This window comes from Staurois parvus, unplaced genomic scaffold, assembly GCF_062004578.1.
Source record: "Staurois parvus isolate SC_StPar_1 unplaced genomic scaffold, SC_StPar_1.0 ptg000137l, whole genome shotgun sequence".
In the NCBI taxonomy this organism is placed as follows: Eukaryota; Metazoa; Chordata; class Amphibia; order Anura; family Ranidae; genus Staurois; species Staurois parvus.
Genome location: NW_028317933.1, coordinates 6,240,840 through 6,385,018, shown reverse-complemented (window position 1 = coordinate 6,385,018; position 144,179 = coordinate 6,240,840). Strand labels below are relative to the sequence as shown.

The 144,179-nt window shown below is 41.4% G+C and overlaps 1 protein-coding gene across 1 annotated transcript; it reads left to right on the top strand.

The window, feature by feature from the left end:
- The first annotated feature begins 70,453 nt into the window (after nt 1-70,453).
- Nucleotides 70,454-140,468, top strand: TOP1 (DNA topoisomerase I). The gene is made up of 21 exons (XM_089673301.1): nt 70,454-70,717; nt 72,085-72,109; nt 104,931-105,018; nt 110,938-111,505; nt 113,244-113,296; nt 114,717-114,809; nt 117,076-117,148; nt 117,741-117,838; nt 119,017-119,132; nt 121,488-121,609; nt 121,687-121,809; nt 122,036-122,223; nt 122,564-122,708; nt 128,009-128,152; nt 129,282-129,467; nt 129,591-129,659; nt 130,270-130,384; nt 131,913-132,040; nt 132,139-132,233; nt 134,081-134,230; nt 138,569-140,468. The coding sequence occupies exons 1-21, from the start codon at nt 70,685-70,687 to the stop codon at nt 138,669-138,671; spliced, it is 2,715 nt and encodes a 904-aa protein (XP_089529427.1). The 5' UTR covers nt 70,454-70,684; the 3' UTR covers nt 138,672-140,468.
- Nucleotides 140,469-144,179: the final 3,711 nt, after the last annotated feature.

Here is a 144,179-nt window from a genome sequence, read left to right as displayed (position 1 = left end):
ACTCCTTTAATAACTTCAGACCAGGCAGAATGCAGTTTAAAAGCTTTGCTTGGAAGAAAGGTACAAACATGAGTCCAAATGTACAAGAATAGTTCTTCCCTAAGACCCTAAACCCAAGCTCAGGCGTGTGCTGCCCTGGCATACCTGCAAAGGTAGTGTCCATCAATGACTAAGTCCATAGGTAATGGCAGTGTCCAACAGCCCACAGGTCCCAGCAGTCCCCCCTACATGATTGCAGGTTTCTACAGCAGGTCTGCATGTGACTCTCTTCAGCATCTAATACAGTGTGAACATGCCCTAAATCTGAGTTTAAAGCAGAATTCCAGGCACATTTTTTATTAATAATAGATGTGTATACAACAGTTACTTCCTCTGGATCAACTGTGGGTATTGGATAGTGTATATGGAGGTTTTCTATTTGTGTTTTTTTTCTGTTGCTTGAACTGGGTGTACTTGTGTCATCTTTTCAACCAGATTAACTATATCACTTCTCCCAGATTAACAATGCTGCTGTCCAAAGGTGCCCCTTTAGGCAGAGTGTAAACTCTCTAATACAAGCAGTGTATTACTGGCCAGATCACAAGGTAAAAACACAGGGGAAAAAAATCTGAAAAAAAGACAACTAATACAGCAATCAATCTCATGATTGGTAAGCTGCAATATACAGTATTACATTTTTGGTTCTGGGTTTAATAACGCATAAAACTAGTTTCTGCATTGCTGTGAATTTTGCTTCTGGATGGAATTGCAACCTCTTGTAAAGTGATTCTCTCTCTTCCCTACTTGAAAGCCCTGTTTATCAGCAATTTTTTATCCAGACCACAGGGACAACTAAGAATAAAGGAGAAGTGTTGCAAGTACACTATCAGTTTTAAGGCCCATGCAAGTCAAATCTGCCTCCATTTTGCTTCTACTGTATGTGGCTTTGGTGGTTAGGTGTGAGAGATACTGTACATGGAAGCTGCCATTATTATTATTATACAGTATTTATATAGCGCCAAAGGGTATGCTCAGCGCTGTACAGTAGCAAGGGGGACAGAACATGAGACAAGACAGTAACAATACAATACACGAGGGACTCGAGGGCCCTGCTCTTTCGAGCTTACAATCTAGGAGGGAGGGGAAGGTGGCACAGGAGGAGATGGCTGTGGGGGATGGAGTGGCGGGAGGAGTGGAGGAGGTTAGTTGTTAGGTGAGGTCGGGTGTTAGGTGAAGTTGGGGTAGGCTTCCCTGAAGAGGAGGGTTTTCAGGGTGCGCCTGAAGGTGAGGAGGGTAGGCGACAGTCTGATGGATTGGGGTAGGGAGTTCCAGAGGATGGGGGAAGTCCTGGAGAAGTCCTGCAATCGGGCGTGGGAGGAGGAGACCAGGAAGCTAGAGAGTAGGAGGTCCTGTGAGGAGCAGAGGGCACGGGTAGGGTAGTATTTGGGTATCGGGTCAGTTATGTAGTTTGGGGCAGCATTGTGAATGGCTTTGTATGTCAGAGTTAGCAGTTTTAATTTGATGCGTTGGGCAATCGGGAACCAATGAAGGGATTGGCAGAGGGGGGAGCAGATGTGGAGAGGTTGGTAAGGTGGATGAGTCTAGCTGCTGAGTTTAGGATCGACTGGAGTGGGGATAGTGCTCGTTTGGGTAGGCCAGTGACAAGGGAATTGCAATAGTCCAGGCGTGAGATGATGAGGGATGTACGAGTTGTTTGGTGGTGTCTGGGGTGAGGAATGTGCGTATCTTGGAGATGTTGCTGAGGTGGAGCCTGCAAGATCTAGATAGCAGTTGGATGTGGGGTAGGAAGGAGAGGTGGGAGTCCAGGGTGACACCCAGGACTTTGGCGTGTGGGGTGGGAGAGATGGTGGCTGCCATTACTTGTTTTTTACATGGTCCATGGCTATCCTCTTTATCCATACTTTAATACTTAGTGGGTTACAGATCTGGTATGCAAACCTGATATGCATGAGGGATGAGCAAAATTCAATCAGTTGTGGTTCAGCTGAACTTTTAACAAGAACTTGTGAGTGGGCCAATGAGCAGGTCCAAGATGCATGCAATATAAAGCAGCAACTGATCAAAAAATGTGAAGAATGGTTTAGTTCCTGGCAGCCTGATGACATGATGGGACCAAAAGTGGGACATAGTCTGGGAATTTTTTTAAAAATCATCAGCAGATGTTAGCAACCCTGGGATCCCCTATATTTTATCCTTTCTGGGATAACAATGAATGTACTTCCATGGATTCTGTGGGGGAGTCAGTTTTGGCGTGCTCAAACAACAGCATTAGGAATACCATAAGTAGTGTAAGCATAGGATGTAGCGTAAGAAGTAACATAGGCAACCTATACCAAAAATCATGCCAGTAATACCTGGGCCCAAAAGGTGTCACTTGCATGGTAGTGGAAAGGTGACTAGAGCAGTAGGCATAGCTGTTTTAGTAGCAGGAGCCACTCATTCCAAAAAGTGTACCAGAGATAATAAGATTTTGCCTAGTGTTTGGAATTGACAGTAGTCTTAGGATGACAAGGAAACTTGAGCAGTAGGCGTTAGCTCCCTGAAACAAAAAAAAAAAAAAAATATTACACAATAATAAATTAAATCATATGATTTCATTTATTATTGTGCAAAAAAATGATCTTTGTTTTTATTACATTTTTTATTTCGTTTTAGAGGGGTCTCACTATAGAGGGGTTAATATTTGTGGGTGGCTATTAAGGATGACATATACCCCTGGCCCTCCTATATATATTTTGATTGCCAGTTCCTAATCAAATGATCTGAGGAAGGGGCAAGTCCCTGAAATATGTTATCATGATGGCCGGCTTCTCTCCTTTGGTTTGACATGGTTTGAGTGCTCCCCTTGACTTCCAGTTTGCCCTCACCAGCCCTTGTTCGGCAGTCTCTCGCCAGATGTATGACCTAACAACCGGATCTGGGACTTCCGGTGGATACGCCATCTTAGTGATTCCGATGGCTGCCATCCACACATCCTTCCCACTGTCCTGAGGCTCCTGAGCTGAGCAACCTACTGTTGGGTCCAGGATCATGTGTCATGCTCCAGCTTCTGGGAATATGTGTTTCTCCTCTCCACTGACTTGCTGATGTATCAATCTGAGCACTCCTACATGTCATGCTTTTTAACCCAAACTTAAAGTGAAGTTTGACTTTTACCTGTTCCTAGGCTTGTGACTCTATTGACTTCCACGGGGTTGGGAGCGCTCCTTTATTTGTTGTGTTATGCTCGTGTCTCATTGCTGGTCAGATGAGTTGTTGGAGCTGCCCATACTGTGGTTATCTACATATCCCCTTGAACCTCATTGCGCTTGGTATTTGCACCTTTTCATAAGCGCCTTGTGGGAAACAAAACTGCCAATAATAATGCTTAAATTCACATACGACTCAAGACATCAGAAGTCATGAAATTCAGTCTGAATATGACATCACCCAAAGTTATAGGCGAATGCTTGTTTGTAGTCCATGGCTCATAAAGTAGAAAAAATAGGGAGCGGGAGGCTGGAAATGCCAGCTCCCATATATGCCTATCCTGACAGGTTCTCTTTAGGGACTATGCCAATGCAGATTCTTAAAAAATGTTTCTTTATCCTTCAAGCGTGTACAATATTCTATGCATGCTGTAAATCATATCACCCCTGGTCTTTAAGGCACACAGCCTCAAAACTATGTATGTGTCCATATTTTCGTAATAATATACTAACAGACCCAGAGGGGGCCCGGAAATATAAATATAAAGTCCCTCATGGTAGACGACAGAACTTCCAATCTGGCTTTGCTGCTATGATCAATTTACAAAAAAAAAAGGCATAGGCCTAAAAATTCAGCCTAACATCACCCTCAGAGTTCTGCCATGCTTTAGGTGAACAAAGCTCATTCTATAGCCAATACGGAGAGGTATGTTGATAGTGTACACTAAGCTGACTGATGACATTGGTGGCAAGGTTGCCAACTGTCTGCAAATTTACAAACTGTCCATAACTGTTTGTTACAGACAGCGGCCACCTGTAAAAAATATAGCCATGGGCTGACTTTGAAACTCTCTCTTACTGTAGTGTATTCACTCTGCAGAAGGTGATCTGTTCCCGGCATTTCCCCCTTACATCGGAATCTGCAGGATTCCCCCTTACAGTACATGGAGGAACTCGGTGGACCCTGATGTAAAGGGGGAGTCTGATGTTAAGGGGAGTTTTGTTGGGGGGGGAGGTGCTCTGGTGACAAGAGACTGCCTTACATCAGAGTTTCCCTTTACACTTGAGTCTGCAGCATTTGCCCTTACATCAGAGTCCTCAGAGTTCTCCTTTATATCAGGGTCCACACAGTTCCCTTTAACAGTACATCAGGTACCGCATAGTTCTCCCTTGCACTGCAATGGGGAACCCTGCAGACTCTGATGTAAGGGGGAACTCTGTGCTGGATTATATTAACCTGACCTTCATGTAACTGGAGAAATATGTTTTTCGCCTTTTGTTATACCTTAAACATATAGCACTAGCTACATGTTTGTAGCTTAACCATTAGCCGCCCGGCCAATGGCCGTTTGGCAGCTTCAAAAGTGCTGCTGCACTCCGGGTGCACGCCATTTGGCGTGCTCCCGCACATGCGCAGTTTGCGCTAATGCAGAGCAGCGCAGCAGCGCGATCTGTCACCGGCCGCGTACCTCGGACACGGCCGATGACAGATCTGAGTACCGGCCCCGTTGCTGGTGCCATGTGACCTGCTGTGACCAATCACAGCAGGTCACATGACAGTTGTATACAATGGATGGCTTCATTCATGCCATTCATTGTATACTAGTGCCTAGCTGTGAATGGTCACAGCTAATCCCATGCAGATGTCATGTGATTAGCTGTGACCAAATCAAAAAAAAAAAAAAAAAAAGCTGAATGAATCGATTTCATTCAGGTAAATGCTTGCTTATAGCAAAGTAATTCTTTGCTATAAGCAAATTGTGTAAAAAAAAATAAATAAAATACTGATCACTTCCCCAAAGTAGTACAATGTTACTATGATAACATTGTACTACTTTGGTCATAGTAAAATATGAAAAAAAAATCTTAAAGAAAAATAAAAAAAATGTAATAAAAAATTAAAAATAATAAAAAAAATATATAAATATATATATATATATTTTTTTTTTCATACTGTCACCAGTCAGTGTCCCTGTTCACCGCCATGCCAGTTATAGGATGACGCTGTACTGCACTGGTGACAGTATGTAAAAAAAAAAATAGTGAAAATAATTTTTTTAATTTTTTAATTTTCCGAAAAATTATGACAAAAAAATACAACTTCAAAAAACTCGCCATGCCTCTTATGAAGTACGTCGGACTGTCTACTCTGCAAAAGGGGTCATTTGGGGGATATTTGTACTATTCTGACATTCTTGGACCTCAAGAAATTAGATTGGCTGTCAGTACTTCAGGATTGATCAATATTCAGATCTATACCATAGTTTGTGAACTCTATAACTTTCCTACAAACTAAAATATACATCCTAATTTGGGTTATTTTCACCAAAGACATGTAGCAGAATACATCTCGGCCTAAATGTATGAAGAACAATTATTTATTTGTAAACTTTTATAACAGAAACAAAGAAAAACGTGTTTTTTTTCAAAATTTTTGGTCTTTTTTTGTTAATTTAGCAAAAAATAAAAACCCCAGCGGTGATTAAATACCACAAAAAGAAAGCTCTAGTTGTGTGAAGAAAATGGTAAAATTTTAGTTTGGGTACAGTGTTGTATGACCGCGCAATTGTCATTCAAAGTGTGAGAGCGCTGAAACCTGAAAAATGGCCTGGGCAGGAAGGTGTAAAATTGCACGGTATTGAAACGGTTAAATATTAATATTTGCACTGTTTTGCACTGAAAACAGGATTTTATGTACGTTTTGGAAGTAGCAGTAAAAAAAATTGGCACTGTCAGTAAGTGTCATAAGATTTGGCAGTAAAAAATTGGTGCTCTCAGTATATTTTTTGGAGTCCTGTCAGTCAATTTCACTTCAGGAGGTTGGCAACACTGATTGGTGGGCGCTGGGCAAACATCTCTTGGGTGGGCACCTATCACATCGTTTCATTCCATCTAACATACCATAAGAGTACCCAATACAGAAATAGAGAGTGAGAGAGGTCCCAGTATGTATTCTAAGGAAAAGTATTGATTTGCTTCATATATTGTTGGCCCATTTTCTTTTTCTAAGTCTATGTAATAAATGCCTATTTTAGCAGTCCGTAGATCTCAGTGACCTGGTTCATAGACTTTCATGTAGCACTCCCCTCATCGTTATGCCTGAGCTCTTATCATTTGTGTTATGATATGGCCTACTACCAGGGGCGGACTGACAACTCATGGGGCCCCTGGGCAATAGGGGATCATGGGGCCCCTGTGTCTTTGCCCAAACTCAAAAAAACCTATGAAAAAGGTACCAGGGGCATCTCATGGGGCCCCCTACTGACCCCGGGCCCTCGGGCAGTGCCCGAGTTTCCAAATGGTCAGTCCTCCCCTGAGCTGCAATATAATAAAGGTTTTCTTTTGGGTTTGATATTGCTTTAAGCTACTTTGTCTATATTTGCTATTCTGTCCCTCCAATACTGAAGTGCTGTCACAAGCAAGCTTCCATTTCTGTTGCGGACCCAAAAGTGTGGTTCTACTATAATTTTTTTCTTCCAGGCAAGAGCTACAAATAAACATTTTTATAGCTAACTATTCAAAAGCAAATCCTCTGGTCTGATCCTAAAAAATACATAAAAGTCGTGTTCTCTTCAGCCACTCGTGCCTTAGAGGGAATCACTTTTATCATTGATCTAAGATTACTTTTGTTTCAAACTTTTTTTTTTTTCATTCCCCTTGAATAAAGTCCTGTAATTGTAAATAAGTTACGACAAGGGGGCCTTAGTAAGGTTTAAACGCACCCCATTCCATGCAGGCGGCACCAAGCGAGGAGTTCAGCGAGAAGTGAGGGCATCATAAAATGAATGAATAGCTCTCGCTCTGCATAATTTTCTAGTTCAATATACGTTCGTATACCCACTAAATGAGGCATGTCACACATTACTGTTTGGCCCGATAGCAACTTTATCATCTCAATCCCAGGCTGGCAAATAAAAAGCAATTCTTGGGAAGTAATTGTACCTAATTAAAAGAAACATTAAAAAAAAGGAGTGTAACCAAAGGGAATTTATTTGGGACGGGGGAGGGGAAGAATTAATGCTGAGATATTGCCCTGGAGCTGTTTGCTGCCATCCATGGAAAAAATTAACTCCGTGGTATCCAGAGGTCCTTTAATGCTCTGATTAACGCTTTTCATCCTAAAGGAGAAATCCATTTACCATAGACTACCCAGCCACAGAGAGAGTTCATTTACATTGTCACATTTTGTCACCCCGTGATAAAAACATTGGTGTAATGCATGCTCTGTTTGATGTCAGTAAATCTTTTAGGTGTCTATGTACTGTATTCAGAACATTGGTAATGAATTAGACATCTGTGTATCTTAAGATGGAACTCTAGACAAACATATGCTGACTGTTATTTGTCAACGGATTTTTAATTCTGTTCAGCCAGGCTTGCGATTTAAACACCCTGTCAAACTGCACAGTCCAGCAGGTAACACCACTATTTTCTTTTTCATTTATGCAGCTTCTTGTGTCTATTCTTAGTCTTCAGCACTGAACAATGAATCAATATTATCACACTAGCAATCAGGGGCGGACTGACAACTCATGGGGCCCCCGGGCAATAGGGGATCATGGGGCCCCTGTGTGCTTCCCAAACTCAAAAACGCCTATGAAAAAGGTACCAGGGGCATCTCATGGGGCCCCCTACTGACCCCGGGCCCTCGGGCAGTGCCCGAGTTTCCAAATGGTCAGTCTGCCCCTGCTAGCAATCCATTATCCAGCCAGGTAGGTAATTATAAACCTTAAAGAGGACCTACAAATAGTGTAGCTGCTGACTTAAAAATGAGGTACTCACCAGTCCGTAGATTTCAGTGCTGTCTTCCCACAGCTGATCTAAAAAGCAGTAAGGTCTGGTTCACACCAATGCATTTTTTAGTGCTTTTTGCAGAAATGCACTACAGTCTATTTAACATGGTTTCCTATGGGACATGTTCCAATCTATGCTTTTTTGAGCTGCTGCATTTTTGGAAAGAGTCAGGGACTTTTTTAAATGCAAAAAGCTGCATTTTTACTACAATAGAGTTCAATGGAGAAGCTGCTAAAACACATTTAGTACGTTTTTGTAGCATTTTTGTTGCATTGTTGTCGTGCTTTTACCACATTTTACTTTTTTTTTTTCTGCCGAGCAACCAAAAAATTTTCACTTAAATAGAAAATTTAAAAAAGCTGAAAAATCCAAAAACGCTGAAAAAACGTGTGTAAAAACGCAAAAGGCATAAAATGGATCAAAATCAAACTACATAGGTGTGAACCAAGCCTTAATGTGTTTGAAAATCAGAAATAAAAAGCAGCTGTATAGGTGTCAATGGGACCTACAGATGTGTCTTTTTTTTTCAATTAATATTTTTGCATGCAGTCTGGAAGATCTAAATTTTTAGTTTTCACTGGTTTCATGCTTGTTCTATGTCAGTGGATTCACTATGAAGTAAATCCAGTCAACAATATCAGCTCCTAATTGTCTATGGTCACAGTTTCACTTTAGGGCATTCAAAAGACTTTTTCAGTTGGGGGTAATGCTTACCACCCTCTTAAAAGCAATTCACAGTGCATTGCTTTTCAGAGGGTGGTAAAGCAGCTGCTGGCATGCATTCAGGAGGCACTACTGCCACCTCCTGATACCTGTTTTATTTTTTATCTTTTGTTTTAATTTGCCGAATGGCAATTTTACATTGCGGTACTGTGCCGCAACTGTGAGCCAAGCCTTCGGCTTGCAGTTGTGGTGCGGCCCCATTGATGGGCGAGGTTGACAGGTGGTGCTACCTGTCAAGTTCTGCAGCCAGAGTTAAAATCACATCAAGGCTGTGGCATTTGTACAGCCTGACAGGCTATAATTTTAGAATTCTGGTGGGGAGCCAGAGGGGAGGTAAAACAGCTCCTCAGCTTCCTGTTTTTACAGCCCCCTGGTACTCCCTTGGCTGCCAGTCTGAAAAAGCCCTAATAAAGGAGGCTATGTTCTGTCTGGCATGGGTGTCTGTATCATAAAATTGACTGCAAAGAATCAGAAATTCTTGAACAAGAAAAACACATATAGAGAGTACTATGCAAAACTTTAGGCAGTGTGAAAAAATTCTGTAAATTAAGAATGCTTTCAGAAATAGAAGTGTTAAAGTGGTTATAAAGGCTTAAGGATATTTACCTGAAAGCATTCTATACATTAAGGTAAAAAAATCTTCTGTCCCCCCCCCCCTAACCACTTAATCCTGGGCACTTTTACCCCCTTCCTTCCCAGGCCAATTTTTAGGTTTCAGCGCTCTCACACTTTGAATGACAATTGCGCGGTCATGCAACACTGTACCCAAACTAAAATGTTATCATTTTGTTTACACAACTAGAGCTTTCTTTTGGTGGTATTTAATCACCGCTGGGGTTTTTATTTTTTGCTAAATTAACAAAAAAGAAGACAGAGAATTTTGAAAAAAAAAAACAAATTTTTCTTTGTTTCTGTTATAAAAGTTTGCAAATAAATAATTGTTCTTCATAAATTTAGGCCGAGATGTATTCTGCTACATTTCTTTGGTGAAAATAACCCAAATCAGTGTTTATTATTTAGTCCATAGGAAAGTTATAGAGTCCACAAACTATGGGATATATCTGAATATTGATCAATCCTGAAGTACTGACAGCCAATCTAATTTCCTGGGGCCCAAAATTGTCAGAACAGTACAGATATCCCCCAAATGACCCCTTTTTGAAAAGTAGACAGCCCAACGTAATTCATAAGAGGCATGGCGAGTTTTTTGAATTTGTAATTTTTTTGTCATAATTTTTCGGAAAATGAAGAAATTAAAAATATTATTTTCACAATTTTTTTTTTACATACTGTCACCAGTGCAGTACAGCGTCATCATATAACTATTTATTCATTTTTTAAAAAATAGTATTTTGTTACACATTCTGAAGGTGAAAGTCACTATATTGGCTCACGAGTTTTTTTTTTTTTAATTTTTCAGTCATCATATAACTGGTGTGGCTGTGATCAGTGACACTGACTGGTGACAGTACGGAAAGAACAATTGATCCTTTTTTTTATTTTTTTATTAAATTTTTTTTCTCTTTTCTTAAGATTTTTTTTTTTTTCATAATATGCTATGACCAAAGTAGTATAATGTTGCCATAGTAACATTTTACTACTTTGGGGAAGTGATCAGTATTTTTTTTTTACACAATTTGATTGCTTATAGCAAAGAATTTATTTGCCATAAGCAAGTATTTAACTGAATGAAATCGATTCATTCAGGTTTTTTTGTTGTGATTAGCTGTGATTGGCCATGGCTAATCACATGACACAGATGGGCTGTGATTGGCCCACCCTGTGCATGTGATCACTGTGAACATTCACAACTAGACACACTTGTATACAATGGATGGCATGAAAGGAAGCCATCCATTGTATACAACTGTCATGTGACCTGCTGTGATTGGTCACAGCTGGTCGCATGGTACTGGCAACGGGGCCGGTACACAGATCTGTCATCGGCCGTGTCCGAGGTACACAGCCAGTGACAGATCTCGCCACAGCTCAACCCTGCAGGCATGCGTAAAGCGTAATCTGGGAAGGACATCATATAACGCCCTACCGGAGGGACGAGAGGCTCGCCCAGTCGTCATTTTACTATAGGCCGGGCGGGAAGTGTTTAAACTTACTTGAGCCCAAACTTGATCCAACAATGTGCACGAGATCAGTGACGCTCTCCCTGCTCACTATGCAGACTGATAATGGCTCCTGCTGCTGTCAATCAAATTCTGTGACGAGGGAGCGGGGCCGTGTTATCCTGTCTATGTCAACAGATTCAGACAGGGAGGCTCAGGAGCGAGCCCGCCTGAGTGCCGTCATGGAAAGTGGCTTTCTGGGGTGAGCACGCACTGAACAGGAGGAGCCGCGGGGGGACCCAAGAAGAGGATGGCGCTGCACTGTGCAAAAACATTACATAGAGCAGGTAAGTATGACGAGTTTGTTATTTTAATACAAAAAATATTGAAGCTTTAAGATTATAATAGTTTATTTTTATCAATTAACAAAATGGAAAGTAAAGAAGAGAAATCCAAATCAAATCAATATTTGGTGTAGCCTTCAAAACAGCATCAATTCTTCTAGGTACACTTGCACACAGTTTATGAAGGACCTCGGCAGGTAGGTTGTTCCAAGTATCTTGGAGAACTAACCACAGATCTTCTGTGGATGTAGCCTGCCTCAAATCCTTCTGTCTCTTCATGTAATCCCAGACAGGGAACACGATGATGTTGGGATCAGGGCTCTGTGGGGGCCAAACTATCACTTCCAGGACTCCTTGTTCTTCTTTACGCTATAGATAGTTCTTAATGACATTGGATATATGTTTGGGGTCGTTGTCCTGGTGCAGAATACATTTGGGGCCAATCACATACCTCCCTGATGATATGGCATGATGGATAAGTATCTCCCTGTATTTCTCAGCACCATTGATCCTGACCAAATCTCCAACTCCGTTTGTAGAAATGCAGCCCTAAAATTGCAAGGAACCTCCACCAAGCTTCACTGTTGCCTGCAGACATCCATTATTGTACCGTTCTCCAGGCCTTTGGAGAAAACATTGCCTCCTGCTACAGCCAAATATTTCAAATGTTGACTCATTAGTCTAGACCTGCTGCCATTTGTCTGCACCCCAATTCCTATGTTTTTCTGCATAGGACATGGACAAGGCTAAGCAACTCAACTATAACAACTATATATAATCAGCTTTTTAGATCTTTTTTTTTTTTCAATTAGACGCAACCTATAACCATAGTGGCTTTTTTAGAAAGACCCACTACCTCATATATGCTGCCAGGATATCTGCATGAAGTTTGTAAATTCTATTTATTTCTGAATAGATTTAAAGAGTAACTCCACTTTTGTTGAGAAAAAAAAACATTCCCCTCTAGGTGATCCAATGTACTTTGCATTTTAACAAACTTTTGTTATTCTGAAGTAATAGCTGTTTGTTTCTCTGTGTCCATGTGTAGAGTGAATCTGTATGGGAGTGGTTTTATCATTATCAGTCAGGTGCTGCACCTGTAGGGTTCTAATGAGGAAAGTGTCAGGGTCTGCATCCCTTTAGATGTGATTTCCCTTTGTGTGTATCTCACCAAAAATGAAATTTTTTTATGTTGCACGAGATGCCTAAAATTTGATTTGTATCTAAGTACAGACTTCTGGGAAATTCAGTGAGCTAATCATACAAGCAGGAAATGGCATTTCTGGGAGGTGTTCTGTAGAATGTCTCTAGGTAGCTGTATTGTAAATAGAAAACCGTGCAGCACATAAACAATCAAAGTGAATAATGTAGCAAATCAGTGATTAAAACAACATAAATAATATCTAAATGTGTCACAGTGTAGCCAACAACAGAATAATATATTTGAAAGCTGATGGTGTCAATCACGACAGTGTTCAATCCCAGAACTTTATCCAGTGCAAGGTCCTCCACCACTATGCGCTCAGCAGAGAGCTACTTGGTCAGTAGCATGTATATCATGAGTTCTATGCCATCTCCAGTGACTTTACCAGTCCGGTTAGAACCCTAAGGAGAGATGCTCACCACAGAGCCCCACGGTTGGTATATAGTGTAGTAGTTAAATAATCATAAAAGTATTCCATATACAACATTCCACGTGGAACAATCAAGATATCACATAACAAGATGGCCACTGCTTCGGATCATGGACACGGCGGCGAGACGTCAGCACGTAGGCTCCACCCAACGTGTTTCGTGCTCAGCATCTCCTCAGGGGTACGCCCATTGTCGATGTCAGAATTCAGTACCATAGCCTGCGAGGTGCACTGATAATTTATGTGTACCATTTTGCTGAAGTCCATTACCGAATAGACATAGGCGCATTAAGATTTTACCTACGCCATATCACTAGTACAATGGTTACCTATATCTTCCCAGAAAGAATTGCCATTCACATATTAAACCCTAGTGAGGCTGCCAATGTCACCTAGGCAAAAAACTTCAATAGTTACAGTTATACACCAAGTGATCAATAGCGATCATCATTGATAGATGTAAAAAGAAAAATCTGATTAAAATAAAAATGGAGATATACTAGGCCATTGTGCCAATGTACTAACACCCTCCATTTTAGAGGAACTCAGACCCACACCACCAATCAAAAAGCAGGCTATTAACGTTCACAAAAATTAGGTAGCTATGTTGCATTGCATTTTACAGACAATTACAGCACTGCAGATTGAAAGATAAAGGTAATTTTTAAAAACATTCAATTACAATATGATTTATATTGTGATTGTATATGTTATATTAATTTTTTTTTCTTTTTTTCTTTTGCTAAATTTTTTTTCCCCCCCACAAAAGTGGAGTTACCCTTTAACTGATTACTATGGTTTTCTTCCATAAAAACATTCTGCTAAATGAGTTGGCCTCCGCCCATAGGTGGTCTAGCACCTCTACATGTCTCTGCAAAGTGGCAGTAAGGATTTATATGTGGATTTTTCACTATCCGGCAGCATATGTTGACTAAAGCAACTGATATACACTCGGGCCAATAGATTTCAGCCTAGGATTGAATATTTAAATTAATGACACTGGTGCATTATATGGTGCTATAAAAAGTAAATTAAATAGCATATGGGGATTGAGATCACACCGTAAACATGCCATGACTGGTGAAAGCAATTATTTAACATAAAGAAGAAGTGACTCTAATAGGTTTGTTCCTGAAGGGACATCGGTGACATCATTCTTTAACGTCACGTCTGTTCTGAGTTTGTTTCTGGTAAAAGAATCAGCGTATAATACGCACCCCTCCTTGCCGCCATCGCTGGTGTCTGTAGGTATCCACCGCCTAATGCTGATGGGGCAAGCGCCGCCTGTCATCACACAATGCAGGAAGGGTTAAGAGGCATTTGGCTCTGAGCACAGAGATAATCAGCAGACCTAAGATCAAGGAATATAAAACCTTTAAATGTCTTTTATTGATCTCGGGATTTTATAGGGGTATACAGAACATTCTCCAAAGTGATATCAGATTTAATGAGGATCTGGGAAATACTGATTTATTTTTTTTTTCAACCTGACATTTATTTAAATAATTTCCAACAGCATCAGTATGTCACAGAGGACCAAAGAATTTAGATCACAGCGAGGAGAGTGTATGAAATACAGCGACATGCAAGATATTTACAGGCATTTACCAGCAGTCTGAAATAGGAAATAAAAGAAAAAGGCAGTTTTAGGGTTTTGCACACAGGCGCCAAAAATGTCACGTTTTTAGACATCCAGGCTTTTTTTTCTGATCTGAATACAGCTCATTGCCTTTGCGTACACAGGCACAAGAATCAGTAAAAGAGCATTTAGATCAATTAAAAAAAAGGATTTTATATGCTAGTACACAGGTAAATCACACCCCCCTGAATAGTAGATTATAGTTTTTACATGCCTATATGAGTATACATGCAAATATGAATGTAAACGCACACACTGTAGGCCCCTTTCACATGAGCGGACCGACTTTCGTTTTTTCAGATGGACCTGATCAGACCACCTATTATCCTCTATAGGGATGTAAACAGACATGTGGATGTAAACGGATATGTAAACGGACATGTGTCCGTTTACACTTGCCTTCACCCGATCTGATCCAGTCTGCCAAAATCAGACAGATGGATATATATTCACCATCTGTCTAGTGGATCGGATGACAGATGGAAGTAAATGGACAGGCGGTCCGTTTACATCAGAATGACCCATAGAGAACAACAGATTGTGTCAGTGTCCACTGTACACAAGCGGAGCAGACACCGACTTGTCATCCACCTGCTCAGCGGACAAGGGGATCCACTTGACCTCATCTGCCCCATGTAAAAGGGGCCATACGGACCGTTCTCACCTTTTTTTTTTTTGCAGGAGCTTTCTGCCATTCATATCACATCAGTACTATGTGCAAGGACACTTCCATAATAAGTATTAGAATTGTTTCTAACAGGTATGGGTCGCCCAAGGCTAAAACCCAATAGATAAAACCAACTATATTGTTGGGACCATTTACATCTATGTGTGAGCATAGAGGTGCGGGTTTTTGTTTTGTGTTAACCACTTGCCCTCCTGAGGATTTACCCTCCTTCCTGACCAGGCCATTTTTTGCGTTATGGCACTGCGTTACTTTCCCACAAATTGAGCTTTCTTTCTGTGGTATTTGATCACCTATACGTTTATTTTTTACACTATAAAAAAAAAAAAAAGACTGACAATTTTGAGAAAAAAACAATATTATTGACTTTTTGCTATTAAACCTATCCAGTAGAAAAAATAAAAAAATTTAAGACAAAATGTATTCTGCTACATATCTTTGCTAAACAAAACCCCAGTACGTGTAAACTAATTGGTTTACTTGAAAGTTATAGTGTTTAGAAATGGCGGTATAGATATAGGAATTTTTTTTTGCACTAGTAATGGCAGCAATCAGTGACTTCTAGCTGGACTGCGGTGGACATTCTGACACTGGGAGGAACTGACTTGGTGTCACTGACATCACCAGTGACACCAATACAGTCATCAGTGCTAAAAAAAAAATCACTGACACTGTACTAATGGCACTGGGCAGGGGGGGGTTAACACAGGGGTTAAAATTTTGAGTCCAGACCTACTAGCCGGTAACAAAACTTACTCTGCACCAGTTGCCCCACCCAACCTTGCCCAGGTCCGCCCCAAACCCCACCCCTGGCCCGCCCCCAACCACGCCCCCTTAAAGCTTATGAAATTACATTTTTCTTTAGAATAAAGAGTCCAAAATATAAAACTGTACACAGTAATGTATATCCAGGGGCGGACTGACCATTTGAGCACTCGGCACTACCCGAGGGCCCGGGGTCAGTAGGGGGCCCCATGAGATGCCGCTGGTACCTTTCATTGGCTTTTTCATAGGTTTTTTTGGGTGTGGGTGAGGACACAGGGGCCCCATGATCCCCTATTGCCCGGGGGCCCCATGAGTTATCAGTCCGCCCCTGCCTCTCCCCCTCCGTTTTTCAAGCTAACAGACTGACTTGAGGCTGCATTGTCCACTGTTAATACTTTCCTGTAACTACTGTGTTCAGGGAAGCAGCTCTTAAGACAGCAGTAGCCAGCAGCACTGTAAGAGTTGGGGTAAACATTTAATCATTAGTTTACTGTGGAATATTTATTTGATTGTGTTCAGTGTGTTAAAGTGAAAATTGCTGAGGGTTTAATACTACTTCAATCTGGAGGTCTGGTGCTGCCCCTTCTAAACCTGCAGCCCTAGGCACAGGCCCACATGAGCCATTATGCCAAATGCAGCCCTTGAGTTTATTCATTTGACTTTAAAGGCAGAAGAAGTATAACATATTGAGGTTTTTTTCATTCAGAATACACAATTCTTTTACATGAGAAAATAATAGATACCCCCAGGGTGCACACCTGAAAGCCTATTTCTTTCTAAGGACAGGGGTTTTGAACTGCAGGCATCCATAGTCCATTGGGGATATGGGAACCAAATGATGGAGTTATGTGACTGGATTTCTGAAGATTGCAAAAAAAAAAATTAAATCAGCATTTTCTGCTTTACAAAACCCAAAACCAAAGTGGAGAATAGAATTTATAGTCCAAAGCTCTTCATAAAGTTGATCTAGATGCATGTCTACACAGGCTGATACTTTGCTGCCTCAGAGACAGGTAAGTATAATAGGGGAGACCACAAAAAAAAGTGTATATAACATGCGCAAACCGGTAAGAGGGTGGGTATATGGGGGGGGGGGGTTCAGAGGCAATTACACAAAGTCTGAGCATTGCTGTACAAAGGACTGAAAGAGGATGAAGTCAAATTCACACGCAATGCCTGCATAAAAAATTAAATAAAGAGCTGCATTCATTTATTTCTGTTGTTTCTGCTTGGCGTGTTTTCTGTGCGAATTCCGCACCGCATCAGAATCGCATCCCATTCCTGCGAACGACTGCGGGTGCGTACGTTAAGTTAACAACACCCCGAAAGCGGTCCGCAAAATGCGGTGCGATGTGCAGAATCGGATCACGTAGGTGTGAATACCCATGCTATCCAATTCTAGTGCAGACCAAAAAAAGGTTCCTGCACCTTTTTGGTGCGGGTGCGGTGCGATTCCAGCCATACAAAATGTATGGCTCCAATCACACCACACACAAATCTCATGTGATTCGCACAGGAATGCGGTGCGGTTCCTGTGCGAATCACATGCGATGTACCGCACCGCATATACAGTGTGAACGCAGGCAAAGGCTAGGTTCACACCTATGCACATTGCATTTGAGCTGTTTCTGCATTGCGTTTGCGTCACGTTTTGCGTTTTTGCACTTGCATTTTTCATGCATTTTTTTTTTTTCATTTTCTTTATTTTTCTTGTTGCTAGGCAGATTTAAAACACAAAAACACGGCAAAAACTCAATACATGCTTTTCTCCTGCTTTTCCATTGAAGTCTATAGAAACAAAAATGCAACTTTTTGTGTTCAAAAAAGTCCCTGACCCTTTCCAAAAAACGCCCGGGGTGAAAACGCACAGGTGTGCACATGTCCCATAGGAAGTCATGTTAAATGGACTTTACTGCGTTTTTGAAAAACGCAGAAAACGCTTAGGTGTGAACCGAGGGTAAAGTGTATATATGTCAGCTTTGCTGTCATTTTCTCTTACTTGGTTCCTCAGAGAAACTAAGCTTTAGGCTCCTTTCACACCAATGCGTTTTTAAGTTCTTTTTGCAGAAACGCACTACAGTTCATTTAACATAGTTTCCTATGGAACATGCTCACATCTATGCTTTTTTTGAGCTGCTGCAGTTGTGGAAAGTGTCAGGGACTTTTTTCAAAGCAAAAAGCAGTGTTTTTGCTACAATTTAGTTATTTCAAGTACTTATATAGTGCCGTCAATTTACGCAGCGCTTTACATATATATTGTACATTCACATCAGTCCCTAACCCTCAAGGGGCGTACAATCTAAGGACCCTAACTCACATTCATACATACACATACTAGGGACAATTTAGACAGGATCCAGTTCACCTACCAGCATGTCTTTGGAGTGTGGGAGGAAACCAGATTACCCGGAGGAAACCCACGCAGTCACAAGGAGAACATGCAAACTCCAGGCAGGTGGTGCCGGGGTTGGGATACGAATCAGCAACGCTAGTACTGCCAGGCAGAAGTGCTAAGCATTTAGCCATTGTGCTGCCTATTACAATAGAGTTCAATGGAGAAGATGCTGAAATGCACGGTAGTGCGTTTTTGCCACGTTTTGCATTTTTATTCTGCACAGCAAAAAAAAAAAAAGCTGAGCAAAACACAGTAAAAACATGTCAAAAACGCATCAAAAATGCATGTAGAAAAATGCAAAATGAACTACGAAAAGCACTGCAAAACGGACAAAAAGCAAACTGCATAGGTGTGAATGGAGCCCAAGTCTGGGTTCACACCTAAGCGTTTTGCGATGCGTTTTGCATTTTGCAGAAATGTACTACAGTCCATTTAACTTGATTTTCTGTGGGACACATTCACATCTCCACATTCTCACACATTCTGTGTTTTTTTGGAAAGGGTCAGGGACTTTTTAAAACGCAAAATGTTGCGTTTTGGTTCAATAGACTTCAATGGAGATGCTGTAGAAATGCATGTAGTGTGTTTTTTAATACGTTTTTGATGCGTTTTGCATTTTAATCTGCCCAGCAACAAGTTGGAAAAAACACAAAACACATCAAAAACGCATGTGCTAAAACACAAAACGCACCACAAAAAGCACTGCAGAAATGAATCAAATTTAAACTAGCCTTAAGGTAAACCAGGTAAACTTGTGAAAAGGCACCTAGAGCTCCACCTGCTGGCTGGAAACAGTTAATCTGAAATAATTACATATGATATAGTCTCTTACAATATTACACAACAACCTGACAAACAAATGTACAGTAACTTTTTTTTTAACTAAACAAAGCAAATAAACAAAAAACACATACATACAAAACATAAACATACAATACATTTACTTTAGGTCCTATTCAGATCTCGCATTGTGGGAACGAGTGTTCCAGCTTGTGATTTATTCATCGCAGTTTCTGCGCGTTTCCGTGTGTCATGCATAGGGCAGCCCATTCACTTCGATGGGCTTCTGTATGTGTGTTTGTCATCCAAATGAAGTTCCTGCTCCTTTCTGGGTGATGAGCTTTGCTTGACTGTTAGGGCCAGGGGCGGACTGACAACTGATGGGGCCCCCGGGCAATAGGGGATCATGGGGCCCCTGTGTCCTTGCCCAAACTCAAAAAAGCCTATGAAAATGGTACCAGGGGCATCTCATGGGGCCCCCTACTGACCCCGGGCCCTCAGGCAGTGCCCAAGTTTCCAAATGGTCAGTCCGCCCCTGGTTAGGGCTTGTTCACACTTGACTTCTTCCTAAATGCCCCTATAGCAGTAGACAGGCGTTTTACAAGCGTTAAAACCGCTCTCCAAACGCCCCATGCGCGGCTTTGAGGCGTTTTATAGGCATTTTACAAGCGTTAAAACCGCCCCACAAACACCTATAATGAACTTAATGGTATTAATGCCCCACAAACTCCTGCCAGGTGTTTAAGGAGCGTCACCATAGACTTAAATGGAAGGCGTTGAAAGGCTTCATCTCCTCCTGACTGGACATGAGGCTAACGCTTCAGTGTGAACAGCACTGTGTGCTGCCATGTGTATCATTTTCATAGGCATTTGAGGAGCATTAAAAACACCCCTCAAACGCCTGCTTTCAACGCTAGTGTGAACTGAGCCTTAAAGATGTGTTTTGAACCTTTAAACTGAGAATTGGAATTTTACCCAACCGAAAGGTGCATGTTTTTTACTGCGATTTTACCCTGATTTGGAATCCCAGGCAGCATTGCAGTGATTCTGCCACCAGTTCCAAATCGCCAAATGAGAATGAGGCCTAAGGGTTCATTCATGCCATGCTTGATGATATGCATTATTCTGCACAGATCAACACAAGCTCAAATGATGCGTACATAGAAATCAATTGTTGTGCTCCAAACACAGGGCTGTGTTGAGGAGGGTTATGGTGTGTAAGGCTATGTTCACACCAGCAGGGGTGGACTGACCATTTGGAAACTCGGGCACTGCCTGAGGGCCCGGGGTCAGTAGGGGGCCCCATGAGATGCCCCTGGTACCTTTTTCATAGGCTTTTTTGAGTTTGCGCAAGGACACAGGGGCCCCATGATCCCCTATTGCCCTATTGCCCGGGGGCCCCATGAGTTGTCAGTCCACCCCGCACACTAGCCTTGTTAGCAAGCGGCGGACAGGCGTTTGGGAAGCATTTTTACCATTTCCCAAACGCCTGGGAAAATTCTGCACATTGCAGCACATGGTGCTGTTCAAACGGGAGCGTTAGCGTTGCGGCAAAACGCCTCTGGTCGAGTCAGGAGGAGTTGAAGCCTCCTATTCAAGTCTAAGGTGCCGCTCCGCAAACGCCTGGCCAGACGCGGTTGTGGGGCGCAGTGGTGTATTTAGGTTTTGTGCTGCCCTAGGCAACATGAAAATTGGCCTGACCCTGAACAACACCCCCACACCCCATGCAGAGAGAGACTGACACCAACCAACACCATTCCCCCCACCGGAGAGAGAGATCGGCACCGACCAACACCACCCCTCTCTACGGAGAGAGACTGACACTGACCCAGGGGTGGACTGACAACTCATGGGGCCCCCGGGCAATAAGGGATCATGGGGACCCTGTGTCCTTGCCCAAACTCAAAAAAGCCTATGAAAAAGGTACCAGGGGCACCTCATGGGGCCCCCTAGTGACCCCGGGCCCTCGGGCGGGGCCCGAGTTTCCAAATGGTCAGTCTGCCCCTGCACTGACTAACACTAACCCCCGCCCCCATGGAGAGAGGCTGACACCGACCAACACCACCCCCCCACCCCCCTCTGCATACACCGTCAAGCAGCCTGCAGTCTCTCTCGGATCCCACCTGGTCCCCATGCCGCGTGTGTCCCTTCTTCCATCTCTTCTTCCAGGGGGGCAGTGCTGCCCCCCCTTATAAAATGCCGCCCTAGGCAAATGCCTTGTTTGCTTTGTGGTAAATATGCCCCTGGCGGGGTGTTTGCGGAGCGTTAACACCATTCAAACTTCATTATAGGCGTTTGTGGGGCATTTTTGCTAGGCAAATGCCTAGCAACCGCCGCTAAACCGCGCATGTGGCAAACCACTCCGCAAACACCGGACCGACGCTTGTCAAACGCTATAGGGGCGTTTGGCAAGAGTTGAAAAACAGTCAAGTGTGAACGAGCCCTTACTGTGCATTGCGTAAAATTTCAGCATCCGCACCGCATGTTAGCGCATTTATAGTGATGACATTTTGTGATATTTTAATGAAGTGGGTTTTTTAAGTCTCTTGTGTTGCAATCACAAAACAATGGATGAAACCATCTCATTTTAGCATGCAGCTGGCCTGAGCGAGGCCCGAAAGCTTTGATTTTTTTACGGAGATCTTTAAACCCCATATGTACAGGTACACAATTTTATTAAAACTCAAGCGCGTTAAAATCACAGTATATAATGGCGGTTTACAAGTTTTGGCGCTGCACCTCTTGTTATAGGTTTTGTTCACTTTGTAATTGTTAGAGAAACATTTAATGTGATAAACGCAGATAGATAATGGCTTCACTCACTGGTTAGATTACAAAAAATTATAACGATACTTCGGGGGATATTAATCTGGACAAGAACATTTTTTTTCCCAACACAGAAAGACGTATGGTTAGAATAATAGGCCGATATATGAAATGCCTATGTTTATTACAGGCCTACTACCAAAGGGAAAAAAAAGCTGTATACAGCGCCATCTACTGTCAAGGCAAAAACAAGACATCATTATTTCTTCCTGCTTGGTTATACTTCAAAGTGAACCAATGCTTTGCCCTGCATGGTAAAGAGTTTAATTCACACCGCATCTCTTACAATTAGCTCACATTGATGTGCATTAAATCTCGGTTTAAATCTCTGCTTGATAAATTCTATTGTAACACCTATATTAAGGCATTATAATATTTTCATTATGGTATTGTTCTGTCTCAAGGTGTTTCTTTTTCTGTTTTTCTCTGAAAAAACAAATAAAAACTTGAAAGTGAAAAAAAAAAGTGAACCAATGCTTTGCCCTGCATGGCAAACAAGTTTAATTAGTGTGGATTATTTATTTCAGGTACTTATAGAGCACTGTCAATTTACACACATATATTGTACATTCACATCAGTCTCTAACCCTCAAGGGGTGTACAATCTAAGGTCCCTAACTTGCATACACATATTAGGGCCAATTTACCTACCAGCATGTCTTTGGAGTGTGGGAGTAAACTGGAGTACCCAAAGGAAACCCACGCAGACACAGGGAGAACATGCAAACTCCAGGAAGGTGGTGTCGTGGCTGGGATTCGAACCACTGACCCTAGTACTGGCAGACGGAAGTGCTAACCATTTAGCCACTGTGCTGCTCTGATTCAAACTACATCTTTTGCAATTAGCTCACACTGATGTGCATTACATGCACTTGAGTGCATTTTTTTTTAATGCGTTGCTTTGTGTTGATATGTATTTTATTTAATGGCTACGTGGTTAGCACTTCTGCCTGGCAGTACTAGGGTGATCGGTTTCAAATCCCAACCACGGCACCACCTGCCTGTAGTTTGCATGTTCTCCCTGTGCCTGCGTGGGTTTCCTCCGGGTACTCTGGTTTCCTCCCACACTCCAAAGACATGCTGGTAGGTTAATTAGATCCTGTCTAAAATTGGCCCTAGTATGTGTATGAATGAATGTGAGTTAGGGATCCAAAGACTTGCTAGGAGGCTAAATGTCTTCTGTCTAAGTTGGCCCTAGTATATGAATGTGTGTTAGGGACTTTAGATTGTACGCCCCTTGAGGGTTAGGGACTGATGTGAATGTACAATATATACATAAAGCTCTGCGTAAATTGAAGACGCTATGTAAGTACATTAAATAATACATTGCATTAATGTGCATTTGTTTTGTTTTTTTCGTTTTACAGCAGGAGCCAAAACACATTGCGCTGTGATGCATTTAAATGCAGCATGTTTCATTTTCACAATGTGCTGAGGTGAGCTGAGCCTATTGGAGATATAGGATTTCAGCTTGTTCTTGTATCAGGCTTCCGTTAAAGCTCAAATCCAGGAAGCTTGAGAATTCTCCCTTGCATTCGGGCTGCTCCCACCCTGCACAGATGGACAGCTCTTTTAGGTGGAGGGGGCATAGAAGAGTAGATTTACTTAGTCGATCCTTTGGTCCCCAGCAGTGTGTACCCCAAGCTCCAGTGGTCATCAAGACCATAACAGGGTCCATAGCCCTGCATTAGATTTGAGGACGCCAATGGACAGTCCACCTCTGTCTCCCAGGGGAGAGGAGGATCGGATAAGTAAAAACGCTTTTATTTTTCCCTAGACATAAATGAGCAGTTAACCCTTGCAGTGTGGGTGCAGCCCCACTGCAAGGGGATATTTTCAGATTTCCTGGAGTTGGGATTTAGGCAATGCAGCCCAATGCACATGGTGTGAAAAGACCCTCATCTTCACCTTTCCCTCACTCCTCCATGCTCTGACTACCACCCGGTGAAATACCTCATACTTTTAGGTATAGAGGGAATGATTCACTTACCTTCCTCCTACATAACAGCACTTGTGCTTGGCATTTTGCTGCTCAGGCACCAGGGTTGTCACATGGTGCAGGGAAAGAGTCCTTACTCTGTGTATTTCTGAACTAGGATCGATTCAGTGCTGACTCAGGGCTGCTTATCCTTGCTAGAACAAAGTGGGGGGGGGGCAAAGGTAAAGTATTTATAAGCTGCAAGGTAAAATTCATATACGCAAATCCCCCTCCCTGCCATTCATATGGCACTGAATTTGCTACACTGAAGACATTAGACACATGGAAGACTTAAAGTGTTATATGATGGGTACAGAAGGACACCATACCAGGTTTGATTAGAATGAATCCTCCTTTATGGAGAAATTCAAACAAATCTTGGCAGGCTTAGCCCTACATTTCCAGTTTCCCCCTATCACTGTTTAACCTCATCTCTATAGAGCAGGCATGTCCAAAGTCCGGCCCCCGGGCCATTTACGGCCCTGGGGTCGGTTTAATACGGCCCTCCAACAGCCCTCCCTGCTCTGTGTAATGTGGCCCTCCCACGGCCCTCCCTTCTATGGCAGAGAGTCTTCTGCTTGAGGGCAGTGCGCATGCCTGACTGCGGCACGTTCTCCCTTGTCTGTGTAAATGCGGCTGTCGCACGGCCCTCCCTTCTGTGGCAGACAGTCTTCTGCTTGAAAGCAGTGCGCATGTGTGACTGCGCCGCGCTGGGAGTGACAGAGGGCGGTGACGTCAGGGCCGGGCTTTCAGCGTGAAGTGTGTTTCTCTTCCCCTCCCGGCTGCCGAGCAGAGACTTCAGCTCCAGCTACCTTTTTCACCCTTCACATTAGTGCAGGTAAGTTTTTTTTAAATTTATTTTCAATACATTGTGAAAACTCAGCTGTCAGTTGATCTTAATGTTATGAAATGAAAAGTATGAGGTTTGCAATTAACTTGGCATAAAATAATTTATTTGCATTTAATTGTAATGGTTCAAAGAATGTTCGGAAAAATGTTCGGCCCTCCACCATGTTCACTTCATCCAATCTGGCCCCCTTTGAAAAAAGTTTGGACATCCCTGCTATAGAGTTTCCTACTCTCGGATCTACCCAGCACAGTGGCTAAATGATTAGCACTTCCACCTGGTGGTACTAGGATCATTGGTTCAAATCCCACCCATGGCACCTCCTGCCTGGAGTTTGTATGTTCTCCCTGTGCCTGTGTGGGTTTCCTCTGGGTACTTGGGTTTCCTCCCACACTCCAAAGGTTAATTGGCTCCTGTCTAAATTGCTCCTAGTATGTGTATGTATGAATGTGAGTTAGGGACCTTTGATTGAACACCCCTTGAGAGTTACAGACTGACTTGAATGTATAATATATATATGGAAAGCACTGTGTAGATTGACAGCACTATATATGCACCTGAAATAAATAAATCTATCCTTCTTATAGCCCCCGACCCAATCTATCCTTACCCTCTACCACTGGTCCTTGCACAATGAGAAGTGAACAATTTCTACCTGCTTTGTCTTCCAATCAATGTCTTGGTCCTGTCAAATTTACTGATCTACAACAAGGGACCCTTTCGTACGGGGCAGACCTGTCAATGGATTCACTTGGCTGTCTGCTGATGCCCGCTGAGCAAGTGGATGAGAGGTCCGCTTATGCAGACACAGCCCGCTGTCCTTTACGGGCGGTCGGATGGAGATGGGCCGTCTGTCCATTTCCATCTGACCGCCATTCCATCCAATGGACAGAAGGGGAACAAATCCCCATCCATCTCTTATTTGCAGATCGCATACGGGTGGGTGTAAACAGACACATGTCCATTTACACCCGCCGCTCCATAGCGGAGCACAGAGGTTCCAATCGGGTCCTCCTAAAAAATGGGCAGGCAAACCCGAACGTAAAGTCCATGTGAAAGGGGTCTTACCTGTACCCACCTTGGGAATTACATACAGATTCCTATATGCCTAAGGCACAATTTTCACAGTTGATGATCCTAAACTTTGCAACACTTGATTGCTTACTTGTATCTCCCACTTGAATGTCACCAATGTCAATATGATCACTGTGCTTTCTGCTCCCCATCTTGTCTTTTGGAAATTTTGAATGTATAAAATCTTTGAAGGCTATAAATAAAGAATGCATACAAATACATAAAGTATACTCTATATTTACATCATTGTGGTGAGTAGAGAGCTATCCACTGGGCATTCACTGCAATTGCTTCTGAAAGAGGAAACAGGAAGTTTCACACATCTGTGAAAGTTCCAGTTTAGCTTCCAGAAGAACACCAGTGAAGGCTTCCTTTCTCTCTTTGATTCGCATATGCCTGTAAGTTCTTTCATTGTGTTTGTCAAAGTCACATACATAGCTAGACCTCATTTAAATGTATTCAATGAGGCATCAACAGCAGGGCTCTTACTTTACTTTCCATTCATCGTGCATCAGCATCAGAGGTTGGTTATCAGCTCTGAGGAAAGGGATTCATCCCCGAAACGCGTCAGTATTTGAGCGCACTGACAGTGAGAACACCTTGCCCGCCGTTGTGGCCATTGTCATTTTTCTATGATTTTTAGATACATGCTTCGTCTGTGAGTATGTTTTTATGATTTAATTCCTACAATAAACCTTGGATAATGCACTAGGTGTGTGCGCCACCTGTTTTCTCTCTATTCACTGCAATTGCTTCTGAAAGAGGAAACAGGAAGTTTCACACATCTGTGAAAGTTCCAGTTTAGCTTCCAGAAGAACACCAGTGAAGGCTTCCTTTCTCTCTTTGATTCGCATATGCCTGTAAGTTCTTTCATTGTGTTTGTCAAAGTCACATACATAGCTAGACCTCATTTAAATGTATTCAATGTGATTTGTAGGTAGCTGTTTGCAAGAAATGTGTTCATTGTCAGCTTTTGTGAGAGACATGTATACAAGTATATTGTAATTTTAGTTTACGCAATTTTATTGTGGTTTCACAGAACTATTCGCAGAAGCAAATTCAGTTTTGACTGAAATGAAACACAATGCTGTGCTGTTTCTGTCAGTTTTGTTAGCTAGCTGTTGGCTAACCATTTGTAGAACAGCATACAGCATATGCAAACTATCTTGCCTGCACATCCTTGCCAAGCAACATTGCCAGGTTGATAGCAATCCTATTTCTGCCTTTGCAGATGATTGGTTGAAATGTTAGTAGCTTAACCAGGAAGTAGCTCATTCAGGTACATTGAATTGTTTTCTGGTTCTGTTTAATGTATTCTGGCCAAGAAAGATTCATCTTACATCTGTCAGGAAGGAAAATCTATATCTTTATCTATTGCTTTGATGCCTTGTTTGAAGCAGGTAGTAAACCCCTGACTTGTCTATGGTCTCCAAACATTCTAAACAAAGGGCAAGTTTATTATCTTTCAGTCTTTAGAAGGGCCAGGCTGTGGCCTGTAGGAGTCAAAAATGTCTTGGCGTTTGTAACAATGTCCCATCATTGGTGTCAGTCAGGGGAATAGTACTCTATCATTGGTGAGAAGAAAAATGCCTTATTGTTGGTATCAGTGAGAGAGAGAGTGCCCCATCAGTGGTCTCAGTGACAGGATTCGTGCCCCATCATTGATGTCAGTGAGTGGAATAGTGCTCTATCATTGGTGTCCATGAGAGGAATAATGCCTCATCCTTGGCGTCAGTGGGAAGAATAGTACCCCATCGTTAGTGTTAGTGGGAGGAATAGTACCCCATCGTTAGTGTCAGTGGGAGGAATAGTACCCCATCGTTAGTGTCAGTGGGAGGAATAGTACCCCATCGTTAGTGTCAGTGGGAGGAATAGAGCCCCATCATTGGTGTCAGTGGGAGGAATAGTGCCCCAACGTTAGTGTCAGTGGGAGGAATAGAGCCCCATCATTGGTGTCAGTAAGAGGAATAGTGCCCCAACGTTGGTGTCAGTGGGAGGAATAGAGCCCCATCATTGGTGTCAGTAGGAGGAATAGTGCCCCAACGTTGGTGTCAGTGGGAGGAATAGTACCCCATCGTTAGTGTCAGTGGGAGGAATAGTGCCCCATCATTGGTGTCAGTAGGAGGAATAGTGCTCCAACGTTGGTGTTAGTGAGAGGAATAGAGCCCCATCATTGGTGTCAGTAGGAGGAATAGTGCCCCAACGTTGGTGTTAATGGGAGGAATAGTGCCCCATCGTTTGGTGTCAGTGGGAGATATAGTGCCCAATCATAGGTGTCAGTAGGAGGAATAATGTCCCATCATTTGTGTCAGTGGGAGGAATAATGTCCCATAGTTGGTGTCAGTGGGAGGAATAGTGTCCCATGAATGGTGTCAGTGGGAGGATTAGTGCCCGGCTCTTGGTGTGATTGGTAGGAATTATGCTCCATTGTTAATGTCTTTGGGAGGAATAGTACCCCAAGGGCTGGATAAAGGAAAGCAAAGGGATGGCGTTTGGAGACCACTGCTGTAGAGCTTGGAGACCAACAAGACATTGTACCCTGATTATACTAATGTAAAAAGTTGGTTAGTACACTAATAGAATTTTGTTCAAAAGTTTTGGTTCTAAGAACTTTAATTTTCTAATCGTTAGTGCGGTCAAGTTGTTCATTTTTTAGCGTCACAATTCACAGGAGCAGGATTGAAATTTTTTCTTGAACTAACAAATTTGTAAGAGCATATGTGGTTTGCATTCAGGAAAGTCCACCTGTTCCAAAATTGAATGTTCAAAGCAAATGGATTTTTGAGGTGCAACATTCACTAAGTCATGGAGTAAACCGAGAATTTTTCTATGAATGACCATATGAATGTTCATACAAACGTTCCTTCAAAAATCTACTAGTGTATGGCCAGCTTGAGTTTTATGGATACCCCTTTGTTATATCTGTATCTAACCTGCACCATATAAATGACCTATTTACTTTGTACTGGGTGGGTGTTGTGTGCTGTGTTCTGTTGCATTGATTTAAAAATGTACACATCAGGTTACGTTTTACAGACTCATGTAAAGGAACGGGCAGTTCAGTCCCTAAGGCACCTACCCCACTCTGTCCTCCCTGAAGGCCTGCAGCAAGCAATAAACCAGAGCACACATCGCTGGCCCCTCCAGGGAGGAGCGAGAAACTGATCCATCATACGACTGCCGACACAGTTTAATTACTACAGGGCTGAGCCAGAAGGGTTAGGGAGAGATGGGAAAGTTATGCTTGGACTAATGTGGTCACTGGAGAATTAGCAGGCGTGTGTGTATAAAGTTCATTTAATTAGGTGTAAACATCTCTATTTTATGATTGTTAAAAAAAAACCTCCATCTATGTTCATAATTACAAAATTATACTACACGTGTCTCATATGTTCCCTTTTACATTTGTCATTTATGTCGAAACCAATATGTAAAAATATGAATTAAGCAGAATTAATAATCTAACCTCTATTTAATGGTGGTCATGCACTCAGCAATTTTCTAGTAATTTAACCTCTTGCAGCCATAATTCTGCCACGTAGATACAAATATAGGAATATATAAACTGATGGAATTCAAAATGGCTAAAAAAAATTCTAAAAATTGTTACTGTGTTTAGGCAGCATTGCACATAGACATTTCTCAGTTCCCCTTTTATGTGAACATCAATTCCCTGACTTCCTGATATATAGTAAGATTACATTTTCGCATATGATTCCAACAAATGGTTCATGCATATATAGTTTTATAGTGTTTTAGAAAAAAAACAGTCTAGTAGTGAGCGCTATTTTCTGGAGCATCATTTATAAACAGCAATGCAGAAAACAAATATTGGTGTCAAATGCACCGATGAGTGGCTGTGAGCTTTCGTCGGATAGCTCAGTCATATTGTACAGAGCCGATCAGAGTGGCTCTGTACTTTGAGGTTGCTATGAATCAATCACAGCAATCACAAGTGTAAACACTGACATTGTTTACAAACATGCAGCCCATTCACAACAGAGGATAGAGAGCACTAAGGCCTGAATCACACCTATGCCTTTTTCAGTGCGTTTTCAGCTTTGCAGAATGTCCATTTAACATGGTTTCCTATGGGTCCCGTTCACATCTGTGCATTTTCTACCTTTGCTTTTTGGGAAAGTGACTTTTTTTTCCCACAGCAGGTTGTGTTTTTGGTTCCATCGACTTCAATGGAAACACAGTGGAAATGCATCAAAAACAGACACCTCCTAAAAATGCTTCAAAACACCTATAGATCTACTTCTGCTGCGTATTTGTGATACGATTGCTATTACACATAACATTACATTATTATTTATTACAAATACTTATATAGTGCCATCAATTTACACAGCGCTTTACAAATATATTGTATATTCACATCAGTCCCTAAGGCTGGCCATACACTATACAATTTTCCTACAATTTTCTGTCCAATTTCGATTTACCTTCAACTATGTAGTGCAAGAGCCTGCCTAATTGGATACAATTGAAAGTGTTAGGTTTGACCTCCTATTATGTGGTTTTTGGTAAATCTAAACCAAAAATCTCAAGAAAATTGTATAATGTATGGCCAGCCTTACCCACAAGGAGTGTACAATCTAAGGTCCCTAACTTACCAGCATGTCCTTGGAGTGTGGGAGGAAACTGGAGTACCCGGAGGAAACCCACACAGGCACAGGGAGAACAGGCAGGTGGTGCCATGGCTGGGATTCAAACTAATGACCCTAGTACTGTCAGGCAGAAGTGCTACCCACTTAGCCACTGCAGTTCTGTGTTATGCCTTTTACTATGGAAGGAAAGGTATTTTGCTGAAATGGAAGGTATCAAACCCCCCTTCAATAACCAAATGGTGCACTTTGATTAACAATATCCATCTGTTGTACAAACTTACCTACATGGGCTGGAACTGCCCCAAAATAATTCACAAGGTGTGGAATTCTTGGGTTGGAGCTCGAGACCTCACGATTTAAAGGATTTCCCTCTGCTTTTCCCTTACCTGCCCTCCTACCCTTCTTTCTCCCCCACCCCTCTCTCTATTCCCCTTCCTTCTCTCCTTGTCCCTTATGTCCTTCCCCCTTTGTGCCAATACAGATGTTTTATTACTGCTACTGTTTTGTACTGTTCATTGAAGAAAATGCTCAACAAGCTAATGACATGCAATGCCAAGCTGCGGTTTCTAAAGCGAGCAAAATCCTCTCTTGTATTAAAAGAGGTATAGACTCCAGAGAGAGAGAGATATCATTTCCCCCGGTACAAATCATTAGTAAGACCTCATCTGGAATATGCAGTTCAGTTTTGGGCACCAATTCACAAAAAGAACATTGGGGAACTGGAGAAAGTACAGAGAAGGGCAACCAAACTGATAAGAGGCATAGAGGAGCTCAGCTATGAGGAAAGATTAGAGGAACTGAATTTATTCTCTCTTGAGAAGAGGAGCTTTAGGGGGGATATGATCTCCATGTATAATACATAAGGGGGGATATGATCTCCATGTATAATACACAAGGGGGGATATGATCACCATGTATAATACACAAGGGGGGATATGATCACCATGTATAATACATAAGGGGGGATATGATCAACATGTATAATACATAAGGGGGGATATGATCACCATGTATAATACATAAGGGGGGATATGATCTCCATGTATAATACATAAGGGGGATATGATCTCCATGTATAATACATAAGGGGGGATATGATCTCCATGTATAATACATAAGGGGGGATATGATCTCCATGTATAATACATAAGGGGGATATGATCAACATGTATAATACATAAGGGGGATATGATCTCCATGTATAATACATAAGGGGGATATGATCTCCATGTATAATACATAAGGGGGGATATGATCACCATGTATAATACATAAGGGGGATATGATCAACATGTATAATACATAAGGGGGATATGATCTCCATGTATAATACATAAGGGGGGATATGATCAACATATATAATACATAAGGGGGGATATGATCTCCATGTATAATACATAAGGGGGGATATGATCTCCATGTATAAATACATCAGTGGTTCATATAGAGAACTCAGAGTAGAGCTATTCATTCTGAGGTCATCACAGAGGACAAGGGGGCACTCTTTATGTTTGGAGGAAAAGAAATTTAATCTCCAAACATGGAAAGGTTTCTTCACAGTGAGAGCTGTGAAAATGTGGAATAGACTCCCTCAAGAGTTGGTTCTGGCCAGTTCAGTAGATTGCTTTAAAAAAAAGTCCTGGATTCTTTCTTAGATACACGGAATATAACTGGATATAACATTTATAGGTAACATTGATCCAGGGAACATCCAATTGCCTCTCGGGGGATCAGGAAGGAATTTTCTTCCCTGCAGGAACAAATTGGATCATGCTTTGCTGAGTTATTTGCCTTCCTCTGGATCAACTGTGGGTGTAGGATTATAACTTTTTTTTTTTTTTTAATGGTTGAACTGGATGGACTTTTTTCTTTTTTCAACCAGACTAACAATGTAACTATGTAACTTCCCTGTTAAAAAAAAGAATTCATAAAGGCATGTGAAAAATGCAAAACGCACCGGGAAAACACAATAACCATAACCTTCATAGGTGTGAACTATATCTTAATTTCGAGAGGTAGTAAGGAGGATCGCAGGGGGAGGTGGGGGTCGTAAAATGCTGCTGACCTCCAATGTTTGTGGAATAATTTTTTTTAGGGTAAATAAATAAAAAGTAGATGTATAAGCACTCCCAAAATGTTAATCTTTTCACTTTAGATTGTAATTTAAAAAAAAAATTCATTTGTTGCATGACTCAGAAATTATCAGTGAAACTATCACAGCACTGGAAGCTGAGAATGGCTGAGAAGGCGTATACACTGGCTAGTTAAAATCTAATATGCATATTGCCGTAACCCATGGCAACAAATTCAGTTATTTACTAAAAGCAGTAAAATAATTTGAATTGGTTGCTGCAAATTCCTCTTACCCTAGGTTCACACCTAAGCTTTTTCTGCAGCATTTTGCAATTTGCAGAAATGCAGTACAGTCCATTTAACATGATTTCCTATGGGATATGTTCACACCTGTGTGTTTTCACCTTGTGCGTTTTTTGGAAAGGGTTAGGGACTTTTTTAAATGCAAAAAGTTGCATTTTTACTTCTACAGACTCCAATGGAAATGCTGCAGAAAAGCATGTATTGCGGTTTTGCTGTGTTTTTGCCACATTTTTGATGCGTTTTGCATTTTAAATCTGCCTAGCAACAAGAAAAAATGAAAAAATGAAAAAAATGCAAAACGCATCAAAAACGCAGCAAAACCGCAAGTGCAAAAATGCACAATGCAATGCAGAAATGGCTCAAACCCTACCTGCATAGGTGTGAACCTAGCCTTAGGTTGGCCATACACTACACAATTTTCTGTCCAATTTCCTTTAGATTTACCTTCAACTATGTAGTGCAAGGGCCCGCTTAATTGAATGCAATTGAAAGTGTTGTTTAGGTTTGACCTCCTGTTATATGGTTTTTTGTAAATCTAAAGCAAAATTCTCAAAAGAATTGTATAATGTATGGACAGCCTTATGCAGGCCATAGCCAGGCTGTTTATCGGCCGAATTGTTGGCCAATAAAGGAAAAATTGGTCGGTACCGATGCTGCCACCAATGCTCACGAGAGAAAGGGACAAGAAAACAGTTTGACAGAGACAGGGGAGCACACCATACAATGTGACAGCAATACAAATACATTATGTTTTTATTTGGATACAAATGGATACATTTGTTGCAACCGCAAGACTTTTTGATATAAAATATAATAGCAGACTGGACTTCCAGTTCATAGGAAGGATTCAGGTTTCTCCCATTTCCAGGGGTGGACTGACAACTCATGGAGCCCCCGGGCAATAGTTGATCATGGGGCCCCTGTGTCCTTGCACAAACTCAAAAAAGCCTATGAAAAAGGTACCAGGGGCATCTCATGGGGCCCCCTACTGACCCCGGGCCCTCGGGCAGTGCCCGAGTTTCCAAATGGTCAGTCCGCCCCTGTCCATTCCTATGATCGATTCTTTTTCTCCTCCTCCTCTTTTTTTTCTACTCCTATAAACCTATCTTTGCTTGGAAAATAGAAAATGTTAAAGAACCTTTTTAGAACCTCATTACCTTTTCTAGGAATACAATTTAATTTTGGACTTTCAGAAACAATATATAAATATATATATATATATATATATACACACACACACACATGTGCAGGGGCGGACTGACCATTTGGAAACTCGGGCACTGCCCGAGGGCCCGGGGTCAGTAGGGGGCCCCATGAGATGCCCCTGGTACCTTTTTCATAGGCTTTTTTGAGTTTGGGTAAGGACACAGGGGCCCCATGATCCCCTATTGCCCGGGGGCCCCATGACTTGTCAGTCCGCCCCTGTACATGTGTGTGTGTGTGTGTGCATTTACAGTAAAAAGTATGCTGGCAACCTTGCAGGTCACGGCTCATATGCAGATTTTTTATTGGTAAAAATTCATTGCTGGGAAAATCGGCCGATCGTCCAAATCAGCAGCAAATTTTCCAACATGACCGATAAAAAAACTGTGCAAAAAACACCAAAACGGCCGAGCAATAACCCACTAACAGTGCGAAAATCTGCCGATTTTTTTTTTTTTCCGCCGAAAAATTGGCTGATTTTCGACCCGTCTATGGCCGGCATTAGCCTTACTAAATACTCTTGAAGGCCCTTTAATACCGACCAGCTGCAGCAACACAAGTTACAAGCTTTGGTGAGAAGATATTCATTTTAAAGAAACAAAAAAAAGCTTTCAAAGTACCATAGTGCCACCTACTGTCAGCAAATGAGTATTGCTGCTCTTGCATTATATCTGACACTATAAAAGCTATTGATATCCCTCATGAGTTTTTGAATAGGGTTGTTGAAGAGTCATGAGTTTTTGAATAGGGTTGTTGCTAAAATCTTTGCAGCAAAAGGGCTACAGACCTTTACGAGCTGCAGTGTATGAATTGCAATTCACTGTAATGTTAAAGCAACTTCCATATTTGTATTATTCTTGCAAAACCATTAATAAAATGTAGGGTTGATAACTAGATATCTCACCAAAACATTCTACAAGTGACATAAGAATGTATCCAGGGGACAATGTACTCAATTGGTGTTGATTTACTAAAGGCAAATAGATTCTGCAATTGCAGTTGCTCCAGAGCTTAGTAAATGAGGTAAAGCTCTACTTTGCAAAGAATACCCAATAACATGCAAGGAAATTAAAAAAAACAGCATTTTTACTTGCACATGGATGATGAAAGTCATCAGAGCTTCTGCCCATGTCATGTTTCAAATCACTGTCATATGCCTTTATGTGTTCTTTGTATTTTGTCTCTGCTCCTCCCTTTCCTTTGGTTTAGTTCATGCTAGGGGCGGACTGACAACTCATGGGGCCCCCGGGCAATAGGGGATCATGGGGCCCCTGTGTCCTTGCCCAAACTCAAAAAAGCCTATGAAATAGGTACCAGGGGCATCTCATGGGGCCCCCTACTGACCCCGGGCCCTCGGGCAGTGCCCGAGTTTCCAAATGGTCAGTCCGCCCCTGGTTCATGCTGTATAGATAGCTCCACCCCTTTGTTCATCTTCCCAGTAATACACCTCAGCTTCAAGCCTCGTGTCTTTTAGATCACATTATGATCTTTTGACCTATCCAATGTTCATTGTTGTAAGATTTGTTCAGTTTATGGAATAAACGCCACAAGATCTACAAGGTGTCGCCTGGATCGAGTCACTGCCTGTGTTATTCAACTAAGATTTTAGTTACCGCTATCTCTTCACAACTGTAAGTTACAGAGATCACACTTTCAATGCTTAGATTGGAGAGACAGAACAGCCCACTTACTAAGCTCTGGAGCAATTGCACTTGCGGAGTGCAAATTCACTTTGCAAAATGCACAGTCTATCTGCCTTTAGTAAATCAACCCCAATGTGTCAACATAGATACTGTGGAGCTGATTTACTAAAGGAGTATAGACTGCTCACTTAACAAATCAAATCATTACTTTACAATGAAATATTTCTTTAGCTTAATACACGAGAGGCTCAGCTGATATCAGTTCATCTATTCATATGCAAGCAGAAATCATGTTTTTTGTTATTTTTACTTTCCTTACAGTTAATTGAGTGAATTTTCACCACATTCAATAAGCTAAGTGAAAATTCCTTGCAAAGTGAAAATTCACTTTGCAAAAAGAACATGCTCTGTACCTTTCATAAATGAACCCTTTTATGTCAACAGTTCTATGGATAGCTATATCTAAAGCCATCGTTTTGGATAGAGCTGGGAAGGGTAAGAATCTTTTAGTTTTTTTCTTTTTCAGTCTGTTTACCACTGGGGAGATTTCCCTTAACCACCTGTCCTATAAACAGGATAGGAAGTGAGAGGAGATTTCTCTAAAGTGTCATTGGAGCAGATGTTAGTAACAAGTGGCTTTAGATAAACTCTAGCCACCTTGTAAGGCAAAAAATAATCAACTTTGTATCCAGCAATTTTAACCTGTTGCACAGGCTCTTGACGAATCAATTACATTTTTGCAGTGGCGTCCCGAGGCAGGTACAGGGGGTGCGCGCCGCACCCGGTGACACCTACAGCACGGGGTGACACCAGACCCGCTCCACGAAAAGGTAAGTTGTAAAGCAAGCCGACGATCCCCGCAGGATGGATCCGATCCATTCTGCGGGGATCGCTGGCTTTCTTTACAACTTTCCTTTTCGCGGAGTGGGTCCGGTGTCCCCCCCCGTATAGGCTGCATGCCGACGATCCCTGCAGGATGGATTGGATGTGCGGATTGGGGAGCATAATGGATCGGACTCCGATCCATTATACTCAATCCACAGATCCGAACCATCCTGGGGGGATCGTCGGCATGCAGCCTATACGGGGGGGACACCGGACCCACTCCGCGAAAAGGAAAGTTGTAAAGAAAGCCAGCGATCCCCGCAGAATGGATCGGATCTGCAGATTGGGGAGCATAATGGATCGGACTCCGATCCATTATACTCAATCCACAGATCCGAACCATCCTGCGGGGATCATCAGCATGCAACCTATAAGGGGTGACACCAGACCCGCTCCACGAAAAGGAAAGACGACGATCCCCGCAGAATGGATCGGATCTGCGGATTGGGGAACATACTGGATCTGAGTCTGATCCATTATGCTCAATCCGCAGAATCGATCCATTCTGCAGAGATCGTCGGAGGGGGTGTCACCAAGTGTTATCGCACCAGGTGACACCAACCCTAGGGATGACCCTGCATTTTTTGAAACTCTATGAATTGATACATTCAGATACGCTTGTGGCAAGTCAACAGCAAATCACACACATACATACACTCAGGTTGAACTAGATAGACCGTTGTCTTTATTCAACCTTACTATCTATGTAACTATGTGAGTATTCAGTCCCGAAGTTGAATTATATCCAGAATAAATTGCAGAGATTCCAGCTTGAACTTTTGAAGTTGCATGCTCAAGTGTTTAAAATCTAGCACTTTCCGAAGGTTGTCAGTCTACTTCTATCATACCAAGAAGAGTGGAAAGTAGAGCTCTGTGTAGTGCTCTGAGCTCAGGACAGGTATGGCGTGATTTTTAGATTCTTCATGTACTCTAAAAGAACCTGATTTTGGCCAGGTGAACATGGCAATTGGGTCTCAATAAGGTGGTCTCGTAGTAGGGAAGATTTGAAGGTCTAGCAATGTTCTTGAAACAGTGTTGAGTCATGTTGTCTGTCCACATATGGACAAATCAGACCAATTTGGGACCACAGCTTCAGGCTCCGTTCATACCTATGCAGTTTGCTTTTTGTCTGTTTTGCAGTGCTTTTCACAGTTCGTTTTGCATTTTTCTGTGCGCATTTTGGATGCATTTTTAATGTGTTTTTGTCGTGTTTTTACCGTGTTTTGTGTTTTGTTCAGCTTTTATTTTTTTGTTTTGTCTTTTAGTGGAATTTTTTATTTTTTTTGCTGGGCAGAATAAAAATGCAAAATGCGGCAAAAACGCACTACCATGCATTTCAGCAGATTCTCCATTGAACTCTATTGTAGCAAAAACACTACTTTTTGCTTTTAAAAAAGTCCCTGATCCATTTCAAAAAACGCAGCAGCTCAAAAAAGCATAGATGTGAACACGTTCCATAGGAAACCATGTTAAATGGACTGTAGTGCATTTCTGCAAAAAGCACTATAAAAAGCATTGGTGTGAACGGAACCTCAGTGTGGACAGATGCAACTTCAAAAATGTTTATAACCCTCATGGGAGGTGGAGGGATTCTTGTACTTTGACCTCCCAGGGTCTATTATATTCTCTACTCTAAACCCTATAATGTTTTGATTTCTTTGAGTTTCTTAGGGAGTATCAGACCTGTACAGGGGTGGACTGACCATTTGGAAACTCGGGTACTGCCCGAGGGCTCGGGGTCAGTAGGGGGCCCCATGAGATGCCCTTTTTCATAGGCTTTTTTGAGTTTGGGCAAGGACACAGGGGCCCCATGATCCCCTATTGCCTGGGGGCCCCATGACTTGTCAGTCCGCACCTGGATTACTAGTAGTACTAGTGATTACCAAAATGGTGTATGAATAATATGAATATTAGTATGAAGTTGTTCCCAACCAACTTTCTTCTGTCATAAGGTATTTAGCACCAGTTCACCTTGGACTGTGAATCCACTGCTTAACGTGTTACTAAACCCAGGATCCTGCATTCACTATATCTGGTCTCCCAGAGTACACACAACATGGAAATGCAATTATTTTAGTAACTATAAACTGGTAGTTTAGCAAAGATACACTACAAGAGTAATCTAGTGGCACATAAATTAATAGTGTCGAAAAAACTGTTATAAAATATATAAATAATATAAAAATACAAATGAATAAAATAGCAAAAAAAAAAATGAATATATTCCGAAAAAAAAAAGTCCAAATGAATCCGTGCACAAAGCAATCACCACGTGAAGAAAACTTGTGAAGAAATGAAATGCATACATATGTGTGCCGTGCTCCCCTCTCAGGTGTGCACTCACCAAAAAGTGTTGCCTCCCACTCTCGTGGTTGGCACACTCAGCTTAAAGTAGATGGTTTCTCCAAGGACCAAGTCAGGTCACTGTGATGTTTTAATGTACTCTTTAGTCTTGAAACACTGGGATCCCAGGATAAACACTCACAAACTCCGGCACATAAACTCCTTCTCACAATGCTCCACACTCCAAAAACCATGTAGGAGAGAAAAAACTAGAGAACCCCAAATGGTGCAGTACCAACTACAAGGATCCCCTATGACTGAGTCAGAAGTGACGAAACGCGTCACGCGTGGTTGTGCAACGACCGGAAGTGGCACTGACCGGAACCAGAAGTGACGCAGGATCATCAGAGATCAAGGGCTGACAGTGGTGAGAGCAGTGGTGCGGCTTTCTGAATACTGAGAGCTTGCTAAAGTCAACATCTTTGAGCTTTTTTATTGATTCTCATCTTGTAAGTGGCATTCTATTGTGGCAAATAAAATCTTGTAGTTGGTACTGCACCATTTGGGGTTCTCTTGTTTTTTTCTCTCCTACATGGTTTTTGGAGTGTGGAGCATTGTGAGAAGGAGTTTATGTGCCGGAGTTTGGGAGTGTTTATCCTGGGATCCCAATGTTTCAAGAATAAAGAGTACATTAAAACATCACAGTGACCTGATTTGGTCCTTGGAGAAACCGTCTACTTTAAGCCGAGTGTGCCAACCACGAGAGTGGGAAGCTACACTTTTTGGTGAGTGCACACCTGAGGGGGGAGCACGGCACACATATGTATGCATTTCATTTCTTCACAAGTTTTATTCACGTGGTGATTGCTTTGTGGACTGATTCATTTGGACTTTTTTTTTCAGAATATGTTACTTTTTTTTTTTTTGCTATTTTATTAATTTGTATTTTTATATCATTTATAAATTTTATAAGAGTTTTTTGGCACTATTAATTAATTTATATGCCACTAGATTACTTTTGTAGTGTATCTTTGCTAAATTCTTATTATATTTTAAAGTGGCAGCGTAATATTTGTACATAGATGTGATATAGTAGTGATAAATATCACGTATCTACATATTTAGCACAGTCTGATGGTCATACACTTTCACTATTTTCACATTGTATACACTGCTGATTACCTTTTATCATCAGCAGTTAGAGCAGTCTTGGGACTTCTGTCAGTGTCCAGCAGAACACTGGTTAAAGTTTGTAGGAGCAGTTTTCATTCTCCCCTGATTGTCCTATGAGGCTGCATAACCCCTGAACCTCTGTCTAGACAGCGCTGATTGGCCCTGTTCACTCTCCCAAGAAAAAAAAACCCAATACACACCCTACTGAGCATGTGCAGTTTGCCCCCAAGGCTGTGTTATATAAAGCAGATGGATTGGGGACAGTAGAAGAAGGGGAGGATCAGAGAAGACAGGATCAAGCATCCTTTTTACACGAAGCACGGAGGATTAACCCCTTAGGTTCCACAGTGAGTATGACAAGCATGCTTTACTGCATATACAGACTGATTTTACTGTTGTGGGTTTAGTAACACTTTAAGGTTTAAGCCACAGGCAACATGGTTCTGGCTGAGCAGCATGCTATGTCTATTACTAGCTCTCTCATGGACTCTCCTGCCACTCTTAGCTCTTTGAGTGCTGATGGAATACTTTTTATAGATGCATTAGCTCCCTTCACTGACTACCCTCTCAGTGCAGGAGGAGACTGTTCTGGTCACTGACATGAGAACTATGGCTGGTCAACATGCCCCTGACGAAGCTGAATTTACTGTTTAAAATCTTGGTTAACTGTGCAGTCAAGTAGGTCCTTCATTGAAATTGTATCATCCATTGTTAGTGTCATGTGTCTTGCCAGTCTCATAGGAGAGGTGTCTACTGTTATAAAAATTATAAAAATGTTAGGTGGGAGTACTCTTCCTACTTTAGGAGATATACTTTTGAGCATCTATTATTTAGACAGAGTTTTAGGTCAGACTTCCTCCACTTCTCTTGAATGATGTCCTCCCGTGCTCTAGGCCTCCTAATCTATATTATAAAAGCTGCTAACAGCTTACCGTATACCAAATGGGAAAATACTAAATAGAGAGTAAATTGGTGCTGTGCTAATTCTAATTATGATATAAATACCTTATAAAAAGATATCTTTCATAGCGAAAATATATCAACAAAATCAGAAATAAATTGTTGAATAGAATACACATGAAACATCCAAACTAGTCGATGACAGTGAAGAACACCCAAACATGTCATAATACCAGTGGTGTATTTAGTAGTTGTGCTGCCCCAGGCAACACTGAAATTGGGTGCACCCCCCCGAGCCCTATCAGCGCCACTCTCTGCCAGCCAGCCTCCCCCCGGCCCCACCGCCACCACACTCCAACACGAAGTGTCCCATTTCAGATCTCAATTCTATAAATCTGTTTCTCTTCAACTCTTAATCAGCAGCTTGGATCCACTTTTGTTTTTCATGGATTGGAAGACTTTGCATCTCATCCCATGATTCTGACTCTGGTTTTAATGCTACACGAGCAACAAAGGACAGACGTTTTGCTGGGATGCCTTTATTGCTTCTGGTGGATTTCCTGATTGAAGCCTCTTGTGTCCTGGTTTCTTCTTTTACAGTCTTTGGATTGTCTGCGTTAATTTCTATTTCTGTGTCACTTTGTTGCTTATCTTCCTGAGAAATTGAGGTGGAATTTCCCTCAGTTTGAAGTGTTTGTATTAGTCCATGAGATTTTGAACACACTGAAGTTTCATTGACAATTACACTTCTACTGATGGTTACCTTATGTGTCTCTTGTTATAGAATTCTGTATCCCTTGATATTTGCATAACTCTTCCCAAGAGTCAGCTCACTACTTGCATTAGGGCTGAGGACTTTTGAGAGGAGCATTGAGGCAGGGTGCGGTGATATTTTCAGAAACCGATGTACAACACCCTGTCGACCCCTCCCACCAGACACGATCTTCATGCATTGCATAGAGAAGCACAGAAAACCAACGATGACATCACTGATTTTATTTAAAAATTGCATTAACGTGTTGATTAGAAGTGAAAAGAGGAACCTAGGAAGGCAAAATAAAGGCATATTAAAGCCTCATTAAACCCAAAAACTAAAAATGTATCATATTGCAGCTTACATGTGGTGTCTACATCAGTTTTCTTTTTTAGGCTTTTTCCCTCTGTTTCACCTGGTGATCTGGCCAGTATCTCCTCTATTAATGAGAAACTACTTTGGAGGAATGAGCACAGGACACAGCAGACAGTAGCATTGACAATCTGGAGAGGAGGGGAAGGGTAAATGTATTAGCACCTTTGAATGCAATAGCAAATTGAAGCCAAACTTCAGCTCACGCTTTATAATTAGTTACAGCAAACAGTTTTTTTCCTTTTGGGATAAAGGTTTTACATGAATAAATAAAAGCTGATCATTTTAGTCACCACTCTCAGTGGTAAATGGATGGTCTCACCCCTGTTACTGATACATTCTGCTGAAGAGCTTGAACTTCTGAAAAACAGCAGAGTTGCTGGCTGAATCATCAGATGAAGATAGAAGAAAGAAAGCCGAAAAAAGAAAACAAATTCAGCTGTCACTTTCTAAGAATTGGTAAGCTGCAATAGAATAGTTTGGTTTTTGGTTTAATACCATTTTAAACTTCAGCTCGGAGGGTTTCCTTATAAGAGCACTTCTGGGTTTAAAGGAGAAGTATGGTCAAAGCTCTTTTTGGATCTCATGTGGGTCATAGGCATGCCTGCTGTCAGCAGATGTCACAGAGCCAGTCCAAATTCTGCAGGGATCCTAAAAAGAAGTTAGGATGCATGATCGGCAGTTGGTCCAGCTTCTCAGTGGGCCGCTGAGAGCCAGAGGCAGCAGCTCCTGCTCCCTCCCCAGCCCGGTGTTTAGGTGTGATGCAGCATGGTGCAGCGGCAACCATACACACAGTCCAAGTGCTTTATAAGAATTTGTATTCACAGTCACAACAAACCTGGTGGGAAGACGCCCCAACCGGGGACACTCACGGATCACAACAGGGAGCAGGTTTCAGCCGCACCGACAACACTTGTGATGAGGGGCAGAGTGTGGCCTGGCCATCTCGTACCCAAGTATGTTCAGAGAAGCTGCAAGACCCATGCTTTCCCTCCTCATTGGGAACCTTTCCATGCCACTAGTTCTGTCCCTAGAGCCCCATTCACACCTGAGAGTTTTGTAGTTCGAAGCTCCAAAACGCTTGAGGAGCAAAAATCAGTTATTTTCAATAAAGAAGGTTCACATCTCCACTCCAAGTCACCTGATACCAAACGCCTGAAGCACAAACAAGTTCTGGAGCTTTTTTTGTAGCTCAAATTTGGCAGATTTGCGCATTTTTGGCATGTTTGCACTCTCATAGAAATTAATGGATTTGTGTGTTTTTGCGTGTTTGGACGCACGTTTTTGTGTGATTTTCTGCTCAAATTAAATTTAAAAAAAATTTTGTTTTTAAAATATATGAATAAATAAATGGAAAATAAATAAAATAATTACACAAATAAATAAAAATCATCATAAATAAATAACAAATAAATAAAATAAATTAATAATATGTAATAATAAATCAATAAATAAACATTACCCCCTAACCCTAAAAAAAAAAATTACCTAATGAATTAATAATTATACTTTTTTATTATTATTATTACTGCTATTATTATTGTTGTTTTTATTATTATTATTAATAATAATAATCAGAATTTTTTTTTATTTTGTGTTAGGGTGTTTATTTATAATTGTATTATTATTATTATTATTATTATTATTATTATTATTATTATTAATAATAATAAGAATAAGAATAATATTTTTTGTTTTTTTTTAATGGTTAGGGGGTAAAGGTTAGGGTTTAATTTTTTTTTTTTATTATTACATTGTATTCATTTATTGTATTTATTTATGATTATTTTTTTGTGTATTTATTTTACATTTATTTATTATGACTATTAGTATTATTATTAATATTATTATTATTATTAACACCCTAACCCTAACAAAAAAATAAAAATAACAAAGAATAAATAAATAATAAGAAGACAATAAATAGAATATGAACCACTACCCCAAACCCTAACCCCTAATCCTAACCTTAACCCCAACCTCTAATTCTAGCCCTAACCTAACCTTAACTCTAACCCCTTGCCCTAACAAAAAATAAATAAATAAATGAATAATAATAATAAAAAGAAATAAAAGCTGATGGAAAAGCTAAAAAAAATCTGGAAAAAATAAAAATGCCTAAAAACGCTGTATGAAAACACGCAAATCACAAGAAAAAACGCGCAAAAATCACTCCAATTCTCTACATTTAATTGTGAATGCAGCCTAACAGATGTGTTACCTGTCCCTTCTCTACTCACTTGCAAATGTGCCCCAAACCTGGGAGCTTATAAAGCCTCTGCTGATCCAAGATGGCTACCAAGGGTCACCTGGATGCAGCGTGGCCAACCTGCCTTCAGGGACCAGGAAACCATAGAGAGCTACTCCTGACTTCTTCTACGGGCTGTGGTACTACACAGGACAAGCGCCACCTACAGTGGAGACAATGGATTGCACCTGCCTACAGGCGTTCCAGTGAGAGCTGGAGGGGCAGCGCAGAGAGTTACTGACACTCACTGCTCTCTGCTCACTAAAGACCAAGACCTGAGAGATCAGCGGTCATGTGATCGCTCAGTTCTCAGTCTTAGAGCCGGAGGGGCATAGCTGCGTCATCGGACCAATGCTGCATCCACGTAGGTGAGTACGTATATTTGTTTTTTTTTTAATCCCATACTTCTCTTTGACATACTGTACATTTCCTTCTGAACTCTAGGAAGGAATCCCATCCTGCTGTCTTTCCTAAATCCCTTCAGCCAATACCAGTTTAGCATCCAAAATGTGCCTTGTTTCTATTGACTGCTTACATTTTGTCTGGCTTCTCAGAATACATTCAAGCTAATCAGGCTTTCTTTTCCAAATAGCTGGCATAACTGCACAAAGTTTCCAGTGTAGCACAATCTGCCATTCGGCTCAGTGTTTTCAGAAACTGCTGTCAGTACATTCTGGTAACAATGACTGGCAGTGTGTTCTGGTTTTACATAACAAAGAAGGTAGTAATGTGGCTGCTTCTAATGCATGTCTACAAAATGTATGAAGGGGCTTTTAACTTCTAAGATTCCAGCAGCCGCATTATTGTGAACATGAATGGGCTATGTGCTCTTTCAAGCACAGTCTAATTTATTGGCACTGGATAAATGAATAAAAATAAAGCGGGCAGCCGATTAAAATGGAACAATCATCAGGTTTGTGAAATAACCCTTTTTTTAAAATAAACTCGCACAACATGAATCCATTTACATTAATTTGTTTACATATTGTAATTAGATTGAGTTTCATGTAAATCTCTGTGCCTAAACAAAGCTTAGAGGGTTGTATTAACATAAGGTGATCACCTTGGGCCCCAAGACAGAAAAGAAGTGGCAAATACCCCCTCACACCTCATCATTTTCGCAAGAGGGTGTTGGTGGTAATTTGCAATTTGCCTTTGCAGAAGACAATCTCCATCTGAGTACAATGTAAAGCTGGCCATATATTCTTTGTCTAAAGCAGGGGTCTAAAAACTGCAGCCAGATGTGGTCCTTTGCTTGCCTCTATCCAGCCCTTGGGGCACTATTTTTTGAACTGACACCAATGATGAGGCACCATTTTTCCCACTTTCACCATTAATGGAACTCTTCTTCCCACTGATGCCATCGATGGGGCACTATTCTTCCTGTTAAAACCAATGATGGGGCACTATTTCTCCCACTGACATTATCGGTGGGGCACTATGCCTCCAATTGATACCAACCACGGTTCACTATTCCTCCTGCTAAAGCCAACAACGTGCACTATTCCTCATGTTGAAATCAATGGTGGAGCAGTGTTTACTCCCACTGAAGTTAGGACATTTTCTACTCACACTGGCCACAGTTCGGCCCCCCTAAAGCCTTAAGGACAGTCAACTAGCCCTTTGTTTAAAAAGTTTGGAGACCTCTGGTCTAAAGCAGTGGTCTGCAAACTGTGACCCTGAGGCTGGATGTGCCTTTATTCGGCTCTTGGGGCACCATTTACATCTACAATGGTGCATAATTCCTGCCACTGACACCAACAGCGAGACACTATTTCTCCCACTAACACCAATTATGGAGTATTATTCCTCCCACTGACACCAATAATGAGGCACTATTCCTCCCATTGACACCAACTGTGAGGCACTATTCCTCCCATTGCACCAACTATGAGGCACTATTCTTCCCACTGACACCAATTATGAGACATTATTCCTCCCATTGACACCAACTATGAGGCACTATTCCTCCCATTGACACCAACTGTGAGGCACTATTCTTCCCACTGACACCAACAATGGGGCAGTATTCCTCCCACTGACACCCCAATAGACTTTTAACTAATACTAAAGATTAGTGATGACCCCCCTGTTTGGGTTGCGGTCAAACAGTCGAACATAACGAAAGTTCGACTGTGAACTTTGAACAGAGGGGACAATTCACTAAGCGGTATCTTACCATATCTGAATTTGTGGTAAGATACTGCACAGCTACTAAAAACATTATTTAATGTTTCAGCTGTCAGTGGGGTTCCCTGCTGACAGCTGAATGTAAAAAGAACTGCTGGCATTGCCCGGCAATTTTTTTTTTTTTTTTTTAAACATTGGGGTCCCCCCCATTCATACCAAGCTCTTCAGGTCTGGTATGGATTTTGATGGGAACCCCCATGCCAAAATTTAAAAATAAATGGTGTGGGGCTCCCCCCTAAAATCCACACCAGACCCTTATCCGAGCATGTAGCCTGGCAGGTTAGGAAAGGGTGGGGACAAGTGAACGCCCCCCTGAACCATACCCATACATGGGGGGGTGCTTTGGGGCAGAGAGGGCTCCCCCCCAAAGCACCTTGTTTCCATGTTGATGAGGACAAGGGCCTCTTCCTCCGTGGCCGGTGGTTGTGGGGGTCTGCCGGCAGGGGGCTTATCGGAACCTGGAAGCCCCCTTTAACAAGGGGCCCCCCAGATACCACCCCCCCCATGTGAATGAGTATGGGGTACATGGTACCGCTACTCATTCACAAAAAAAAAAGTGTAGTGTAAAAAACGACAGGAGACAGTCTTTGACAAGTCCTTTATTAAAAACAAACATTTTAAAAATCCAACATCAATCCAACATCAATCACGATGCCCGCTGCCACCACCGACCCAAATAAAGAAAAAAAAAACGGCTCAGCTCTCGACGCTGGCTCTCACCATCTGACAGCTGCACCGGGATGACAGTTCTTAAATACTGTGTGACATTACAAGGGGAAGTGGTCACCCCAGCCCCCTTGTGACATCATCATGAGCTGTAATTGGCCAAAGAATTGCACTTGACCTGTGGTCAGGTGCATTGCTTTGGCCAATCACAATACACTGTCAGGGCTCAGTGCATTGTGGGGTGCGGCAGGCGAAGAGCCCACTGAACGCCCTTACCGTTCATGTGTCTGCCGAACACACAAATGTCCGAAGTTCAACTCGAACATATAGCCCAACACTACTAAAGATGCGTTGTTTACTCTGTCTCATGTCAGGATATTTTCTACTCCCACTGGCCACGGACTGCCTCCCAAAGGTCTGAAGGACAAAAAACTGGCCCTTTGTTTAAAAAGTTTGAAGACCCCCTGGTCCAAACCGCAAGGTGAATGGAGGAATCCACCCACCAGGACATTTTCAGACAGTGAGACACACTGATCAACCAGCTGTCACCAACTAACTGCAACCACTGAGCAAGAAAAAATTCCAACTTATCTTTTCAGCAGAAGTCAATCAAATGATCAACTTCTGCCAAGCAGGGATGGCCACACACTGATCGTTCTCTGCTTAACCAGCCAAATTTCGATCAGTATATGGGCAGCTTAAGGATTTCCCTGCCCTTCCCCCCCTCTACCCTATATAAATACTCCTCTCACTAGGCTTGCCATAGACTTGAAAGGGTGACGGTTCAACCAGCCTAAGGCCATGTTGTCTGTGGAGTACTGCAAACATTCCATAAATTTGAAAGGTCAGCTCTGTTGAGCCTTTATGCCAATTTAGAGAGAAGTAAAGAGGCAGAACAGATCTTCCAACTGTCTGGAATAAGAAAGTATGACATCTTCTAACACAAATAATGGGGGCAAAGAACTCACCCCTACCATGCCCCCAGTGATGCAGATCATATAGAATTAGTGAATAAAAATGTTTTTTTAAAAATGTGCTTTTCAAAATTTAAAAAAAAAAATTAATAAGGGCCAATTCACACCAGTGCCTTGATCTGCATTTTAGTGCAGCTGTGAAACGCAGATCAACTGAAGGACATCTGAAAAACAATAATTTCCAAGGTGTCCTATTCATACCATAACTCTGCATTGACCTGCGTTGTGCTAAAATGCAACATGTATGCATTTTAGTGCAACGCAACGGATGTAAGTGGATGCAAGCAGATGTCCACACAACGCACAGGATATCATGTGAAAATGCAGTACGCTTTAACGCACACTAAAATGCATGTCAACGGACGCCAAAATGTATGTTAATGGAAGTACGGACGACTAAAATGGATGGAAATGTACATCCATTTTCTATACATTTAACTCCAATTCACACCAGTGCATTGATCTGCGCAATCGGATATTCCCTGGATTAACTTTACCTATAAATGTTATATCCAGTTATATTCTGTGTATCTAGGAAAGAATCCAGGACTTTTTTAAAGCAATCCACTGAGCTGGCGAGAACCAACTCCTGAGGAAGTCTATTGCACATTTTCACAGCTCTTACTGTGAAGAAACCTTTCTGTATTTGGGGATTACATTTCTTTGCCTCCAGATGCTAAGAGTGCCCCCTTGTCCACTGTGATGACCTCAGGGTGAATAACTCTAAACTGAGTTCACTATATGAACCACTGATGTATTTATACATGGTGATCATATCCCCCCTTATGTATTATACATGGTGATCATATCCCCCCTTATGTATTATACATGGTGATCATACCCCCCTTATGTATTATACATGGAGATCATATCCCCCTTATGTATTATACATGGTGATCATATCCCCCCTTATGTATTATACATGGTGATCATATCCCCCCTTATGTATTATACATGGTGATCATATCCCCCCTTAATCTCCTCTTCTCAAGAGATCAATTCCTTTAATCTTTCCTCATAGCTTAACTCCTCCATGCCTCTTATCAGTTTGGTTGCCCTTCTCTGAACTTTCTCCAGTTCCCCAATGTTCTTTTTGTGAATTGTTGCCTAAAACTGAACTGCATATTCCAGATGAGGTCTTACTAATGATTTGTACCGGGGGAAATGATATCTCTCTCTGGAGTCTATACCTCTTTTAATACAAGAGAGGATTTTGCTCGCTTTAGAAGCCGCAGCTTGGCATTGCATGCCATTATTAAGCTTGTGATCTACCAGAACTCCCAGATTCTTCTCCACCATTCATTCCCCCAGTTGTACCCCCCCCAGTATGTATGATGCATGCATATTCTTAGCCCCCAAGTCCATAACCTTACATTTATCAACATTAAACCTCATTTTCCACATAGATGCCCATTTAAACAGTGCATATTGATGTGGGATGTAGTCGTGTTATTGACCATTTCATATTTTATGTCTGTTGCCCATTGCACTCTGCGGGCCTAGGTTATTGATGTATTCATTTGCAGCCATGTGTCCGGTGGTTGAGGCACCTCAGGTTGGTATCCTTTGAGTATAGGATGCATTTCGCCATAGGCGTGATATGGCTATGCCATTGTACATATTTTTTGTGTTTCTTTTTCTCCTGCTTCTCTTTTCTTCCTCTCTTCCCTGATTTTTCTGTTTTTGTTTTCAGCAGGGTTTCGGGTGCTGTAGATTGGCTGTCCCTGGTAGGGGTCCTTGTTGGCTGACCTATGCCTTCTCTGCTGAGCGGATTGCACTGATCCCGCCGTGCCTACACCTCTCTTGAAAGTACATTCACAAAATGCACAAGGTTTTTATTCGCCTCGGAAGTGGTCTAAAGTCTGCTACCTTAAATCGCAGCACGTTGATGTGGTATGCCTGCAGGAAACCAAGTTTTCACAGTCCTCCGCCCCACTGTATCTTTTGCCTCATTGTTCCACTTTCTACACGGCCTCAGCTCCTGTCAAATGACTGGGTGTTTTGATAGCCTTCAAGCACATTCTCCACTTCACCTATGTCCGACATATAGCAGACCCCATGGGCAGGTATCTACTTTTGCAGGGCACCGTTTGGGATCAAGAGGTCACCTTTATCCCCTATTATGCCCCTAATCGCTTTCAGCACAAATTTTTCTTGCATCTTTGTTTTATCATTTCCCATCACTCTAAGGGCCTTCTGCTCCTTTTGGGGATTCCAATGTTTTTGGATTCCGCATTGGATCGGTGCGATGCTGGGGGGGGCGGCCCCTGCTCACGACTTGGTGTAGGAGGCATGTATGCGCTCGCTTCTGCAGTTTGCGGGGCTGGTAGACGTTTGGAGGGAACTTCACCCTACTGAGCGTGACTTCACATTCTACTCCAATCCTCATGACACTTTTGAAGAATTGACCATGTATTTATGCTGATGCAACAGATTCCATTAGTCAGGCAAATATCTATCCCTTCCTCACCATGATCCTCTGCTCCTACTTCTTGCATTCTCAGGTATGGCGTGGGGCCCTTTCCATTGGCATATTAATGAGTCTTTATTGACCACTCAGGTCACCTGTCATCAAATTGAGTCCTTCATACGGACATATTTTGCGGACAATTCAGGATCTGTTTCCTCGGCAGTACCCCTATGGGAGGTGCATAAAGCTACGGTATGGGGCCACATTATACAACTGGCTGTGTCTCTAAAGCGGAAGCGAAATCAGCGCCTTTCAGAACTTCATTCCCTTTTGGCCTCCGTGGATGCTCGTTGGAAGTCACACCAGTCCGCGGCCCATAAATATACACATAACACCCTGGCCGCAGAACTGGATTTACTTGCTTCTTCAGAGGCTGAACAGGCCCTACGTTGGACCAAACACAAGTTTTATACCTGCGCTAACAAGCTGGGTCCGATGCTGGCTAGGAAACTAAATTTTGTGGGGAAACCCTATAAGTTGGTCCAGTTGCGGCTTCCTACAGGGGGTTGTACTTCCAATCCCCAGCAGATAGTCTCACACTTTGTGGACTTCCTTTCACATTTGTACGCCAAACCAGATCCCTTTCCTGTAGCTCAGGCAGAAGCATTTTTTCTGGATTTACAGCTCCTGGGGTTGTCTGAAGCTGCACAGATAGCCCTCAATGCAGGTGTGTCTGTGTCAGAAGTACTTCAAGCTATTAAATCCTTGTGGTCCTCCACGGCCCCGGGTCCAGACGGCTTTTCGGCATCTATTACAAGAAATTTGCAACTCTGTTGGTACCCTGTCTCTCCAAAAGAGAACATAGCCAGGAATATTAATGGCCCAGTCATGTGAAGAATGAAGCCAAGATTCAGCAATACCAATTAAATCATAGTTCTCTTCATGCACCAAAGCTTCCAGCTCACCTGTTTTGCTTGGCAGGCTTCTGTCATTGGTGAACAAACACTTAAATTCATTGACACCTTTTGAACACGTATTTAGCATATTTTTTATTTCGTACAAATTGTACCAATTCCACTGGTTGTAACATGGGAACCATCTTATCACCTGCCATAGCCCTCCCCCTATCTTTCCCCATTCCACCCACCAATAAGGACTGACCCTTGTCTGATCTGTCTGCCCCATTATAATCTAATTCTCCCTCCCCCCCCCGATCCTAGTATAAATACTCCTCCAGCCGTCCCATAAACCTCTCCCCCAGCACAGCAGACCCCCTTTCATTTAGGTGCGAACCATCTCTAGAATATAGGTTGCACCCCAATGAAAAGTCAGCACAGCGCTCTAGAAACCAAAATCCTTCCCTCTTACACCAGGTCTTTTGCTGTGCATTTAGTTCTCTAATCTCCCCCTGTCTTTCCTGAGCTGCGCATGGCACAGGTAATATTTCAGAGAATATCACCTGGGAGGTCCTTCCCTGCAACTTTCAGCCTAGTTCTTTCATTGTGGAGCCTCCACCTTCCATGTATTCTGTCATTGGTTCCAACATGGACCAAGACAACTGGGTCATGCCCAGCCCCTCCCAGTAATTTAACAACCCGGTCCATCATATGCTGAACCCTGGTACCAGGGAGACAGCAAACCATTTGGTTGAAGTCATCCTGGTGACAAATTATTTTATCAGTCCTGATTAAACAATCCCCTATTACCACCAACTGTCTAGTCCTTCCTGCACTACCCTCACCACCCCTCCCAGATGGTCTGACCTCCCGGCTGTTAGGGATAGCAGTGACAACCAGGGCTGCCACCCCTGAGCCTGCCACCCCCACATCTTCACTCAACTTGGCAAATCTGTTTGGGTGCTCAAAGATAGGCCCAGCCTTCCTTTTCTGTGAGCCCCTACCACTCCCTCTCCCTACAGTAACCCATCATCCTACCTGATAATCTTGACTAGCCCCTCCACCCGCCACACCAATCCCATTTGCTACCTGCTCAGAAAGCAAAAGACCCCTTTCAATGTTGTCGGTTCTGCTCAGTGTTGCAACTTGCTCCTCCAGATCTCTAGCGGGAGCTTTCAAAAGGGCAACCTGCTCACATCTGTCACAGCAGTATCCATCCTGGAGCTGTTGCTCCATTGTTGCATACATGTGGCACACTGTGTACTGTACAAAACCTTCAACCCTGCTAGCACTCATTATCCCAGTTACAATATTAATATTACTAATAGGAAAAATCAGTTGTCACTTACAGGTTAGTAGACTCCTGTATAATCCCGTTTTCAACTCCGTTTTTTTAACTCCACTTAATCAAATACAACTATCATCATATCTCAGAGCAGGGGCGGACTGACCATTTGGAAACTCAGGCACTGCCCGAGGGTCAGTAGGGGGCCCCATAAGATGCCCCTGGTACCTTTTTCATAGGCTTTTTGAGTTTGGGCAAGGACACAGGGGTCCCATGATCCCCTATTGCCCGGGGGCCCCATGAGTTGTCAGTCCGCCCCTGGTTGGTGTACAGAACGTCCTCAGAAATGTAATTTCCTGCTTGTGTGATTGGCTAACTGATTTTCCCACAAGTCTGCTCTAAGATACAAGTCAGATTCGACCACTGGCGTAATGAAGAAAGTATAGCCAACTTTAAAATGGGATTTGATGGTCTACTCTTCTTTTTCACATTGAAGGTCTCCCTGTGCTCTCTATTGATTACTATTGAGAAGGAAGTTGTATTATGGATCTTCTTTTCATTGAGGTCAAGAGTTATGGATAACCCACAGCTGTTCTCTGGTTGGTCTTTGCTTTGGACATACTTTGTTCATTCAACATCCTATTCCCTTCAGTTTAGGGTTAAGTATCTTACAAAATTTACACTGTATAGGCCAGTGTTTCTCAACCTTTGTTCAGTCAAGGCACCCTTTAAAATTATGGACAGTCTTGAGGCACGCCATTCTAAAATGGGGTGCCTCAAGACTGTCCATTTTAACTACTTTTAACTACAACTACTACTACCATTTTAACTACTTGCCTACCGGGCACTTATACCCCCTTCCTGCCCAGGCCAATTTCCAGCTTTTAGTGCTGTCGCACTTTGAATGACAATTGAACGGTCATGTAACATTGTACCCATATGACAGTTTAATCATTTTTTTCACACAAATAGAGTTTTCTTTTGGTGGTATTTAATCACCACTGGGTGTTTTATTTTTTGCACTATAAACAAAAAAAGAGCAAAACATTTTGAAAAAAAAAAAAGGTTTTGTTTGTTTCTGTTATAAAATTTTGCAAACAGGCAATTTTTCTCATTCACTGATGTGCATTGATGAGGCTGCATGGATAGGCAGCACTGATGGGCACTGATAGGTGGCACTGATGAGGTGGCACAGATAGGCAGCACTGATAAGCTGGCACTGATGATGCTGCACTGATATGCAGCAATGATGAGCACTGATGGTGGCACTGATGAGCTGGCACTGATGGGTGGCACTGACTGGCGGCACTGCTGGGCACTGATGAGTGGCACTGCTGGGCAGCACTGCTGGGGGGCACTGCTGGGTGGCACTGGCGGGTGGCACTGCTAGGCACTGATGGGCACAGATGGGTGGCACTGATGGGCACAGGTGGGCGGCACTGCTAGGCACTGATGGGCACAGATGGGTGGCACTGCTGGGCACAGGTGGGCGGCACTGCTGAGCATAGGTGGGTGGCACTGCTGGGCACTGATGACCAGGGCACTGATCATCAGTGCCGATCTGTTTCCTGACAATTGCCGGTTATCAGCAGTACTTTCCTCATGCTGCGCTGCTGGGGGCACGCGGGAGGGCGTGTTGTGGGAGGACATCATATGACACCCTCCCAGAACTGGACAACTGTGCTGTAGCCATCATTCGGCTACAGCCCGGTTGTCAAGTGGTTAAAAGGGCATCCCATTCTAAAATGTGAAAAACTATTCTAATAGTTTTATATAATGCAGCAACACATGTAGGACACCCAACATTAGAGGTGATTTATTCTTCCGATGCAAATACACTTCTACACACTGGTACCGACTAGTATTCCAGTGTTTCACTCTCCCTCAATTTTTATCTATCACTGAGCTAATGTGACCCCAGCACTGATGGAGAAGGGCAAGGGAGGGTCAAACTAGGATGCTGTGCAGGCAGCTGACATCCTCCTTATCAACTGATGAGGTCATTGGTTGTCAAGATTCTAGTTCCACCCACTGGCTTGTATACAACTTTTGGGCAATTTTTAGACATTTTGCCAAGGCACCCCTGAAGAAACCTCAAGGCACCCCAAGGTGCCTGGGCACCGTGGTTGAGAAAGGCTGGTATAGGCAGTACAGTCCAGACTGTGAAAGTGAGAGGACTATGCTGCGGGGTGCTATATTAGGGAGAGAGACTGCAATTGTGCCTGTGGAAACTGTGAGAACTGGAGCCACTGCAAGAGTACAGACCTTGATGCACTGCTTATCAGAGTTGCCAAGGGGCAACCCAGAGCTAAGAGACACATGCACAGAGGGTCCACTACTGCTGTATTGCTGGGTCTGGTGAGAGGGCCTGTCAGCCGTTATTTGCTACCTTCTCTAGAGACTGAGCCATTGGTAACTACCTAATCAGCTGCATTATACTTATTGAACGGCTTGCAGGCCTTGTTGACTGCCTTAAAGCACGCCAATGGTTATTGGGCCCCAACATTTAGCAGGCAGGACTAAAGACTGCCTCTAACAGTTGCCACCCCGAGACCTTTTTCCCCTTGCTCAGTTAAATAGGTATCTTTTAGAAGACACTCTACCATACCCCACCAATCCCTTAGAGTGCATGGTAAAACAGTGTAATATTATTCTCAATCATAATGCATTTAATGTTATCTACGTTGTTTATTGTTGAATTGCTAAATCACGTATTGATTTCAGTTAGAGGTATAGAACCTGATTTTAGTCACTTTGGCATAATCATTACCCTGACTAGCAGACTGTGTTCAAATTTACCTGCAGTGTGTTCATTTATGTTCTACTGCCATTTATTCAAAACTCGTATCAATAGATGAAAAGCTTTATCACTAAACTAGTGTGTGTTCATTTTCTGTTTGTAATCTACAGCCAGTCACTCTTGATGACGTCCATCATTATTTCAGATAGCAGTTTTTTCCTTAATGGTTTTACTTACCCTACTCTGCTACACCAAATTTTTGGTGCCTTTTATTGTTAGTAGCAATTTCCATACTTACTTTCCATATAACTTTTTTCATCCAGCATTGAGTGCTGCAGATATTCTTCTAGTAAGATTTGCACATTTGCTGGTCTTCTCAGTGGCAGCTTTAAAATGCTGCAATAATTATGGAATTCATCAGCCACTTGTACAGTGGTTAACTACTTCCCGTCCGGCCCATGTACATAAACGGCAGGGGAGGAGTGCAGGAGTGGGTGGCCATTTATAAACGCCCTCCCGCTTCCCTGTTTCTGCGCGCTTCCTGGGAGCGTGCAGCACCGCAATCCAGTGCCCTGCTATGTCCTCCGTACACAGCTGAACACCGATTGCTGTATGGGACCTCTGTGTGAGGTCCCGATCAGTGATCACATGAATAGCAGTAAGCAAGATGTCGCTTCTGACATCATTGCTTACTACGTGTGAAATCTGTGAATGATCACAGAGGTCACATGGTACAAGGCTATTCACAACAGCCTTGTACCATGTGACAAGCTGTGACCAATCACAGCTTGCACAGTATTTCTCAATGACTGCAAGAATCCAACCAGAGAGAAGGGGAAATTATTGATTTTACAGCCTTTATGGGTGTAAAAGCAATCAATGTAAAAAAAAATTTTCATCACCCCCCTACAAGTAGTACAGTGTCACTATGGTGACACTGTACTGCTAGGGTGACAGTATGTAAAAAAAAAAAAAAAAAAAACATAAATAATAATATGAAAAAATAAAATAAAAATGTTAAAAAAAGTTTACAAAATTTGAATTTTTGTTTATAAACTAATTTGGGTTATTTTTTTTTTTCACTAAAAAGATAAGTGAATACATTTTGGCCAAGATTTATGAAGAAAGATTATTTATTTGCAAAATTGTACAATAAAAAAACTTTTTTTCAAAATGTTTAGACTTTTTCATTTATATAGCAAAAAAAATAAAAATCCCAGTGGTGAATAAATACCACCAAAATAAAGTTTTATCTGTCTTAAAAAAAATGCTAAAACATTCATATGGGTACAGTGTTGCATGACCGCGCAATTGTCATTCAAAGTGTGATAGCAATGAAAGCTGAAAATTGGCCTGGACAGGAAGGGGGTAAAAGTGTCCGGACTGGAAGTGGTTAATGATCACTTCCTCTTCTTCCCATTCCTGACTTGTTCAAACACTTCTATTTAATGCCCATGTCCTGCCAATCAAAATAAGGGAAGGCTTCTACACAATGTGCATCTGCATGTAGTGCATGCGCCTCTTTGGTGCATTAGGCAGCTCATTGAAATAATGGGTCCCTTTAACACAACAGCCAGTGCCCACATGTAAATGGATCCTTATTATTTGTCACTAGATCTTAACACAATCCACTTACTTATTACTCAACAGAAAAGTAGAATTGGCTTTGTTTTTATTACTCTTTGCCAAGTATGTTTCCCAAGACTGAAAATGATCTTCTTTCAATAAATAAAAAGGTACAGTCTGTTTCTGGAACATATCCAGAAGAGCCTTCTTTGGAGTAATGCTTACACATAATATTACAATCATCTATTGTTGTAAATCTAGGATTAAAAGTGTTGCACACCTCAGCATGGCCAAGGTGTGGAAATCTGGATTCTGAGTCTTCTACTGAATTCAAATAGGTTTTGCCAGGTAAAAGTAATAAACTGTTTTCTTTTGTATTTAATGCTTCTCCCTCCTCACTGGCCTGCCTCGCCGCTGGCTATCCCCGCTTCAGTCAATCCTGAATACGGCTGCCAGACTCATTCACCTTTCCAACCGCTCCGTTTCCGCCACCCCCCTCTGCCAATCCCTCCACTGGCTTCCGATTGCGCAATGGATCAAATTCAAAATCCTAACACTGACGTACAAAGCCGTCCACCATACTGCCCCGAACTACATCACTGACCTAATATCCAAGTACCGCCCAACACGCACACTCCGCTCCTCACAAGACCTCCTTCTCTCTAGTTCCCTGGTCTCCTCCTCCCATGCCCGCCTCCAGGACTTCTCCAGGGTGTCACCCATCCTCTGGAACTCCCTGCCCCAACCCATCAGATTATCACCTACTCGCCTCTCCTTTAGGCGCACCCTGAAAACCCATCTCTTCAGGGAAGCCTACCCCACCCCCTGCTAACTTGCCGACCTCCTCCACTCTTCCTACCACTCCATCCCCCACAGCTATCTCCTCCTGTGCCACCATCCCCTCCCTCCTAGATTGTAAGCTTGAAAGAGCAGGGCCCTCGATCCCCTCATGTTTTGCATTGTATTGGTATTGTTCTGTCACATGATCTGTCCCCCTTTTGTAATGTACAGCGCTGAGCGAACTATTGGCGCTTTATAAATACTGTATAATAATAATAATAATAATATTTTGGATTCTCCATTTACTGTGACATTCTAAAGTCCAATACTTTAACATAAAGTATACTTCCGTTCTATACCCCCCCCCCCCCCCCTTAGACCCCTTAATGAGAAACTTTACTTGCCCCTATTTTTTTTTCTTGTAATCTCCATCTACCTGTCATGTAGCATTGCCCTCAGTTCAGATACTTATCTGCCCAAAGAATCCAACATAATTCAGCTGTGATCTACTGATCAGGTGCAGAAGCCTGGGTCCTGCGCCCTATCTTAGTCCACCCTCTTCAGTCATCAGAAGCTGACTGCCTCTACCGAATTCAGGTATTGAGTCTCACAGGACTCACAGGAGTCTCACATAGCTCTGCCCACCAAGTCCTTGCTCCTCCAGCCTCCTGGGATATGTGTTGGAATACAATGTTCATGTATTTTTGAACAACTACATCAACATCAGTATTCAACCAGTAGATGGCAGTGTTTATAAGTTTGTAGTTGCATCTATGGTTAAACTCTATGACTTTTCTCTATAATAGTTTCCTGTTTGTAAAGAAGCAGCAGATAAACATATGTGGACTGTGCACCGTCTGTTCTGTAGGGCTATAGACAGAATCTTTAACAATATGAGACATGGTATCCCAGCAAGTTGAAGGCGCAGGGACATTTTATTCTTAACAAAAAATTTAAAAGACCTGCACCAAAGAAATTAATAAACCATAATCATCAAATGCTGCTGCTTGAAAGATGAAAAGACAGCCCCTGTGTGGGTGCACCTTTTGCTCTGTTGGTGTTAGAGCACCGTTTTCTTAATTTTTTTATGTGCAATTGATGGACTCTGCGTGGGCGTGTCTTGTTGCTCCTGTTGTTTTTAAATGTTTATAAACTAATAAAAATCATTGAAATACAAAAAAAAGATGAAAAGACATCAAATATAATAACAAAATGCAGCGCAAAAAAAAAAAAATGTTAGTATTATAAAATAAAGAAAAGTCCAGATAAGTCCCAAATAAAAGTCTTGTGCTCCAAAGCAAAAAAAATGTGATGAGAAATTACATAAATTTTCCAGCGTGTTCACATCATATGTGATAATTCTATTTGCACCCACACTTACCCAAGTGGATTCCCAAGCTATTATGGCTTAAGGATCAAAACACATTTAGAGGTGGGATGGGGTCTCCACAAGTGTATCTCACTTGGGAAATCTTTAATGCCTTCCAGAACGATCCCTCTCAGATTGATGAAAAATGCAAAAAAAGGAAAAAAACAAGTGTAATACTGCATAAAACTAAAAAAACAAAACTGATGTTCAAAATTGCACTCACATTAAATAAGTTTGTAACCAGCTTAAATGGACATGAAAGCCTCCTAAACGACCCCCAGCAATACTTCCTCAGCGACCTCCAAACTCTCACTCATAGACAGGATGGCGAATGCAAAAAAATGGGGAGAACCAATAGCGTAATACTGTATAAATTTTATTACAAAAAGTTGATGCCCATATTGCACTCACATTTATGAGAATAAAAGAAAAGCCTTATGGTAAATCAAACTCCTTAGGCAAACAGAAAATCCACTCTGACACTTCCCAATAGCATATTCAATAATCACAGCAACATAGAAAGAAGTGAAATGGCAGCAGTAGGGAGATAGAACTATCCTTCCCACACAAAAGATGGCCGCGGAACGCAGCACCAGCGTGCATTCCACTTACCGGACGTGACGTAACACGTCATAGATCAAAAACCAGAAATTACTTCAATGCATTTTGCCCCTCCTCCATGGCATCGTCACACTGTACATATATTACATTTATGTAATTTATTTCCCCACAAATAGAGCTTTCTTTTGGTGGTATTTTATCACCTGTGCTTTTTTTTATTTTTTGCACTATAAACAAAAAAGACAATTTTGAAAAAAAAACAATATTTTTGACTTTTTGCTATGCTTGAGGTGATTGTAGCCGTATTAGTGCATTTGCGACAGGAACAATTGAGTACTGTCCGTGATACTTTTTTTATTTGCACTAACATACAATTTTGAGGACAAGCTTTCGGGGTATGTCCCCAGTACTGCTTAGACCTGAAGAAGGGGACATTCCCGAAAGCTTGTCCTCAAAATTGTATGTTAGTGCAAATAAAGAAAAGTATCACAGACAGTACTCAATTGTTTCTGACTTTTCGCTATAAAACATATCTAATAAAAAAAAATAAAATGTCTTCATAAATTTAGGTCAAAATGTATTCTGCTACAATTCTCAGAAAGTGTGTATTAATTGGTTTACGTGAAAGTTATAGCATCTACAAATGGAGGTGTATATACTGGAATTTTTACTTATTTTTTATACTAGAAATGGCGTCGATCAGCGACTTATAGCGGGACTGTGGCGAGCATTCTGACACTGGGTGGGACATATTTCCAGTGACACTAATAGAGTAATCAGTGCTAATAGCACTGACACTGTACTAATGGCACTGGGCAGGAAGGGATTAAAATCTGGGGCGATCAAAGGGTTAACATTGTGTGTTTTACTGTGAAAAGTGTGTGCTGTTGTACTAGGGAAACCTGCTGCTTTCTATCTCTCAGCTGTGCAGAGAGATAGACAGCAGCACGTCCATGCTGACAGGAGAGAGACCTCTGTTTACATACAGATCTCTCCACACTCAGCTTCGCCGATGATCATCCAGAGATTGACATCCTCAGGAGCCAATAGAAGTGCAGGTAGGGCAGAGCGCATCCCCCTTCCCGGAAAAGCAAAGTCACGTATATTTTCGTGATTTTGCACAGCGCGACCGCCCTGTAGCAGTACATCTGCTATGGAGTGGTCGTCAAATGGTTAAAGCACATCTCTGGGTAAAGTAAAAACCTTCCCTTTCAGGGAGGCTACCCCTGCACTGCAAGGGTTAAATGCTTGTTTAAATTGTGGGGGGGGGGGGTCACAAAAAGCAGTTTTACTTACCTGATCCTCTGTTCCCTCTGCTCTTGAGTCTATGGGAAAACAGAATGGTGAAGGAGCAATGAGATTGTAAATATCAGCAGCTGCAGGGGCTGGTTGCATGGGCAGAGCACAGGTTGACTTTAACCAAGATACACAAAATCCATCACCAGGGGCGGACTGACAACGCATGGGGCCCCCCGGGCAATAGGGGAACATGGGGCCCCTGTGTCCTTGCCCAAACTCAAAAAAGCCTATGAAAAAGGTACCAGGGGCATCTCATGGGGCCCCCTACTGACCCCGGGCCCTCGGGCAGTGCCCGAGTTTCCAAATGGTCAGTCCGTCCCTGTCCATCACTAGTCATCACTGGCTGCTGAGAAGAACACAAGACTGAAGTCCAACTGTTCAGACCGAGGGCAGTGTTGCACATTTTTTAAATTGCTATTTGCTATATAAATTGTGTGGTGTTACCTGGAACAATCACAAGGTAAGAGCAAAACAAATATCCTTTATGAAACTATTTGAATGAACTCATGGTCTCCCTTTGCATTATCTCATTTTTCTTTCTTACTTATTGTTTGATACAAAGGTGATCCAGATAACATAAGGTACTGCCTTTACTGTTTCTGGGCTTTGTGAAACTAGATTTTCTTTGTACTGTGGCTTGAGACCTGGACTATTGCTTCTTGTAAACATTGACATGGATAAACAACAGAAAAAACAGATAAACCATTAATCAAAGCTGGCTTTTGGTCACATTGGAAAATTATATTGTATATTTAAACCAAAACTTTAATTCTTAACATTGGATAGCATAATGAAGGGTTAGAGCCCTTGTTAGTTTTTAATTGCAGTTTGTGACCCTGATGGGAAGACTCACCCTATTTGCCCTGGTGTCCACTGTCTCGAGTACAGATAGTGAAATCCAAATATGTTAAGTTGTCACAAGAAAAAACCTTCCAACATGGAAACCTGTTTTGGTCACTGCTGTCTAAGGGGATATCCCTGTGCTTTGAGATAGTTAGGTCCATATATATTTGGAAACAGGCGTAATTTTCATACTTTTGGCTCTGTATGCCACAGAATGAATTAAAACAAAACAATACAAATGAATTTGAAGTGCAGACTTTTAGCTTTAATTCAAGGTGTTGAACATCAATATCAAGTACAAATTATAGGAACTGCAACCATTTTTATACACAGTCCCTCCATTTTTAGGGGCTCAAATGTAATTGGAAAAATGAATATGATCATAAATAAAATGTTAATTTTTAATATTTTGTTGAGAATCCTTTACTGGCAATGGCTGCCTGACATGACCCATGGACATTACCAAAGACTGGGTTTCCTCCTTTCTGATGCTTTGCCAGGCTCTAACTGCAGCTGTCTTCAGTTCTTCTTTGTGGGTCCTTTCTGCCTTTAGCTTTGCCTTCAGCAAGTTAAATGCATGCTCAATTGGGTTGAGATCAGGTGATTGAATCGGCCATTGCAGATTATTCCACTTCTTTTCCTTCGAAAGCTCCTGGGTTGCTTTTGCAGTGCGTTTTGGATCACTGTCCATCTGTACTGTGAAGTGCCGTCCAATCAACTTTGCTGCATTTTGCTGAATCTGGGCTGACAGTATATCTCTAAACACTGCAGAATTAAATCGGCTGCTTCTGTTACATCATCAATAAACACCAATGATCCAGTGCCACTGGAAGCCATGCATGCCCATGCCATCACACTGCCTCCACCATGTTTTACAGATGGAGTTGTGTGCTTTGGATCATGAGCTGTTCCAAGCCTTCTCCACACTTTTTTCTTCCTGTAATTCTGGTACAGATTAATCTTAGTTTCATCCATCCAAAGAATGCTTTTCCAGAACTGGTCTGGCTTTTTTAGATGTTTTTTGGCAAAGTCTAATCTGGCCTTTCTATTCTTCAGGCTTATGAATAGTTTGCACCTTGTGGTGAACCCTCTGTATTTGCTCTTGTGAAGTCTTCTCTTGATTGTAGACTTTGACAATGATACTCCCACCTCCTGGAGAGTGTCCTTCACTTGTCTGGATGTTGTGAATGGGTTTTTCTTTACCATAGAGAGGATCCTGCGATCATCCACCACTGTTGTCTTCCGTGAACATCCATGCCTTTTTATGTTGTTGAGCTCACCAGTGCGTTCTTCTTTCCTCAGAATGTACCAAACTGTCGATTTTGTCACTCCTAATGTTGCTGCTATCTCTTTGATGGATTTGTTTTGTTTTTGAAGCCTTACAATGGCCTGTTTCACTTGCATGGACAGCTCCTTTGAAAGCATGATGTAGGTTTGCGGCAATAGATTCCAAATGCAAATACCACACTTAGAATCAACTCCGGACCTTTTACCTGCTTAATTGATGAAGAAATAATGAAGGAGTAGCCCACACCTGGCCATGAAACAGCTTTTGATTCAATTGTCCAATTACTTTTGGTCCCTTGAAAACAGGGGGATGGCTAATCTTAAGAGCTGTAATTCCTAAACCCTTCCTCCAATTTGGATGTACATACCCTCAAATTAAACCTCAGAGTGTGCACTTTCATATATAACTATAGCCTGAATATGTTTTGGTAAATACCTAACAAAAAACTAAAATTGTGCCTGTGTCCAAATATATATGGACCTAACTGTATTTCCTCTTACTTCTGTTGTGCCTCTGGAAATACATACACTTTAAAGGAAAAATTATAACTTAACAACTTGCCGCTTGCACACAGTACTTTTACTGTGGACAGGCAGCATGGCTAGGCTCAGCAATATGAATATACAGTAGATATAAAAAGTCCACACACCCCTATTAAAATGTCAGGTTTCTATGATGTAAAAAAATGAGACAAAGGTAAATCATTTCAGAACTTTTTCCACCTGGTTCACACTGATGTCGTGTGGAATTTGCAGCATTTTCTGTGCAAATTCTGCACCGCATCAGAACTGCACCCCGTTCATGCGAACCACTGCGGGTGTGTATGTTAAGCTAACAACACACCGAAAGCGGTCCGCAAAATGCGGTGCGATGTGCAGAATCGTATCACATAGGTGAGAATACCCATGCGATCCGATTCTAGTGTGGACCAAAAAAGGGTCCTACACCTTTTTGGTGCAGGTGCGGTGCGATTAGAGCCATACAAAATGTATCGCTCCAATTGCACCGCACACAAATCGTATGTGATTTGCACAGGAATGCGGTGTGGTTCCTGTGCGAATCACATGCAATATACCGCACCGTACATATGTGAACCCAGGCTTAATGTGACCTATAAACTGTACAACTCAATTGAAAAATAAACAAATCTTTTTTGGGGGGGGGAAATAAACATAAAAAACTAAAAGAGTGTGGTTGCATAAGTGTGCACATCCTTAAACTAATGCAGGCCATAGACGGGTCGAAAATCGGACGATTTTTCGGCCGAAAATAAAATCAGTTGATTTTCGCACCATTAGTGGGTTAATTGGTCGGCCGTTTTTCGGGGTTTGGCACATTTTTTTTATTGGTAAAGTTGGAAAAAAATCTGCCGATTTTGCCGATCGGACGATTTTCCAGGCAATGATGGGCAAATCGGGTGATCGTTTTACTGATAAAAAATCTGTGCATGAGCAGTGGCCTGCAAGAAGAAAAAGAAGAAGAAAAAGAAGAGGAATTCCACTCCGCTATTATATTTGACATGAAAAAGTCTTGCGGTTGCAACAATTTATCTATTTGTATCTGAATAAACCCATCTGTATCCAAAATGGATACAAATGGATACATTGTTGCAACCACAATACTTTTTCATGTCAAATATAATAGCAGAGCTCTCTGCAAGGGACAGATATAATTAAATGCCGGCCATAGACGGGACGAAATTCGGCCAATTTTTTTTACCGTTGGTGGTAAGGTCAACCTATTGAACGACCAATTTTTAGTTTCTTTTTTTTTTTAAACGGACGGTTTTCGACCCGTCTATGACCTGCATAATACTTTGTTGAAGCACCTTTTGATTTATTACAGCACTCCGTATTTTTGGGTGTGAATCTATCAGCATGGCACATCTTGACTTGGCAATTAAGGGTTAAGGAGTTATTCTCTAGCTCCCTGCCACCCTTGATTAACCACCTGGTGCAAAATCTTGTCCAGTCTTTGCACATAGTCAGAAAAAGTCTTCCCTTCTTACTGATACATGTCTTCAAACAAATATGTCAGTTCGGTACAGTTCTCGACTCACCCAAATACTTCTCGTAGAGCCCCAAGACACTCATGGGTGGAACAACCTGGCTTATACCATTTTAGGTTCTGCACATGTCAGAGGCAGGAGCCCGTAAGCTCTCCACTACTTTCTGTCTCTTCATGGCATCTACCACTTCCCACTCTTCTATGGCCTGAAGGGCTTGATCAACCCAAGTGTTAAATTCATCCTCCCCTAGGGGGGTAGGGGACTTGCTAGAGAAGAATCTCAGTTTTCGGTAGTTGACTGGTGACAGAAGTAGAGTTCTTCAGCAGAGTCTCTATAAACTTCCCCAGCTCGGCTAGTGTAGTGGCAGGTATGCTCCCAATGTTGTCTGATGAGGAAAATGGCTTGGACTCAGGGGTTCCTCTTTGGATTCTCTGTGCTGTCGTCAGTGGAGCCCGGTCGTGACAACTGTGTCATCACTGCGTCAGACAGGTGTATACTTTCTTCTCTTTTTCTAGATGCATCCAGACTGCCTCTTATGTCTAGAATACTCGCTCTCTGTTCAGGAATGTGAGCCATCAGCATCTGCTCAACCTGCTCTTCAGTCCAGTCATCTCCAGGGAGACTAAGCACCACACATTGGTGTGATCTTCCATTCTCTTCTTGGCACCACACGGAAATCTCGGAGGGTTCAATGCTTCCTCCTTGGGGTTCACAGACTCTCTGGACAGGGAAATCCTGGATGAGCCCCCACATGTAGCACTACCCCTTTTAAGGGTTGTGGAGTTATTTTCAGGCCCCCTGTCACTCTTGACCCCACTCTGAAAGCCCAACCCCTGCTGACACCGCAGAGCACTTCTGGCCAGAGTAAACAATCTCAATATTACCAGAAAATAGACTCGCACACAAGTTAGAGTGAACTGATGCTTTGTTTACATTAGAGTTGAGTAAAAGCACAGTAAAGCAGCAAGTAAGAAAAGAGCTCTTTGATTAGTAAGGCTAATGTCAATTTAACTACAGAGGAGGATCTTCTGAGCGCTTGTTGGGGCCCAGTTGGTTCACTACAAGAATTCAGATCTCCTTAGTTGCAGCAGGTGGAAGTCCCTCAAAAGGTTTTATGGATGCACAGACACTATCCCTTTAAGCAGTGTTTAACTTGGGCAGAACCCCTTTAAGGCACACAATACAGGTTTTAAGCAAGACATTTATAGGGTGGGCAGAAACATTTATTGACAAGGGGTTAATTCCTCTGTTGGCCTCAGTAGCAAATGTCCCTTGATGAATGTAAACCAATTACGGAGGAAAAAGTGGTGTGGCTTGGCCCGCAGAGGGCGGACAATACAGTGGGCTCTGATGACTGGATTATGCTGGTTATGTGTTTGCTAATAGGCTGGATGAACTAGGCTTCAACTTGTGTAACTTGTAAGCAATGTCCTAGACAGAGAATGGCTAATTCAGTAGAATGTCAGTGACAACTTTAATTTGATGGAGATTGGGACTCTCTTACTCGATCTGTGGCATCATCCCAGTCACTGGTGGTCTCACTGTAGATGGGGGGCCCCAGTGGTCCTGCGATTCCTCCTACAGGATTCACTAGTAGTTGCAGCACTTTGGGTCACCGGCCGACCAGGTAGTTCTCCAGATTCTTTGCCGATGTCAGCAGTTCCTCCCTCTTTCTCCACGCTATCTCTCTGTGACCCTGATCCAGTCCTTCCTTCCAGCTTTCTCCCAGCTCACTTCCTGCCTCTGTTCTCGGGCTTCTACATTTATATGCCTCCACCCACACGCCAGTTCATCTGGGAAATAAAGAGCCCCTATTCCCTGCCTTCTAATAATGTCCTGTGGTTCAGCCTACAAAATCCATAAAGCTTTTCACCAGAGTGTGCCACTGACTTCCAGGATACTGCCACCTTGTGTCTCTTTTAACATCCTGCAGTCTGAATAATAGCAGGGTGTTACATATATCCCATAGTTTATAGACGCTATAACTTTCACACAGACCAAATAATATGCATAGATTTGGGTTATTTATACCAAAGAAATGTAGCAAAATACATTTTGGCCTAAATTTATGAAGAAACTATTGAATATATATATATATATATATATATATATATATATATATATAGTTTAGCAAAATGTTATACTAGAAACTCATTTTTTTTTATTAAAGTTTCATTTGGGTTCAGTGTTGCATGACCGAGTAATTGGCAGTTAAAGTAGAACAATGCTGCATAGCAAAAAATGCCCTGTCATGAAGGGGGTAGAACCTTCCGGAAGTCAAATGGTTAGGGCACCATGGTAAGTAGTGCCTGTCTTTTGCAATGTATTCAGCATTTTTCTCCTAAATGAATAAAAAGACGTGACAGTCTGTGCTCCACTATTGACTCCTCCATTATGACAGTCCGGATCCCACCAGGTGTCAGTTCTAACTGCACCGCCAACTGCAACATGGGAGGACGAAAAAGTCCTGCGCTATGACTGCTAGAGCTATAAGAGGACAATGTGATGGGAACACATGATGTAAGGGAGGACTCTAAAGGGAACACCGGATGTACGGGGGCACTGTGATGGGGACAACTGATGTAAGGTGGGACTGTGATGGGGAAACCTGATGTAAAGGGGCACTGTGATGGGGACAACTGATGTAAGGTGGGACTGTGATGGGGAAACCTGATGTATGGGGGCACTGTGATGGGGACAACTGATGTAAGGTGGGACTGTGATAGGGAAACCTGATGTAAGGGGCATTGTGATGGGGACAACTGATGTAAGGTGGGACTGTGATGGGGAAACCTGATGTAAGGGGGCACTGTGATGGGGACAACTGATGTAAGGGGGGACTGTGATGGAGAAACCTGATGTAAGGGGGCACTGTGATGGGGACAACTGATGTAAGGGGGCACTGTGATGGGGACAACTGATGTAAGGGGGGACTGTGATGGGGACAACTGATGTAAGGTGGGACTGTGATGGGGAAACCTGATGTAAGGGGCACTGTGATGGAGAAACCTGATGCAAGGGGGCACTCTGATAGGAACACTTGATGTAAAGGGGCACACTGAAGGGGACATCTGTTATACAGGGGCACACTGATGGGGACACTTGTTGTAAGGGGGCACTCCGATGGGAACACTTGATGTAAAGGGCACTCTGATAGGGACACATGATGTAAGGGGGGCACTCTAAAGAGGACACCTATTGTAAGGGGGCACACTGATGGGGATATCTGATGTAAGGGGGTACACTCATAGGAACATTTGATGTAAGGGGGCACTCTGATGGGGACATCTGATGTAGGAGGGCACACTGATGGGAACACTTAATGTAAGGGGGAACTCTGATAGGGACACTTGATGCAAGGGGGCACTCTGATGGGAACACTTGATGTAAGGGGGCACTCTGAAAGGAACACTTAATGTAAGGGGGCATACCGATGGGGACAGCTGATGTAAGGGGGCACACTGAGGACACTTGATGCAAGGGGGCACTCTAATGGGAACATCTGATGTAAGGGGGCACTCTGATGGGAACATCTGATGTAAGGGGGCACTCTGATGAGGACACCTGTTGTAAGGGGGCACACTAATGGGAAAACTTGATGTAAGGGGGCACTCTGATGGGGATATCTGATGTAAGGGGGCACTCTGATGGGGACACTTGGTGTAAGGGGGCACTCTGATGGGGACATCTGATGTAAGGGGGCACTCAGATGGGGACACTTGATGTAAGGGAGTGCACTGATGGGAACACTTGATGTAAGAGGGCACTCTGATGGGGATATCTGAAGTAAGGGTGCACACTGATGGCGACACTTGTTGTAAGGGAGCACTCTGATGGGAACACTTGATGTAAAGGGGTACACCTGATGTAAGGGGGCACACTGATGGGAACACTTGATGTAAGGGGGCACTGTGATGGGGACACCTGATGTAAGGGGGCACTGTGATGGGGACACCTGATGTAAGGGGGCACTGTGATGGGGACATCTGATGTAAGGGGGCAGTGTGATGGGGACACCTGATGTAAGGGGGCACTCTGATGGGGACACCTGATGTAAGGGGGAACTCTGGTGGGAACACTTAGTGTAAGGGGGAACGCTTATGAGGACACCTGTTGTAAGGGGGTACACTGATGAGGACACTTGATGTAAAGGGGTACTCTGATGGGGACACTTGATGTAAAGAGGCACACTGATGGGGACATCTGATGTAAAGGGGCACTCTGATGGGGACATCTGATGTAAGGGGGCACTGTGATAGGGACACCGGATGTAAGGGGGCACTCTGATGGGGACATCTGATGTAAGGGGGCACTGTGATAGGGACACCGGATGTAAGGGGGCACTGTGATGGGGACATCTGATGTAAGGTGGGACTGTGATGGGGACATCTGATGTAAGGTGGGACAGTGATGGGGACATCTGATGTAAGGGGGCACTGTGATGGGGACATCTGATGTAAGGGGGCACTCTGATGGGGACATCTGATGTAAGGGGGGCACTGTGATGGGGACATCTGATGTAAGGTGGGACTGTGATGGGGACATCTGATGTAAAGTGGGACTGTGATGGGGACATCTGATGTAAGGGGGCACTGCGATGGGGATATCTGATGTAAGGGGGGCACTGTGATGGGGACATCTGATATAAGGGGGCACTCTGATGCGGACATTTGAGTGCCCCCCTTACATGGGGGCACTCTGATGCGGACATTTGATGTAAGGGGGCACTGTGATGGGGACATCTGATGTAAGGGGGCACTGTGATGGGGACATCTGATGTAAGGAGGCACTGTGATGGGGACATCTGATGTAAGGGGGCACTGTGATGGGGACATCTGATGTAAGGGGGCACTGTGATGGGGACATCTGATGTAAGGGGGCACTGTGATGGGGACATAATAATTGACAATGATTACTGATAATAAATTGACAATATAATTGCGATGTGGTGGAGGTTGTACATTGTGATGTATCTTTCTATAGTGACGTTGTACGCCCCAGGATCCGGCTCCCAGCACACACACGACATCCAGTCCTCCAACACCGGAAGAGACTCTTACTGACTGACTTCCCTAATTTGTGATTCAATGTTCTCATCTGACAATAAAACACACCCAGCCGGTAGCCGTCTCTGTGATTGTGAGGAGCCGCCATCCAGAGGAAAGCCATGATAAGTATGGAGTGTTCCGGAGTATTAGCGATGTGCACCGGATGCGGATGACCCGGGGACGCGGTCACTACAGTAACAGCCGGCTCAGCACATCGGCCCGGCCTCATCCAACAGCCGGGAGTGAACTTCTCCTTGCAGAGCAGCTGAATGACGGAAGAGGAGTGGCCTCCACTCAGCCGTCGCTCCTCCTCCGGGGCCTTTTAAATGAGATGCGCCTGCGCAGTTGAGCTAAATCGGGACTTAGTTGTTACACAATCCGCTGTGTGTCTCTGCCCACTCTCATTTTGCTGTTGCTTCTCCTGGCTGTACCCTGCTCCTTCCCCCAGACACACAATACGGGAGCCGGCCATACTGCTCAGCCCTCCTGTTCTCCAGCAGACCTCTGTGCTCGACGCCTAGGCTCCCTCCCGGCTCCCCTCCATTCATTCACTGACACCCCTACCTGTACTTGGTGAGGATGAGTGGGGACAACAGTCACAACGACTCACAGGTAAGCTGATCACCTTCCTTATCCCCCCCCCAGCCTTTCTTAGATGAGCCCCTTCCAGCCACATGGCCTGCCCCAGTTCCTGGAAACCATCAGATCCGGATCAGAAATCCCTTTAAACTCGTGTCCCAGCTGTGCGATCTTCTCCTCTGCCTCCTCTTCAGTGTTCCCAGCCTTCTAGACGCGTGCTGACCCCCCCACCCCATCCTGACAGTTACATTGTGTCTGATCACATCCCTGCACCCCAAAACCAGACAGGCCCTGGACTTCCACTCCCCCCACCGGGAGCCACATCTGATCACTGGAGGAAGGATCCTAATAGATTTATATTCTAGGATCTCCTACATTTATAGTATAGGATCTGACCCATCTTCTAGACAGGATCCTATTATAATGTAGGATCTGACCCATCTTCTAGACAGGATCCTATTATAATGTAGGATCTGACCCATCTTCTAGACAGGATCCTATTATAATGTAGGATCTGACCCATCTTCTAGACAGGATCCTATTATAATGTAGGATCTGACCCATCTTCTAGGTAGGATCCTATTATATAGGATCTGACCCATGTTCTAGGCAGGGCCTCTGCATCTATATTGCTGGATCTCTTTTATATTCCAGTTAGGACACCAGCAGACTTTTCTAGTATAGGATCTGGTACATGTACTATGGGAAGGATCTCTTTCAGTTAGGATCCTATGATACCTCTAGGATCTGATCCATGTATTATTAGAGGTAGGATCCCATGTTCTAGGCAGGGCCTCCTTCTACATTCTAGGATCTAATACACCGTAGGTAGGATCTGATGCTTCCCATGATCCGATAGTTTCATAAATCGGATCTGAACCCTTCAATAGTATATGTAGGATGTGATCTGTCCAGTATAGTTAATGATCTGATCCATAATGTACTATAGATGGGATCTGATGACTTGTTTGGGGAGTCCCCTGTATTTGGGGGGGGGATGTGTTGGATCTTGTACTATAATCAGATACTTTTATAAACAGGATCTGATCCCCTGAACATTCTGGGTAGGATCTCCTACATGTTGTGATCTGATCCATATTATACTATAGATGGGATCTGATGACTTATTTGGGGGTCCCCTTTTATTTGGGGGGGATGTTCTAAGTGTGATCAGATACTGACTTGATCCATGTAATGTTATAGGCAAGGGGTCTGATCTTCTATGTTCTAGGATCTGATCTGTAGATTATTGGGGATACCCTGTATTTAGGGGGATGTGATGACCTCCATCAGTAACCTGTCACCCCAGTAAAGTGAGGTTTTTGGGGTTCGGGTACTTAGCTGGGCCTCTTTATCTGACCAGCACCCCATGTCCTGATTTCTCCTTCTCTTTCCTTTAGATCGACGCGAATTTTCGAGCAAACGGTAAGTACCGGGGTCCCCTGGTTAGTGTGGGTGTTGGGCCAGGATTGTGGGGTGCAGTGAGTGTGGATCGGGGTGTGGGTCCCCCTGTTTTCCTGCTTCCCATCCCCCCTCCTCCTCCTCTCACTCTCCTTCCTCCTCTAGAAGGGCAGACATGGCGTCCAGAGACTAAGTCCCGTCTGCTCGCTCACCGGCTCCTTTGTTCACCTACAGAGCCTTCCATCCGGCCCATCGGGGGTGATCCCCGGCTAAAAACGACTTATTTCTGTTCAGCCCGAACCGATCTCCCGTGTGCCACCCTCCCCGGGCTCCTCCGGACACGTTTCCCCTCTGTTTTCCCCGCCTGAAAGTCGGCTTTCAGGTGGTGGGGACTTAGTCTCTGCGCCATTTTCTTTTTCTCTGCTGCCTGTGTCTGTGTGTGAGTGAGTGAGCGGTGTGTGTGTGTCAGGCCTGGGCTGCAGGGCTGACATGGCTGCTGCTTGAGGCCTGGCCTGTCTGCACCACACAGTACCCAACCCTCACCATTTATCACTTTATAATGTCTTCATCCCTCATTACCACAAATTACACCTAGAAACGTGCTGCTAGACAACCAGTGACTCTTGAGAGCTGCCAGGCACCATCCCCTCAGCATTAACAAAGCTAATTCTTCCTACAAAACATTTCAGAAACTTTTATATATATATATTTTTTTTTACCTCAAGTATGGCAGCTAGCCGCTAAAGCTGGTCAGATACCAGTGTTTTCTCATTTACAGGGCACATAGAAAGACCATGATGTCTGCTATTTACCAAGCACTACTGTGTCAGTGACTCCGGCCTGTTTTAGTAATTACAAGGTTAGGATATACACGTGAGAAATTCGTGGAGTCACCGCTCTTACCGAAAACTTTGGATTTAGGTGGATAAAATATTCATAGAACTACCATTATGTCATACTGTACATATATATATGAATTTTATACCTACCGAAATCCAGAAACATTCAGTAGAAGAGCGGCGACTACATAACGTCCTTTAAGAACTAAAAGCTATGTTGTACTATAACGTCTCGATGTCGTAAAATTCAGGCACAATCAGTATGTTGTACTTTTACATATCTATGACTTTTAGACTCGCCTAAATCCAAACTTTTCAGTATGAAAGTAATTACAGGCTTGGGACGTACATGTGAAATATTAGTGTAGTCACCACTCTCTTGCTGAAAAGTTTGGATTTGGGTGGATAAAATATTCATAGATGTACTGAGATGTCATAGTGTACATATCTATGAATTTTAGACCCACCTAAATCCAAAACATTCCTCAAAGTTTTGTCACTTTTTGGATTTAGGTGGATAAAATATTCATAGAACTACCATTGTCGTACTGTACATATATATGAAATTTATACCTGCCTTAATCCAAGAACATTCATTATGAGAGTGGCGACTACGTGAATTCCTTTTAGGAACTAAAAGCTATACTGTACTATACATTTTTGGTGTTCCAAAATTGGCGGTACATTCAGGAACAGTAAAGTGACATATCAATATGTTGTACTTTACATATCTATGAAATTTTTAGACCCACCTAAATCCAAACTTTTCAGTACAAAAGTAACGACAGGCTTGGGATGTAGACGTGAAATATTAGTGTAGTCCCCGCGATTTCCTGTGCGGACGGTGTGCCTTTTAGAATTAATGGCACCCACCCGCGGGTCCGCGTTCCTTTGTGCAGGTGGTGCGGCTGCATGGATTTTTGTGCGGATCTGCAGCGACACCACCCGTACATATGTCAGCCTAGCCTCAAGAACTAAAAGCTATACTGTACTATAACTTCTCTGTGTCCCAAACTTGGAGGCAAAATTCAGGAACAGTAAAGTGACGTATCAATATGTTGTACTTTACATATCTATGAATTTTAGACCCACCTAAATCCAAAAATACTCCTCAGTGTTTCAGTAGGAGAGCGGGGACTACATAAATTCCTTTAAGAACTAAAAGCTATACTGTGCTATAAATTCTCGGTGTTCCAAAATTGGCGATACGTTCAGGAATAGTAAAGTGACATATCAATATGTTGTACTTTACATATCTATGAATTTTTAGACCCACCTAAATCCAAACTTTTCAGTACAAAAGTAATGACAGGCTTGGGATGTAGACGTGAAATATTCGTGTAGTCACCGCTCACTTACTGAAATGTTTAGATTTAGGTGGATAAAATATTCATAGATGTTCAGATATGTCATTGTGTACATATGTATGAATTTTAGACCTACCTAAATCCAAAAACATTCCTCAAAGTTTCAGTAAGAGAGTGGCAACTACATAACTTCCTTTACTCCTTGTTCACATGTCCGCGTTTTGCGTAGTCACGAGAGCCCATTCATTTGAATGGACTCGCGTGCCCCGGGACATGCGGGGAAGAAGTCCCTGCACTTCTGAAAACGCAGCCTGCACTGGAAACTCTGTTCCCAGTATGGTTGCGATTTCCAGTGCGGACATGTGCCTTTAGAATTAATGGCACCCGCCCGCGGGTCTGCGTTCCTCTGTGCGGGTGGTGCGGCTGCATGGAGTTTTTGTGCATATCTGCAGCGGCACCACCGGCACAGATGTGAACCAAGCCTCAAGAACTAGAAGCTATACTTTACTATAACTTCTCTGTGTCCCAAACTTGGAGGCAAAATTCAGGAACAGTAAAGTAATGTATCAATATGTTGTACTTTTACATATCTATGAATTTTAGACTTGCCTAAATCCAAACTTTTCAGTATGAAAGTAATTACAGGCTTGGGACATACATGTGAAATATTAGTGTAGTCACTGCTCTCTTACTGAAAAATTTGGATTTTGGTGGATAAAATATTCATAGATGTACTGATTTGTCATAGTGTACATATCTATGAATTCCAAAAGCATTCTTCAAAGTTTCAGTAGAAGAGCGGCGACTACCTAACTTCCTTTAAGAACTAAAAGCTATACTGTACTATAAATTTTCGGTGTTCCAAAATTGGCGGTAAATTCAGGAACAGTAAAGTGACACATCAATATGTTGTACTTTTACAGATCTATGAATTTTTAGACCCACCGAAACCCAAACTTTTCAGTACAACAGTAATTACAGGCTTGGGATGTAGACATGAAATATTCGTGTAGTCACCACTCTCTTACTGAAAAGTTTAGATTTATGTGGATAAAATATAGATGTACCGACATGTCTTAGTGTACATATCTATGAATTTTAGACCCACCTAAATCCAAAAACATTCCTCAGTGTTTCAGTATGAGAGCGGCGACTACATAAATTCCTTTAAGAACTAAAAGCTATACTGTACTATAAATTCTCGGTGTCCCAAAATTGGAGGTAAAATTCAGGAACAGTAAAGTGACGTATCAATATGTTGTACTTTTACATATCTACGAATTTTAGACTCGCCTAAATCCAAACTTTTCAGTACGAAATTAGTTACAGGATTGGGATGTAGACATGAAATAGTGTAGTCAGGGGCGGACTGACAACTTATGGGGTCCCTGTGTCCTTGCCCAAACTCAAACATGCCTATGAAAAAGGTACCAGGGGCATCTCATCGGGCCCTCGTGCAGTGCCCGAGTTTCCAAATGGTCAGTCCGCCTCTGAGTGTAGTCACCACTCTCTTACTGAACTGTTTGGGTTTAGTTGGATAAAATATTCATAGATTTAGAAATATGTCATAGTGTACATATCTATGAATTTTAGACCCACCTAAATCCAATTTCTCAAAGTTTCAGTAGGAGAGAGTTGACTACATAAATTCCTTTAAGAACTAAACTCTATACGTCCCGATGTTCCAAAATTGAAGGTAAAAATTCAGGAACAGTAAAGTGTTGTATCAATAAGTTGTAATTTCAGGATCGGTTTCCTTTAACAACTAAAAACCTATAAAAACTGTACTAAACTGTTAAGCTACCAGCTCATGGCGCTACAAGATTTTCAGGTACAAATTCAAGGAAAAGAAGGGATGGATACACTGAAATGTCGTATTGTACATATCTGTGAATTGCATAAATCCAAACTTTCCTTGAAGTTAATGTACAAGAGCAATGAATATACTATAACGTGACTACTGCTTCCTGGTATTCCAAATTTTTTTTTTCAGGTAAAAATTCAACAGTAAAGCAACATATACACTCACCGGCTGCTTTATTAAATACACCTTGCTAGTACCGGGTTGGACCCCCCCCCCCCTCCCCCTTTTTGCCTTCAGAACTGCCTTAATTTTTTGTGGCATAAATTCAGCAAGGTGTTGGAAATATTCCTCATATTGTGGTACATATTGACAGTTGCTGTTGCCTTTCTATCATCTTGAACCAGTCTGCCCATTCTCCTCTGACATCAACAAGGCATTATCCACACAACTACCGCTCACGGGATATTTTCTCTTTTTCGGACCATTCTCTAAAACCTAGAGATGGTTGTGTGTGACAATCCCAGTAGATTAGCAGTTTTTGAAATACTCAGACCAGCCCATCCAGCACCAGCAATCATGCCACATTCATAGTCACTTAAATCCCCTTTCTTCCCCATTCTGATGCTCTGTTTGAACTTCAGCAAATTATCTTCATCAAATCTAGATGCCTAAATGCTTTGAGTTGCTGCGATGTGATTAGTTAATTAGCAATTTGTGTTACCAAGCAATTGAACAGGTGTACCTAATAAAGTGACCAGTGAGTGTAGATATGTCATAGTGTACATACGTATGACTTTTTTATAGTTGCCTAAATCTAAAAACATCCCTCAAAGTTTCAGTAGGGGAGCAGTGACTATATAAATTCTTTTTTTAAAAACTAAAATCTATACTTTGCTTTACCTTCTCGTTGTTCCAAAATTGGAGGTAAAATGTTAACAGTATAGTGACATATCCGTATGTTGTACTTTATGTATATTTATGAATTTTAGACTCCCCTAAATTTAAACTTTTAAGTATGAAAGTGGTGTCTACCTATTACCCCTTAACTGCAACTGACACTGTTTTTGCTTCATAACTACAAAACATCTTTAACTTTTTGGCGTAAATGGGAGGTCAGCAATGGCAGCCTCTGCTTTGCTTTCAGGAATGGTATCCAGAACAACTAAAAACCTATAAAAACTATCACTTCCTAACGTTCCAAAATTTTCAGGTGAGCCTACAACAGTAAAGAGATCTACAGACATGTCATAGTGTACATATCTATGGATTTTATACTCTCCTAAATCCAAAATCATTCCTCAACGTTTCAGTATGGGAGCAGAGACTAAATAAATTCCTTTAGGAACCTATGGTGGTCATACACTATCTTCCGAAAATCTGTCATTTGGAAAGTTTGTTAGTTTTTCCTCCAGTTAATGGGCACATATCGATTTACTCAAAAACGTCACTATAGATTTTTGAAGGAAAAGTTTGGGAAAACTTCTGTCGAGGTGACGATAAATTGAAAGGTTAATGTGCTTCTCGCCCATTAAAAAGCAAACTGTTTCTACTGTTCATATGTGACAAAACAAACAAAAAACTGAGTCATTTATGCCTGTTGAACAATTGTTGAAAATCAGAAATTACATGATGGCAATATCGCTTGCTCTCATGGCTGTGTGTTTGCTTTTCAAAAACGTGTTCAAACGACTTTTTGACTAGTGCATGGCTTAGCATTACATCAGTCTTCTAGTATGTCGCTCTATCATACTTGGTGAATACCATATGGGCTGCGCATAAAAAGTGCAAAATATGAATATCTTTGTGACAATATATGGAAAACAATATTGATACTGATAATTCAGTCCCAATACATAAAAACAAAGGGCAAAGTGCTAAAATTCTTGATTGTGAACCCCGTGTACAATAACAGGTGCTCCGCTGTACTCAGACTAGTGCCCCACAAGCAATGACACCGTCATCCCATGACCACCTATCTCTAGGAGAAGAAAAAAGTGCAAATGACCATCCTAGAGATAGATGATCATGGGATGACGGTGAGTGTCAGTCCTTGTGGGGCACCAGTCTGAGCACAGTGGAGCACCTGTTATTGTACACGGAGTTCACAATCAAGAATTTTACCACTTTGCCCTTTGTTTTCACTTATTAGGACTGAATTATTATCAGTATCCATATTGTTTTCCATAGATTGTCACAAAGATATTCATATTTTGCACTTTTTATGCGCGGTGCATATGGTATTCACGTATGATGTTGTGTGTATTCACAATTAGGACTGCTGCAAATGGTTATTTTGTACTATTGATTATACCTATAAGCGCAGTAGCACTTTTTTCATTTCTCAACTATCGTACTTGCTACCTTTTTTTTTTTTTTTTTTTTTTTTTTTTTTTTTTTTTAAATCCTGTGAATAAAAAGTTAAAACTTAAATTTCTTTAGCCCCGGTTTACATACATGCAGATTAGAGGCATTTTGAACCCCATCCGATTTGCAGACGTGTGATCCAAAGGTGCTTTCTTTGGAGCTGGTTCAAATGTGTGGGCCAGGTGCAATGTGTGTCGTTTGTGTTTTTTTGTCGGGTACAATTTTTAGTACAGTTCAGGTGCAATTTTAAGTGCCATAAACTTTTTAAAAATTCACACCTAAACCGCTAACCGAAACCGCATCAGACTGCTTTTAAAAATCACACTAAAACTGGCCCCACACATGTGAACCTGGTTTTAAGAACTAAAAGCTATAATAGAACCTCTCGGTATTCCAAAATTGGAGGTAAAAAATCAAGAAAAGCAATGTATCGATATGTTGTACATTTCTATTAATTTTATATCCACCCAAATCCAAACTTTTCTGTATGAAAATGGCTACTACATTATTTATTTATCATAGTGGCCTATGACTACAAAACCGCAACTAGCACACTTTTGCTTCATAGATGCAAAACGCCTTGAACTTTTTTTTTTTTTTTGCCTTTTTTAAATGAGGTCAGCAATGACAGCCTCCACTTTTCTTTCAGGAATACTGAAAACCTATAATAAAAAAACTTTGATCTCCCGGTGTTCCAATATTTTGAGGTAAAAATTCAAGTACATTAAAGCGACGTACTGATGTCCTACTGTAGACGTCCTTTTGCTGTACTTGAAATACCAAGAATTTTATAGTTGTAGTACAGCTTTTAGCTCTTTATTGAATTTCAGTCGTTGCCTCTCTTGTACTGAAACGTTGAGGGAAGTTTTCATGTAGATGGGTATAAAATTCATAGATGTGTATGTAGTACAGTATATCAGTATGTTGCTTTACTGTCCTTTTTTTGACCTTTTTTACTTCAAAACTTTGGAATGCGGACCAATGGTCCTTTTTTTTTTTTTTTTTTTTTTTTTTTTTTTTTTTTTTCCCCAATAGGTTTTTAGTAGTTTACTGTTCCTGAAAGAAATGTGGAGGCGGCCATTGCTTACCTCTCATTTATGTTAGGTGTTTTGAAGCAAAACTCCATCGTGGCTTAGTAGTAATAGGCTGCCATATGATAAATAGTGTAGTCACCGCTCTCCGACTGAAAAGGTTGGATTTGGTTAAATGTAAAATTCATAGGTATGTACAGTACAACATTCATGCATCACTTTTTACTGTTCTCGGTGTTCCAAAATTGGAGGTAAAAATTCAAGAAGTTATAGTACAGTATACACACACAGCCTGTAGTATACCTTTTTTTAGTTCTTGAAGGAATTTATGTAGTCGCCTCTCTCATTCTGAAACTTCGGGGGATGTTTTTGGATTTAGATGAGTATAAAATTCATAGATATGTACACTACGACATATCCATATGTTGAATAGCTACTTCAAAATTTTGGCACACCAGGAAGTGGTAGTCAGTACTATTGTACTGAAATGTCAAGGAAATTTTGGATGGGCAAAATTCTCAGATATGTACAATATCACATTTCAGTGTGTCGTGTTGTTGTGTTTTGTTTTTGGTTTGTTTTTTTTTGTTGTGTGTTTTTGTGTCTTCCTGAATTTTTACCTGAAAATCTTGTGGCATCAATCGGTGGTAGTTTTTATAGTATAGTACAGTTTTCTAGGTTTAATTGGTAAAGAAAACCGTTTCTGAAAGAAACTCTGAGGCTGCTATTGCTGACCTTTCATTTACAGAAAAAAGAAAATCTCGGTTTGTATTTAGAAAGAAAAACTGTGTTGGCAACTTATTCCCGTTTTAAGTTGCTGTATGCACCTTAGCTTGGTATATGATCGTGTAGTGGCCATTCTCATACCTAAAAAGTCAGGATATTTGGTTTTAGATGGATAGAAAAAATCTAAAACTGTACAGTACAACAGATCTGCTCATCACTTTTACTGTTCTTGAATTGTTGCCTGAAACTTTTGGAACACCAGGAGGTGTAGTTGTAGTATAATGTTTTTTATAGGTCTTTAGTTGCTGGAAAGTTCCTGAAAGAAACATGTAGGCTGCTACTGCTGATATCTCATTTACGGTGACTAAAAAAGGTTATAGGTGTTTTGTATTTGTGAAGCAAAACTGTGTCAGTGAGTCATTCACCATTTAGTAATTATCGCTTGCAATATGCACACGAAAACTCATGATATGATAAATGGTGTAGTCACTGCTTTAAGTGGATATAAAATTCATAAAGATGTACAGTGCAGCAAAACAGCATGTTGTCTCTACTGTTCATTTTTTACTTCAATTTTAGATGCTGAGAATTCATAGTTATAGTATAGCTTTTAGTTCTGAAAGGCATTTTTGTAGTCAACACGCTCTGTTTATTTTTTATTTCAGTTTTGTAACCTGAAAATTGATATAAAAATAATAAAGGTGCAGCGCTAAGAATAGGAATAATATCATACAAATGTCAGCAGAAAATGAGATCTATAATGTGCAAATATTGTTATATGGAGTATATAATTGTTAATGATCACAATATAATGTCCAGCTCCCAGAGTTGCGTCTAACGGTGATAATACGTGGTCCAGAGGTGAAGATAATTAAATAAGTAGAATGCGCACTCACCAGAAGTGCGTATTAAATACGCATGAAAGAAGTTACCTTTGCCATCAGATACATCTAGGTCATCTGCATTCTGGTCAGGCTGCATTCCCTAACATCCTCTGGTCATCCGTTATAGCAAGGCTCCAGGGTTCATCAGATAATCACAGAACGTCCGGGGTCCCCATTTAGGGTAGGTACTTTAACAAAATAACAGGGTTAAAAAGGAATCTGCACGGCAATCACTCCTTTAATAACAGAGCAAAGGAAACACCAACAGGAACAACACTCAACCAACAAGCTAAAAAATTGATAGTTTGTAGTATAGCTTTTAGTTCCGGAAGGCATTTTTGTAGTCTCCACTCTGTTCATTTTTTATTTCAGTTGTGGACGCTGAGAATTGATAGTTGTAGTATAGCTTTTAGTTCTTGACAGCTTGGTTCACACTGGATGCGATTTTAAAATCGTGTGTTTTTTGTTTGTGATTTCACCGTATTTTCTGAGGATTTCTTGCGTTTTTTTTTCCATTGCGTTTTGCAGTATGATTTCTATTGTAGTCCATATGTGAAATTGCAACAAACTGCAGAAAAAGTAATACAAGAACTACTTTTGAAATTGCGCTGCAGTAAATCGCGTGTGTTAAGACACTCTAATTCACGTTCATTCGATCCAATTTCCGGTACGATTTCAATTCCCAAATCGCACCTGAAATTGTGGCAGTGTGAACCAAGCTGAAGAAAATTTTTGTAGTCACCACTCTTATTTTGAAACTTCAGAGAAAGTTTGGATTTAGGTGGGTATGAAACTCATAGATGTGTACAGTATGACATATCGGTATGTCGCAGGGGTGGACTGACAACTCATGGGGCCCCCGGGCAATAGGGGATCATGGGGCCCCTGTGTCCCACACTCAAAGCACACCCAAAAAAGCCTATAACAGGTACCAGGGGCATTCCATGGGGCCCCCTGCTGACCCTGGGCCCTCGGGCAGTGCTTGAATGGTCAGTCCACCCCTGGTATGTCGCTTTAATGTTCTTGAATTTTTCCCTCAAAACTTTAGAATGCTGAGAAGTAGTAGGTATAGTATAGCTTTTAGTTCCCCAAAGGAATGTATGAAATCACCGCTCGGATACTAAAACCTTTCTGATTTTAGGTGGGTATAAAACTCACATATGTACAGTAAAACATACTGATATGACAGTTTACTGTTCTTGAGTTTTTGCCTCCAAATTCTGGAGTGCCAAGAAGTGATGGTTATAGCATATCATAGCTTTTTAGCTCTTAACCCTCCAGAAGATTTACCCCCTTTTGCAGGGCCATGACCAGGCCATTTTCTTTGCTATACGGTGCTGCACAACTTTGGCTGACAATTGTGCAGTCATGCAACACTGTACACAATGAAATTTTATATATATATAGATAATTTTATTTTTGTTTTTTTTACACAAATCATGTCACTGCACTTACACTGAAAGTCCTGGAAGGTTTAGATATAGGTGGGTGTAAAAATCATACTGGTACATTCCGGTGTGTCACCTTTTTTATTTTTTTTTTTACTGTTTACCTGAAAATCTTTTGTTGCCTGGAAGTAGTAGTTTTATAGTATAGTGGAGTTTTATAGGTTTTTAGTTAAGAAAAATGCAATTATCTTTTTTTTTTTTTTCCCCTGTAAATGAGAAGGCCAGCAATGCAGCCTCCGAGTTTCTTTCAGGAATAGTTTCTTTTATTTCCCAAACTATTGGCAGCTCATTTCATGTCTTGGCTGCTATAAGCATGTGAGCTTGGTATATGATGGTGTAATCGCTGCTCCGGTACTGAAACTTTGAGAGACGTTTGGATTTTGGTGGGTATAAAATTCATGTACAGTAGGACATATATCTTTACTCTTCTTGAATTACTACCTGAAAACTTTGGAACACCAGGAGGTAGTAGTAATAATATACAGTAGTTGTTAAAGTTCTAAAAGGAATATATGTAGTCACCACACTCATAGAGCAACTTCGAGGAAAGTCTGGATTTAGGTGGGTATAAAATTCATAGCTATGTACAGTAGGACATATCTGCATCTCACTTTACTCTTCTTGAATTATTACCTGAAAACTTGAACACCAGGAGGTGGTAGTTATATTCCTTTTAGAACTATAATAAAACTACCACCTCTTGTTCAAGTTTTCAGGTAATAACTCAAGAAGAGTAAAGTGACGTACAGATATGTCCTACTGTACATAGCTATGAATTTTATACCCACCTAAATCCAGACTTTCCTTTTGAAGTTTCTATATGCAGTGACTACATAATTAGAACTATAAAACTATACTATATGTAGTCACCACGCATAGAGAAACTTCGAGGAAAGTCTGGATTTAGGTGGGTATAAAATTCATAGCTTTGTACAGTACGACATATCTTCATGTCACTTTACTCTTCTTGAATTATTACCTGAAAACGAACACCAGGAGGTGGTAGTTATATTCCTTTTAGAACTATACTAAAACTACCACCTCCTGGTGTTAAAGTTTTCAGATAATTCAAGAAGAGTAAAGTGACATGCAGATATGTCGTACTGTACATAGCTATGAATTTTATACCCACCTAAATCCAGACTTTCCTCGAAGTTTCTCTATGTGCGGTGACTACATAATTGGAACTATAAAACTATATTATATGTAGTCACCACGTATAGAGAAACTTTGAGGAAAGTCTGGATTTAGGTGGGTATAAAATTCATAGCTATGTACAGTATGACATATCTGCATCTCACTTTACTCTTCTTAAATTATCTGAAAACTTTAACACCAAGAGGTGGTACTTTTAGTATAGTTCTAAAAGGAATATAACTACCACCTCCTGGTGTTCGTTTTCAGGTAATAATTTAAGAAGCGTAAAGTGACGTGCAAATATGTCCTCCTGTACATAGCTATGAATTTTATACCCACCTAAATCCAGACTTTCCTTGAAGTTTCTCTACGTGCGGTGACTACATAATTAGAACTATAAAACTATACTATATATGTAGTCACCGCACATAGAGAAACTTCGAGGAAAGTCTGGATTTTGTTGGGTATAAAATTCATAGATATGTACAGTACGACATATCTGTACATCGCTTTTGCTCTTAAATTGTTATTTGAACATTTTGGAACATTGGGAGGTGGTAGTTATACAGGTATCCCTCATTTATTGACCAAGTTACGTACCGGTTGTTAAATTAAGGGAGTTTGGTCGTTAAACGAGCAATTGTATTTAGTATGTACATTACAATATTCAGAACAAAGGAAACTCCAACTTGATGACTTTGCTTTTATTTGCGCGTATGGTACCACCTGGGCTGAACATCAGAGAAATGGCAATGGCGGCTAAGAATGGCAGGCAACACCATGCACATACAGTACAGTCCATACTGAAGACATTCCAGTACTCGCTGAGAAATTTGTGGAATTTTGTGGAGTAGAAAATGCACTAAAGAAGCCACCATAGACTGCACAGAAGCCACCATAGGCCAGAAAAGACACCCTAAGCCACAAACAAACCACCATAGGCCTACTGCTGTTTCACAAGAAGATCCACCATAGGCCGCACTTCCACTCAGTTTCTCCGTCATAAGTCCCCCAGCAGGGTTGCAAGTCCGAACAGTGGGTCATAAGTCTGAGGAAAGGAAATTGAATCAGGTCGTAATTCCGAGGACAGGTCGTCAGTCCAAGCCGAGAAAAACGGGCGAAAATCTGTTAAACGGGTAGATCGTTAACCTCCTTGGCAATATGATTCTTTCCGATTTTTTTTTTTTTTTTTTTTTTTTTTTTTGTGCTGAAAGTAGTACCATTTTTTTGCATGGAAATATGTAGTTTTTTTATTGTAGGCTGTAATTTTTAGGAATAACTCACTGAAATCTGTACGAACAAGAGTCTAGTAGTAAACATCCCGGGTAGGATAAAATGTGACACACGAAATCATAAATTATAATTTAATAAATAATCATAAAAAATAATATAATAAATCTAATTCAGTAATATAATCAAACCAAAAACACTGAAATTTGAAATACAGAGGCAAATTCGCACATCGCTGAGCAAAGTCGCAAAATCGTTTTCAGTGTCTGATGACGATTTCCCCCACGAATCATTATCACTCAATTCTGCAAGTGGTTCTGATTTACTATCGCTGCTCTAAAACTGCTTTTGACGTAAAGGGCCGCTTTTTGGACGCCATGGACTTTTCTAAGTTTCCAGGCAGAAAGAACAGTCAAAATGCAGGCAGGGCACAGGACAAAGCAGTAGGGACAAAATATATGTGAAATGCATTGAGACAGCAAAAATTAAATTTTTTTTAAAATTTCCCGCCGTTTCCGGTGCCCGTACGTCCCGGCGTCACAGGGACCGGAACACGGAAGCCAGATGCCGGCATCGGCCGGAGGAGATGGCCGGGGACGCTGCAGGGGACACATCGCGGGAGCGAAGGACAAGGTAAGTGCTGCAGGGACCCCCAGAGCAACGCCGCATGGTAAGCCCGAGTGTAGCTTGGGGTTACCGCTCTTGGTATAGAAATTTTACCCCGAGCTACACTCGGGAATACCGCTAAGGAGGTTAAGCGAGGGATACCTGTATAGGTTTTTAGTCGTCAAAGGAAACTGTTCCTAAAAGAAACATGGAGGCTGCCACTGCTGGCCTCTCATTTACGTTGACAAAAACAAGGCGACGGTGTCTTGTATTTATGATGCGCAACTGTGTCAGCGAGTCGGTTCTGTTATAGTAACTATAGGCTGTGATATGCACATGAGAACGTGGTGTATGTTAAGTGTACTCCAAGCTCTTGTACTGAGACTTCGAGGGAAGCTTTGGATTTAGGTAGGTATAACATTCATAGTACATAGTACAACATGGTTTCATAGATGCACAGTACAATATTTCAGCATCTCTTTTCATGGATTTTTACCTGACATTTTTGGAAGACTGTGAAGTGGTAGTTATACGAAGACAGGTTTTTAGTTAGAGGAAACCTTTAATGAAAGGAAAAACTGGAGGCTGCCATTGCTGGCCTCTCATTTACGGCAATGGTGTTTTTGTATTTATGAACCAAACCTGTGTCAGGTATTTAGGTGGGTAGAAACTTAGTACATATGTACAGATATTTCAGTGGGTCACTGTTATAAAGGATTTTTACCTGACATTTTAGAAAACCTGATGGTGGTAGTTATTTTAAGGTAGTTTTTTTTTTTTTTTTTTTTTATATAAAGGAAACTCTTCCTGAGTCTAGGGTCACATCTATCCGTTTTCCGTTGTGTTTTGCAGATATGTAAAGCAGTCCATTTAATACGACTTCCTATGGGACAGGTTCACATCTGTGTTTTTCACCTGGTGCGGTTTTTGGAAAGGGTCAAGGAATTTTTTTAATGCAAAACGTTGCGTTTTTGGTTCTATAGACCTCAGTGGAGACGCTGCAGAAAAGTATGTAATGCGTTTTTGTTTTTGATGCGTTTTTGCATTTTAATCTGCCCAGCAACAAGTTGGGAGAAAAATAAAAAACACAAACGCATGTGCAGAAATGGATCAAACGCCAACTGCATAGGTGTGAACCTCGCCTAAAGAAACATGGAGGCTGCTGTTGCTGAACTCTTATTTACAGTGAATGAGTTGACAATGGTGTCTTGTATTTATGAAGCAACACTATGACTCATTCATGTTTTAGTAATTATAGGTTGCAATATGCATATGAGAACTCAGTATATGATCAATGGTGTAGTCACTGTTCTGGAACTATAACTTCAAGGGTTTGGATTTAGGTGACTATACATTTCATGGATGTGTGCAGCACAATATTTGTGTGTCTGCTGTAAGACTTATTCATACTAGCAGCCATGTTTATACTGCAGTTCCTGGTGCGTACTGCGAGGGGAGCAGTGCTGATACATGGTTTATGACCCATAGGACCTTTTTTTTTTCTTAACTTTAGTGAAACGACATGCATGTCCCCCTCTCGCCAAAACGTGTTAAGATCTGTTGGACGGCCTTGCCAGCTAAGTAATTGTGCCTTGTGTTCTAACGAGTGAGGAGCAGTTTACTTAGAGTAAAGAAGTTTACTTTCTTTATTGAAATGTCAATTTAATATTTTAATTTCTATGCACTGCAGCAGAAACTGAGGAGCGTAACTCATTTATGTATTGTAAACTAGTTCCTTCCTGTACTGTAGTATTCTTCTTTAAGAAGATTTTTGTTTCTTTTTTTTTTTTTTTAAGTGGTTCTTCAGTCTTCCCCCAAAAAATCAAGTCAGTGGCTGCAAATACTGTAGCTTCTTTTAATATAAGGACACTTGCCTGCCCAGGGATTCAGTGCTGTCCTCACTCGAGCCAATTCTTCAATCGGCTTTGGATCCAGGATCCGGCGTCTTGACTAAGGAAAACAGGTAGAGAAAGTGCTTCTCAGCTGGTTTCCCTGAGACGCTCTGCGCTATGTGAATGGGCTTGCAGTTTTCTGGGCCTGTGATGTGTTCCTTAAGGAGGATGTTAGAGGAGGGGGACAGAGGATTGAAATAAGCAGAACTTGCCTTTTTTTGGTCAAGTTCTGCTTTTAAGAGCTCTAGAGGGTCCGTGTAAGCCAACTATACTTGGGTTTGACAAGTAGGTCATCACGGGCAGCACAGTGGCTAAATGGTTAGCGGTTCTGCCTGGCAGTACTCGGGTCGTTGGTTTGAATCCCAACCACGGCACCACCTGCCTGGAGTTTGCTTGTTCTCCCTGTGACTGCGTAAGAACTCCGGTTTCCTCCCACACTCCAGACATGCTGGTAGGTTAATTGGTTCCTATCTAAATTGGCCCTAGTATGTGTATGTATGAATGTAAGTTAGGGCTTTAGATTGTACACCCCTTGAGGGTTAGGGACTGATGTGAATGTACAATATATGTAAAGCGCTGTGTATATTGATGGCGCTATAAGTACCTGAAATAAATGTATTTACTGGATTAAGCAAATATCAATGTGAACTGAAAAAAAAAATACAGGGAATGGACTAGTCAGCCGTATTGCTTGTGGTATCCCTGAAGTTGATATTTTTTTTTTTTTTTTTTTCTCCCCATTTTGACTTGACAGGGAGGTGGTCATCTTGGCAGAGGCAGGGCTTTGTTTTCACATGTCAGAGCCTCCAGCAAAGAGAACAGTTGGCAGAAAAGTAATGATGTCACTAAACCTCCTGAGACTAAGGCTGAGTTCCCAGCAGTGTGCTGCAGTTTGGTTGTAGCACAATTGTATCAGTAGATCATTGACGCCATGCAGGTCTCCTGCAGACCTGTCCGAATATCTGCTAGCTGTACAGGATGTATGGGATGTATGGGGAAGCAGATATTCTGAGCTGTATTTTAAAACGTGCCTAAATTGCACTGCACCCAAACCGCAGTGTACTGGTTCTAACGAGGCCTAACAGGCGGCAGTAGTGCCTTAGCTCTCACACTGCAGATATACAGTGCAGTGCGATTTTATGCATGTTTACATAATTTTGCATGATTTTTACATGTTTTGCATGATTTAGGCATAGGAGTGGCTAGGCACACTTGCAGAACAGGAAGCGCACTGCTATTTTTCAGAAGGGATTTCAGACCAGATACTTTTCAGGGTACTGCTAATAATTTTGATAATTTTCTAGATTTTCTACATAACATAGTAAATCATCAGTTCCAATTTCAGAAGTTGCTCTCATTAGGACTTGGCTGTAAAAATCTGATCTTGGCAAAACAGCCAGACATGATCTTGCACAGTGAGACAACTACCGGTATTGTTCAGTGAGCTCTGAAGCAATAGGTGAGTGGGCTGCCCCGGCTGTGCTAATGCCCGTGGGGTTTGGGTGGCCTCTCAAAAGGATGCCTGCACGATTCCTTAGAATGGCTGCTTGTGGACTTTATTCAAGTAGTGCTGGATCCGAACACCTTGTTTAGCCCGGGTTCACATTGAAGCGATGCAGAATTCGCAGCGGTTTCTGTGTGAATTCCGCACCGCATCACAATTGCACCCCATTCATGTGAACTGCTGCTGGTGTGTATGTTAACAACACTCCGAAATCAGTCTGCAAAACACGGTGCAGAATCGGATAGCATGGGTGTAAATACCCATGCAATCCGATTCTAGTGCGGACCAAAAAAAGTGTCCTGCACCTTTTTGGTGTGGATGCGGTGTGATTTTTTTTTTTTTTTTTAATTTAAATATTTATTAAATTTTTCATGTTAATACAAAAACTCAAACAGGGAAGTAATTCTCATACAAGTATACATTTATAACATTTCTGTCTTTCCCTTACTTAAAACTCTTTTCTTTCCCATCCCACTACCCCTCCCTCCCACCCCTCTTCCCCCTCTGCAGACTCTATCCCATTCTATTCTCTTGAGGCTTTTTAATGTTATGTTAACATCCTAGTTTATGTTTTCTTATATTTCTCTTTCAATCCTGCTCTTTCCCACTTTTCCCATCTCCTTAGATACACTCCCATTCTGTCTTCCTGCATATGATATGATCTTTCCATTCTACCTATCTGGTTTACTCTGTTAATCCAGTCCACCTCCTTCGGTACCTCGACTTTCCGCCAAAACTTGGGTATCAACCCTTTCGCTGCATTCAAGAAGTACCAAATACCTGAATCTTTATATTTATTTACAGATGTCTCCACAACGTGTAGGAGACACGTCGTTGGATCTAATCCTATGTCAATTTCCGTTATTTCTTTAATCAACTTGACTATTGTCTTCCAAAAAGCCTGGATTTTCGGACATTGCCACCATATGTGAAACACCGTGCCTATATCTCCACATCCTCTCCAACACATATTTGAACTTTCCCCATTCATCTTGTGTTCAACACTTGGTGTGATGTGCCATCGTGTCACAAACTTATAATTAACCTCCACCTCTCTCATACTAACATTATCGTGTATCAATCTAAACATCTTTCTCTGTCTATCCTCATCAAACTCAACTCCCATATCTCTTTCCCATTTTGTCATAAAATTTAACTTTGTGTTTGTGTCTAATTCTGTGAGAATTCTATACACTTTTGAAACACCGTGCTTCCCATCCCTTCGTGTCTCCAACAACCTTTCAAACATATTCCACTCCTGTTTTATTCTCAAAGGTTTCGGTAGTTTTCCAATAAAACTTTTCAATTGATGGTATTTCCACTCATCCATTCTAAAAAAAATGTCTCCCTTCTTCTCTATTAACTCTTTAAGTGATCTCAATTCCCCCTCCACCAATACATCTCTCAATTGGGTATCTTCCTTTCTGAACCATCTCCCCGAAATCTTGTTCTTTCCCGGAGGAAAGTACTCAGAATTCGTGAGAGGCATTAATGTTGAATTAAATTCCCATTTCATATTTTTATGTAAATTGTCCCATACCCTAAAGACATTTAAAGTGTAAATACTTGTGCTTTCTTTGGTTCCCCTAAACTGTGGTGGGACCCATATCATCTGACTCAATCCAATTCCACTAAGCTCATTCTCTATTGTTACCCAACTTTTCCCCTTATGGTTAAATGTCCAGTCATATATTCTTGCCAAAACCACTGCTTTATAATATCTCTTGACATCTGGTAAACCCAATCCCCCTTTCTCTTTAGTCCTACTCAATGTTTCATATGCTATTCTAGGTTTTTTATTCTTCCATATGTATCTTGTTAACATTTTTTTCATTATCTTAAAGAAGGCTTCTGGAATTTTAATTGGTACCATTTGAAATCTATACAGTATTTTAGGCATAATTACCATTTTGACTAAGTTTATACGTCCTATCCAGGATGGATTTCCTCCTTCTAGTCTTTTTAAATCTTCCCTGATCTCATTAATCAAAGAGATATAATTTACTCTATACAAATGCTTGGATGCGGTGTGATTTGACCCATACAAAATGTACGGCTCAAATCGCACTGCTCAGGAATGCGGTGCGGTTCCTGTGCGAATCACATGCGATAAGCCGCACCACACAAGTGTGAACCCGGGCTTAATGTGCCTGCATTAGAATCTCTTTTAAAATCCTTAAACCAAAGCTAAAGGTTACTTTTTAAGTCATCAAGCTGTCTGAAAGCTTTGCACATTCTATACATGTAGAAGCTTGCTGTATACAATGCTCTTCTACAAGCCTGTGTGTACAAAGCCTAAGAAAACCACTGATCTCTTCTACCTTTTTTGTTTTTTCATATTCAAGTGTCTCTAAACCAAAAACGTAATCTCTTTCCACCCAACCATCTTTTATTGTGGTGGTTGCATTATTTTTCTTTAGTTTCACCCTGTGATCCTCTTCTGGGATCCCCCACCGGTGCGGTCCTCTCTGCCTCCTCTTTGAGTGCACTCATAGCAATCTTTGTCCTTTTGGGGGCACTCATGCAGATGAGCTCTCGAGTCAGGGAGTAAACCGTGCCCCATCGTTGGTATTAGGGGGAATAATGGTGTTCCATCAGTGGTATCAATGGGAGGAATGGTGCCCCATCATTGGTGTCAGTGGGAGGAGTAGTGCCCAGGGGCGAACTGACCATTTGGAAACTCGGGCACTGCCCAAGGGCCTGGGATCAGTAGGGGGCCCCATGAGATGCCCCTGGTACCTTTTTCATAGGCTTTTTTGAGTTTGTGTAAGGACACAGGGGCCCCATGATCCCCTATTGCCTGGGAGCCCCTTGAGTTGTCAGTCCGCCCCTGTAGTGCCCCATCATTGGTGTCAGCTGGAGGAGTAGTGCCCCATCATTGGTGTCAGCTGGAGGAGTAGTGCCCCGTCATTGGTGTCAGCTGGAGGAGTAGTGCCCCGTCATTGGTGTCAGCTGGAGGAGTAGTGCCCCGTCATTGGTGTCAGCTGGAGGAGTAGTGCCCCGTCATTGGTGTCAGCTGGAGGCGTAGTGCCCCGTCATTGGTGTCAGCTGGAGGCGTAGTGCCCCGTCATTGGTGTCAGCTGGAGGCGTAGTGCCCCGTCATTGGTGTCAGCTGGAGGCGTAGTGCCCCGTCATTGGTGTCAGCTGGAGGCGTAGTGCCCCGTCATTGGTGTCAGCGGCATAAACTATACCCCACTGTTGCGGACAGTGGTTGGGGGGGGGAATAATGCCTCAAGGGCCACATAAAAGCAAGCAAAAGGCCACATCTGGCCCCCAAGCCACACTTTGGATACCACTGGTATATATCGTTAAATATAAGAGGTTTCATTTTTAGTTCAGGTGTGGACAGATTTCATTGTAAGTCACTCAGACAGATTTTAATAAAATATGTATGCTGGACTATTAGAAATGAAAGAAAATCCTAGGCTGCCATTGCTGACCACCTTTGGAAATACTAGTTGCCTGGCTGGTTTCAGTACGGTCTAAGCAGCTTTGATATACAGGGATATGCAGGTCGGGAGCTCTGAGCATCCTTGTTCTGCTGGAAACCAAAAGCAATATCCAAAAGTAATCAATGTCAACCTATGTAATTCTCCCAATGGAGTACTGGCACTAAGGTGTATGTATCATTAATGCCAGAGAATGTACAGTCGCACTGGAAATTGTGTAGGTTTGGAGTCATGCAAGTGTGAATGGAATCATCTATAAAAAATGACATGTGCTTGGTAAAACAAAAGTGCTGCTCCCTAAAAAAAAAAAAAAAAAAAAAAAAGTCAAATAACCTTCTAGTAATCTAAACATACACTTGATGCGCATCTCTAGATTTATAGCAATACAATATACACTTGTGAACCCTCTTAATACAAAAAAGGCTAACAAACCACAACTTTATAATAAGTGCCATCTGCCATTTGAAAAGCGAAAGCAGACATATGAAAAGTGAAAAAGTGCTCAGTCCAACATCTATCTTCCGAGATTCAAGTAAATCTTGAAAGGCGGTGAGCAAACGTGATTCCTCCAGCAAATAAATGATCAGCCTCTTACGGCTGATCTCACTTTCCAGAGATCAATACACGCTTGTTTGCGCGTACTCCGCACTCATCGCACTGATGGGATACTTTCACCACCTCCTCAGCATAATGTGACAGACACCAGAAGGAATCTTCTTGTGCAATAAACGGATATTCCCTCCAGAGGAGAAGATCAAAGGACTGCAATGGTGTTCTATCTTAAAACTATTTTATTTAAAATAAGCAGACATATACTCACAAACATAAGGCGTATGGGCAGCACAGCGGCTAAATGGTTAGCACTTCTACCTGGCAGTACTAGGATCGTTGGTAAGAATCCCAACCACGGCACCACCTGCCTGGAGTTTGCATGTTCTCCCTGTGCCTGCGTGGGTTTCCTCCGGGTACTCCAGTTTCCTCCTACACTCCAAAGACATGCTGGTAGGTGAATTGGCTCCTGTCTAAATTGTCCCTAGTATGTGTATGTATGAATGTGAGTTAGGGACCTTAGACTGTGCACCTCTTGAGGGTTAGGGACTGATGTGAATGTACAATATAGATGTAAAGTGCTGCGTAAATTGACAGTGCTATAGAAGTACCTATAATAAATAAGTATAGGAGCACATTAGAAGCACACCAAGGCCTCGATTGTTGGCATGTATATGACATCATCGGCCAGGCCGAACCCAACATGTTTCGCCACCAATCGGCATCGTCAGGGGAATGGAGCATGGCCAGCATCACCAGTGCCAGATCTTATATACCTCCAGAGGTTGTCCACTCTGCATGTATGAACGGTCAATATTATAAACGCACAGCTCAATACCAAACTTTATAGATGGTTCAAAATATATACTTGGGGCAAGTTTTCAAAAAACAGAGGATATGTTATATATCTAATTGATCAAAATAGCTCCTTTTAACCACATACTCTCCAGAGGATTTCCCCCCCCTTCCTGACCAGGCCACTTTTTGCATTATGGCACTGTTACTTTAACTGATAATTGCGCAGTCATGCAACACTGCAACCAAATGACATTTTACATCCTTTTGTTTCCACTAATTGAGCTTTCTTTCGGTGATATTTGATCGCCTGTGCGGTTTTTATTTTTGAGACCATTTTGAGAAAAAAAACATTTTTTTTACTTTTGCTATTAAACATGTGCAGTAAAAAAATCGAATTTCATCAAATTTAGGCCAAAATGTATTCTGCGACATGTCTTTGCTAAAGAAAATCCCAGTACGTGTAAATTAATTGGTTTATATGAAAGTTATAGCGTTTACAAATGGCAGTATAGATACTGGAATTTTATTTTTTTTTATTTTTTTTTTTTACGGCGATCAGAAACTTATAGCGGGACTGCGGCAGGCATTCTGCCACTGGGGGGAACTGATTTGGTGTCAATGACACCAATACAGTGATCAGTGCTAATAAAAAGTACTGACACTACTAATGGCACTGGCCAGGGAGGAGTTAACATCTGGGGCGATCAAAGGGTTAACTGTGTGCAGAGAGTGTTTTACTGGGGGGCGGTGTGTTGGTGCTTCACTGAAAACACACTGCTCTAAATGGCTGTGCTGTGCACAGCCGTCCAGAGCAGTATACTCAAGCCAACAGGGAGAAGGACTGTTGGTAAACAAAGCACTCCTCCTTCCCGTCGGAGATGCTGGGTAATCACCGGGTGCTGGCGGGTAATCAACGGTCAGGACTCGGTGATTGACTGCCGCGAATGGAGGCACGCGTAGGGTGCGCGCCCCCTACCCAGAAATACAAAATCACATGCCTGTCTGTCTCTATAGCGCACCCCTGCCGCCCTATAGCAATATATCTGCTATAGGGCAGCGGGGAAGTGGTTAAATGCATAATTTTAGACGTTAACAATCGATCTACACTGTCTAATGGATAACTTAAAATGAAGTTTATTTTAAAAAACAAAATAGGCAAACTTCCTATAAAATTATATCAAAGTAGGTAAAAAAATGTACATATACAAGAGAACAAAAAAAGTTTGTACATAAATATCCATTAAGTTACTTATCTATAAAACAATGTGAATGGAGCCTAAAAATCCCATTGTTTTAAATGGTGCATGTTCACACCTGTTGTAGATAAAAGTACAAGAGCTTCTTTTCAGATTTGGATGTTTTTGGCCCCATAGATTTCAATAGGAGCACCAAAAAAAGTGCAAAGAGTGTGGCACTCCCATATGTCTGTGGGGTCAAAAACAAGCAATCATGCTCCCAAGAGATGGGTACTTCCAGTGACGACAATGATTGAATCTCCAGCTGTGCGCAACTATCTTTTATTCCTATACAGTAGATGTGCTTTGAGTCATTGAAATCTGGTATTACTATAACTACTGGCTTGCAAAGAACATGACATCTAAGGCTCCATGTACATGAGCCTACCCTGACCACCGGCCGCGGGAAAAACGTGCAGCCGCGGTACCGCAATTTTGCCGCGTTGGTCAAAACGTTCCTATCCTGAACACGATTTTTCCACGTTCAGGAGAGGGAGGTTTAACCTCGCCTAAACGCGGCAGCTCCTGAACTCTGCTAGAAGCCTGTGTGTACACGGACACAGACTTTTATGGAGTTGAGTTTAGGAGCTTTGGCAAAAAAATGCCAAAAGCTCCAAACTTGAGTTTATCAGCTGCTTGTGTACTTGAAGCCTAATAAAGAACAGCTGTTGGTGCTTTTTATCATTGAATCTAAACTGGTGTCCTAAAACAACTGAAGTACTTTTCGGAACTTCTCAGTACTCAATGTTCTGTTTAAGTTGCTCAAAATAAGCAGTTGTCCCTTCACATTAAAAGTGTGTTGAGCACATGATCAACTGAACTTTACCAGCAAAACAAATCGAAAGTCAATGAAATCCTGTAAATGTTCAGAATAGATTATTGCAATGTTTTTTGTTTTCTAGTGGTTTTTTGTTTTTTTTTTTTGTTTAATTTTTGATAATGAAGAATATAATGAAACCATCTTAAAATATTAATGAACAGTAAAGTGGAGGTCAATTAACCTGTGCCTGTTATCAGGGCTGCTGTCAGAAACCACGGGGCCCCGTACAGCCAATGTGTTCGGGCCCCCCAAATAAACAGTTTACTGTGCTTCAGTTATGATTGAACACAGTGAGTGATCGATACCAATCACTCATTGTGTTCATTCACGAAAAGAAGGGGCTGGTAAAAGGGACATATTTAAGGACCCTTCCACCACTTTTCATCCTGAGGCTCTTATAGTATGTTTGCAGCTGGGAAGGAGAGTAAGGGATGGGGGGCTTAGGCAGTGGACATTTTATGGTGCACCGGGAGGTGCTGCAGAGCGAACCATGCAGGGGATCAGTTCCAGTAATTGCGCCCCCCCCACTGTTCCTATCTCCCTTCCTTCCCAAATCTGATTCACCCAGCTGCCTGGGCCCCGTGCAGGAGGACCAGTGGTACCCCCTTACCCACAGCCCTGCCAGCTACTACAAAGTAGAACTCGTGCTCCAGTTAAGAGATTCTGCTTAGGCTGTGATACCATCAGTCTTTTGCAGGCAGGGAAAGTCTGATCTCCCCTCTCCTATCGATCAGACTGCAAAATTATAGCAAACCACAAGGTGGGAAGCTGCAGCAGGGGCTGATCTGTGTCATACATTTGTTAAAGTCATGAAATAAACAAGAAGTGGGATTCTTGTAGCTGAGAAAGCACATCTGTCAAAGAAGCTAATGTTGACCCTGGAGAATTCCTGAACAGATGCACCATTCCTATGAGAAATGCAGATGAAGGTATTGTCAGGGGGAGTACTGTGACCTCCGTGGAGAAAAAAAAATACCTGTAAGTGATTTACAAACACACTACTTAGCACAGCTTTTTTTTTTTTTCACCCAAAAGCAGCCCCTTCAGGCCTCCGGAAACCACAAATTAAAATGAAGAATGCCATCCTTACAACCAGCTAAAAAATAGACCATTGATGTCATTTCGCTGGCTGTGCCAAGTGGCATTGGATCCAGAGCCATGCAAGTACCATCAGATAGAAGGTCACTCGACCACAGCTCAAGGAACCCCCTAGCAACCTCTGGGGGGAACCCTGCTTGAGAATGTTTGTTTGACTTTGCATGATACATTGGGAAAACCTAAGCTCAGATTTGAAGGCCAAGATGTCTAGCTAGTCTTTCTATCCGTATCGGTTGTGAATGTTTTTGTTCAAGAAAGCTTCTGTGTGAAATCTTGCTGAATTTGGTAACCTAAATCCATGTACTGCATGCCAATTGGGTATGCAGCTATTCTCAGGGGCTAATGAGAAGCATGCCGATAGGAGGAAACAGAGCGGTAGATGGACTCATTGGGCTGCTGCTTCTCCTTTCAGTCTAGGTTCACACCTATGCAGCGTGCCTTTGAGCTGTTTCTGCGTTGCATAGGATGCATGAAGGTGAAAAACCTTCAGCCTTTTCAACCACTTTAAAAGTACAGCTCACTTCTATAAAATCCTAGATTGTAAGCTCCCGGGAGCAGGGCTCTCCTAACCCTCTTGTATTGAACTGTATTGTCTCCCGTTATATTGTAAAGCGCTGAGCAAACGGTTGGCGCTATATAAATCCTGTATAAAAATAATATAAAGAGCAGAATCAGGACAGCTCACTGGTTTTCTAATGTATGCAGGGTATTATTATTATACAGGATTTATATAGCGCCAACCGTTTGCTCAGCGCTTTACAATATAACGGGAGACAATACAGCAACAATACAGTTCAATACAAGAGGGATAGGATTGTAAGCTCCTTGGAGCTTACAATCTAAGGGTACTGGAAGAGTTGGAGCGCCACACCAATTCATTCCATTATTAATAAAAACATCAAGGTAAAAATCCAATGTATTTCAGGGGCTTACAGATCGCCCGTCATCACGGTTCATATGCTGGCAATAATGCATGTTAATACTGGACAGTCAATTATGGGAAATGCAGATTAATCCTCCCTGGCGGTATTCCCGAGTGTAGCTCGGGGTAAAGTTTCAGTATCACAAGCGGTAACCCCGAGCTACACTCGGGTTTACCATGCGGCGCTGCTCCGGGATCTGTTCTTCACTTACCTTGTCCTGCGCTCCCGCGATGTCCCTCCTGCGGTGTCCCCGGCAATGTAATCCGGCGGATGCTGGCATCTGTCATCTGGGTTCCGTCTCCTGTGAGCAGCGGGACCTACGGGGGACGGAACGGCGGGAAATTTGAAAATGACAAAAAGTGACATTCACTCAATACACTAAAATCACATAGTAAAACATTTCTGTATCAAACCATTTCACATACATTTTGTCCCGAGTGCTTTGTCCTGGGCCCTGCCTGCATTTGTACCGTTCTTTCTCCCTGGAAACTGAGAAACGTCCATGGCGTCCAAAAAGCGTCCCTTTAGGTCAAAATCGGTTTTAAACCAGCTAGAGAACAGCAATAGTAAATCAGAACCACTTGCAGAATTGAGTGATAATGATTCGTGGGGAAATTCGTCATCAGACACTGAAAACGATTTTGCGACTTTACTCAGTGATGTGCGAACTTGGCGCTATATTTCAAATTTCAGTGCTTTTGGTTTGATTATATTATTGAATTTTATTATTATAATATTTTTTATGATTATTAAATTATAATTTATGATTTCGGGTTTCAAACTTTATCATACCCGGGGTGTTTACTAGACTCTTGTTCGGACAGATTTCAGTGAGTTATTCCTACAAATTACAGGCCTACAATATAAAAAAAAAACATATTTCCATGCAAAATAATGTACCGAGTTGAGCACAGAAATATGGACATAATCAGACCGCTAGGGAGGTTCTCTAATCCTAATATGGGTCACGTGTCTGAAAGTTTGTGTGTGGTTTTTTATATATATATTATAATCAAAATCAGTAGGCATTTGTAAGCGGTTAGCCTAGGTCAGGGGTCTGCAACCTTTAAGACATAAAGAGCCACTTGGACCTGTTTCCGAGAGGGAAAAAAAGACTGGGAGCCGCAAAACCATTGCAACATTTAAAACAAATCCGACACTGCATATATTGCAAAAAGCGCTCTGGTCATGAAGGGGGTTTAAGGGCCCAGTAAGCAAAGGGTTAATCAGGGCCACAGTGTATCGTCATAATCACAATCATAGCCTTAGGTCAGTGGTGGGCAACCTTTTTTTTTTTTTTTTTTCAACTGAGCCAAACCTTGCCAAAACCACGATTGAAATTTATTTTGAGAGCCACATTTTTAAAACTGAAAATACATCCCCCATATAGTAATTCATCCCCCATATAGTAATTCATCCCCCATATAGTAATTCATCCCCCATATAGTAATTCATCCCCCATATTAAGTCCCCAAGTCCCCCCTGTGTCAATTCACTTACCTTTGCTCCGCGCGTTCCTCTCGCCGTGTTCCCGCGCCGTTCCGGTGTAGCATGAAAATCTGTCTCCTATGAGGATCTGTCCCCCTCGACGTATCTGCGCATGTGCCAGTTTCAGGCATTAGCAGCCGATCGGCGATCTCCGGCACATGCGCAGATACGTCGAGGGGGACAGATCCTCATAGGAGACAGATTTTCATGCTACACCGGTCTTCAGGGCGGACTGTGAGAGGAGCCTAGCGGGAGCCTAGCTCCGCGGGCCGGATTAAAAGGTCCGCCGGGCCGTAGTTTGCCCATTGCTGCCCTATTGCCTGTCACCTGGTGGTCAGTGTGCTCCGGAGCCGCAGCCAAGGTGAAAAAGAGCCGCGGGTTGCCGACACCCGGCCTAGGTATACAGGTTCAGATTCCCCCATCCTTGCTAAACATTGAGGATGGAGGAACTGCCCTTGCCGGCTTTTGTATTCAGACAGCTTCTGTACTTATGGAGCCTTTGGGCAGATCTTATGCCACATGGCCCCGCCTGCTGGCCGTACCAGTGTATTACACTCCCACTGACTTCTAAGAAGCCATCAACACAGCCCAGAGACTAACTTGGATGGACAGGGAGACTTGCAGCACGGAATGTAACCATCCCGAAGTGGGTGATGGATCCTGTGGGACAGTCTGCACACAGGGTCAAATGTATAAAGAGGACTTTGTCTAATTGTGTACTCCTCTAAAGCTCTTTTACAACGTGCTAAGAATATTACCATCTATAATCAGGGCACAGGTGTGCTTAAAATGCAGCTCCTTGCATTCTATAGAAGAGATAATTAATTTTCTTAAATTATAAGGTCTTTATTTTTAAACAATCTACATTTTAAAGCACATCTAGAAGACTTGAAAATGCAATTAGCTTTATGTAAACGTGTGCTAAACATACATTTCTATTTATAGTTTTAGGTAAGGTATGTGTTCTCATACATTTTTCTTCATAACGAAAGTATGCGGGATGTATGTTTTTAGTTGAGCAACTGCACTTTACCTCTCCTTTTTTCTCAATACAAGTATATGGATATAGCTTTGCCTTTTTTTTCTTTTTTTTTGTCCACTTATATTAACGAGTTCTTTGTCCAAGCAAATAAAAGCAACGCGTTCACTATATTTTCCCTTCACATCTTACAATTCTGTTCAACTAATGAAGGCCAAGAGAGGGAGAAATGTGAAGTTTACACATGCGATGGGCACTTTCCCCCAGCCCATATGATTTGCCTTGACATCTGAGCAATCATCAAGCACCAGCACTATCATATGCAATGAAAGGGAGCGAGTCACATGCTCCCCTATAGCAGACGTATGCGGTATTTTTCTTTAATTCCTTTTACCAGGGGTGTCAAACGGGTGGCCATCCAGCTGTTGAGAAACTACAAGCCCCATCATGCCTCTGCTTTTGGGATTCATGCTTGTAACTGTCAATCTTGCAATGCCTCATGGGACTTTTAGTTTGGCAACAGCTGGAGGGCCACCAGTTTGACACCCATGCCCTTTACTCACCTACTGGTCTGTTTGGCACTGACCGAAGAGTATATGCTGCTGTTGGGGTTCCCAACTAACCCCTGGTTCACATCTGTGCGGCCTGCGACCCTATTCATTTGAATGGACTCACGTGCTCCGGGACGTCCCTGCACTATTTGGGAAATCGCATTCCGCACTATTAGACTCCAGAGGTCTCCAGATCAGTGAGCAGATGCTTTACCAATTTAATAATGGTGCTGTTCACATCTGGGAAACCAGAAATTACAAAAATGCTTGTTTCTTCCAATTTCCTATACTGTAGAGATCATCAGGGACCTCGATGATCTCCATGGTCAGCCTGGGTTTCCCAGTGGGACAGGGAGAGCCTGAGAAGGCAGCAACCCCTACTGCTGCCTGGAAAAGGGGTTCAGTGGCTAATTAGCTGCAGACCTCATCCTGGTATGAACACTGCAACTCAAGGACATCCATGAATGGTCTTGGGTGGCAAGTGGTTAAAATGCTAAATGGCTTTTTTTTTTTTTTTTTTTTTTTTTTTCAGGTGAACATTTTAATAATTACTCATAAGTTGCAGTTGACATAATAGAAGACTGAAAATATTCAGTTAACGTGTGTGGTGTCTTTTATGTAGTCTAGCCACGTGCAGCATGTGACAAGTGGAAATGCCTCAGGCAATACTACATAGTTGTGACCAAAAAAAAAATAAAAATGCTACGATTATCAGGTCTTTAAACCTTAGAGGCACATACTTTAACAGACAATTGCGTTGTCGTGCGACACTACATAAATTAAATTTTTGTCATTTTTTCCCCACAAATAGAGCTTTATTTTGGTATTTGATCACCTCTGCTATTCTTATTTTTGTGCTATAAACAAAAAAAAATTTTATTTCTTCATAATTTTAAGCCAAAATGTATTCTGCTACATGACTGCGTAAAAAAGAAATCCCAATAAGTGTATATTATAGCATGTTATATGTTATAGCATCTACAAATGGCGATATATACATACACACTGGGCTTTTTTTTTTTTTTTTTAAATTTACTAGTAATGGCGGGCGATCAGCGACTTATAGCGGGACTGCGGGGGGCATTCTGACACTGGGGGAACTGACTTGGTGTCAATGACATCCCCAGTGACACCAATACAGTGATCAGTGCTAAAATAAAGCACTGACACTGTACTAATGGCACCGGGCAGGAAGGGGTTAACATGTGGGAAGATCAAAGGGTTAACTGTGTGCGGTTTTACTTGAAGTTGTGTTTGTGCTGGACTGTAAGCACACAGGGAGGAGAACTGTTTTGTTTACTAACAGTAAACCATTTTTTAAGAATTTAAAGTGCAACTCCACCCAAAAGGGGAAGCTCTGCTTGTTTGCACCCCCCCCCTCCACTTTAATGAGTGGCGCCTTTTTGTGGGGGGTGAGAGGGGAGCAGGTGTCCACTCCCATGTCCGGTCAGATCGCCAAGCGGACGTTCACCCCCCCCCCCCCCCCCGGCCTTTTGGGACACATCACACTCCCATGTCCGGTCAGATCGCCAAGCGGACGTTCACCCCCCCCCCCCCCGGCCTTTTGGGACACATCACAAGTCCCAGAAAAATGTGGGACCATTTACAAAGTGCAGCATGGCACACATGCGCAGCGGGAGACAGACAGTGGAGCCTTGCGGCTTCACAGCCAGCTTCCCTTACTTAAGATGCCAGCACTAGGGACCCAAAGCCGATTGAAGAATCTGCTCGGGTGAGGACATTGCTGGATCCCTGGACAGGTAAGTCCTCTACTTCCTATTTTCTACAGGAAGGGAAGAGACCTTCCCAGTGGAGCACAGTTGATCACAAAAAGTGGTGGGAGTTTTTATTCATTCTTTCTCTATCCAAAATGGTACGGCAGGAGGTTGACTTTAGATATACTTGAAATTTTTACTAAAACTCTTATGGGTCTATCTGGTAAAACCAGGGGTCTCAAAAACTTTCTGAACAAACAGTCAGTTTACTGTCCTTCAGACTTTAGGGGGGGAGCCAGACTGAGCACAGTGAGCGTAAACTATGCCCCATTTTTTGTATTCGGTGGAAAGAATGGTTCCCCATAGCTCCCGGTGGAAAGAATGGTTCCCCATAGCTCCCGGTGGAAAGAATGGTTCCCCATAGCTCCCGGTGGAAAGAATGGTTCCCCATAGCTCCCGGTGGAAAGAATGGTTCCCCATAGCTCCCGGTGGAAAGAATGGTGCCCCATAGTTTGTGTCAGTGGAAGGAAGGGGAATTTTGCCCCAAGGGCTGGATAAAAACAAGCAAAGAGCCGCAAGTTTGTAGACAACTGGCTAGGACTATACTTGGGGGGCCCTAAAGTGTTCCTAGTAGTACTTCTTCCCTTTTTTTTTTTTTTTTTTTTTTTTTTTAATATAGCTGTAAACCAGGATGTTTCTAGCTGAGGTTCATCACTTACAGCTCAGCTATTTGCAGGCTTGAGTGGTGATGCAATATAAGTTGTACTATAAATTTCAACTAGTGCAAGCCCATTGACAGCCCTGGTTGACCTTTACTTGTTGGCCCTTGTATATGTAGTTTAACTTGGAACAAGATCTGGGACTTGGGCCAGGTAGCAAGAACATACAGTGTAGGTCATCAAGATCATATTGGGACTGATGTAAAGAAACTGTAGTCCACAATATTTCAGTACCATTAGTCAACGTAATATTTGACAGGCAGAATGGAAGCATTTGAGATCTAGTGTGTGTGTGTATTTTATAATACATATATATATATACTGTATATAATTTTTTTTTTTTTTTTTTTTTTTTTTTTTTTTTCAACCCCCCCTTCAAATCTGTAGACTTCCAGTGATCTAAAAAAGTAACGAAGCCTGGCATTGTGTACTGTGCTACTGCACAAATTGCCTATGTAATTGGGAAAATAGCTGGCCACATAAATTGAATATTGATTAAAATTTATATTTAGTACACATTACTTCACTGGTGACCTGATGGAAGTAAAACTGACTTGGCTAGGAGATGGTGGGCTGAGGATCCAACTTCTAAAGATTTGGTAGGACAACCATGGCATCATTGTGAAGCCAGCTGCACACGTTTTTCCCTCTTGAGATTTGGTGTCTGCAGAGGTCTTAGGGCTCGTTCACAATTGACTGTTTTTCCAACTCTTGCCAAACGCCCTTATAGCGTTTGACAAGCGTTGGTCCAGCTTTTGCAGAGCGTTTTTAAAGCTCTGCAGACGCATGTGCCGTTTTGCCGCGACGCTAACGCTCCCGTTTGAACAGCACTATGTGCTGCAATGTGCAGAATTTTCCCAGGCGTTTGGGAAGCGTTTTTACCGTTTCCCAAACGCCTGTCTGCTGCTTGCTAACAAGGCTAGTGTGAACGTAGCCTTAGACTTTTATTAGACGTGGTTGGTTAATCTGGAAATGGTTAGTCAAATATCTCCTCTTAACTAGTAGAATTCCATGCTAAACCTAACTAATCTTAAAACTTCTCCATCCCCCAACCCAACACTTATTTTGACTAACCTATGTAGGAAAGATTAACATATTTGTTTGTAGGCCACTTTGGTCACGTCATATGATCTGGCTCACCTATGTCAGCATCTCTAGGGGAGAGGAAGGAGTGCCGACAATAAATGGGCAAATTGACAATAGGAAACCTTTGGGTGGTGTCGCTGCTCTCAGTCATTGACAGCCATTGATCGTTCTCCGCTCTCCTCTGCAGCTGGTGATGGTTGATGCAGGGGAGATCAAGTGAATGGCCTAAAAATAGGTTGATAGGGAGTTTTTTTGTTTTTTTTTTCTTTTCTCCAATAGGTGCAAAAAATACCCAACTGTCCTGGGTAACAAGGCTGCTAATCCATAAATACAATACAGGGAGTGACTTACCACAAAAAGGACTGGTAATATGTAGTAAATTAAATCGAGTTAGATCTTCAGATGCTTTGATTAAATGGTTCTTGAACCTGTTTGATGTATCCCAAGCTACCTCTACCACTGGATGTATTTTTAACTAAACGAAACCTGTAGATTTTTTTAATTTTTTTTATTTTCCGTTGGGATTATGAATAGGAAAAACGCCTGCATTCCATGTACCACGTACGTTTTGCAAGAATTCTAAAATCCCAATACATGCTAGAAGTTTGCAAGAACTGAATTTTATTTCTGTGGTCTTCTAATATCCTTCTCTTCACCTGGCAGACTCCCATAAACATAAGAAAGACAAGGAACATCGTCACAAAGAACACAAGAAGGACAAAGACCGTGAGAAATCCAAACACAATAACAGGTGACTGCACTAGATGAAAATTCTTCCAATTGATCAGTTTAATTGATCTTAATCAGTATATAGGCCAGGTCTTATTGGTAGGATGTAGTGTGTGGTGGTGTTTTTTTTTTTTTTTTTTTTTTTTTCCTTCGAGAAACAGCAGCAGCGGAAGCTGCCTGTGGTATAGTTGGGACAACGGGAGGAATGTTTGGAAGGGGAAAAAATTAGGTCAAAATTCTCATTTCTATCAGGCCATTAATTACATTGGGCATACAGTATAGCATTAAAAATGGCTTCTGATTTGCTTACAAATAGTTTAGTGCATTAGTGCACTAAAACTAGTTGTGGTTGGTGACTGTATTACCTTGTCAAGCCAGACTTAGAATATTATATTGTATTATACTGTTCATTTTGCCTAAATCAGGTTTTTGTTTGGTTAGACCAGGCTTGCCTAGATATCATGTTGATATACCGGGGTAAGTACTATGAACTGCTGAACTAAGTGTGAAGTTACATAGTTAGTCCTACTGAAAAAAAGACAAAAATCCACCCAGTTCAACCATAGGAAAAAAAAAAAAAGTTATAATCCTACACCCACAGTTGATCCAGAGGAAGGCAAAAAAAAACACCCAGCAAAGCATGATCCAATTTGCACCTGTTGGGGAAAAAAAATTCCTTCCTGATCCCCCAAGAGGCAATCGGATATTTCCTGGTCAGTCAGAAGGAGGTTCTGATCTGAATGCTTGTTATAGGTCCATTGCTCAAAGCTTGGAATGCTTTGGATCCTAAAGAGGAGGATAAAGTGACCCTAAACTCTAGCTTCTCAAGTGTGTACTCTCAACTCAGAGGAGTACCTTACAGTGGATATAAAAAGTCTACACACCCCTGTTAAAATGTCAGGTTTCTGTGATGTAAAAAAAAATTAGACTAAGATACATAAATTCAGAACTTTTTCCACCTTTTTAATGTATCCTATAAACTGTACAACTCAGTTGAACAGCAAACTGAACTCTTTTAAATGGAGGGAAGTAAAAAGAAAAAACTAAAATATGGTTGCAGAAGTGTGCACACCCTTAAACATACTTTTTGTTGAAGTACCTTTTGATTTGATTCCAGCGCTCAGTCTTTTTGGGTAGGAGTCTATCAGCATGGCGCGTCTTGACTTGGCAAAATTTGCCCGCTCTTCCTTGCAAAAACACTCCAAATCTGTCAGATTGTGAGGGCATCTCCTTGCGTTAATAATAATTTTTGCAATACCTTATCTGGTTATTATAGAGGCGTCCACTTCCCAATATGTTTTCAATTTTTTCACCCACATTGCCTGCAAGGTTTATGGGTAATAATGTTATTGCCATTTGGTGCCTGTTATCAGCCATAATTGCCTAGTATGTCATACCTATAGGGTACAGTTGTTTGATACACCCCCTACCTGGTGGTGTAACCAATGTGTTGGTGCTTCAAATGTATTAGACAGGTATTTGTCACTATATATGCAGCACATTATTACGAAGACCAGTCTTGATGTTGCTTTTATGTGATTTTTAGGTCTGTTCTTGTAGTATCTCATACTGAGGTGATGGTGAATCAGGGTATTTGCCTTAATTGTCCACATATATAATGTGTAATAAAGCATAATTTTTGGAACTACTTTGAGTATCGCATTCTGTCCAAAATGTAACCACTTTCTTGTGAATCTCTCTTTTCACATTTCTTTTTTGGATTCAGGTCTGGGCTCTGGGTGGGCCATTACAAAACTTTAATCTTCTGGTGTTGCCATTCCTTTGCTGATTTGGATGTATGCTTTGGGTCGTTGTCATGCTGAAAGATGTAGTTCATCCTTGTGTTCCGCTTTCTAGCAGAAGCCTGAAGGTTTTGTGCCAGTATTGACTGCTATTTGGAACTGTTCACAATTCCCTCTACGTTGACCAAGGCCCCAGTTCCAGATGAAGAAAAACAGCCCCAAAGCATGATTCTGCCACCACCATGCTTCACTATGGGTATGGTGTTATTTTGGTGATGTGCAGTGTTTTTGCGCCAAACATATCTTTTTTGGAATTATGGCCAAGAAGTTCAACCTTGGTTTCATCAGACCATAACACATTTTCTCATATGCTTTTGGGCGACTTCAAATGTGTTTTTGCAAAATTTAGCTGGGCTTGGATGTTTTTCTTAAAAGGCTTCCGTCTTGCCACTCTACCCCACAGCCCAGACATATGAATAATACGGGCGACTGTTGTCACATGTACCACACAGCCAGTACTTGCCAGATATTCCTGCAGCTCCTTTAATGTTGCTGTAGGCCTCTTGGCAGCCTCCCAGACCAGTTTTCTTATCTTTTCATCAATTTTGGAGGGACGTCCAGTTCTTGGTAATGTCCCTGTTCTGCCATATTTTCTCCATTTGATGATGATGATTGTCTTCACCGTGTTCCATGGTATATCTAATGCCTTTGGATATTCGTTTTTACCCTTCTCCTGACTGATACCTTTTTAACAATGAGATCTCTCTATTGCTTTGGAAGCTCTCTCTGCGAACCAGGGCTTTCACTGTAGGATGCGACTAAGAAAATGTCAGGAAGGACCTACTAGAACAGCTGAACTCTATTTGGAATTAATCAAAGGCACTTTAAATGATGACGGGTGTGTACTGACTCCTATTTTAACATGATTTTGAATGTGATTGCTTAATTCTGAACACAGCTACATCCCTAGTTATAAGAGGGTGTGCACACTTATACAACCACATTATTTTTATTTTTTTAATTTCCCCCCCCCCCCCCCCCCAAAGATTTCAGTTTGTTTTTCAGTTAAGTTGTACAGTTTATAGGTCACATTAAAGGTTGTCTAATTTTTATACATCACAGCAACCGGACATTTTAACAGGGGTGTGTAGACTTTTTATATGCACTGTACACTGTACTCTCAGCCCTTTCCTAAAATATACTTTGAGTAAAATAAGCATTGAACACTTCACCATTTTTCTCAATAAATATTTCTAAAGGTGCATTCGACATGAAATTTTCACCACAACGATCGGTAACAACCCTTGTAATCCATACATACAAAGAAACCAAAACAAGTTCAAATTAAGTGATATGTAATAAAATGGAACGACACAAGGAAAAAGTATTGAACACACTAACTGAAATGTATTTAATACTTCGCACAAAATCTTTGTTGGTAATGACTGCTGCAAGACACCGATCTGGAGAAACTAGTCACATGCATTGCTCAGGTGTGATTATTTTTATTTTTTTTTTTTTGGCCCATTCTTCCACACAAGCAGTCTTCACATCTTGAAGGTTCTGTGTGCCTCTTCTATTCCTTCTATAGATTTTCTATTGGCTTCAAATCAGGTGATTTGTCTGGGCCATTCTAGCAGCTTTATTTTCTTTCTTTGAAACAAATTGAGAGTTTACTTGGCTTTGTGTTTGGGATTATTGTCTTGCTGAAATGTCCACCCTCATTTCATCTTCATCATCCTGGTAGATGGCAGCAGATTTTTATCAAGAATTTCTTAGTACATTTGTCCATTAATCCTTTCTTCTATGATCTGAAGCTTGCCAGTACAGTATGCTGAAAAATAGCCCCACACCATGATGTTCCCACCTCCAAATTTCACTGTTGGGATGGTGTTTTTGGGGTGATGTGCAGTGCCATTTGACCTCCAAACGTGTATTATGGCATCCAAAGAGTTCAATTTTGGTCTCATCTGACCAGACTATATTGTTCCAGTATTTCACAAGCTTGTCTAAATGTTGTGCACCAAACTTTTCGCAAGCTTCAACATGCTTTTTCTTCAGCAATGGAGTCTTGCATGGTGAGCATGCATACAGACCATGGCGGTTGAGTGCATTACTTATTTTTTTCCTTGAAACAATTGTACCTGCTAATTCCAGGTCTTTCTGAAGTTCTCCACAAGTGGTCCTTGGCTCTTGGACAACTCTTCTGATAATTCTCTTTACTCCTGTGTCAGAAATCGTGCGAGGAGCACTTGGTGGTGGCTCATTTTATGGTGAAAATGTTCTTTCCACTTCTGGAATATGACCCCAACAGTGCTTACTGGAACATTCAGAAATTTAGAAATTCTTCTGTAACCAATGCCATCAGTATGTTTTACGACAATAAGGTTGCGAGGGTCTTGAGAGCGCTCTTTGCATTTACCTATCATGAGATGTTTCTTGTTTGACACCTTGGTAATGAAACCGCTTTTTATAGGCCATCAGTTGAGACTGAACCAGCTGATATTAATTTGTGCTGACAAGGGGAAGGATTGCTTTCTAATTACTGAGATTTCAGCTGGTGTCTTGGCTTTCCATGCCTTTTGGACCTCCCTTTTCTACATGTGTTCAATACTGGTTTTTGTTTTTTTTCCCAGTGTCATTCCATTTTATTACACAAAACTTAATTTCTGAACTTCATTTGTTTTGGTTTCATTGCATGGATTGTTCCTGACATGTGAAAATTTCATATAAATGGCACCTTTTAGAAATATATTTACCTAAGTTTTTGTTTTTTTGTTTTTTTTAGTGTGATCTGTTCCATTAACATACAATGCAGAAGGACAGCGTCTAAACATTAATGCTGGCCATAGACGGTTTGAAAATCGGCCAATTTTTAATCCAAAAGATTAATCGCCGATTTTCGCCCTGTTAGTGGGTTAATTCGTCGGCCGGTTATTGCGTTTTTTCCACTTTTGGATTATCGGTCATGTTGCAAAATTTGTGAAAAACGACCGATTTTCGCGTCAATGATTGGTCAAATCGTACGATCGTTTTTACGAAAAAATATGCGCATGCGCCGTGACCTGGAAGGAACAGAAGTTTTGCCTGTTATATGGGGTGAACTTTATGACTTGGTCACCCGATTTTTCTTAATAATTGGTGGTTACGTCGGTTTAACGAACGACCGATGTTTCATTTATCGGACGAAAAAACGGCCAGTTTTCGAGCCGTCTATGGCCTGCATTAGGACATTGTTCAAATCTAGCTTACAACTAATGAGATGCATACAGTCCTTTGTTCAGGAATGGGCTGGGGAGCTGTGTTTGCCATAAATAACACGAAGTTTGAAGAAATTATGCTGTGTGACTGAGAAAACCTATATGAAGTGGGTGATATCCCAATTAAGCTGCAAAAGTGGTTTTATAAACTTAAAAGGTACACTTTTTAGTTACTTGGAGTTCATTTTACACACACCTGTACACATTATGCCCTGTGAAATGTGTGTGCATTGTGTAGGGCAGTGTGTTGCGTTGTTTACACTTTTTTTTTTTTTTTTGCATTGCACTGCAATACATCTCAATGCAGTGTTATGGTGTGAGCAGGGTACATGGAAATCTATTGTTTTTGATGAGCCTTTTGCTTTGAGCCTGTGTTTGGTCTATGCAGATCAAAGCACATATTGTGAATTGGCCCTTTTTTATTGTAGTCTCTGCCTCCTCCAGTCATTTATGTCTAAGTCAGTGAGAGATTGTGGAGTGGATTGCACAGCCCTTTGCCAAGATGTTGCTAGGCTTGTGCATGCATTCTCCTTTCATCCCCATAGAGCAGAGTACAAAGCTCTCTAGGAATGAATGAGTGCAGATCATATTTTTTTATTTATTTTTTTTTCTTTAGACCCTCAGTCAGAAGCTAATCATTAACCTGAAGTGAAACTCCAGGGGATAAAAAAACACTTCTAATGCTGGCTATGCCATGTCCAAATAGCTGCTGTTAGTTGTATTCAGGCCAAATGCTACTGTTCTGCTTAGATCTTGCAAATTGATGAGCTGTAAGTCAAGTTATAGGATGCTGTTCAGTTTTGGCTTTGGACATCTAGGCTTCAGTGACTTTGGGATACAAAATATCATAGCATTCGATTGTGAGTTTCTCTTGGTTTCCCCATATCTTTCATCTACCTCCATTCATCATATTATTTTTATTTTATTTTTTTCACTAAGTGAGCACAAAGATCCTTCTGAAAAGAAACACAAGGACAAACACAAAGATGGTGAGAGACACAAAGACGGCGAGAAACATCGGGAGAAGGATGGGGAGAAACATCGGGAGAAGGATGGGGAGAAACATCGGGAGAAGGATGGGGAGAAACATCGGGAGAAGGATGCGGAGAAACATCGGGAGAAGGATGGCGAGAAACATCGAGACAAAGATGGTGAGAAACATCGAGACAAAGATGGCGAGAAACATCGGGACAAGGATGGCGAGAAACATCGGGACAAGGATGGCGAGAAACATCGGGACAAGGATGGCGAGAAACATCGAGACAAGGATGGCGAGAAACATCGGGACAAGGAGAGCAAGAAGCAAGGGGAAGGTGAGAAACATCGAGAAAAGGAGAACGAGAAGCACAGGGATGGTGAGAAACATCGAGACAAGGAGAGTGAGAAACACAAGGATGGTGAGAAACATCGCGATAAGGAAGAAAAGCGCAGAGATGGGGATAAGCATAAGGATGGGGAAAAGCATAAAGAAAAACACAGAGATAAGGAAAAAAGAAAGGAAGAAAAGGTATGTGGTCATGTGTTAACCTACTTAACTGTAGGCTTCGTTTTTTGCCTATGATGGTCCATCATGGTCTTACATAGTCAATGGGCAGTTGGTCAAGTTTTCTCTTAGCAAAGATTCTGCTTCCTAACACTGCAGTGCTCTATGCTGGCATTGCTGAGTAACAGCCACACCCACCAATGTCTTCACAAAGAGTTGTATAGCAGAGAAGTGTTTTGTAGTGGTGCGTCTAATCCCCTGCTCTCGGGAATGTAAACTAGTCAAATTCTGTTGCTTGTAGACCTGCATGGTCACATGTGGATGCTACACAGCTATTGTAACAGAAAAGTGGGGGTAGGACTTTAAAAATGGAAGCTGTTGGCACAAAGTGACTACATATCCAAATTCAACTGGGCTTTACAATTGCTAGCAAATGGTATATGGTTAGCATGAGTCAGCAGTTGGAGCCTTGATTATTGTGGGCTCATTTAATAATGATGGAGCAGTTTAGTAAAAGATTGCTTCAGCTCCTGTTCTTGACCTGTAGAGAACTCCTCAGATGCATTTTGCCCCTTTTTCAGGGCTAAATCAAAGAGGTCAACCATCCCAAACTATAACCAGCCTTCGCAGTAAGGTGCACATGGACAGGCAATGCACATTACAAACAAACAAGGAATTTCCCAGCAACACATACCAGCCAGCCTGCAAAACAACCAATTTGGCCCTGGCTAACAGTTTGTGTTAAACTGAGGGTTTTGTTTGTGATTAAGTGCCTCTGAGTAGTTCTCTAGAGGTTGAGAACAGGAGCTGAAGCCATCTTTTACCCATATTATTACATTTATGCAACAGGGAGTCTGTGTGCAGACGGGCACCGTTTTTGTTGAAGTCTACTGAAGACTGACAGGTTGATTCGGTCTGTCTTGCACCAGTCTTTTTACATGCTGATTTGATTGACAAAGGTTTGCAGGGGCACTCGAGTCATACTATTTTTTTATTGTTTTGGGCTACATTTTTAGTACAGAGTTGTACATTTTATTAATCATTTAAAACTAAAATAAATGGGAAGGCTTTTGTATTCGGTTTGCTAAACTTGTACTGAGGCTGAAGATTGCGCGCATAAATTTTCAGAGGAGAAAAAGTCTAACCTAAATTAATTGAATGATTTAAAGTGGTTGTAAAGGTAAAAGGTGTGTGGTTTTATTTTATTTATTTTTTTTTTTTTTTTACCCTAATGCGTTCTCTGTATGAAGGTTAAAAAGCCTTTTAACAATAGCTCACCCAGCACTCCTTTTTGCCACATGGCCCCCAGATACTTACCTGAGCCCGATTTTGATCCAACTCTGTGCACATCTGCAGCAGTCCCTCTCCTGGCTCTCACAGTCTAGGCTGAGAGCAACAGGAGCCATTGGGTTCTGCTGTTGGTCTAAACCTGTGAGTAGAGCGTGTGGGAATCTGAGCCCGCCTGTGCTTTTGAATAGATGCAAATGGCCCAGCTCAGGATCGAGAATTCATGAGTGCCCCCATAGGAAGTGGCTTCCTATGGGGTCACTCTATGGGGGGTGGAGCCAGGAGTGCTGGCAGGGGACCCGAGAAGAGAAGGCTGCTACTGGTTTAATACTGCAAAATAAACTATTGAAATGACTGGGGTAGCCCTAGTTTAATCCTAACAGATTCTTCTAATAGGTTCTTTTGATGTTTTTTTGTGTTTTAACGTCATGAAGATGGCTAAATAAAATATATTTTCAAACTTTTTGTATTACAGCTAAAATCCTCCATGGACAGTGGAAAAGTAAAAAAAGAAAATGGCTTCTCCAGGTAAGATGGAACATTTTGTGCTACAAATACAAAGAGCTTGAAAAGCAACCCCACTCAAAACTGATATTTTATTATGGAATTGGGTAGGGTTTAATCTGCTACAAAGTCTTAAGTGGGATGCTAGATGGAGGTCTGCTTTTTAGCTGTCATGCCTGTGTTGGTATAGGGCATGGTCTCCCTAGGGAGGGGAAGGTTGCGTTTGCATATATATATATATATATATATATATATATATATATATATATAAAAAGATTGTCATCAGCTAGGAAGAGGGTAAAGAGGACCAGTCATAAATGGGTTTAGGAAGACATTTGCTTTGTTCTGTAGTTGTGCTTACTGATGAAAGATTGTTCTCCACTCCAATATTTAATTTTACATAAGTTTCTAAACTGTACACTGTCAATCACCTGTGAGATTATTTTAACTGGGGCAACTCCTGTAATTTTGACAGGTTCCAGTGGCAGGTCAGTGTCGGGTGGCTGTTTATAAACGCCCTCCCTGCCCCCTGCTTGTGCGTGCTCCCTGCGAGCGCCCAGCACCACGATCCGGTGACCGCTGTGTCCTCCGGACAACGATCGTCGTCCGTGTGAGGTCCTGATCATGTGATCACTGATTGGCCAATCAGTGATCACATGCAGAGTAGTAAGCAAGATGTCACTTCTGACATCATTGTTTACTAAGTGTGAAATCTGTGAATGATCACAGAGGTCACATGGTACAAAGCTATTCACAACAGCCTTGTACCATGTGACAAGCTGTGACCAATCACAGCTCACTCAGTACTTCTCAATGACTGCAAGAATGCAGCCATTGAGAAGGATAAATGATTGCTTTTACAGCTTTTATGGGTGTAAAAGCAATCGGTGTAAAAAAAAAAAAAAAAATCTTCATCACCCCCCCACAAGTAGTACAGTTTCACCATGGAGACACTGTACTGCTAGGGTGACAGTATGTAAAAATTATAATTTTTGGTTATGAATTAATTTGGGGTTTTTTTTTTTTTGGTTTTTTTTTAACTAAAAAGATAACGGAATAAATTTTGGCCAAGATATGATGAATTATTATTTATTTGCAAAATTTTATAAAACACTTTTTTTCAAAATTTTTGGATTTTTTACATTTACATAGCAAAAAAAATAATCCCAGTGGTGAATAAATACCACCAAAATAAAACTTTATCAGTCTCAAAAAATGCTAAAAAATTCATATGGGTACAGTGTTGCATGACCGCGCACTTGTCATTCAAAGTGTGATAGCGCTGAAAATTGGCCTGGACAGGAAGGGGGTAAAAGTGTCCGGACTTGAAGTGGTTAAAAGCATATGTTTTTTTGTTCAATTTCAGTTACTATAATATTTTTGGTTAAGTCTGATTGGAAAACTAATTTGACATTTCTATGTGACCTGTTTATCCTGTTTTTAGTCCTGTTCGTGTAAAAAATGAACCAGAAGATGACGGCTACACTCTCTCTCCCAAAGAGAACAAGGCAATGAAGAGATCCAGAGATGATGAAGAGTAAGTATGGAGAGGATCATGGGAAGCAGAGGTCTGCCTGGTTGCCAAAACCACTTATGATTTTAAGCAAAGGAAACTGTTAAAGCTTAATTTTTTTTTTTTTTTTGGGAGTTAAGTAGCCATTCTTTTTCAAATGCTGACAAAAGCCTCAAAGCACAACTTCGGGCTCCACAATGAAAATGAGTAGACAAGCAGGATTTTTAATGCAGAAGAGACATGCCTTGTCTCTTCTGCAGTAAAGCTTCTTACCTTTCCTTCTTACTTACCTGTACACCCCTATACAGTAAGCTGCGCAAATTTGGAAATTCCTTCCTCTCCATCTAGCCAACGACAGTGGCTGGTGAGCAAAACCCAGGAGCCGTCCGCCTGACAATGTCAGCGGCAATTTCTGGGAACTGCATCGCTGGATTCAATGTTGTGTATAGTTCCACTGTAAAGAATGCCAGATCTGTTGAAGCTTTGATAAAAAACAGGCAAGAGGGGGGCAAAGGACTACGTCACTGGTATTTCTTTTTAAAGGTTCCTTGCAGCTTCTCTGTTCACATTTTAATAGCTTACATTTCATATATTTCATTTGTTTCACATGGCTTCTTTGTGGAGGCAGCCATCTTGGTAGAGAAGCAGGGCTTTTCTCATGTCAGAGCTGTTGCTGGTCTGATGCCATGTGGGGTATTGAAGCAGGAGAGGTTAAAGCACAGATCTGCAGAATGGGGGGAAAAAAAGCAGCGTCAAGGAGAACCTTGACTGCAGGTCATTAGGTACAACTTCCTCTCCAGATGAAATGGGTCCTACAAAGATTAATGGGCACCATGATTCACAAAATTGAGATATCCTGCAGGCATTACATCATTTCCTAAAGGTTTGGTCTTCCTGGACAGCTTACGCACACCCAGGTGGCCTCTCTCCACTCATTGTAGTGCCATTGTTAGGACTGAGGTATTGGTGGTGGGAGGGAGATTCCTCCTTTTCTTATGCTCTCACCTTTTCACAACCCCCCCCCCCCTTTCTTCTCTTTTCTTTTCATTCTCCCATGGGGGTTGATTTGCTTTAAACTCTAGTTCAAAATCTGGTGCTATGCATAGAAGCCAATTGGGTTACAGTTTTTTTGTGTGTTGGTTTTTTGGGGTTTTTTTTTTTTTTTTTGTGTCAAAGCCTAACCAAGCAAGCTGAGGTTAGAAGCTGATTGGCTACCATGCACAGCTGCACCAGATTTTACACTCTACAGTTTTAGTAAATCAACCCCATTCTGTCTGTTTTGTCCATGTTGAATCATGTTTAAAATCACTCTGACTATCCTGTGGAGGGGGGGAAAAAAATTCCTTTTGAAAAGAAAATGAATGAATATCCTTAGGCTTGCCGTCAGAGGCAGCCGTGCCATGGGTTTCACAGTCCAGATATAAAACGATTAGGCAACAAAGTTAGAAGTACTTAGGCACAGTAGGTACATGGCTATATATATATATATATATATATATATATATATATATATATATATATATATATATATATATATATATGGAATTCCAGACAAAACGTTGCTTTTTTTCAAGGTACTACCTGGGCCCAATTAGCCTTTCTAGATGTTCCCTTGAAGCTGACAAAGCTTTTCTTAAAGTGGTATTAAACAACTTTTAAACTGTATCTTCAGTTTTTTTCTTTAAAAACAAATATAAGCCATCCTCATTGCAAGGATTTTGGTAAAAATCACGCTAGCAGTGATTAAAACTTTGGGGGCTTTCTATACGTATAACTGCAGTGTTTTTCTATAAAGGTTTACAAAACTTTTTAATAAATGAGTGGTATACATAAAGACTACTCATTCTGTATTCCTAGATGAAAACTAGGAGGGAGAGAGTGCAGGCAGTGTACAAAAGATGCAGGACAACTCTGAATTTCACGTGATCAGCAGCTTTTTTCTTTTTTTTTTTTTTTTTTTTTTTCCTTATCAGATGTAAAAAAAAAATAGTTTTGATTGTAAAATTAAACACAGTGAGGTGGAAAAAAGTGTGTTTGGATTTACATAGGCAAAACAAAGTTCATCCTAATACCAGAAAGTTTTGGTACTCTGCTAAATAACATTTTAGTATTCTTTACAATTTACAATGTTTATGTTCCTTTTTGTGGGTTACAATATTTCCTGAAATAAGCCACCTCCTACTGTCTAAGGGCCACATGGAAGGGGACGAAATATTTTTGCTATCAACCATTAGAAGGTTAACTTGCTGTAATGCTTTAACATTGTTTGTTTTTCCCATCATTTCCACAGTTCTGATTACAAGCCCAAAAAAATTAAAACTGAAGATAGCAAGAAGGCAAAAAAACGAAAGCAAGAAGAGGTGGTAAGTTTACAGCTATTTTTTATTTTATTTATTCATTTATTTCGGGGGGGGGGGGGGTGTCGCAGGGGACTTAATGTACATTTCTATTTTTGAGCTAAAGGGTTTGAAAAGATGAGCCCCAGCTATCATTTAGTGCACATATTAAATGTTTGGTGCACCAAACCTCCTGAGTGTGCTCCATGCAACCAGCCCTGCATTTAGTGGTAACTATTTGCATAAAAAAAACCATCTGCACCAACACCGTCCTGAATAACTTTGTCCCCCTTTTCTTTTTTTTTTTTTTCTTTTTTTTTTTTTTTTTTTTTTTTTTTTTACACCTTTTTGTGTGGTTTTTTTCTTTTTTTTTTTTTTTTTTAACACAAAAAAAACAACTTCCTGAAATAAATGCACTTTTTTAGAACATGTCCAATTTATTGAGAAAGTGGTCTTTTAATTCTATGACTTTGTAGGATCCCAAAATCTTTAAGAGCCAAAATAAAAACCATCTCATACAGGGTTGGTCTGATGTGCTAGCATCTGTAGTTAGTTTCACCTTGGGCTAAAATGTTGATTTTCTATTGCTGATATATAACCTAATGGTATTTTGTTTTAGGATGTAAAACCTAAGAAAAACAAGAATAAAGTCAAAGGGCAGGAGGGTGAAGTTAAGAGGAAAAAAGTGAAAAAAGAGGAGGAGGAGAAGTGGAAATGGTAATGTTATGTCGTGTGTGTGTGTAAATTAAATAAAATCTATCGCACCGAAATATCGGCCACCAAAAATGGGGTTATTGGCGTTTTTACAATAGAAGAAAAGGTGCAGATAATGATGATTGACTTCAATGCAAAAACGCCCCCTATTGACTTCAGTGCAAAAACTTTTTTTTTTTTTCTTTTTTTTTTTTAAATAAGTGCATCTTTTAGTGAAAGATGCCGGTAGAAAAAAATGTGCATTTATTATTGTCTGCGGGAGCCTGTAAAGCATTGCACCAGTGATCAGCAGGAAAGAATGAATGAACTTCCATGCTCCACAGTGCCTGTGGTAGTTCATTGAGGACTAACAAGCTGACAGCCCCTAAGGCTGTCAGGACTTGTTGTCTCACATTCACAGAACACTGTGAATGAGTGACATGGCCGGGCAGGCCAGTTTGATTGAATATGGGTGTAATGTGTTACGAAAGGTGAACTTATCCTTTAATTTCATATATATTTACTTTTATTTTCTGTCCAATTTTTGTGTTTTTACTTTCAATAAGTTATTTTAAGTTACTGGATTGTATTTTTCAAATCCACATTTATTTAAAATTTCTTGATCTTAAAAATTCAAACCGAGATAGAGGGATGGTTGGAGTGATATAGTGCAATTTATGTAGTGATCCCTTCATCGAAAAAGATGCATATCTAAATCTTGAAATGGATACATGGAGCATCGCTTGCCTTTTAACTGCCTGACTACATCAGTCTAAAACACCCCCCCACCCCCCTTTTTTTTCTTTTTTTTTTTTTGCTTTAAACATCCTCCCTCCCCTCTAAAAAGCTGGAAGAAAATGCCCAAAAAAAACCCCTGGGGATGGGTAGGCAGCGAGGAGGGGAGCGGCTTGGTTGTAGCCTTGTTGAGGGTGACGTTGTCCTACTGGGCAGATCCCGGAAAATGTTGAGTAGTCCAAATACTGCACTTTGCTACAGCATCTTTGCGATTTTTGGCTACTCGGCTACCCCCTCTGGTTTTGTGATTTTTTTTTTTTTTTTTTTTTTTATTTGCACTGTTATGCAGAATTTAAGGAAGAGGGAGGGAAACATTTAGGAACAAGAATTCCTTTTTTTTTTTTTTTTTTTTTTTTAATTTTTTTCTAGTGTTTAATTGCAGCTCATCTACTGGCTTTTATTTGTAGGTGGGAGGAGGAACGTCATACAGACGGAGTCAAGTGGACCTTTTTGGAACACAAAGGACCTGTGTTTGCTCCACCTTATGAACCTGTCCCAGACAATGTGAAGTTTTACTATGATGGTATGACCTGGTTAAAGAACTATGGCCTCCTATAAGAAAAACAAAAAAAAAACAAAAAAAAGTGCTGTTTAAGCGCCCTGGAAAAGACCAACAAATGCTTGTTGAGCCTGCCAGTGATGTGCACCTAATGCAGCTTTCTGTTTTTCACTACAGCGGCATGAGAAGCTATTGCCAGGGGTGGGGATATTGGTGTTGTCACTGCCGATTCACAAGCCTGTAGCTTGTCATTCAGCACCTGGCTACACATAGTCCTCCTCACTGCTTTGATTGACGGCACTGCCTCTGTTACTGGAAACCCTCCCACCATAAGCTGCAGTGTCTGGGAAGGTGAATATGTGAGATACAGTGAATTTGGCTACCTCAAGCCACATGAAAGAAAAATATATTTGAAATATATTTTAAAAATATTCTTCCCTAATATATTGGCCTATGTTTGAAATGCTACAATTTTGGCCATAATAAATATAAATATATATATCCTGTTGAATTGCGTTTTGGAATGCATTATTTAACATGCAATATGTTAAAATGACTTTTTTATATGTAAAAAAAATATCTGAATATATTTTAAAAATATAATTTTTTTTTTTTTAAATCTACTCTTCAGTTTTTTGGGTTTTTTTTTTGGACATACAAAAAAAGTCATTTTAACATATATTTGTAAATGCATTCCAAAAATGTAGATTTGTATTTTTAAAGACCTACAGTATATCTGAAATGTATTTTTTAAAATATTTTTCATATATTGTGTTATAAAGACGCATTTCAACATGCAGTATATGTATGTAATTAATATATATATATATATGGATGGATAGCTTTTGAATATGACCAAAATTGTATCATTTCAAATGTATGTCAATATATTTGGTCAGAATATTTTTTAAATATATTTCAAATATATTTTTCTTCCATGTGGGAAAGAAGGAAGATGTTTGATTATGTTAAGGCTTGTGCACCACACAGGGGCGGACTGACAACTCATGGGGCCCCCGGGCAATAGGGGATCATGGGGCCCCTGTGTCCTTGCCCAAACTCAAAAAAGCCTATGAAAAAGGTACCAGGGGCATCTCATGGGGCCCCCTACTGACCCCGGCCCTCGGGCAGTGCCCGAGTTTCCAAATGGTCAGTCCGCCCCTGGCACCACATAGTAACTGGGTTTGGGACTTGTGTAGACTGTCATACAGTAGCTTTTAGTTGTACCTGATGAATCCCTGGACTTGCCCATTTGATTGTCACAGCATTTTCTAGCCATAACTTAAAGGACTTTTCCATTTTAAAGGGTTTAAGCAGAGAACAATCTTAGTAAAATGTTTCCCTGCTGATTTATTGTACACTAGTTTGAGAAATGTGACTAGTATTTCTACTGTCCCAATTTCTACCCTCCCTTTTTTTTTTTTTTTTTCTCCCTTGGCGTTAATGAAGTATCCCTTTAAAATTGTGTTTTTGTGATTTGATTTTTTTTCCCATTTAAAAATGTACTTGGTGGCACTAAATGCTAGATAATAATTTTTGTAGTTCATGAAGGTAAACATCCCAGTACCTTTCTGTACCCTCTGTTCCCAAAACCTGCGGCTTATGTTCACTGCTGCTAGGTCTTCCACAATCTGCACAGTTTCACAGATCTTCTGGGTTGGAGACGAGGGTATGGAGGACAGTGGAGCTTTGGGGTCCTCTTGCTGCCAGTCAAATTTTTGGGATGAGGGAGCAGAGGTATGGCTTGTTGGGCACGTGCGCTTTTATGGATGTGAGCAGCACCGACCATGAGCATGTAGTCACAGGTGTCTTTTAGGCAGCTGACCCCTAAAAACAGGTAGTCCTTTAAAAATCCTCTTTTAAAAAAGTAAGTGTGGGCTACTTCTTCAGAAATAAGGGTTGAACGCTTGAAGCAAAACCTTTCCTTAAGATAAAAGTTTTTTGGTTTAATGCAGTAGAGACTGTAGTAAAAACCTGACAGATGCTAAACCTTTCTACTGCATCCAAACAAAAAAGGTTTAATTTAGAAACAAGCTTTTCAGGAATTTTTATAACATTTTTTTTTTTACTTTTGATTCCTTCCTACTTCTCATGTGGCTTTTTGTAAACGTGAATTAAGAAACCCTAGCAGTGTTTGTCCCAACCTCTGTAACTGTCACTTTTACTGGACAGCTTGGTCTACACTTAATGGGGAGAAAAATATAAATACAGTATTACATACATGGCCTACAGTCGTCTACTACTACAGGGCCAACCCCATAGAGTTGCCTGAATACATTTTTTTTTTTTTTTTTTTCCCTAATGGTGGACCATTAAAGTAAACTTTGCAGTTTTGTACCCGTGACCATTAATTCCAGGTAACTTTTTTGTTTACTGCAGGTAAACAAGTCAAGCTCAGCCCCAAAGCCGAGGAAGTAGCCACTTTCTTTGCAAAAATGTTGGATCACGAATACACTACAAAAGATGTCTTCAGGAAAAACTTCTATAAAGACTGGAAGAAGGTGAACATGATTGCCCTTCACTGGAGAAATGTATTCATTGCAGGCATGTTGTCTCACCCGTATTCTGCCTTCCATAGGAAATGACATCTGAGGAACAAAGTCTCATCACCAACCTGAGCAAGTGTGACTTCACTCATATGAGCTCGTACTTCAAAGCTCAGTCTGAGGCCAGAAAGCAGATGACCAAGCAGGAGAAACAGGTAACTTGGGTTACAGTAGAATTCCTGTTATGTCCCATATTAAAACTTCAAAATGCCTGATTTGCTCTTTTTTTCTTTTTCATGGGCTTTGCCTATTTTTTTAAGGTTTTATTTATTTGTTAAATTTTTTATTTTTTTTTTGCCAACTCTGCTGGCACTTTGAAAAATGTTTGAACGTTGCAACACTGGGCCAGATTGCAAACTTTTTTTCTTTTTTTTTGCCTAGAAAATCAAAGAGGAGAATGAGAGGTTGGTGCAGGAATATGGCTACTGTGTCATGGACAACCACAAAGAAAGAATTGCCAATTTCAGGATAGAACCTCCGGGCTTGTTCAGAGGCCGAGGAAATCATCCCAAAATGGGAAAGCTTAAGAGGAGGATCAATCCTGAAAATATCATCATTAACTGCAGCAAGTAAGTTGCACAATAATAATAAACTTGGTTTAGTTTTAAAATACAAACTTAGTTTGTGCAGCTTGAACGTAGGAGCAGAGGGGGGATAGTCTATTAAGGAGCCACTTCCTGGTGTCCTATCACCTATAGGCAGAGCAGCATATGCCCCCAGTGTGCCCCCAATAAACGGGTGCACAAATGTGCTCTGACCTGTTACTGCTGATTTAGCAATTTCATCAGGTAATTTCATCAATTGCAGGTTAGTCTTAACAATACATATTTTTCCAGCCAACAATAGTTTAGTTTACAATAATATATCTTTATGGTAGTGTATTGACCTCATTCTGTGTATTTTGTCCAGAGACTCAAAGGTCCCCCCTGCTCCCTCTGGACATAAGTGGAAGGAAGTCAGACATGACAATAAAGTTACATGGCTTGTCTCCTGGACGGAAAACATCCAAGGATCTATCAAGTACATTATGTTGAATCCTAGTTCACGTATTAAGGTAAGAGTTTAAGCAATGTTGAAAAAGATCCAAAGCCCATCAAATTTAACCGTTTCAATACCGAGCAATTTTACACCTTCCTGCCCAGGCCATTTTTCAGGTTTCAGCGCTCTCACACTTTGAATGACAATTGCGTGGTCATACAACATTGTACCCAAACTAAAATTTTATCATTTTCTTCACACAACTAGAGCATTCTTTTGGTGGTATTTAATCACCGCTGGGGTTTTTATTTTTTGCTAAATTAACAAAAAAAGACCAAAAATTTTGAAAAAAAAAACACATTTTTCTTTCTGTTATAAAAGTTTACAAATAAATAATTGTTCTTCATAAATTTAGTCCGAGATGTATTCTGCTACATGTCTTTAGTGAAAATAACCAAAAATTAGGATGTATTGTTTAGTTTGTAGGAAAGTTATAGAGTTCACAAACTATGGTATAGATCTGAAAATTGATCAATCCTGAAGTACTGACAGCCAATCTAATTTCTTGAGGTCCAAGAATGTCAGAACAGTACAGATCCCCCAAATGACCCCTTTTTGCAGAGTAGACAGTCCGACGTACTTCATAAGAGGCATGGCGAGTTTTTTGAAGTTGTATTTTTTTGTCATAATTTTTCGGAAAATGAAAAAATTAAAAAAATTATTTTCACAATTTTTTTTTTTTTACATGCTGTCACCAGTGCAGTACAGCGTCATCATATAACTGGCATGGCGGTTAACAGGGACACTGACTGGTGACAGTATGGAAAAAAAAATATATATATATTTTTTTTTTTTTTTTTTAATTTAATTTTTTATTACATTTTTTTTTTATTTTTTTAAGATGTTTTTTTCATATTTTACTATGACCAAAGTAGTACAATGTTACCATAGTAACATTGTACTACTTTGGGGAAGTGATCAGTATTTTTTTTTTTTTTTACACAATTTGCTTATAGCAAAGAATTACTTTGCTATAAGCAAGCATTTACCTGAATGACATCGATTCATTCAGCTTTTTTTTTCTTTTTTTTTTTTTTTTTTTGTGCTTAGCTGTGATTTGGTCACAGCTAATCACATGACATGTGCATGTGATTAGCTGTGACCATTCACAGCTAGGCACTAGTATACAATGGATGGCATCATGAATGAAGCCATCCATTGTATAAAACTGTCGTGTGACCTGCTGTGATTGGTCACAGCAGGTCACATGGTACCAGCAACGGGAGCCGGTACTGGGATCTGTCATCGGCCGTGTCCGAGGTGCACGGCCGGTGACAGATCGCACTGCTGCGCCGCTCTGCATTAGCGCAAACTGCGCATGTGCGGGAGCACGCCAAATGGCGTGCACCCAGAGTGCAGAGACACATTTGAAGCCGCCCAACAGCCATTGGCCGGGCGGCTAATTGTTAAGTAAGACCTATCTTGGTCTGGGGTGGCTGCTTGGCACCATGTTGCCTGTTGCCCCTGGAGTTATCCTGGAGTTAAACATTGCTTTTCCTTCCTACCTATGCTGTGTATTGTTTGTAAATGCATTTTTCTTGAATCTGCTTTGGTTTGGTCAAGTGATCCAAAAGCAGCAGCTCCCCTGTGTCAGTGAGCAGCTGCTGCAGGGAAGAGGTGGGACTGGTGACAACGGAGGGGCAATGGAAGGCAGCAGGTGATGTCATTGCTCTGGAAATTTGGCCCATTTGTCAAGCACTCCTTGACCCCAAGGTAGCTAGAACATCCACATCACAAGACTGGAATAGCATGGATTCGGGAATAGGCATTTCCAATGAGCTCTTAAAGGCTAAGCAGCATAGGTAAGAGGACGGGGGGGAGCAGTGTTTTTAAGAACTTGTAGCTCTAACTTATAGGTGGCAATGGAGCAAGGAAGGGTTACAGCTTCGGTAAGGGTTTTTGTCTTTGTCCAATAAATTAACTTGCAGTTCTTGTGGCCACTGCCAAAGAAAGTGAGGGGAAATATTATTATTATTATTATTAATATTATTATTATACAGGATTTATATAGCGCCAACAGTTTGTGCAGTGCTTTACAATATAAAGGGGACAATACAATTACAATACATTTAAGTACTGAAGGAATAGGAGGGCCCTGCTCGTGGAGCTTATAATCTAAATAAACTTAATGGTGATTAAAAACCATTTTCATTGTGGCTAGAACCTTTTTATCAGGTTCTTACTTATGTATGTGTCCTCTTCTGCAAACAATCTCACTACCTTTGTACTCACCAGAGGAGAAATATCCTAAGAGGGACTCAGAATTAATGCCAGTTGTGGTAGTTTCATTTTCAGAGAGAAGAAAATGTAAAAATAGAATTGGTGCTGGAGAAGTTTGGTTATAAATAGTGAAAGTCCATTTAAAAGTAAAAAAATATAAACATAATGCAGCATCAGCGGCAGCACCCTTAAGAGTAAACCTGGACCGCTGTAAGTGTAATAGAGACCAAGGGGCGCCAGACTTAAGTGCCGCATAAAGTTAGTGCAGTTTATTAAAACACATGCAATTGGCAACTCACTAGAGAGTAGAAGTGGTGGCATATCTACAAGTCCTATGGGTGTCTCCCCTATGGTTCCGGCTGTCGAGATGGTCAGGGTAGCCTCTTCGTAGCTGAGCTGTTGGGCTGGAGGATCCAAGAGTGGCCGTCTGCCTGCCGCGATGGGCAGCATGAAACGCAAGATCGCACCGAATGTGACATCAACGGGCAAAACCTGGTGACCTAAGAGTGGGTGGTAAGGCATTTGAAGCTCCTGCTTTAGACCTGAAGAAGTGGAAGCTTCGAAATGCGTTACTGCCCACTCCTACGTCACCACATTTTCCTCATTGACATCACGTCTGGTCCGACGCCATCTTGCGTTCCACACTGGCCATCGTGGCAGACTGCTGCTCTTGCATGCTCCAGCCCCACAGTTCAGCTACGCAGAGGCTACCCGACTATCCTGACAGCCGGAACCATAGGGGAGACATCTGTAGGACTTAGACCTGAAGACAAAGCGGAGGCTTCGAAACGCATTACCGCCCACTTCTACATTACCACATTTTCCCTGTTGACGTCCAGTCCAGCCCCATCTTGTGTTCCACACTGGCCATCGGTAGCAGAGACTATCCTGACCATTCTGATAGCCGGAACCATAGGGGAGACATCCGTAGGATTTGTAGATATACCTGCCACTTCTACTCTCTAGGGAGTTGCCAATTGTATGCCTTTTTAATGAACCGCACTAACTCTATGCTGCACCTAAGTCTGGCACCCCTTTTTGTCTCTTTCTATTAACTTTCAGAGAAAATCTGTCCACATCATTGGTAGTAAAAGCTGTTTTGATTTTGGGCTATTAAGAAAAATGGTCTGCTTCTAAAAATTCTATGTAGTCTGTTTACTTCTTCATTCAGAAATTTTACTGGCTATTGTGCTTATTCTATTCATTCTGTGGCACTGGCTGAATGCATGCAGATCAGCTGTTCTAACTTAGCTGACTATTCGGTTCTGGTTCAGTGACTTTGGAAACATGGAAGCCGCAGTGCAAGGGCAACTGCTATTTTCAGAAGATGAGTGGTGGCAACATATAAATTTTTTAGTGCCGGCCATAGACGGGTCGAAAATCGGCCGATTTTTTTCAGCCGAAAAAAAATCTGACTATTTTCACACTGTTAGCGGGTTAATTGTTTGGCCGTTTTTCGGGTTTTTTGCACCGTTGTTTTTATCAGTCATGTTGGAAAATTTGTGGGCGATTTTCCCGGCAATGATGGGCAAATCGAACGTTTTACCAATTAAAAGAATCTGCGCATGAGCCGTGACCTGCAAGGTTGCCAGCATTCTTTTTACTGGAAAAAAAAAAAAATTATATATATATATATATATATATATATATATATATATATATATATATTTATTTATTATTATTATTTTTTGTTTTGTTTTTTTATTTTCCCCCTGGATCTTTCCTACGAACTGGAAGTCCAGTCTTAGCTATTATATTTTATATGAAGAAGTCTTGTGGTTGCAACAAATGTATCCATTTGTATAGCATAATGTTTTTATTTGGATACATTTGTTGCAACCGCAAGACATAAATATAATAGCTAGGACCGGACTTCCAGTTTGTAGGAAGGATTCAGGAGGAAAATAAAAATTTATATATACAATCCTTGTACGTATTGCTGTCACATTGGTGGCAGCATCCTCGGCGGCAGCGACCGTTTTTTTGTTTATCGGCCGACAATTCGGCCGATAAATGACCCGTCTATGTCCTGCCTTAGACAGATTTTTCTTTAATGGTTTTACTGCAGAAGGTCCTGGCCTATATCAGTGTTTTGAATACTGTTCAAATGTGGGGTTGGTAAATTGTGGCCTATGCCTAGTTATTGCTTCCAGCCAAGATGGTGGATGTTGTGTGGGGTTTTTTTTTTTTTTTTTTTTTTTTTTTTTGTGTGTGTGTGTGTGTATATGTAGTATGTGTGTGTATATATATATGTGTGTGTATGTGTATATATATATATATGTGTGTGTGTGTGTGTGTGTGTATGTATGTATATATGTATGTGTATATATATATGTATGTATGTGTGTGTGTGTGTGTATATATATATATATATATATATATATATATATATATATATATATATATATATATATATATATATAAAAATTATTTATTTTTTTTTTTTTTTTGAAGACTGCCTGTTTAAAGTGTTCACCTACCCAGAAAAACATTAAGCAGTGAAATAACATTACACTCCCTCTCCACATCTCCAGCCCCCACTTCACTTACCTCTGTGGGTGATGAGCTGTCCGTGCCCCCACAGCTAGTGCAGGTTCGGGGATTTCAAATCCCTCCTTTTCTCCCTTTCTGCAGAACTTCTGGGATGGATCAGAGTGATTCTAATTGGTCAGCATTGGCACACAGCATCGCTCTGTCTCATCCTGGATGTGCTGCAGAAAGAAGAGAAGAGCAGGGATTCCATGTCCCAGAACTGCTTCGTCGACTGCATTGACACTGACAGCTCAGCATCCATGGAGATAAGTACAGTAGAAACTATGGGGTGTACCGTGTTCGCTCACCTTTTCAGAAAAAATGAAAAAAGGTGAAAGCTTTATTTCTCAGTTAGTTAAGCAGGCAATCACAAACTGCAAGTTTTCACTGTAAAAGCATGAGGTCTGACAATTGCTCCCTTGAATGTTGAGGGTCACCTTTCACCTGCTTCTTGGAAATAAACTGACTAAAAGCAAAATAATATCCAAAGAAGTTGTATTAAAGTGCAAATTCACAGTTGGTGAATTGCCTTAAATTTTATTTTATTTTTTTTCTTCTTTTTAGGGAGAGAAGGACTGGCAGAAATATGAGACCGCCCGTAGGCTGAAGTTGTGTGTTGATAAGATCCGTAATTCTTACAAAGAAGACTGGAAATCCAAGGAAATGAAAGCCAGACAGAGAGCTGTTGCACTGTACTTTATTGATAAGGTGAGGCATTTACTTGCATAGGTGAAGTAGTAGTTCAAGTCATTTGGGTAGCCTTAGTTGATTGAGCAATAGTGTTCACTTAACTCTTTGATGGATTTTTTTGTTTTGGGGAAAACTTTGTAAAATAAATTAAGTTCAGTACAGTGGTATATGGGATGTTTGGGAAAAGAAATGCTGGCCATTCTAGTTAACACCCAGTACTAGGTTTGCATTTTGGTGTTGTCTTTACAACTCCCCTGACTTATTCAAGACCAGCATAACAGCTGCTCCATAAAGCAGGCCATACACATGGTGTGTATATATATTAGTGTATGTGTGTATATGTATGTGTGTGTATATATATATATATATATATATATATATATATATATATACTGAGGGGTGAAGGTGAGCGAGTTTGAAGAGAGTTTACATCTGTGAGGATTGTAGGGTGTGCATGTTTTATAGTGGTGAGATGAAGAAGCAGACTGCGTAAAAGCTGAAAGAGCTGGATGGGGAAACAGGTCACCTATAGTCTGATTAGCATTTGAAGTTGTCTGCTGTGGCTTCTCGCTTTGTGCATACACTGAAGTGCAGAGCCGAAGTACAATACTTAAGCCACGATCAATACTTTTAGCCAAGCTGATGGTTGCCAATGCTACCCCTGGCTGAGCCTCTGCTATGGAAACCCTAAATTTTTATACTGAGTTGGGTGGGGGTATTGCCAATGAATCAATTAAGAATGCATAGTCACATGGCTAGCAGGGAAACTTCTCACACCAGAAGAGGACTACAAGAGAGCAGGAGGGCAGAGTTGTAAAGATTAGGATCAGCTCATAAATTTGGGTTGGACAATAAGAGCAAAATAAACCTCACAGTAATATGGACAGAGTTAGAGATTTTGGAAGCAGTAAGAATTACCAATAAAAACACTGATAGTTATGAATCCGCTTCAGTTAGAGGTGGATTTTAAAAGCAGTATAGAGTACCATATAGCAGTGCAGAGTGAATTAGCATTCATACATGGCATGGGTGATAGTACAGATGGATATTGCTCGCAGACATTTACTTTAGCCAAGATGATAGTTGCCAATGCTACCCCTGGCTGTGCTGCCCTAGTAATCTACCACCTCTGTACACTTTTTTTTAGCTTGCTCTGAGAGCTGGTAATGAAAAGGAGGAAGGAGAGACGGCTGACACTGTAGGCTGCTGCTCATTGAGAGTGGAACATATAAAACTTTTCCTTGAGATGGATGGTCAGGAATATGTGGTCGAGTTTGACTTCCCCGGTAAAGATTCCATCCGCTACTACAACAAGGTGCCTGTGGAGAAAAGGGTATGTACCTATATGAGTGCTTGTTTTAGTCATGGATAGAATGATCCTGGCATCAACTGTAGTCTAGATCTTTTAATTATATCTTTACATCCTTCTTTTTTTTCTTTTTTCTCCCCACCTCAGGTTTTTAAGAATCTGCAACTTTTTATGGAAAACAAACAACCTGAGGATGACTTGTTTGATAGGCTCAATGTAAGTGTCTTACTATAACTTTTAAAGTCTGTGAATTTCATTCAGTGTGTGGCCATCCCTGTTCAACAGAGGCCGAATCATGCCAAAGGGACATGTTGAAAATCTTTCTTGGTCAGCTGCAGTTGCTGTCAGAATTTACTATCCCAGCGGTAAAGAAATTCCTCAATCCACTTTTGTTTATGGTGACGGAATAATTAATTTGATTTATTTTGTTGTGGCCATCTTTAAGGCCCACTGATTGTCTAGCCCCTATTCCACCCCCCCTTTCCATATTTGCAAAGACATCCCCTTCCAGTGTCCTGAAACTCCAGTCTGGTGCTTAGTGGTTTAAGACCCGTGGTTTCCTCACTACCAGCTACAGTTAGATAGTAACCTGTGAAAATGGACTCTTCTGGAAGTCTGTGGGAAGAACTGAAATCTTATGCTGGCTTGAGTGCCTTTTTAGGGCAGAACTTTTTTTTTTTTGGATTGGATTTTTTCTCCTTTTTTCGTGGCTTTTGTAAGTTTCAAGGGAGGAAGAGAAGCAGGATTTGAGTTTGTAGCCAGTTGTACTTGAATATCAAAGTAGGTCCTCCAAGTACAAATGGTAATGCTTTTTGTTATCTCCTAGACAAGCATTTTAAACAAACACCTTCAGGACCTGATGGATGGACTGACAGCCAAAGTGTTCAGAACATACAACGCCTCTATTACCCTACAGCAGCAACTGAAGGAGCTCACAAACGGTAAGTGTGTGTGTGTGTGTGTGTTTCTGATGGCCATTCTTGGTTGTATTGCATGTTGAGTTGGTGGGGGTTCTGTTTTTTATTCTTTAGTGCAGGCATGTCCAAAGTCCGGCCCGCGGGCCATTTACGGCCCGAGGGTCGGTTTAATACGGCCCTCCATGTCAGTGTGTCAGTGTGTCTTACGGAGCGAATATGGAGCGGCCGGTCCGGTATTTCCACCGCGGCCGTGTCAGAATACCGGGCCGGCCGCTCAGCTCTGCAGCGGGACCTTACCTGTTCCTCTATCCAGCGGCGCGCTGTCTTCCCGGCTTCTGTAGTGTGGGCGCTGGGCATGACAGCCGGGTGCCAAGTGCGCATGCGCAAGAAGCGGTGCTTTTTGTGAATGGTAAGGCGGTACCTGGGACACATGACAGATCCCAGAAGCCGCCGGACCAATCACAAAACGCAAGTGCTTCTCGCTCATGCACACTGGGCACCCGGCTGTCATGCCGAGCGCCATTACAGAAGCCGGGAAGACAGCGCGCGGCTGGATCGAGGAACAGGTAAGATCAAAGAACAACTGCGGAAGTAAGAGCGGGTACCTGTCAAATTCAGGTACCCGCTTCCCACCTCCCCAAAGGTCAGCAGTCATCTGTACTGTCCGCAGTCTCTGGTCATCCCTGTGCTGTCCGCAGTCTCTGGTCATCCCTGTGCTGTCCGCAGTCTCTGGTCATCCCTGTGCTGTCCGCAGTCTCTGGTCATCCCTGTGCTGTCCGCAGTCTCTGGTCATCCCTGTGCTGTCCGCAGTCTCTGGTCATCCCTGCGCTGTGTCTGCAGTCCATTAGTTCAGAATTTTTTTTTTTCCTGTTTTCTGCCTCTAAAACCTAGGTGCGTCTTATGGTCAGGTGCATCTTATACGGCGAAAAATACGGTAACTTGGCATAAAATAATTTATTTGCATTTAATTGTAATGGTTCAAAGAATGTTTGGAAAAATGTTCGGCCCTCCACCATGTTCACTTCCTCCAATCTGGCCCTCTTTGAAAAAAGTTTGGGCACCTCTGCTTTAGTGCCTCCTGTAGCAAAATATGTGCACAGCCTTGTCCACACACTTTATTCATTTATAGGTAGTCTTGTGCTAGAAAGACAGGAGGAGTTGGAATTCCTAATTTCTGTGGATTTAGGGCACATGGCAGGACCAAGTGTCTAATCTACTCTCTAATTTCTGTGGATTTAGTTCACTTGGCCATTTATAATTGATGACTCCCAGAAACTGTATTTGTTGGTATCTACTTTTGTTATGCAAGAAGACTTAGTTTGTAAGAAATTGAAATGCATATATGATCAGTCTGTAGTTGGGCCTAACTTGAAATGGTACAGTGACCAGGGCTATGTTTAGACTTTGTCACTTTTGCATTGTTATACTGTTTTATAAGATTAGGATATTCGCTAAAAATTGATGGTAATGCTTCGCTGTCAGTATTCTAAGTCTATCCTATTTAGCTGATGCATTTAAATAGTCTAATCATTTTGTTCATTTATTTTAACAGGCGATGATAATGTCGCTGCCAAAATCTTGTCTTACAATCGTGCCAATAGAGCTGTGGCTATATTATGTAACCATCAGCGTGCTCCACCTAAAACCTTTGAGAAATCTATGATGAACTTGCAGACCAAGGTAGTACCTCTCAGGGTTTCTACAGAATCCATTTTATACTGGACAATTTAGTTCACTGTGTAGATCAGTATTGAGAGCTACTGTTACTCTTTTTGTAGATTGATGCCAAGAAGGATCAGCTAACAGATGCACGACGAGAGCTGAAAAGCGCCAAAGCAGATGCCAAGGTCAAACGGGATGAAAAGACAAAGAAGTACGTGTGGGATGGTTCTTTTTTTGTGTGTGTGTAGTACAAAACTACACATTATATTTCATTTTAAAACTTATTTGGAACTGTAGTGACGGTCTACCAACACAATTTTGTTCAGTCAATCTGATTAGGTAGGCTATTCCAATACATTGCTATCGGTATTCTGATCCAATTAAAACGATCTAGAACTGATGTGGCATTCATAACATGGATTGGGAAGGTTGGCAAAATTTAAGGTGTGTGTGTGTGTTCATTGATTTGCTTTCCCCTGTTTATTGAATCAATATCAAGGTTAGTTGCTAAACTAGCATATACAATATCGGTGAAATTCTCCTTTTAATCCATATTAGCAGTGGTTAAGGAATTGAAGAAAAAATTGACCATTGCAGAGGAATACACAGTAATAATCTGTCTTACTCATTGAATAAGTGGCATGAGATTAGTTTGCGCCTGTGGAACCTCTTTGTGCGATGATGAGGCAGCACTGATGCGCACTGATAGGCGGCACTGATAGGCAGCACTGATGCGCACTGATAGGCAGTACTAATGAGGTGGCACGAATAGGCGGCACTGATAGACAGCACTAATGAGGTGTCACGGATAGGCGGCACTAATATGCAGCACTGATAGGCGGCACTGATGGGTGACGCTGACGATGGGTACTGATAGACGGCACTAACTGGCATCACTGCTGGGCACTGACTGGCGGCACTGACTGGCACAACCCCTGGGCACTGACTGGTGGCACTGCTGGGCTGCTCTGGTGGGTGGGCACAGGTGGGTGGCACTGCTGGGCACAGGTGGGTGGCACTGCTGGGCGGCACTGCAGAGTGGCACAGGTGGGTGCACTGCTGGGCACAGGTGGGTGATCTGCTGGGCATGGGTGGGCGGAGCTAGTGGGCGCACTGCTGGGCACAGGTGGGCGGAACTTGCAGGTGGCACTGCACTCCGTGCCCTGATGATCGGTGCCAATCCCCGCTCTGACAACTGCCGGTTCTCGGCAGTACTTTCCTCACGATCTGACAGCGTGGGGAAAGTGCAGCCGAGAACCGGCACTTGCATTTCCCTCTGATCAGCGTGTCATTGGACACCGCTGATCACGTGGTAAAAGGCCGCTGTGATTGGCCTTTTACCACATCACGTGATCAGCTGTGTCCGTAGGCCACAGCGATCACGGAGATCGCCGGGTGCGCGCCCCCTGGGGCGCGCAGGAGAGCGCGTTCTGGGAGGACGTCATATGACGTCCACCCAGAACTGGCCGGCCGCAGTGCAGCCGCCATTTGGCTATCTGCGGTCGGCAGCTAGTTTAAAGAACTTTGCCCATATGTCGCCTTTAATACAGATTACAAAGTGCAGCAGTATGCAGTGTAAAATGTGTTTGTGTAATGTATATCTTTGTGCAGTTGGCAGTAATGTGTAACATAATACACAGCTCATACAGTGCAGTGGTCAGGAGCATGTAATGTAACCTTGCTTTTCATGGTCATTTTGGTAGAAGAATGCCCCCTTACACTGATGCCACTAGCTATTTACCTGGGAGAAAAGGACTCTGTGCTGTGTCTTTTGCTCAGCTGAGTCACGTTGGTGCTGGAACTAAGCACACACCATCAGGCTGAAGATCCCTTTTGCCCAGCGGTGCTTGTGGTATAGTTGTTGTTAGACTTGGGGCACACACCCCAGGTACCTGGGTCTAGCAGCCTTCCTGGTGGTCACTATAGGGATAAGGTATGGTTAATGGAGTAGGCGCACATCTGCTCCATCATGCACCATTCTGTAGGTATCTAATGAAATGCACAATATCCCCTTGGTCATCTCTCTTCAGTTAAAGGAATTTTTGTATTTTCTTGCAGGTTGGTGGAAAGCAAGAAGAAGGCTGTACAGAGGATAGAAGAGCAGCTGATGAAACTGGAGGTTCAAGCCACAGACAGAGAAGAAAACAAACAAATTGCTCTAGGAACCTCCAAACTTAACTACTTGGACCCAAGAATCTCTGTAGCTTGGTAAGAGCAGCTTTTATATTTTTAGTTTAGTAGCAGCCTTTTACAGGGTAATGTTTTAGTAGTGTGGGTGCTTAACATTTTGATTTTATTAGCATTTTCCACTTTTTTATTGTACCTTTTTTTTGATTAGCTTCAGTTGCTGCACATAAACAGATATTACAGTTGCAAAAAAAAAAAAAAAAAAATCTATATTAAAGAGGAGCTTCATTCAACCTCCCTGTTTGCCCGCTCCCCCCACCTCTGATCTGTATAGCTGGATTTTGCAAAAAAAGCATACTTGCACACCTGTTGATTCAGTAATGCTCCTTGAGGATTCACTGCAGCATATCTAGTCCCATGCTGCATTCTTCTGACATAACCAGGGGGTTGAAATGCATGCCTTTTTGTCATCATTTATTTGCTTCAGGTACTTATGTAGCGCCGTCAATTTATGCAGATAGATATATATATAGAGATATATATATATATATATATATATATATATATATATATATATATGTATGTATGTGTGTATATATATATGTATATGTGTGTGTATATATATATATATATATATATATATATATATATATATATATATATATATATGTATATATAGTGGGGATCGAAAGTTTGGGCACCCCAGCTAAAAATTTGTATTAATGTGCATAAAGAAGCCAAGGAAAGATGGAAAAATCTCCAAAAGGCATCAAATTACAGATTAGACATTCTTATAATATGTCAACAAAAGTTAGATTTTATTTCCATCATTTACACTTTCAAAATAACAGAAAACAAAAAAATGGCGTCTGCAAAAGTTTGGGCACCCTGCAGCGTTAATATCTTGTACTGCCCCCTTTGGCAAGTATCACAGCTTGTAAACGCTTTTTGTAGCCAGCCAAGAGTCTTTCAATTCTTGTTTGAGGTATCTTTACCCATTGTTCCTTACAAAAGTCTTCCAGTTCTTTGAGATTTCAGGGCTGTCTGTCACGTACTGCTCTTTTAAGGTCTATCCATAGATTTTCAATTATTAAATATGTGTATATCCACCTACCCCCAAAATATCTCAAAAAGTCACACTTTCTCCCCAGAAAGTAATACAATATTATAACCTTTTTGAATTTACATAAACATATTCATATTCAAATACCATAATAATAAAATAAAAATCAAAAAACATCCAATAAAAAGTGTCCCAATAAACAAAAAAATTGTCCCAATAAAAACAAAAATAGTGAAAATAGTGTCCAAAAAAATGTCCCAATGTTCAAACTTTATCATCCAGTAGGAAGAAATCCTATTTCATCCCGCGATACCTCAAAAAAAACAAATTTGAATAATCTAGTGCATTACCTTTATAAATAATATTTATAAATAATATATTCACTCCGTGCAAAAACACAAAACACAAAAACTGTGCAAAAACTGTATATATATCTCTTTCGTGCACAAAAAAATTAACTGTGACCACTCTGTGAGCACTGCAATACTGTGTATCCACCAACACCAATAGTATTTAGATACTATTACCCTCTGTATCAATATACCAGCATCCAATGAGATCTTCTAATTTGCTCCAAAGAAATTATTCCAAGGTCCTCAAAAGACAAGAAGGGTCTCAAGGCTCATATTCAAGGTATAGGTAAGAAATTTTAATAGCCACTTACATTAAAATATCATAAATCCAGCTCCCAACATGTTTCTTGTGTGAGTTCTATCAAACAAATGCGATAAGCCATATGTTGACAACCCACAAAATGGCCGCGGCGACACTTCCGGTCTGCGTGCGTGCGTCACGACGTCACACCCTTAACGCGTTTCGTCTCTTCCGGACTTCATCTGAAGGGATCTGATCCCTTCAGATGAAGTCCGGAAGTGACGAAACGCGTTAAGGGTGTGACGTCGTGACGCACGCACGCAGACCGGAAGTGTCGCCGCGGCCATTTTGTGGGTTGTCAACATATGGCTTATCGCATTTGTTTGATAGAACTCACACAAGAAACATGTTGGGAGCTGGATTTATGATATTTTAATGTAAGTGGCTATTAAAATTTCTTACCTATACCTTGAATATGAGCCTTGAGACCCTTCTTGTCTTTTGAGGACCTTGGAATAATTTCTTTGGAGCAAATTAGAAGATCTCATTGGATGCTGGTATATTGATACAGAGGGTAATAGTATCTAAATACTATTGGTGTTGGTGGATACACAGTATTGCAGTGCTCACAGAGTGGTCACAGTTAATTTTTTTGTGCACGAAAGAGATATATATACAGTTTTTGCACAGTTTTTGTGTTTTGTGTTTTTGCACGGAGTGAATATATTATTTATAAATATTATTTATAAAGGTAATGCACTAGATTATTCAAATTTGTTTTTTTTGAGGTACCGCGGGATGAAATAGGATTTCTTCCTACTGGATGATAAAGTTTGAACATTGGGACATTTTTTTGGACACTATTTTCACTATTTTTGTTTTTATTGGGACAATTTTTTTATTGGGACAATTTTTTTGTTTATTGGGACACTTTTTATTGGATGTTTTTTGATTTTTATTTTATTATTATGGTATTTGAATATGAATATGTTTATGTAAATTCAAAAAGGTTATAATATTAGATTTTCAATTATGTTGAGGTCAGGAGATTGTGAAGGCCATGGCAAAACCTTCAGTTTACGCCTCTTGATGTAATCCCCCGTGGATTTCGAGGTGTGTTTAGGATCATTATCCATTTGTAGAAGCCAGTCTCTCTTTAACTTCAGCTTTTTCACAGATGGCATCAAGTTACCATCCAAAATTTGCTGAAATTTTATTGAATCCATTTTTCTTTCTACTCGTGAGATGTTCCCTGTGCCACTGGCTGCAACACGACCCCAAAGCATGATTGATCCAACCCCATGCTTAACAGTTGGACAGAGGTTCTTTTCATTAAATTCTGTGCCCCTTCTTCTCCAAACATACCTTTGCTCATTCCGGCCAAAAAGTTCAATTTTAACCTCATCGGTCCACAGAACTTGTTTCCAAAATGCATCAGGCTTGTCTATATGTTCATTTGCAAAGTTTAAACGGTGATTTTTGTGGTGAGGACGTAGAAGAGGTTTTCTTCTGATGACTCTTCCATGAAGACCATATTTGTACAAGTATCTCTTTATAGTGGAATAGTGTACCACAACTCCAGTGTCTGCCAGATCTATCTGGAGGGATCGTGCAGTCAAACGTGGGTTTTGAATTGTTTTTCTCACAATCCTGTGAGCTGTTCTGTCTGATATTTTTCTTGGTCTTCCAGATCTTGCTTTAACTTCCACTGTTCCTGATGACTGCCATTTCTTAATTACATTCCAAACCGAGGATATTGACATCTGAAAACGCTTTGCTATCTTCTTATAGCCTTCTCCAGCTTTGTGAGCGTCAGCTATTTTCAGTTTCAGTTTTCTAGACAACTGCTTAGAAGAACCCATGGTGCTGATTGTTGGGGCAAGGGCAGATGAGTCTGGACATTTAAAACCTTTGAGATTGACATCACCTGGTCTTCCCAGATGATGATTGAGAACAATCCATGACACTGGCAGGTCTCAGCTTTGCAAAGGGGGCAGTGCATGCTATAAATTCTGCAGGGTGCCCAAACTTTTGCAGACGCCATTTTTTTGTGTTCTGTTATTTTGAAAGTGTAAATGATGGAAATAAAATCTAACTTTTGTTGACATATTATAAGAATGTCTAATCTGTAATTTGATGCCTTTTGGAGATTTTTCCATCTTTCCTTGGCTTCTTTATGCACAATAATACAAAGTTTTAGTTGGGGTGCCCAAACTTTCGATCCCCACTGTATGTATATATGTATGTATATGTGTATATATATATATATATATATATCTCATTCACATCAGTCCCTAACCCTCAAGGAGCATACAACCTAAGGTCCCATTCATACATACACATACTGGGGGCCAATTCAGACAGGATCCAATTAACCTACCAGCATGTCTTTGGAGCGTGGGAGGAAACGGCAGTACCCAGAGGAAACCCACGCAAGCACAGGGAGAACATGCAAACTCCAGGCAGGTGGTGCCGTGGTTGGGATTCAAACCAACGACCCTAGTACTGCCAGGTGGAAGTGCTGCCCCATCATGGGGGTGGGCAACTTTAAAAACCATAGACTGTCATGAGCTGGGAAGTGGGTATGCCAAGAGGCTGCTGGTGGCCACTTGTACACTTAATTTTGGCCTAAGCCAGTAGTTGGGAACTGCATGGAACGGTCACTAAGAAAGCTGGGAAGGGTGAAGTTCTGCTTTTACATTCTGTATAAAAAAAAATCTTTAATGTGGATACTGTGATTAATCATTTCTTCTTGCTCTCAGGTGTAAAAAATTTGGTATCCCCATTGAGAAGATCTACAACAAAACACAGCGAGAGAAGTTTGCTTGGGCTATTGACATGGTGGAGGATGACTATGAGTTTTAACGTGTGCGCGAGAGACAATTTTTTTGTGTTCTTAATTTGTTTTTAATTATTTTAAGCCTGGATGTCGCCTCGGAAAGGGATTTTGTTTTATTTTTATTTTATTTTTTTTCTAGAGAGCTGTGAGCCTTGCCTTTTTATTAACTTAATTTTATTTTAAGATGGGAAGGGGATATGCAGCAGATTAAGGGGAGATAAAGAGACATGGATTATAACTAAAATATTAATATTACCATCCCCTTGCTGCCTTCAGTATTGTCCCATGGACAAGAACTATATATACATATGTACAAAATGGGTGAGCTGAAGTTGTTTTTATGTGTGTTTTAAGATGGGAGGTTTTCACCAGGCATAAAAATCCGCTTTTCAAAAAAGTCTGTATAATAGAGTTAAAAAAAAATATCCTGTGTGTTTTTACAGTTAAGATTTTTTGCGATAACGTCTATTTTAATAGAAAACTATAAATTGTACCCTTCCCTTTCATCTGGACATATCCCCTTACCCTGGTTACACTGTTCTGCTGAAAAGAGGGGGCGTGTTGTCTGGCAGCTGAGGGGTCACTTTGACTCCTGTTTTCCCATTAAAAGTGAATCTGGGCCTTGTGGTCTAAAACTGGGGGACAGGAAGCAGTCTTTTGCCCGCAGCAACCAATCGTGTGAAACTTTGTATGCAATGTGCATTCTTGATGGAAGCGGGTTACCATAGAAAACAAACTTCAATCTAATCAGGTTTAATCTGTACTTTTTTCCTTTAGTGTAGATTTAGAGAACTAAAAATGCAGGTTGCTGTAGAGAAGACGATAGGACTAATTCATGGAGAAAGCATTTAGCACAAAATTGGCAATGAATTGGGTTTCACCTTGGGGGGGGGTGGAAGGGAGGTGCTAGTGGATCGATTCTGAACTCCAGTTGTGTACATTTTCTCTAGTTTCCATGAATTGGCTCCAATATCGCATTTCCTTTCTCCAGTTTTTATGCAGGAGTCCCATGTCTGAGCCATCCACAGTTGGTTTGGGCACTTGGATACAAATGTGACTTTTTTTTTTTTTTTTTTTTTTTTCATTTTGTCAATTTCTGTAAGGGGATTTTTTTTTCTTTTCATTTTAAACTTTTCTTTTTAGAAATGTGAATTATTTTTTTTTTCCTCTTTGCCCAATATCTATTCACTATTTTAAGTATTTAATCCTGTATCTTAGTAGCAAAAAAAAAAAAACAGAAAAAACAGTATCAAAAACAGTTGTACCATTGTAGGAACATTGAACTTTCATTTCAGTAAATGCTTTTAAAAGAATTTTATTTAATGTGAAAAGTACTTTTGTAGAAGTACAACAGAGACCAAACTTGTTGAACCTTTTTGTATAAAAGAATTCTTTGTCACAGAGAGATGAACTGACACCCCACAGAAAAGTGGGGGTACTTGCCATTGTTCCTGGAGTTGCTTAAGTCATATAAGCTTAGTAAATGGCAACTCTAAGATATAGGGAGAACTTTACAGATGTGGACAACTCTGTTGGAAGCCATTGGTGGCTGCCAGGGAGGACTTTTTTTGAAAGCTATACTTGAAACTAATTCCACAATGGACTGGCTAATATTTAGTAAAGGCGGTTTTAATTGGAGGAAAAGAAAATTTGTCATACAGGGTTTATGGAGAGCCTGTAATGCATTTTTTTTTTTTCTTATAAATGCGAGTGTTCACAAAAATCCTTTCTTTTATGAATATCTCCCCCCATCTCCTATTTTTATCATGATTTGCCATTAACTCGAGTGTAGGTTATTTAAAAATAAAACCCTACAACTTGCATTTGACTGTGTTGTATTACTTCAATGTGTGTAATATTTTTTTTTTTTTAAGATTTTATATATATATATATATATATATATATATATATATATATATATATATATATATATATATATACATACATACACACTTGTGTATCCAGAAAGTATGTACAGCGCTTACATTTTGCCACATTTTGTTACAGCCTTATACCAAAATCATTAAATTAAATTTTGTACCTCAACATTCTTCAAACAATACCCCATAATAATAACATGAAAGAAGTTTGTTGTGAAATCTTTGCAATGTATTAAAAATAAACCAAAAAATACCACATGTACATAAGTATGCACAGCCTTTGCTATGACACTTAAAATTGACCTCTGGTGCATCCTGTTCCCACTGATCATCCTTGAGATGTTTCCACAACTTGATTGGAGTCCACCTGTGGGAAATTCAGTTGATTTGGACATGATTAGAACAGGCATAAACCTGTCTATATAAGGTCCCACAGTTAACAGTGCATGTCAGAGCACAAACCAAGCCTTGAAATCCAAGGAATTGTCTGTACAACTCAGAGACAGGATTGTATCAAGGCACAGATCTGGGGAAGGGTACAGAAACCTTTCTGCAGCATTGAAGGTCCCAATGAGCACAGTGGCCTCCATCATCTGTAAATGGAAGAAGGTTGGAACCACCAGGAATCTTCCTAGAGCGGGCCGCCCGGCCAAAATGAGCGATCTAGGGAGAAGGGCCTTAGCCAGGGAGGTAACCAAGCACCTGATGGTCACCCTGAAAGCGCTCCAGTGTTTCTCTGTGGAGAGAGGAGAACCTTCCAGAAGAACAACCATCTCTGCAGCACTCCACCAATCAGGCCTGTGTGGTAGAGTGGCCAGATGGAAGCTACTCCTCTGTAAAAGGCAAATGGCACCCTGCCTGAAGTTTGCCAAAAGGTACCTGAGGGACTCTCAGACCATGAGAAACTAAACTCTCTGGTCTGATGAAACAAAGATTGAACTCTTTGGCCTGAATGCCAAGCATCATGTCTGGAGGAAAGCAGGCACCACTCACCTCCTGGCCAATGCCATCCCTATAGTGAAGCATGGTGGTGGCAGCATCATGTGGTGTTTTTCAGCGGCAGGAACTGGGAGACTAGTTGGGATTGAAGGAAAGATGAATTCAGCAATGTACAGAGACTTGTTTGTTGAAAACCTGTTCCAGAGCACTCTGGACCTTAGACTGGGGCAACGATTCATCTTTCAACAGGACAACAACCCTAAGTACACAGCCCACATAACAAAGGCGTGGCTACGGGCTGACTCTGAATTTCCTGGAGTGGCCCAGCCAGAGCCCAGACTTGAACCTGATTTGAACATCTCTGGAGAGATCTGAAAATGGCTGTGCACCGACGCTCCCCATCCAACCTGATGGAGCTTGAGAGGTACTGCAAAGAAGAATGGGAGAAATTGACAAAAATAGGTGTACCAAGCTTGTAGCGTCATACTCAAAACGACTTGAGGCTGTAATTGGTGCTAAATGTGCTTCAACTACGTATTCAGCAAAGGCTGTGAATACTTGTGTACATGTGTTTTTTGTTTTTTATTTTTAATAAATTGCAAAGATTTCAAAATGAACTTATTTCACGTTGTCATTATGGGGTATTGTTTATAGAATGTTGAGGAGAAAAAAGAATTGAATCCATTTTGAAGTAAGGCTGTAACATAAAATGTGGCAAAAGTTAAGCGCTGTGAATACTTTCTGTATGCACTGTGTGTGTGTTTGCATTTAATTATTTAACCCACTTTAAAAAAAAAAAAAAAAGCACTATATTTCGGAAGCTGCCTATTGATTAATCTGTGTGTAGGCAACCTTTGGGAAATAGTGGAGTTCTGGTTAGGAACTGCAGTTCACTAGCATCCTGCACTGACATGGTTTTAAGAGGACACAGATTAACTGTAGCTCTTAAAAGCACCCACAATTCCCCAAAGACAGGCTTTACACTTTTCTATGAATGGTCAGCCAAGAAATTGTAGGTGCACATCTATTGTTGCTTATAATTACAATGAATCACTATTGGGGAAAATATGGTTACCACAAAATTTCCTGTTGATAAAAGCAGAACTCAGGTGTTGTTGCACCCCCACCCCTACTTTTAAATATACATACATACATACATACATACATTTTATTCCATACATACATTTATTCCATAACGAGTTCTTGCTCTTCAACCACACAGGGGAGTTCTTACTTCTGCTGATATGAGTGGCGTTTTAAAGGCGGGGTGTTAAGTAATTGAATCAATGACTGTATGAGCTCAGAGGAAGTGAGTTGAATGATGCTGGGTGTCCGTAAAAAAAAAACAAACAAAAAAAAAAAAACTTCAGACTAGCAACATCTAGTGGTGAAATGGAATTCTGTGGGGACAGCCCTAGATGGAAAGTATTGCAGCGAAATGTTTATTTTAACCACCTCAATACCGGGCACTTTTACCCCCTTCCTGCTCAGACCAATTTTCAGCTTTCAGTGCTTTCACACTTTGATAATTACTTAGTCATGCAACACTACCCAAATTAATTTTTTTTTTTTTTTTCTCACACAAATAGAGCTTTGTTTTGTGGTACTTAATTAACACTGGTTGTTTTTGTTTGCACTGTAAATTAAAAAAGAATGAGAAATTTAGGAAAAAACACATTTTTCATTGTTCTAAAATTTTACAAATAAGAAATTTTTCTTCATAAATTTGGAGCAAAATGTATACTGCTACATTGCTTTGGTAAAAATAATCCCAATCGGTGTGTATTATTTGGTCTGTGTGGAACTTATGCAGGCCATAGATGGGTTGAAAATCAGCTGATTTTTTTTTGGGCTGGACAAAAAATCGGCTGATTTTCTCACCGTTAATGGGTTAATTAATCGGCCGTTTTTCTGGATTTTGGCACATTTTTTTTATCGATAAAGTTGGAAAAAATCAGCCGATTTTTTGCGGCATTGATGGGCAAATCGGCCGATCTTTTTACCGATAGAATAGCGGACTGGAATTCTTCTTCCCTCATGCGCAGATTTTTTTTATTTGACATGAAAAAGTATTGCAGTTGCAACAATGTATCTATTTGTATCCAAATAAAAACCTCTGTATCCAAAATGGATACATTGTTGCAACCGCAATATTTTTTAATGTCAAATATAATAGCAGAGCTCTCTGCGAGGACAGAAGTAATTAAATGCTGGCCATAGACGGGATGAAAATCGTTTAAAAAAAAAAAAAAAAAAAGGCCGGACGGTTTTCGACCCATCTGTGGCCTGCATAAGTCTACAAGCTATGGTACCAATCATTGAAAATTGAATACACCTGATGTACTGTCAGCCTATCTCATTTCTTGAGACACTTATCCTCAGTTCACATCTGTGTGGGTGGTGCTGTTGCCGATCCGCACGAAAATCCGTGCAGCCGCACCACCCACACAGAGAAATGCGGACCCGTGGGCGGGAATCAAGGTTCCTGTGCGGGCTGCGTTTTTCCAAAGAAGTGTAGGGACTTCTTCCCTGCGTGTCATTGGCACAGGAGTCCATTTAAATGAATGGGCTCTCATGCCCATGCAAAACGTGGCCCGCATGGCCGCATATATTTGAACTGGGGGTAACAAGCCAGGACAGTACAAATTTTGGAAAGTAGACATCTCAATTCTTTGGAAAATGAAGAAATTAAATAAAATTTTGTTTTTGTCTTTT

Bases quoted from the DNA above. Each gene is read 5' to 3' on its own strand.
- TOP1 (XM_089673301.1), top strand. From the start codon at position 70,685: ATGAGTGGGGACAACAGTCACAACGACTCACAG. The intron at 72,110-104,930 runs GTAAGTACCGGG...TTCACCTGGCAG, and splicing joins CGCGAATTTTCGAGCAAACG to ACTCCCATAAACATAAGAAA. The intron at 129,660-130,269 runs GTAAGTGTCTTA...GTTATCTCCTAG, and splicing joins ACTTGTTTGATAGGCTCAAT to ACAAGCATTTTAAACAAACA.